The sequence below is a fragment of the Lissotriton vulgaris genome, chromosome 5 (assembly GCF_964263255.1).
Source record: "Lissotriton vulgaris chromosome 5, aLisVul1.2, whole genome shotgun sequence".
Lineage (NCBI taxonomy): Eukaryota > Metazoa > Chordata > Amphibia > Caudata > Salamandridae > Lissotriton > Lissotriton vulgaris.
The window spans coordinates 1,067,007,947-1,067,152,125 of record NC_141693.1 but is presented as its reverse complement, the minus strand read 5'-3'; the positions used below and the strand labels follow the sequence as shown (position 1 = coordinate 1,067,152,125).

The 144,179-nt window shown below is 44.7% G+C and overlaps 1 protein-coding gene across 1 annotated transcript; it reads right to left on the bottom strand.

The window, feature by feature from the left end:
* Positions 1 to 30,209: 30,209 nt before the first annotated feature.
* Positions 30,210 to 123,908, bottom strand: LOC147712021 (glutathione S-transferase omega-1-like). The gene is made up of 6 exons (XM_086922753.1): positions 123,436 to 123,908; positions 89,541 to 89,649; positions 60,094 to 60,316; positions 47,718 to 47,819; positions 32,475 to 32,581; positions 30,210 to 30,684 (listed from the first exon to the last, which is right to left on the bottom strand). Exons 1-6 carry the CDS (start codon positions 123,464 to 123,466, stop codon positions 30,528 to 30,530), a joined length of 729 nt encoding a protein of 242 aa, XP_086778879.1. The 5' UTR covers positions 123,467 to 123,908; the 3' UTR covers positions 30,210 to 30,527.
* Between the last annotated feature and the right edge of the window lie 20,271 nt (positions 123,909 to 144,179).

The window sequence follows — 144,179 nt, the reverse complement described above, 5'->3', positions numbered from 1 at the left end:
ATCAGGCCCATTTATTTGATGATCTGACGAGTTCACTGGCCTATTTCCTGGCGGGCCCCATCACCGTAGGAGGTGACTTCAACTCAATTACTAATGTAGCGCTTGATAGGTCGCACCCGCCGTTGGCCGATTCCCTGGTACGTAGGTTAGCCACATATAGGAAGGACTGGCAAGAGAGGTGGGGATTGCTAGATGTATGGAGGGAGCAGCATCCTGAGAAGGGACTATTCCTTTTTTTCGGCTCTACATGCATTTCACGTCAGAATAGACTCGGTCCTGTGTAGTGGCCCCCTAGCTGCCATGGTCACTCACACGGAATACCTGACTAGGACCATCTCAGATCACAATCCCTTGCTGGTATTGGTGCAGTGGCAGCGTGCGAGATCAGCGGTTCCAACATGGCGGCTGCGGCCTGACACATTGGAAGATTTGGTGTTTAGCGATACGGTCCAACAGGGCATAGAACACTACTTTGAGGAGAACGAGGGTTCTGCTACTGCGAGATCGATAGAATGGGATGCGATGAAAGTGGTGGTGAGAGGCGTATGCATGGGCAGGTTCCCGAATGCAAGGACATCAGTTTTGAATGCACTAGCAAAAGCGGAGGATGCGTTAAGGGAATTGGAACAGCGTAGGCCTGAGTGACCGGAATTACAGGAACGGTTACTTGAGGCTAAGGAAGTAGTGGCGACCGAAACGGAACGGCTGCAGCGCTATGATTATAAGCAATACACCATTAAAGCACATGCCGAGAGGGATAAAGTGGGTACGCTCCTTGCTAGGATTGCTAACCCGGACATTAGAGGTTGCCCAATCATGAGCATAAGAATGGAATCAGGGGAAATGGTCTACTCGCAGGCGGCGGTGCTGGCGCGTTTTCAGTCTTATTATGCGAAGTTGTATGAATGCCAACTAGAGGTGGAGGTCCCTGAAATCAGGGAATACCTGGACTCTGTCCCACTGCCAGTGCTGGATGACGAGGAAGTGAAAGAACAGGGAGGGCCTATAACGCTATCGGAGATTAGAGTGGCCATTAAACAGATGGCAAGGAACAAAACACCTGGGGTAGATGGCCTGCCGATAGAATTCTATCTGAAATACATTGATATTCTGGCGCCCAGACTATTGGTGGTGTACACAGAAGCTGGAGGGTTGGGATACTTGCCCAGGTCAATGAGGGAGGCACTGGTGGTACCACTGCTGAAACCCGGCAGAGAGGCATCTGATGTAACGTCCTATCGGCCACTGTCCATGCTAACAGCGGACTATAAGATCTTGAGCCGCATCCTGGCCACCAGACTGCTACCACACATGACCGGATTAGTGCACAGGGACCAAGCAGGGTTTATTCCTACTAGGAACACATCACTGAACATACGCCGACTGGTCCGGATATTGGACAGTGCTGAGGACACTGACAGAGGACCTGCGGTCTTATCAGTTGATATTGAGAAAGCTTTTGATAGCCTTGAGTGGGCTTACCTGGATGAGGTGTTGGGGAAGTTTGGTATAGGTGAGGGGTTTGGAAGATGGACAAGAGTGCTGTACTCATCAGCCACAGCAAGGGTACGCCTAGGATCGATTATATCCTCAGATTATCCGGTCCGTAGAGGGACGAGGCAGGGGTGCTCGTTGTCCCCACTGCTGTTCGCGCTGGCAATGGAACCATTGGCGGCGCGAGCAAGGTCTGGGGCCATGTACCGGGGGATCGAGCAGGGGGAGAAATCGCATTACATATCTTTATATGCAGACGATCTGTTGTTATACCTAGCGGATGCAGAACAGGCCCTGAAGGGAGCAGTGGACATGTTGACCAGGTTTGGCCGCTTGTCGGGCCTTAAGGTGAACTGGACTAAGACTTGTATCTTTCCGCTACGGGCGGACACGCCGTGTCCCCCTCGCGAGTTGGGTGTGGTCTGGGAGCCATCTTGCTTCACTTATCTGGGTGTTTGCATCTACCATGAGGCCGCGAGTCTGTTGGAGGGTAACATAGGGAGTGCATTGAGAGGCTGCATATTCTTCGGGGCCTCCCTCCCTTTATCAGTGTTGGGCAGAGTGGCACTACTGAAAATGGTGGCGCTCCCGAGGCTGCTATATTACTTTTGCACCCTGCCGATCTGGATTCCCCAGCGAATCTTTAAAGAACTGAGGATGTTGATGACGGACTTCCTTTGGGGTCATGGGCGACGCAGGGTAGCATTGAATACTTTGGTCAGACCCAAGCTCGAGGGGGGGAAGGCAGTCCCTGACTTTGAACTATACTACTTAGCAGCACAGCTCCAAATACTCACACAACATGTTGCCAAGGAATTCAGAGGGCCGTATCACGAATGAGTTACTGGTATTCAACGCTACGTCCTGGCCTACATAGTTATGCAACAGAAACTATAAATGAGGGACCTTACAATGGAGGAAAAGATGATCTGGCTGTGTTGGCAAAGGAGCCTGAAGAGAGTAAAGAAAGCCCGGCCGTATGCCCCAGAGATACCATTGGGAATGCTGACCGCTCTGCCGCATGGGGGTGACTGGTCCCCGCTGTCAGAATGGGAGGAATTAGGCTTACAGACGGTGGGCGACCTATATGTAGACGGAATGTTAGTCCCCTTTCAGACGTTGCAGGAACAGTTTGGCCTACCGGACGGGAGCTTTCTTTTGCATGCGGCGGTGGTAGCGGCGATACAAAAACACTGGAAGGAAGGGCTAATTGAGCCGGAAACGACCATGGCCTGCCAGTATGTGGTGATGGCCGCGGGTACGTTTAAAGCGGTGACCTGCCTCCATAATAGGATGTTAAATGAGGGACTGGAACCGCTTCTGGCGCTGAAGTCGAAATGGGAGGATAGTATAGGTAAGCCCATCCCAGACACGGTGTGGGGACATATTCTGAAACGAACATGGAAGGGGACAAGGAATGCACGTTTCCAACAGGTACACTTTTATGTCCTGCACAGGGCATACCTGACCCCGGAAAGGATTAAACGGTACTTTCGGGTACATGACGCAATGTGCCCGAGGTACCTGGCGCCTGAGGTTGACCTGGACCACCTGCTGTGGGGCTGTCCAAAATTGGGGACGTATTGGCCGGAAGTTGGGGGAACTCCTGAACGTGGTTACTGACAGGGTAGCGGACTTTGACATGGCGGCGTGCTTATTGCTTTGGTTTCCTCACACAAAGAACACAAAAATAACGAGTAAATTAATTGATCTAGGACTCATGCCGGCCCAAAGAGAAATTACCTGGCACTGGAAGTCCAAGGAGGGTCCGTCGGTAAGGAGATGGATGAATGAGCTGCTGAAATGGTCTGGATGTGAGAGTGTGCTCCGAATGAGACATGCTGTCAGGACTGACAATGATAAAAGCTTGGAAATGGCGAGAGCATGGGAGATGATAGTCCAAGCGTTGCGTGACTACATGGTGGAAGACGAAGAATAAACAAATTTAACACTTAGGGCGCCATGAGGCTTGAAAGAACAAAGGCACCACCCGATTTGTAGCGTGCTCCATTATTATGATAGCAAAACTATGCCCACATCAGCAGCGGTCGAGGGAGGAGGGGGGAGGAGGGAGGAAGGGATTGTTTGGGGAGGGTTGTTAGGCACCGAGGCTATGCTCTGGGAAAGTCTGAAGCTGCACCTAGGGCTAGGTACACAGCAAGGGGTCCCCAAGAGGGCTCGAATAGGTTGCCGTGGGCGAAAATAGATATACCCCGGACCGACACCATAGGCGTCCACTAGTAGATAGGAGCAGGACCAGGGGCTACATATCCGATGTCGCTTATATAGGACGCCGGAGCATGCTGGCTGGTGTAAGGGGAGGGGTGGGAGTTTAAGGGGGTAAAATGCAGATACAAAATGATGTTATTAACCAGACATCCCTCTGGGGTATCCACTGTGACGCTTTTGCTGGGCATACAAATCGATGAGCCGCCCGGCCTCCGGGTTGTGGGCTAATTGGCTGTGTACGAAATTATGATTACATTGTGTATGCATTGTGATGCCATAAGTGTACTGGTTGATCTATTATGTGAACTGGTTTCTAATTCTGCAATAAAAACAAATTTTTGCGAGTCCTACGTGAACGAGTCCAGAAGATCTTTTTGACTCTCACACCAAGACACAAAATCGATTATTGGCGGAAGGAGCCTCCAGAGGTGAAGGGTTTCTTATTTAACTCCACCAAGGTTAACATAAACCTGCTGGACCATTTTCTACCTGGGAGACCCGTAACAATCGTCCATGGAGCATAAAACAGAATAGTGAGTACTCTTAGCATATTGCCTGATTTCTTGGCATTTTGCCGGTCATTTCTAGCTTGAGATAATATTTCCTGATTATGTGAAGTAGAATCTCCCCCTGTAATATATCTACACATAAGATAACTTTATGGCATTGACAAGGTGATAGTTGGGGACGATGAGTTTTTTTGAGGCAAACATTTGCTAGCAGAACAGAATTATTGATCGCTAAGTGAGGCACTGCAAAGCATTCAAAACCCTGTTGGGAGGGGTGCACTCTACGTAAGACGACCATTGCATAACAAAAAAAAGGATCATTTGTTAGAAACATAATTTTAAGAAAAGGAATATTTTCCTCTGAAATTGACATAAATTATGTCAGAAAAATAGTCAGATGATTTTTTTAAATGTGCATCGTTTACAAGTCTGTCATACTGGTTTTTCAGAAATCCCAATATACACGTATATATTAAATACATTGCATTTTTGAGATTTCAAATGTCAAAGTTATCTTTTTCAGCTTCAGATAGCAGCTAAATACATTTTCTCCTTTTCGAAAATTGAAAAAAAAGTAGTAAACATAACCTTACTCTAGACACCAAACTATGTAGCAGAGCACCACCTTGTGGTAACAGCTTAATAAGAAAACTGAAACGATTAAGTTATAAGGTGTGTTTTTAGGTCTAGCCTTTGGGAAAGCTTGAGCTGTCTCGCCTACTATGGTTTTAAATAATACAGAAATGACATACCATCTTATAGGGGTTTTTTGTCAACGGTCTTTACCCATTTAAACTGTCATTTATACTTTACTTTCGCACACAAACACATGCAGGGTAGGCAATCGACCAGCTACTTCCGCCACTGGCTTCCAGCTTTGTGACTGAGGATATTTTGTTTGTACGCAATGTATACATTCGCCATAAAAACAGCCTCCTTTAGCTCCAGCGCCGATGAACAATGTGGCTTTATGTTTTTTTTTATCTGATGGGTAAAATGAGTCTCCCTTAGCACAGACTTTTGCCTGTCCCCCATCTAGCTGTCAGTGGGCAACCCTAGCTGGGACAACTTTTAAAAGCTCTGTGCCTATGCTTTCAGGGATTTGCACAGAGCTCATCTGAAAGGCAAGAATGTCAAGGTGTAATAAATACAATTCAGACTGTGTACTTTGACTTTGGATAAGGCATACAGGGCTGCACGAATAAAGCTATGGAACCAGGGCTTATAGTTATAATCAAAATAATGGTTCACTAACAGACAGGTAAGGCTGCACTGCATTTGATTTCACACAGTAATGGATATATCTTTACTGGTGAAGCCTCGTTTATTTACGTTAATTATTCACAAACATTTCTCAGTCTCCTCATATACTACCCAAACATGTATTAAAAGAAATCATGTTTATTTTGTATTAATGCTTTTTATCTAAGCAACTGTAGCTTATCCCGTCATACAGTGCAAGGTACACAATACATCTGTGCTGAAACTAAGCGAAATGTAATATGGTCAAATGTAAGTGTTTCAAGTCGGGGTAGAAGCACTAAATTGCAGTGCCTATTGATCGACCCACAGGTAGTTCTTGGAATAGATAGATTCAGTCTGTGCCAATGATCCACTGTTCTGGAACACACTGGGCCAATGGGATTTAAGGAAGTAGATCACTGAGCAAAACGGAGGAAAAATCATGTTATAATAACACATTTTGTGCTATTCAGTACTCCCATACTTCTCCAGATAAAAACAATATCTCATTGCAAGGATGGACCTATCGCCCACGACAGCAAAGAGGAGATATAAAAATATTTTCCTTGCAAATTGACCCTTTCTGGCAATGTAAGTAACTGGTATTTGGGACCAGGCTCGGCCACCAACAAGGCAGCGCTTCTAAACACAGACGTTTGTGAAACTAGACACTCATGGGAGTCCAGGGGGATGCGTCTTGCAGGGATCTCGCTCCCTTTTCTTACCCAAAATGCCCTGCAGATGTTAAATTTTGGCTGAAATCACACACTTTCCTCACGTTTCCTGAAACACATTTTATTGCTAACCTCTATGCAATTTTAAACAAGTGTAATAGGAACCTCTGGTCTTTTCATAAAGAGCAAACCTTCCCAACTGTTACTGTTAGGCAAGACCAGATTTCACCAAGACAAAAAGACGTATTATTCTTCATCTTTGCTTTGTTGCCACATGTATTCCCATTCTAACATTTAAATGTACTCTGCAACCATTAAGGAAGATTTATATGGATTGCTTTTGACAATGGGGTCCTGAAAGTGCAGTTTCCTTGTTTAAACTCCATTGCTATTGAATCAAGTTTGTTGCGCTACCGCCGTAAGTAAATACTATCCCTGATTAAAAATTGTTCCCAACCTAGGGACTAATAAAAATGAGACATACATTATTCATGGAAGAAACACAAATATCAAAATTGCCAGAAATGATGTCATAATGTTGTTCTAACACCAACAGGCATATTTACCCTGACATGCTCATTAGTGTAGTAAGGGTAGGCTAGTACTATAAATGCAGCCTGAAAAGTTATTTATTTGTTTATATATGGTTTCATAGATCCCGGCACATTGAGTTTCTGTAACTTCGGATCACTGAAGTGCCATATTCTATATTTTAATGTGCAAGTAAGACGTCATACTTATCAATAAACAGGAGGACCTAGGACAAATATTCTTCTTTTGCTTCTCCAAGCCCATGCAAGTTCAATTAAGGGTAACGTCTAACGTAAAATTATTTGGAATCTGCTGTCTACCTCTGTGTCTGATCATAATGAATCCTCATGTTGTTCATTGTGTTCAAAGGAAGACACCAAAATAATTTTAGGGTGTGGTGCTCCCTCGCCGTGCTAAAAAATAATCTAGCGGCCCATTTTTAACCCATTGTAGTGTCTCATTGATCTTCTTTGGGAGTGAGGTACAGACAATGCTACAGTAATCTTATTGCAATATCACCAAGGCTCTAGTCAGCTTCACCCAGTGGTGAATTCAGAGGAGGAGGAAATACTGTGCAGGTGGGATAGCTGTAAGTTGATGAAGTTGACCACAAGGTTGCCTTGTGACACAAAGAAGAGCTCTGCGTTGAGCATCACATTTAAGATCTTTTAAAGAGGTGTGTGGTGACTCTCCGGCCTTAAATGCCACTGAAAATGTTACACTATTTAGGCAATGTTAGAAAAAGGACTATATCCTTCATTAAACAGGACACATAATCAAGGCATGTTGTGATGTCCCATTCACCCTGAAAGTGTATTTGGGTGTCATCGGCACACATTCACAGGTTCACCCGGGTTCACCAGTTTCCGCTCTAGGACCTTGGAGAGTGAGTGAGCATGGATACTGAATTGTAAGCACAATAAAAAAATCATCCATTTAGCAAATCACAAAGCACCTTGTCTGAACACAATACAGATGGTCAATACAAACTAATTTACTGCACCTGGTAAAGAATTAACTTGTTAATTCCAGTGATGGTATGGTGGTACCAGTTTACATTAGTGTTGGACTTGGCCCGGGTCTCTGCGCACTTTCCCCTGAGTCCCAGAGTGAAAGTGCGTGCGTGTAGTATGGCTGGCCTGCCCTCCCATAGGAATGCATGGGGAATGTGTGTGTCCCTGGTAGTTCCTGATGCGTGGGGAGTGCAGGCTCGAATTTGGTATGCCTAAACTCGTGAGAGTGAATGCTGCAAGATGGTGTCTGCGGCAGGTGTGTGTCTAGTTGGGAAGTGCTACTTCTGGACATTGAGATATGTGTACAGTGAGGGTGCTGGAGCGTGATTGGCTGGAGCTGGCTGGCATGCCAGGCTCCAGGAAGTCTGGATGGGTCTGCCCGGTGGTGAGTGGGAGATTAGCATGAGTGATGTGTGGGAGGAGTGTACCTGTGGCCTGGATGGGCTGGGTTTTCCCCACACAATGCTGGCTCCGCCCCCCTGTGGTGTGTCTAATGACCCTAGCCTCCCCAGTGAAAGGAATGGGTGGTTGGGCCATCAAGAGTGCTCCAGAACCAGCTGCGACTGGTTTTCCCCCCACCCTGCACATTGTAACAAAGGAATTTACAGTATAAGAAGGGGCTGTGTCCCCACTGAAAATGTTCTACTTTGGAATCCTGCCAGAGGGGGCTTGTGCCGCTGCTGGGGCCAGAAGGACCGCCACTTGGGGAGTCTCCCTGCCTGGAGACCCAGTGTGCTGGCTCTGGCCCAGCCTCTCCCCCCCTGCCTGCCTCCAGGCCTGCTGGAGCCCTGTCCTGTCCTCCAGTGCTGGGGAGCACTGAGGACTTCGTTGCCTGCAGCCTGAGAGCGCTGCTCTCTGCCCTTCAGCGCTAGGAGCGCTGAGATCGCCTGCCTAGCGCTTGAAAACGCTGGATTTTGCCCGAGCGCCGTGAGCGCTGTATTTTGTCCGCCCCGTGTGGTGGTTTGGCGGCGCGGGTGCCACCCCGCTCATTGCCGCGTTGTTGTGCCCGGTTTTGATTGATCAACGAGGGAGCCCACTCCTCGGATCATCTGGGAAGCCGCCTGCCTGCCTAGAAGCGAGCCGCCGCGCTGCCCGCGGCGACCCGGAAGTGGTTGGAAGACCGTCCAATCACCGCGCGGCCCGGGAGATTCAACCCGGAAGTCCCGCCTTCTCCACCGAGCCGCGAGAGAGCCTGCCGAGGCTCCCCGAGAGGAGAGCCCCGGGACCAGCGGGAGAGACCCGCCTCCGCTGGAGAGCCCAGCGCGAACCCGGTGAGTGAAGGTGCCTGCAGAGGAGGGGGGGGAGCGTCGGGACACATTGCCGGTGTCCGCCCCGCCCCCTCTCTGTAGCGCGACCTCGCGCCTGTAGTCAGAGCCAGAGAGGCTCTTAGGGGGCAGTTGTGAGCGAGCCGAGTCCCCAAGAGGGGGACTCCAACCCGAGCCAGAGAGGCTCCAACGAGAGGAAGCACCTCCGCGTTCTTGGAGCCACGAGGTGCCCCGGGGGCACCAGTGGAGTTAGAGCCCAGCGTGGCTCTTGGCAAAGCATCATCCCTTTGGGTCCCCAGAGAGGGGGACCCCACAGCCCAGCGAGGCTGCACCTTTCTGTTGCTGGAGCCCTGAGAGGCTCAGTAGCCCCCCCCCTTACTGGTGAGAGAGCCTAAGAGAGGCTCACCAGTGCCACAGTGGTGCTTCTTTGAGCCCAGAGAGGCTCCAACTTTGCGCTAACTTTCCCTGCTCCAGTTGCCCAGCACTTTGTGGGCAACTGCCACGTTTAGGCCCTGACATTGGGACACCGGGACAGTCACAGGTGGTGACTTGTGAGGTTGGGGAAATTGTTATTGATTCTGCACCTCTGAATGTATTGTTTATGCGTCATGTGCCTTTACACCTCTGAATGTTACGACATCATGTGTTTTGCTTTTACACCCCTACAGGTAGTGTGACATGTAGGTGGTTGTTTTCTCCCTAGTACAGGTGGTGCTAGAGAGGTCCTGTTGCCAGTGATTACTGGTTGTATGCTCTACTTTTATATTGTGTGCTACAAGTGCTATTTTTGAAAGTATTATTTCTAAAAGTGCTGATACCCTTGACAGTGGTCCAGGTGGCCCTGTCCTGTACAAATATCCCTTGTAAATTCCGCCCGTGCCTGTTGGCACAGTGTAATAAGATGTGTGTTTTATCTGATGTATATTGATTATAATACAAAGGCTATTTTCATATAACCTTGTGTGGAGTTTTCCTTTGTGGTGGGCCTTTGGTTGTTGTTGCTGGGGTGCGTGCGCAAATGCTTAGCCTACATCGCCTCCAAGTTTAGCCTTGACTGCTCGCGCCACGTTACCTAGAGGGCGAGTGGGGGTTGCCTTGGTGTGTGACTCCCTTGCCCTGACACCTAGAACTGGCGATCCCTGACTGACCTCGACGCGAGTCTTGGCCGGCCAGGGTCCCGGTTCTAACAATTAGCTACAGTATCCTGGGGTCCTGCGAGTTTGAAGAACGAGTAGAAAGATAGGTAGGTAGGTAGATAGATAGATAGATAGATATCCAAGTGGCGGTTGCCACCGGGTAGTTATAGTAGGATAGTCAGGATCGTGTTTCCATAAGAAATTCCTTTTTTTGTTGCAAATAACTTTGGCGTCATTTGACAAATCTACACAAAACTCTCAAAGAGGCAATTTTTTGACTACCTTGGGTATGGAGTGTTATAAGGTGATCTATCAATTGGGCAAGGAAAAAAGAGGGGCCCAAAATATGTTAATCCCCATTCATTTTTCTATAGGATCTTTATACACAGCTACAGCCCAAGCCGGTGACCAGATTTATATCAAGTTTAGCAGAAAGCTAGACATTGGTCCAGAAAGAGTGCTTTTGTGATTCAGTAGCTTTTGAGCAATTATTGCTTAAAAACTTTGTGTTTCTAGGGACACAGACTCCACAAATCCAAAAGATCGTCTGCTCTTATCAAACAGGCTGCCACCACCACATCAACAACGAATCGTGGCAGCCATTTTAGGACTCTGAACTCAGTTGAGTAAGAAAAAAGCAAAACACACAGACACAGGGGGCAGCGTAGGAATATCCTGACCCCGAGGACCCACCCCTGAGGCCAAATATATATATATATATATATATATATATATATATAATAATTACTCCACAAATCTGCATAGGATCTGTGACTCCGCAGGAGAAAAAAAATGCAGGCTCCATGGGGATATGAAGGAGGAAACGATGTGTTTATATTTTGGGGGGGCACGCCCCCCCTGAGTACCCCATCCCTGGTGCCGAAATGTTAATGAAAAGGGAGGGGGGCCGCACAGCCCACCTCTCCAAGCCTATAAAAGTCCCAGGGACCCCCACTCCCTGGGTCCTTTCATAAAATGAAAGGGTGAAATGCCCCACTCCCTGAGCCTAATTGGGCCCTGGGGACTAAAATGTAAATTAAAGAGGAGTAGGAACAACACAATGTGTCTTTGGGGGGGTGGCACATACCCCTCCTTCCCAAACCTCTGAAAGGCCCCAGGGTACCTACATCCTGGGGTGGCACATGGCCCCTTCCTGCCTAATTAGGCTTTGGGGACCTCTTCCCCAGGTTCAAATTGTTAAAGATGCAGGGCACCCACCCACGCCCAGAGCCTAAAGAGGCTCCAGGTACCCCACCCTCTGGGGCCAATCATAAAATGAAGGGGGTGCGCAGCTCTACTCCCTGTGCCTAATTAGGCCTCAGGGACCTCATCCCAGGGACCCCATCCTGGGGACCAAAATGTAAATTAAAGGGAAGCGGACTGTAGTGTAGTTCCTATATTCCCAATAGGCTCTGCGCATTGGAATAATATATCCTATAGAATTGACGTAGGACTTAGGTCGACTGGGTCTCTATTGAATATATTAGAATTATTTGCGAGTGCCAGCTAGCTCAGAGGTCACTAGAAACTTTCTCGAATAAACAAGAAAAGATTAGTTTCTGACAACCGCATAAACAAGACAACTTTGTTTCCCCAAGATAAAACTGAACTTCAGAGTCGTGGAAACAATAGATAGATATTTCACCTAGTCAATCGTGCATGCTTCGTTTCACCAGAGGTGCAGAGAAATAGAGAGACAGGCATATTCAATAAAAGTATTTATTGAACAGTCTTTCTCATGCAGAAGAAATGAACTGCGCAATCGTAATACTGGCAGTAAAGTATAATGCGAACAGTAAGAAGAGTATTATGAAATAATACTGTAAAAACATGGTATGGTTTCTAAGCCATAAAATACATAGAATACATACATTAAATAAATAAGGACTAAAAGTACTCAACAGATGCTTCTAAAATACACCTACCCCGATGTACCTAACCTAAGTCTAGTATGAGGGAAGAAGTAAGTGTGGTGTAGCATAAGTTTAGTTTCTTTTTGCCAAGAATCTATCCAAGATTTCTTTTAGGGTCTAATCAGCTCCGTACCTTGGTTTAGAATGAAGGAGGTCTGGTATCTCTCTGTCTCAGTACTCTATTTCCCAACAACCCGCAAGGGTATCTTGGAAACACTGGAGCTGGATTTCTCGGAAAGAGAAAAGACAGCGTCTCTCTCAGTGCGTCTGCTGGAGGGTTGGCTTCCTTCAGCACTTGCTGCAGCGAGATGCGTCGGGCAAGTAGATGGTCAAACTGCTCCAAACCACTGTGTGTTTGCTTGGACAAGTGTGAGCATATTTATTCCTTGAAGGCGCAGAGTTTGACATAAGTTTGGACATAATAATGTCATCAAAAAGTCTAAGTTCTTTGAAAACTACTTGAGTTCTTGGATAAATCAATATTCAAGCAAGGGGAAGTCCCTAGCTGCTGAAGGTGAGTTTTCCAAGAAATTGTTGTGGATTTTCGGAACTAGTGGAAGCAGCCATGCCGTATTTGGACTGCATGAGCTATGTCTAAATATGGTTATGATTTCTATGCCTATATATATATGCCTATATAAGGATAGGGTGATTTATACCTATATAAGGGCATGAATCGGGAAATTTACACTAGGATCCTAACATGCTGTATCACAGGATCACACAGCACCCCATCCAAACCTTAAAGAGGCCCCCGGAACCCCATGCCCCAGGGCTGTGCCACATTTTAAAGGGGAGGGGGCCAAATGACGCCCCTCTCTGAGCCTTTAATGGCACTCGAGACCCCCATCCCCTGGAATACTCACTTGCTGTGCCCCAAGGACTCCACCCCCAGGATACCGTGGTCACCCTGCCCACTCCGGCATCACCATTCGCTTTTAAAATACATATGGTCATGGGGGATGTGGTCCCCATGGCTTAATGAGGCTCGATATGGAGAGGGGGGGGGGGCGGCCCACCTTCCCTTTTTATTACGGAAATATGGACGTCCCCCCTCCCCAATTTAATAAAATACAGCCCTGGAGGACTGTCTCCCCAGGGCCTTATAAGGCTCAGGGAGGGGGGCTGATTGGCCCCCTCCCCCGTTTTGTTGAATTTGTCTCCAGTCGATGGGGTCCCTGGGGCCTATTAAGACTTAGAGAGGGGATTGCATGCCCTGCCCCTTAATATATTTGTTCTGGCCCTGGGAGATGGGAACCGTGGGGCCTGAAGGATAACCCTACACTGCACACAAAACCTGTGCGTGGCGTGGAGTTGGCAGCCTGCAGGGAGTTGTCTTCAGGTGGGTTCGACTGCAAGACCTTGGGGCCAACCCTCGCTGCACATGGCCAAAGGCTGTGTGCAGTGTGGGGTTGATTGCCTCCAAAGGTGGGATAGGCCATAGGGCCAGAAGCCAAACACTTGCTGCCCAAGATCAAAGGCCATGCGAAGCATGGGGTTGGTTGTAGCCCCGTGCTGTGGTCATCTCCCACTGCGCATGGCCTTTTTCTGTGTGCAGTGTGAGGTTGAGGCCCTGTTGCTAACCTGCAGCCACGTACCGGCAAAGGCTGTGTGCAATGTGAGATTGGCCAACTGGCTCTGGGTGGGTGAGCTAAAGGCCAACCCCCGGCTGCTAATGGCCAGAGGCTGTACAGAGTGTGGGGTTGACTACCCCCCGACGGGAGGGGGTTTACCAGATGGCCAGGCCACCCCCACATGCACAGCAGGGAGTTGGCTTTACTTATTGTATTAAAATATTACTGAATGTTAAAAAAACAAATTCACTGAAAAATAACAAAAGTTAAATTAATGTTATAGTCAGGTGGAATGTTTACTAACAACATAATATTTTAAACTCTAAAAACAGAAATTCACCAGTTATAGTTGTCTCAAGTAACTATAACTCGTGCCCGAAGAAAACTATAACTCACACCCTCACCATGCACTCCCAATTACCCCATAGATTAAATCACCCATGACATCTATAATCATTTGTCGTATCACTTCAAAATTTGAAATTAAATTGTTGGAGGGAAACAGTGCATGGTGGGGGGCCTTTGGGCCTTTCACCTAACTATAATGTTACAGTAACCTTTTTTTCCAATCACTCCATGATTTTACTACAATTTGGCGACGATTTAAAGAGGATGAACCTGCGTGTGCACTAAGGACAAAGGTCAACTAAGGATCTACGAGACTACAAGTTAAAGAACCTAAGAAATCAAGAATCTAAAAGAGACTTCAAATTCAGACTAAAGGTAATTACCAGCTGACCCCACCAGTGTTCTTTTCCACCTGGACAGCCTACACCCTGGGCGTGTGTCTTCACCTTGATGTCTGCTGTCACTCTTCTTGTCTCTGCAAAGTTTCTCCAGCTACATTTTTGAATAAGCCCTGCTGCGTGTATTTGTTTCCTGTGAGAAGCGGAAAAGGGTCTGGAAAAGGATTTAAAAGTCTTCACAGAAGCGGCGCTGTCGGCGCATCCTGTGTGTTTTCACGATTTTTTAAGGGACTCAATAGTGTTCATAGTAGCGGCACTCACACACTTGTGTGGAGAAGCTAGGTCCGAACCACCGTGTGAGTAACTTAATTTCAAAGATTTTGGGGTTCGACATGTTATTCCGTCTCCGTGGCAGTTTGGGAGCTGAATTACACGCAGACTTACCAGCTTTGCGATGCCTGCACACCTTCTCTTGTGACGTCTGTCTCCTACGCAAGTACTTTGCTGTTCTTGATGCTTTGGCGTACGCTCCAGCTGCGAGCCTTCCTGTACAGCGTCAAATATGCGTGCCGCCATTTTGTATTTCTCCCTGGTTCACGCTATCTCAACACATCGCGTCATCGAACATGTTCCTTCAGGCTGGAAGTCACAGATATTCGTCTCCCGGTTTGCATCTGTGTTAGGTATGGAAGGGTTTTTCTGAAACGTCTGCTGTTCTGGCCGTTTTCAGCGGTGACTGCAGGGAGCGGAGACACTGGTGTGAGCACGTTAAAAATTTCTGCAGGGACTGCGGAGCCACTGGTGAGAATATGTATTGGTTAGAGACAGTGCGGTGCAACATTATCGAAGGAACATTCCAAATAGTCTGGTTGGTGTTTTATTTTCCTGGCATATTTCAGCAGTGACCGCGAGGATCGAAGACCCTGGGTGAGAGATCGCTCACCGGTGCATGAGTTGTTTATTTATTGTTGTTTTAGTTAAAGTCTTCCGAACTGGTGCCATTCATTAATTACAATAGTACTTGACATTTCTCTTCATGTTCTGAGTGTGCCGGTGCTTTTGTCAGTCTTGGAAAGTGTCCTAAGTTCTACGTGGTCCTAACAATCAGATTTACATGAAACTCTCTCATGGGTGTCTACTATCTTTGTGTTATAGTCGGTTATGGGGAGTTTAGTTTTTGAGCCACACCGGAGCTAGTCTTATTTATTTATTTATAGCAGCTAATTTACCACTGCATATTATTCAATATAGCCTTATTTTGAAAGTGGTGTGGGGCAAACTTGTGTTGCTCTTATTTAAACTCTGTATTCCGTGTTAGGTCATGTCCTGGTTGGGTGTTGCTGGGTAATCAATTCTAATCCATATTTTTAAGGTTGGTTGCCTGAAGTGTACCCTAGGTGGTGTGTGTGTGTGTGTGGGTAGTCAATGCCCCAATGCCCCTTTTGGGTTCTTTGAGTTTGCATCATATGCTTGGTGGTAGTCCATGCCCCATTTTTGTTCCCAGGAATATGGTCCTGCGGTGTACCCTACATAGGGGAGGTTGTGTGTGTGAGTGGGTAGTCAATACCCATTTCTATTAGTTTTCTGAGGTAGTGGTCTGTGCGTGTAGTCCATGCCCCATTTTGGTTCCCAGGTATTGTCCTGTGGTGTACCGTACACAGGGGAGGTTGTTTGTGTGGGTAGTCCATTCCCCATGTAGTGGTAGTTTGCGGGTGGTCCTTGCCCCATCTAGTGGTGTTTGCGGGTAGTCCATGCCCCATGTAGTGGTGTTCGCGGGTAGTCCTTGCCCTATTTTTGTTCCCAGGTTCATTATCCTGTGGTGTACCCTATTTAGGTGAGGTTGTATTTCTTTTTAATCTCAGAGTTTCTACTCTGCGCTGTGCCCTGCTTATGGTGGAGACTGTTTGTGCACTATGTTCTGGTCTAAGTCTACCTCCTTGTAACTCGTGGCCAGGGTTTCATGTTGGTAAACTTTGTGCTGTGAATTTTTCATATCTTTAGTGTCAGCACGTCTTTGTCAGGGGAAGCCCTAGTTCTTTTCGAATATTTGTTTTCTTTCTTTGGTGAATTTTTGTGAAAGGGGTTTGCTCTCTTAGGGTTGTCTTGAGTGTATGTTACCCCTATGTGTCTCTCTCTAGAGTCTCCGTCTACACTTACTTTTGTTCTAGGGTGTTTACTCTGTGGTGTACCCTTGTGTGGGGAGGTTATGAGTGTGACCACTTAGCTTAGCTGCTTTGGTTTGTTAAGGGAGGGGGATGAGGCACATAGTATTAAATTTGCTTTTCTTTGTTCACATTTCTGCTAATGATACCTAATGCTAATGTTATCTTTGAACATCTTGTCTGCTTCATTCTTGTTCTTTTCTGCTGATGTTGCATTTGAGGTATCTTGCCTATTGTGTTCTCCGTTCTGTTCCTATTCCATAAGGGAAGAGGATGTGTAGTAAATGTCCTCTCTAATGTTCTTGACTAGATAGACTGTACTATGCCATCTGTGACATCATAGAATGCCTGGGTGACTCTCTGGCTCACAGTGTCTCTCTTTACCCGACTGTGGCAGTTGGTTAACTCAGGCTGAGCTGCTAACAGCTGGCTCCTGGTGGGGTCTAACGTCTGTACTTAATAACCTGGAAGGAACTTACAATAAAGGAACCTATCTCTACAGTGGACTCTGTCACTTCCTTTACTACATGCATCACCCACCATGGCGAGACAAACCATTTCCCACAATGACAATTGTGCAAAAGAACAAAAAAAGTAACAATTTAAAACACCAGAAGCAAATTAATTTGAGTCTCTCAAGATTTTATTAAGTGCTAATGCTTACTTTGCGTCTATCTCATTTGGACAAAATAATATTTTCACTAATGTTCCTATTGGTTTTGCTACAGTCTTAAACATGTTGTGATGGCCTATATCACTCCTGAATTTAACCTCCACATTGTAGTCTCATAGGACCATGAATATAAACTGAAAAGCAACCAAAAACCCAAGAACTTGATAATGCTTGCATAGTGATGGAAATGCTTTCCTTTTGAACAATACCGGGTTGTAAAATTCTATAACCTCACGAAAACTGGAAACATTGACACAAAGTCCTACATTATTAGCTTTATCTTTCCCTACTCAGCCTAAGCAATTCCATACTAATTATGGTGCCTAATGTGGAACTAAAAACTAATTTTTCATAAAATCTTATGCCTCATACTCAAACTTGGTGTCCTGTTAACAGGACTGAGAATGCATATTCCTGAAGTCAGTCTTTAAAATTGTATGTACAATTCTTCATCCAAATTTAAACCAGAGGGGAGTTTAGAGTTTAAATTAATGATGTACCTTGAATCAAGCTAACTTAGATTTATCTCTTTGTCACCCCTTCTATTTTTTGCACAGAATCGATGACTAAGTACTGCAAATCTTCACATTTGCCATTGCAAAACTCATGAATGTGGCGAGCGACAGGATAACTTTGATCCTCCTTTCTTATCGCCCTTAAATGCTGTACTATTCTCATGTGTACCATATGTATGGTACTCCCTTTATCCAATTTTTGGCAAGGACATTGCAGCACATATACCACAAAATCACTTTGTCAGTTGTAAGAATTAGTATTTTTAATGGAGTTCTTAATGGTAGTATAACCAAGAAGGGGGAACTCTGGGTTTATATAGGTCCAGCATCAAACAGAATAGGTATGCGGTTCCTAACAGGCAAGAGGTGTAAGTTGGCTGAGAGGGAGACAGGACTCACTTAGTGGCAGGAGGAAAAGGGCTATTCCTCCTTTCCGAATTAAGTCCCTCACACACCCATCCAGTTAGGTGTCATGCTTCATCATCATCATAGGGCTTGCTCCTCGTCATGTCAGCTCTGCAATACCAGACGGGCACCCTATGAGGGACTCTTTGGTGGAGATCTTTTATTCCATGCCGTTTGCTGCAGTGGGTGCAGTGGGTGTGAGGGACCTAAAGGAGTAGATGAGAGGAATGCGGGTCACTAGACCGTGCAAGGATTAAAACAGGAAATAGAAACCCAGTCAAGACAATTTTGATGAAAATGGCTCCTAAGTCAATTAAAAAATGTATATGGCTCACTTCTGCTACAAGATATCACATTCTATAAAGTGTTCTACATGCTTCTTGCCATAGTTTTAGTTTGACGGCAATTCTTCAGGAACTAAAAACAGTCCATCTACATTGGTTGTGGTGGTCTAGTTGGGTAACAGTGATAGATCACAAACAGCCCCCTAAATGTGATACCTGTAAATATGATGAGCCAACCTAATAAAACAATACAAAGATCAGATAAAAAGGACGTTATTCATTTCAAAGTATGCATCCCATGCAAGGTTTCACCATACCCAGTGTGCACATGATGCCACAATACTGAAACATTTATGGTGTCAAAGAACAAGCATCATGCAGTAGAGACATGTTCATGCGTGAGGTGTTGAACAGAAATGATGAGATAAAAACAATGGGTGCTAAGGCCCGGACTAATGTGGCAGCTGAAAAATAGAGGACTCACCCTAGTTAGTTTGGTGACTCATACCATCGACTCCCGGCAGGTAAAGACACGCCGTAAAAGTGTCCTAAGAAAAGTAGGGGTCAATGAGGTGTACATGTTACACAGGGAGGTGGGTTGCACCTGGTAGTGTGGTGCAAGCACCTAGAATAGTTATGGAAGATTCATAACACACTAATCTCAAGGTGGTAATCTAGCTAAACGACAAGTCAAAAGCAGGGGACACCATGGAACCCTATAATAAGCCATAGGTTTGACATACACCCCATAGGATACAGTGCAGCCCCCTTTTCCACTAGCGTCGCAAAGCACCATGCCCAAATGCACCTGGTATGTGTGCATAGTGGGGTCAGGGCAGTCGTGTCATCCAAATAGCTATGTCACAACAGTGTCAATCCCATCATGGTAGTTCCAGGTGTGTTTGTTGCCTCGTAATTTAACAGGCACACACTCACCTCGTAAGGGAATCCAAAACACATGTCCTCCGAAAGGGGTCAGTACTTATGTGCTCTCACGGCGAGATAGTCAGTGAACCCACCCAAATGCTGCTGGGACCAGAAAGTACTGGCCATCTTACTCGTGGCTCAGTTATGGTCCCGGCTGCGGGAGAACAGGGGGACAGAGGTTGGTGCACTGGAGTGCCAACCCTCAAAGCGTAGCACCATGAGGCCACCATGTTGGTTGAATAACCAGGTGACTGATGACCAAAGGAGGTGGGAGAAGTCACATGAATGTATGTCACCTGATGTGGCAATAGTGAGAACAGTTAGACACTAGTGTGTTGGCTACAATTGGAAAGCTGACAAGGTTAAACAAAATAGGTACATTTTTAGCTAAAAGATTAGTGTGTATTTGAGAAGGTTCTAGGAAGCCCCAAAAGAAAGGTGGGCAGGTTACTCTTGTCTACTACACTCACCAGGGCGTGTCTGGTGAGGTAAGTACAGAATCAGGTGTGAACTGATGGACTAATGCCAGGGGTATGATGGTGTGAGAATTGCCCCAATGATAGTAAAAGTGTTCAAAGAGAATGCGTTAACCTGCCTAAGTGTTCATAGGATAAAGCTGGATGTTGGTTCTCCGCCATCATAAGTAGGTGGAAATGTGACCCCGTGGTCAAGGGTCCTCTTTAGGGGAGTCTTATGTATTTAATGCACTCTTTGTCTGTTGGTAGACAGTGCCCCTACCTCTTTTCAGTCCTGAACAGAGCTCCTTTATTCATTTTTGGGTGTGCCTTAAGAATGACCCAGTGTAGAGTGTCTTGGGGATGTTTGAATAGTTCAAAATGTGTACACATATTGATGTTAGTTCTGTGACACCAGATGTGAGAAGGTGGGTTGCTATATGCTGTCCACTAATTAAAGTGGGCACCTTGTACCACACCACATGACCCTTATGATGTATGATGTCAAAGATAACCTTTAGAAAGATATCCTAGTGGTAGCAGTGGAGAGCATCCTTCAGGCTTAATCTTGAAGGAATGTAAAGCAGCTTGTTTTACCAGAATATCACCTCCTGAATGACTAAATGAAAGGTGAACCACACAGTAGTTATATAAAAATAGGTATTTATTAAAAGAACTACCTCTACACGAGATTAGCACATAAATCACAAATTACTTTAACAATAGAACATTTGCAAGTCACACAATACACAGTGGGCTCGAGGGGGAGACCGAACCAGATACTAAGAAATGGTATAACAATCACAACTTCAATAGACATAGTGCCTAGAGCACGTAGAAACGCTGAGACTCCAAGGAACCACCCAGAGGAGTGACACAGGGAGTCCACGGAGGACGGGTGCAGTGAGGAAACACGACCGCGTGCTCCATACAACTCTATGGGAAAGACACGGTTGGAAAGATAGAGTTTAAGGGCACTTCTACAAGGACTTCAAGAAAACCCTTTGGAACATAGGTGGTTTTAGAGCCAACCCACCAGTCAGTACTGAAGTACCCATATTACCTATCCCAGAGGAGCCGGGTGAATAGGGGTCAAGTGGTGTCGGAAACCTTCGTTGTTTTCAATGGAGAGCTGCAAAGAAGTACTGCTGACAGAAAGGCGAAGAGTGTCCGGAGGAATCCAAGCCTGGATTCAAGATGAAAGGAACCTGAAAGCAGAGGGGACAGAGTCTGGGTCACGGCAAGTGACCAGGGGCTCAGTAGTCAAATGCCCACCGATGTCGGGTGCTTCAGGTGCGAAGAAGGGATGCTTGACTCTGCAGCCACGGGGACCAGGAGAGATCGAGGATGCCCAGGATCTGGAAGTGAGCTGTCCCATGAAGGAGTCGAGAGCTGAGGGTCGATGTACGGCTGGAGCACCAACAAGCCTTGGCAAATGCAACCCACGTGGTCAGAAGAAACAGGTTACGGTGTGGACCAGCAAGGTCCAGGGTACTCCCCAAACAATGGAGAATCACAGCACATCTGGAGCAACCAGGTAAGCCCAAGAACAAACAAGGTGACCCTCCCTAGGACCCACAGGCCAACGGACCAGGGATTGCGAGGAGACCTCAAGCAAGTTTACAAAGCACCAGCCTACAGAGCACTCGGTGAGTGGAGGCCGGATATCTTCAGTACAAATACCGCTTGGGGTCAGGACTACATGGAGTCCAATGCACAGACTCAGGGATCGCCAAAAAGCATATGCACTTGCAATGTACGCGGTGCACAGGTGTTCGGGTTGCATTACCCCCGTCGAGGGATACTGGTCTCAGAATCACTGAGAGGTCAGATCTACCTCATGGACCTTCAGGGACCCACTTCCTGTGTTGCTGGAATCGGAGTCTGCAGGAGCTCAGGAGAAGCAAACCGATCAGATGCGCTTAGGTGCCTACTGCTGCAGGAGTGTAACTCCTTTACTCCAAGGGAGAATCTTCAATCATGCAATCATAGTGCAGGCAGTTGAAGTACTTGGTTTCTTCTTAGCAGAATCTTGTCCAGGTAAAATCTAAAGTCCTGTAGCCAGGTAACACACTTTATACCCATGGGAAGCGGTTGGACAGATTCTGAGGACCCTCCTAGGGGAGGGGCAGGACAGAGGGGTGGCTACACCCATGTCCTTTGTCCAGTTTTGCACCAGAGCAGGAGCCAATGGCTCCCAGAACCGGTTTGAGCTGAACTTTGCACAGGGACACCAAATGTGCCCCAGTGCAGACTTTCTGGCACTCTGTGTGCCCCCATCCAGCCCCAGTACACTAAATCCCGTCTGGGAGGTGGTCACACCTCCCTGTGACAGGATGCCTATTGTCAGGTCTTCCTCCGCTCAAGCTTGGCTCAACAGCAGGAGAGCAGAATCGGGTCTGTGGCTGGCAGCATCCATTTTGTGCTGCCCAGGCTGAGAAAGCTGGTACCGGGTAGACCAGTGACCCACAGTCGTGGTTCTAGAAGGGTGGAATCATACCTCCCTTACCAGTTACTGCTGTGGAGGTATTATTCCAAGGGGTTTGACACCAAACAAGACAGTTTCTAAGCAGTCTTTTTAAAGTCAACATTTACCGCAAGGTTATAATGCACTTAAACACATATGTCTGGCTGCATCACAGACGACCCCAGAGAATGGTCTCCAAAGGCTGCTAAGGGGCTCTTCTCATGCAGGGGCACCCTCTCCTGTAAAACCCAGCACCCTGCCTTCAGGATTGATAAGGCCTGCCATAGGGGTGACTGGTTTTTAAGTGTAGTGATTTAGATAGATATAGTGAACCTATATCTTAAATAAGTGTTGCAAGTACCAGCTTACACAGTCAGCTGTAGCAGGCCGGTCGTGTCATTTTGAATGGCCTCTCAGAGGTGGCATAATACATGCTGCAGCCCTTGGGAGGCCTCTGGGGTACCTATGCCCTGGGTACATGGTGTACCATATATCCAATCTGAAGTGTACCTAAAGTACATATACAACAATTTAAGGGAGAAAACAGATAGACTGGGGTCCTGAATAGCAGGATCCCAGTCAGACTAGTCAAAAGCAGTGATACATCAGCAAAAAAAGAAGCGGGGGTAACCATAAGAAGCAGATCCTACTTTCCTACACCTGATGTTGCTCCTATGTTCAGTGATGCGTGTCTTTATTGTTCTGGTGGTCATGCCAATTTAGAGGAGGCCACATGGGCATGTGACCATGTATATGCAATTGGCATTGTTGCAGTTGGTGTGTTTTCTTAACTGCCATTTAAATGTTTCAGAGAATAGTATTACCTTGGTTGGCTCAGTGAGGGGACAGATAATGCAAGACCCACAGGGGTAGTGTACTGTAACAGGAGGTAGATCCCAAAGGGGTCTCTGAAGCTTTACGTTCTGGGCTCTCGGCCTAGTATGTATCAGCATGTCCTTGAGGTTTCTGGTACATTTAAATGCAAACCTCTGAGTAGGCAAGGGAAGGGAAGTGTTCCAGTACTCAGGATACCCCAATGTTTTCTGATAATGCTCCTAATCCTGTTGGAGTCTAGGGTGTATGTAGTAACGCAAGTGAGAGCCTCAACTGGATCTTTATGTTCTGTTTCTAGTAAGGCCTCACGATTGTTGTTTCTGGCCCTCTTCATTGAAAGTGCAATGTTACTTTTCGGTATTCTCTTATCCGGAGATTGTCTGCGAGAATGGCTGCCTCCGATTTGTAGTCCTCCACGGAACTACAGTGTCTCCTGATTCGGAGAAATTGCCTGAAAGGTAGATTTTCTTTAAGGGCTCTCGGCTGATGACTACTGAACCAGAGAAGTATGTTACTATCGATCGGTTTTCTGTACCAAGTTCTTAATAATGGTGACACAATTTTTTGGTTTACTCCATGTTTATAAGCTTTGCATTTCTGGTACATCCATAATCCCGGGTTACCTTTCAGCCAAATGTCTACTTCTTGCACGTCTGAACTGTTTACTACCAATTCTTGGTACATCGAATTAGCCTGTCTGAATGCAAGTAGAGGTTTATTCGTAGCCTTCCATCTAATTACTGGGTCACTCCTGATTAGAAGTCAATGTTTGGTTAAATTGTGTCTCAATTTCTGATGATAGGTGTTATATCGGTTATCATTCAAAGCTGGGTACTGAGCCTCATTGTTTTCTTCTCCTTGGTTTCACTTTCCGCAAATAATAGAGACTCTCTAGGCACTTTCTCTGCTTTAGCTTGTGCTTGCTTTACAATTTGTTGGTTATAGCCTCTTCCTATGAACCTATTTTGTAATTCTTCTTGTGCTTCACATAAAGTGCTCTCCTAACTACAATTTCTCTTCTTCCAGAGATGTTTCACATATGGAATGCTCTGCTTTAATTTTGCTGGATGGAAACGTTTTGAATGCAAAATCTTATTCCCTGCCGTGGGTTTTTTATACATCTTGGTGTGTAACTTTTTATCTTTTACGAACACCACCAAGTCTAGGAAGCAAATTTCAGTTTGACTAATGTTTGAAGTAAAGTTTAGGTTTAGGAAATTCTTTTAACATGGCAAAAGTCTGAGCAGATTCTGGGGTACCTTTCCACAGAACAAACAAATCATCCATAACCCATGTCCATATACCATATTTTCACTCAATTCTTTCGAGAAATTCTTTGAGCACCTGCTCTTCTCACTATGTCATATGTAGATTAACATAACTTGGGGCAAAGCAGGTGCCCCCGATTAGTTTGTACATGTCCTTCCCATACAAAGAAAATGTATTCTCAAGGCACCATTTTACCAATTCTAGAAGCATGATTGTGTGCTGATGTAGCTTAATCTGTCTAGATCCTAAACAATATGACATGGCTTTAAGGCCATCCTCATGTGCAATGCTGGAGTAGAGTTTTGTCACATCTATATATATTCATCTTGTTTATTCAGAGTGAGCTGTTCCACCAATCAAGTTTAATTGATTACTTTTCGGACAATACTGGCAAAATATAAAAAAAATTTGAAAATGCCTTCATCAAATCAGTGTGCACCACCACCTGACAAACATACGTACCATCCAAACATCATAGTTAAGTAAAACACATACTCAACGCAGTAGGACCATTACTTCCACCAAAATACATTAAATGCCTAGCACACAAATTTAAATAGAAACATGCAGAATGGGCAATTTACAAACCATAATTGATCAAAAATCACTCTATATTAAACCTAAAGAAAACATCCAACATGCCAATGTAGGTGTCTGAATATATATTATTTCTGTTAATTTTGTAGATAGTTTACTCACTAAGGCTTTGGGATTTCCCTAGAAAACCAGAAGGCAAAACATTAAGTATGAGAGCACATGCGGTTATTGATTTCTGAAATGTGAATATAATACACAGATGGGATCATTTTTGCAGATTGTTATAGGTGCTCTAATTGCTTATTTGCAATAAACTGAGGAATTCAGTCAATTGATGAACAGCTGTTACATGATTATAATTTTCTAAGTAATTTTTCATTGGATAATAGAGTTTATGTACACTTGGGCTTTAATCCATTTGAGAACACTATTGTGCATGATATTTACAGGAATACAAAACAACTCAGTCCTTTTTGCGGAATCAGGATTATGATTTTTATATATGCAAAGCGTATGACTTATAATTTTGCAGGTTACGTCAGACTTTGCCTCATTGACTGTACTTAAAATGAGAATTTGTCAGAACACAATGACTCGGCAAACACGGCGATATCGTGAATTTTAATAACTCATACACATTATACGAAGGACATTGCAGTAGCAATAGAAATATTTTGGAAATGGCATGATCCCAAACGGATCCAAACTGGTGTTATTATCTCTTTACTTTAGTGATAGTGCTTCATGCAGTCTCATGGATATGCACAATCACATGTGATGGCCGGACAACAATAGACGTGCAGGAATTCTAGAGATATGTACCACTAACTGGGACAATTTTTTGTTCTTTACAGGTTATATGTTCATGTATTTGTAGCAATCTGATGTGCATTGATTTGCTAAAGCGATTTCTGTAAGACTGACACCTATGTCAAGTTGACAATATTGCTATTACACCATTTCTTCTGATTTCATTGTACATTGGTCCTTCCTCTTTTTTTAAATGTACATACGTGTATCTTTGTTGCACTGCCTCATTGTGGTCAAGAACGTTGTATGGTGGTCGTGGAGTAGTTTTCTCAATAAACTCACCGGCAAGAGCAGCCTGTAAGCGCATGTCCCCTCTGGAAGGTAGGTGAGTGGCCGAGTGTGTGTACACTGTATGCACCTCGCATAATGATCTTTTGCTACTCTATAAATAGGCATTGATATTTTAGAACCACAATATTTTTTTCATCAAGTTTTTTGACATCCAATCACTTGCAAACCTAAGCGCAAAGGAAACAATCAGGGGCAGCTCCTTCGCTATGGTGGCGGAGAATCGCCACCTTGGTGAACTGCAGCAGACGGAATAAAAATAAAAAGACAAAAATATTTTATTGTCCTTTTATTTTTACTTCCAGTCTGCTGAGTCGATGGCGGGCCAGGCCACAGCATCACACAGCAGGAGGAGTGATGGGCCCTAAAATGGCTCATGTCGGGTTGGCGGGCTGGTCAAAGCGACAAGTGCATTTGGATATCTCCAGGCTGTTCCTTGGAGATATCCTAGGACTCAGAGGCACAGGTTCCCAGGCCCTGCTAGAGCACAAAACCGACTCACTCCGCCCAATTCCAGTGCTTCTCTAATGCTGGGAGAAGCATTGGGATTGAGTGGGGTCAGCATGCCTGTGCCCATGAAAATTGTAGTGCCGGAGAGGAGCAGCGCAGCATGGGAACAGAAGATCTCAGTTTCTCCCCCCCCCCCCCCCCCCACCTCAGATTGGCAGCAGCCTCTGCTGAAAACAATACACTCAGGTCCTAGTAATCCTTTGCTGGGGAAGTTAGTAAATAAATATTTCATCAGGGTACATATAGGTGAAGTACATTTAGTTGACCTATAACTACCTATATATACTTATCTTGTTAATATTTTGGCTACAATATTTGTTCCACATTATTGTTTCTCACTATTCTTGTGGAAAACAATTGGGAGAATGAGGTTTGATGTTTCACAACGTCTGGTTATCCACTATTGGATGCTGGGCTTTCTGCGCTATCTGAGAAACTGAGCCAGCCTTTGGCTACAGACTGCTAAAACGTCAGTGCACTGTTCCCACTCTTCTATGTTAATGCAGTGTAGAGTAGTAGATGCAATTCCCCAAATCTCAACCCAGAGACTGACATTGGCCATGCAACTATATTCTCCAATATAGTGTATAGTAAGTAGATGTAATTATAAACTGTTTGCAATCACATACCACATGATACTAGGCAACTCTATTTCAATTGCATTATTCCTCAATAATACTGCTCTGAAGATCATTCTTAAAAATACCTAATCTATTTACAAGCACAGTTCTGACGGACATTCAGCCTTAGTACATGTTGCTAATATGGAATTTCTTTCTTCTGTTATGTTTCCCTTTGTCTGCGCTGCCAAAACAAAGCACAGGGACACTCCGTTGGAGTAGCCGCGCGCTATAAAAATAAAGTATAACCTAACATAAGGCAAACTGTGACTAATGACCAAAATAAACACAACACTAACAGATTAATCCAAATTGGGCCCCCTTGTCTACACCTCTGAGAGCGGAGAAAAGCAAGAGTAGTTTTAATAAGCAGTGTGATACCAACGAGCCTCTTGGGGTCCAAAGAAATTAGCCAATATTGCTCATAAACCCTTTGGTTCCTTAACGGGTTTGTTTTGCTATCTTGGTTATTCTTTGGTGTTCCTTTTTACATGTCCAATGTACAGTCTATATTTTTGCTGGATATCACTGTAGTGATTTTTAGGATCCGTCATAGTATTCATTAAACCTATCTATGATATGTCCAAGAAAAATTTGGTATGAATTTCTTCAATTCATTTAGTGACTAACAGTATTGTCAATAAATTAACATTTCTTAATTCATCCATTCAAGCTTTTTTCGTATCTAGGACTGTTCAGATAATGACTTTCAAACATATCCAAGTGGTCTACTACCTCAGCAAGAAGACATCACTTGCACTCACAGAGTTTCTTTGCTATGTTAATTATTATTGCAAAATAACAGTGACTGAAGTTGTAAGCAAAGCTGCTTAAGATTATGTGCGTCAGGAAAGATTTTTGGATTGTTGCACACAATCAGATCCACTGGGGTTCCATTGCCATGAAAGCTCCTGTATGAATTTTACTTTACATTCAGAAGCCTTATAGTCATCCAGTATGTCCCGCCCTATTCACAGCCCTTTTTAAAGCGGACTGTCTGCAGTGCATGATGAGGATTCAACATCTAGTGACTTGACTGCTCGCCATCGCTACCCGAGGATCAAGTGAAGAGAGAGTACACTTGGTCCAGTTGCACAGCCATAGTAGGATACCAGTGGCAAACGACCTTAATTACCATGGTTGTGGCTCAGTAGCACCTGTAAGCTGTATGTCCCGGAATGGGGTATGAAAGGCACAATAGACTCAGTTACTGGCAGTGGGTAGACCAATACTTTGAAAATGCCCAAGTGGTTCAAAGGCTTTATTCTCAATTAATATGCCTTCTTCTTGCTGAAGAACAGACTAGATGTTCCGCCAGTTGAGGAATCGAGATGATCTTCACTTTTCCCATTATTTCTTGCTGCTCCCTCATTCTACGGATTGCTTGTGGTTCATTATGCATGGGGTTTCTGCCTGACTGTTGAAGTTCAATGATGTTCATTGTTAACATGTTGCTAAATTCTCACTTTAAATGTTGAACTACAAAGAATTTGTAATTCCTCGTTTTAACATTCATTCACTATCCTTTCACCCCATACTGTCAATTTAAAGAGGACATGACCAACATATCAGAACCCTTTGTGCCATCTCATCCTGTCTTTAATAAAATCTTGTTTTTCCTGGAGCAGTTTAGGAAATCTTTGTTACTGGGTGAAAAATTTTGCAGCAAAAGTTCAGTCTCATGAAAGTAGGATGACCATTACAGCGGTCAGGGAAAATAGGTCTAACTAGATACCTCATATGCCTATGTATTATACCCATTAGAATAAGTTCTTTGCTATCCGTTTACATTGCAGAAATGACAGAACCAAAACTGATTGACCTAACCGTAAAAATACTGTTTTCTAAATTACTTTTTTAGCATGCACCCAACAGTAACTAGTTGGTTGGTGTTTTTAGTTTCATACTGTGGCAAAGAAGTCGTAATATTCTATGACATTAATGCTTTATTAGAGCCTGCGTTGTTCTCTTCAAATTCACTCAGTTTTCCGATATTTCTATTCAGCTTTTGGTTGTATATTATTTTGTCCTTCGGATTTGGGTAATCAATTCCAGTACAATCCTCATAATTCTAGAAGGTGTAGGAAGTAGTATAGTCCCATTAACATTTTCTAATGGGTTTAAACGGACTACCGATTGTCCTGTTGAATGCTTAGTGGGGTAAAACATGTTAATATGCTGATCATTTTTAATTGAGTGTGATGTACTCTTCTATGTGCACTAAAGCTTTGAACATAAGGGGATGTCTATATGAAATACTCCCCTTTGGCCATCAATTAGCACAAAAATGTATTGCCCAAAAATATGATTGGGATGATCCCAAGCCCTCCTACCCATACACGGATTTAAACATAAGTAATGAAATCAGTAATATAAATAGCAATAAAGCAAGACCGTTTTTGCCTATTCCTACCTTATGTATATTAATTAAGATAATTGGAATGCATATTCTGGAGAATGTTCCAAACCAAACGAAATTGCTTGTGTGGCCTATAATACCCTATGTCTGATTTAAACACTATAAGAGAAAACAAGGTAGTACAAGACATACCTTGGGAAATATGGTCTCTGTAAGTCTCTAATATTTTGATGATTTTTAATAAACACTTACGTAATTATAGGTCAAATTTTCAATCAGGCCTTTAAAAATTGTAAACCCAAGTGTTACCAATACTGATACTAGGTTACATAACAGGAAGTCACCTATATTATTGGAACCAGTACCCTTGTCTTCAAGTAACAATAATGTGTTCGTGCAAGTATTACTTTATTTCCTTGTCCCTAAATCCTCTTTTATTAAAGAGAGTTAAGTTACAGCACTGAAGTGATATAATGGGTCTTTAGGGTGTACCGGCAAACTTCAGAAACGTAAGGTAACAGATAGGTCTCAAGCTGCCCACCTACAAAATCAGAACTGAATGAATCAACAAGAAATCTTTAAATGTTTGGTTTGGATATTGCCCTACCAAAGAATTCTAATGAAGCCACTTTCGCTGTACACATCAACTTCCACCCTTTCAAATAAATACTGAAAAAACTGAGAATGAACAGATACATTTTACAAAATCGCATATCAGATCAGATTAAAATAAGTTGTCTGCATATTGTATTGCAGGTTAATATTGTACATTTATCTGCTCTAAGACGTTAAACATTTCAAAAACACGCACTACATTTTTCAACATGTATCTCAAACTTGGTTTTATTACACTTGTCAAAATGAAATTGAATGCATTGACCATTTGCGTTATGAAGGTTATGAAATGACAGTACTTATGAAAATGAGTAGCGGAGCAATGTTCAGAGTACAGCATCATACATAAAGAGGGCATTTCAGGATCTGTATGGTTCTTACAAACGTAATCTACTGAGCACCATCAACGACTGTTAGATGGAACGGAATGGAGGTAATCAACCTAGCACCATCAGGATTAGAGTGAAAATATGCAACATTCAATGGAAGAACATGGATAAAATGTAAGAGGCATCATCAGAGCACTGCTCTCTAAAGACCATAGTCAAACACATCAGGAGTCTCATCAGAAGCATACAGTGCAAAGAAACCTTTCAGGGTTTCTGGATCTAAGGAGGTCGCCTTCACAGCTGGATCCTGCTTCATTAGTTCAATCCAGGAATTGATCTTTGGGGTACTCTTCAGACCACTGTGAAGACACACACAAAGAAAACAGTGTAAAAGAGGCAGACAGTGTATGCTAAATCAATGGTTACAAATATGCTCTTATAACTGTGCATTTTGTTTTTTTGGGGTGTTTGATTCGTTCACAAACATTTTGGGGAAATTGTGTGGAAATATGTAAAATTAGGAGATATACAATTCCATCATTAAGCATTATATCGTAAACCAAATGCCTGCCTGTCAATGTTCACACAAGGATGCAATTCATGCTACAAAAATTGCATGAAAAACACAATTATAGCACACAGCTGCTCATGTTATGGCTGTTCGCACTCCTTTGGTATACCATTGCTCTAACCGATAGCATAATTATATGATGTAGCGTAATATCATGAATTTCACCCAACAAGCATAACGAACAGCTGCTCATGTTATGGCTGTTTGCACTCCTGTGGTATACTATTGCACCAACTGCAAGCATAATTACATGATGTAGAGTAATATCTTGAATTTCACGCAACAAGCATAATGTCAAATTCCCGAAGTTATGCAAATGATGCTGGCGGAATTTAAATTTCGTCTAGACCTAAATGTAGTGTAAAGCACTGCTTACTGTGTCATAGGTTTCCTCAACAACCCCATTTTTCACATTCCAATTATTGTAGATACCTCATCACTGTAAACATTCATCATGTCTGCATCTTCCAAAAGGGCGACAGAACCGTGTAGGTTTCTAATTTCCTTGCTTCAGATAAAATTTTTCAGCTCCTGCCAGACAAGAAAAGGTGGATCCCGTCCAGTCCAGTTCAGCCACATGCCCTTCAAAGTGTCTAAGGCACATGTGTCTGCGATTTAAAAATCTTTATGCAGCCACAAGCAGATCTGGTGTGTTGTACACACACGTCAACACACTACACTCGAGAAACTATTTTTTCGATCCCAATGCTGACAGACATTTTCTTTCAAGCAGGACAGCCTTAATAAAGGCCAGGAGTACAAAAAGAAATTCAACCACCAAGCAAGATTCACAAAATCACAAGGTTCGTGACTGTAGAAATCTATATTGCTGTCTACAAAAGTAGTCGGAAAAATATTTTCGATTTAAAAAGTAAACTTTTATGGCCAATGCACATTGTGAAGAGCAGGGGTGTGAGAGGAACATTCCCTACCGTTTGTGAGTTGCAATGCAATGTATGAATAGTTTGAGATCTCCAGTGACTTTGGGGTTGTAAATAATTTCCCACGGGAATGCTATCCCCTGGGAACAGCTTCACCTTTGGCAATTATGGCAAGCAACCCTGGGGAAACAAACAGTGGGCCTAAGGATTATTGCATGTTTTCTCCATTTTCATTCCTTCGTAGTGAACATTTCTTTTTAAAGTAGCCATGTACTTCTAAGGGACTGGGATGCTTTAAAATGCTTACTTGGAAGGAACACAAGGGCAATGATCGAATTTGGCTGCTGTCTCTTTCAGGTCCCCATCTCTGCATTCACCAGCTTTCACATGGGGGCCGCAAAATGACCCCAGCCTCATTAATATTCATCAGGCAGGAGCCTTTGCAACTTAGTGCAAATGTACATTTTGTGATGGGACTGATTAGTCGATCAGTTGCATCACAAAACGTAGCCCTGATCTGAAATTAGTAGTACAATTATCAAACAGGAAGTCCGTTATGCTAAATGTGCAAGTGTCCCAAATTATTCCGGAGCTGTTAAATAAACAGCTCTCTGTGAGCAACTGTATGCGACTCTTGTAAAACCTAATGTGTTTGAAAGATTGGCATCAAGGGAAAAAAACTAATAAGCAATCTTACCCATGGACACCAAAGAACTCTACTCGTTCAAACCAGGGCCACATCATGTAGTCGATCATGGACACCAACTCTCCACCAAAATAAGGAGTCTTTTTGTTTGCAAGAATCTAACATAAAAAAAACACACAAAATAATGTGTTGTAAAATAGCATAATTAAAACAAAAGAAAAAAACTGTTTGCAACATACACCTCATAAGGTGCGAACTTAAAGAATAAGATCAACTGAGATATATTCAAACACAATCACAGAAAATGAATAATTCCTGTCCTTAATTATTCGTGTACTCACAAAGCCTCAATATAAATGTCAAAAACAGAGGATCACTATTGATTCAATTGTTAAAAACATAAATGTAAGTATGGGACCTAATTTCTTAAGATAATGTATAAGAAAGAATGAAAGACTAAAGCACAATATTCCAAAAAATAAAACAAAGATCAGTGTTTAACAGGATAGCAAAACAAGGGCTTGATGGCCCCCAGTTATTAGCCTGGGACTCCCCTCTACCTATAATCCTCCCAACTTAACCGATCAGGTTGTGTTGTGAACTTCAGTTTGGGGTGAGGGCATACCCAGTTTGATCTTCTTAGACCCCGGAGGTGTTGCTTGTCACAGCCTCCTCGTAGAGTTAAGGGGCTGACAGCTCTGCCAGAAAAAACCCTTACCTGTAGGGGAGTATTTGTTCATGCATGAACCGCCACGTTGGTCAATAAAGCAGTAGACAAACAGTTTTTAGTATTTTATAAAATGAGGCAATTTGTTTTATACAATCTACACATACATAGGTTTCAGAATGACGGAAAGTATTAAGGTAATAATAACAGTTATTATACTTTTTATTATTTTTAGAAAAACCGAAAGCATTTTACACCATGCATCCCTAAGACCGGATATAAATGAGTCTTATGCATACTTGTTGCTTATTGATGTATGTTATCAGTCTCATGGTAATTGTATTGGCTGAATAGTTAGTAATCTCCCTAACCTTTCTATGTCAAACCATGTAACCAACCCTGCATACTTCAGAAAGCTGTGGGGTCAGCAGTCGCATATTGGCACTCCTGCATTGCTCGCAAGCATTGAATCTGTGTGTCTTCCCTTCTCAATTTCCTGGCTCTTACTCCAATAAGTCTCAATGTCTCCAACTCAAATTTGCACTTTAACGACCAAACAATGGACCTACCAGAGATATGTTATGTTTCCTTGCAGGATTGTTCCATGTGAAGCCGGATGGCCTTGAAGTAATAACCACTCTGCAGACAGCAAAATGGAAGAATCTTCCCCATAGCTTTCTGTTAGTGAAGCTGTCAGCCTGTTACTAAAATTTATGACAATCTTGCATCTCGCTTTCAGTTAGCATCACCAGTCAGAATATTAGTTTACTAGGCACTGAGTCTACATGTATGAGTCATGTTTAGCATACAATTAGCCCTGATTTGTATGTAACATGTATGCATTACCAGGTAAGTCCTGCAACAGACGTCCATACTCCCTTTTGTAAGGATAGTCATTAAGGATTTCACCTACCTTAAGGAATCAAACACACATAAAATAGGTCTTGAAGAGAGACAGACTCTTTCTTCTTAGCTCAAAGAGAACAAAGACATCACTATTAAGCCAATGGATAATGGTGGTGGGATGGTGATCCAGGACACTACATCCAACAACAATGAAAAACATTGAAAACGAAGGGCCGTATTACGATACAGATCATCCAACTGGCATCGGAACAGAAGCGTGACCACCAAAAAAAAGGATTTGGCGGTTCCCCTACCATTATAATGATGCGACCGCCTGCCCATTGTGACTTGTTCTGTGAGCCACAGAACAAGCCGCACTAGGAAAATATACATTCTGGAAACATCCATGCACCCTGTGGCAGACACCATTCTGTACCTGCCACACGATCCATGGATGTTTAGGGCTCATAGCAGAGGGCCACGGAGGACAGGGGCCCTGCTAGGGGCCCCAAAAGACTTTCGGCCAGCCTTTTCATTGTTGAAAAACCAACATGAAGTCTAGCGGAAAGGTCGATCATAATCCCCCACAGCGGTGTCCGAGCAGGCACCTACTCCACTTTGGGAAATACGATTCGACTGATGGCCCAACGGAGTCCTTGATTTCATTGGAAGCTGTTGGTCAGTCCCTCCATCAATGTGGTCCGACCAACCGAAACTTAATGCGGCGGTCGGACCACGGCCCCAGAATATAATGGGACCGCCACCGATGGCCTGTCAATGGCAGTCCATCCGACATTATAATAAGGCCCTAAGTAACCAACAGCATTATCAGAAATTAGTGAGAAATCCCCTTTAAGAAATTTAGGTTTGGATTTTAGAGCGGACATCTAAAGCAAAAGAAGTAGGTTCTTTAAGTCAAGTGAATTGTTTTCCCTTAAAAACAGGATCGCTAGAATGCCTGTTCTCCAAGTAAGGTACACAAAAACATCTTCAATCATCCACACAAACCATTTCTGTTGGGTTTCGGGTCTGTTCTTGAACAACTGAGTCGCTATGTCGACTCGTTTATAAAAGGCTTTGTACCCCAGACAAAGACATGTTCGGGATTGTTCTCCTGTGATTGGTATTATTGAGGACTTACATTTGGAGATCAACTCTGAGCCGTTGGTGACAAGCATATCACAGGCTGCAGACTTAATATGTAAAATCTTGAACACCAGACCAGCAGCCTTCCAGGTGACAACCAAATTCATAATTTCACTTTGGAAATTGCCCTACAAAAAGATTTTATTACCTTCAACGCAAGTGGACTTTTTAGGAGAGCAATTTTTGCTTCTAATTTTGTGAGTCATTTTGTAGATGATTTTGAATATAAATAAGTCTTTTTCTGTAACAGTCCCTTCAAGGATAACATTGGTTCTGGGCAAGATGAAAGGGCCAATTAGTGAACTGTACTTTGTACACAATTAGTAGTAATACAGTAGTAAAACTAACATACTGCAAAACACTATGCATTAACCTCAATGAAGAGAACTTTGCCTCTCATATCTTTTCTATGCATAGATCTCTATCCAGATTACAGAGATGTCCACGCATGTAAATGTATGTTTTAGTCGTAAATGTGGGTAGGACATGGGGCAGTGGGGGGATATACACTTCTGAATGGAATGGGTTAAGGGAGGAATAAAGAGGTGGGTTAGAGAGGGCTAAGGAGGGGATTAGGGAGGGATAGACAAGAATCCACAAAAGAGTAAGCCCGTTACTATGTACAAACTGCACTTCTAAAACTACTACTGCCAAAAAGGTCTCAAAACATTAGGAAAAGTATTCCATCTAAGACCTGGAGTACGTCCGGCACTACACATGGTCAACCACTGGTACTGCTGCATCCTTCCATAGAAACAATGGATTCAAAGAATTAAAATACAAACCCATAGGGAATAATTTTTAAATCAATTAACTTTTTTCGACTTTAAAAAAAATACAATTTACTAAATGTTAAGAATGATCAATTTTTGTAATAAAGTTTCTAATATTTAAAAATAAATATAACTTAATTTCTTATAACAAATTAAATACAATTAATTTTATATAGAACTGTTAGTCATTTTTAAAACATTAAATTAAAAAAATAAACATTTTACTATAGATGCATTTTTTTTAGTTATTCTTAAAATAGTTATACATGAATTAATTATATATATTTATTACTTTTTTTAATACATTTAATATAGTGTTGCAACACTTATTTGTTCTAGGTTTCAAATATATTTAAAATGATACTACATTACTATTTAATACTAAAATATTTTCCTAAATGTTTCAATGTTTAAGAAACATTTACACATTTTCATATCCTTTATCAAAGGTAAATCTCCACCCTGGTAAAACCCTAAAGTATTTAATGGCACCTTTCCCTAAACACTAAAACGCTCTTACTGCTACCATAAAAGACACTACTACCTCATATCTCGGCCCTTCCTTGAACCCTAAAAACCCCTTGTGTCCCCTAATGCGGACATTCCCCTTCTTACCCCTTCATACAGACTTTTACTGAAACCTAAAATCCCTTATCCTTTGTAAACCAAAACCCATCTTACTCTCCCTAACCCTTGCTTGAACCTAAAAAGCTTACTTTCCCTTTTTGCTGCCTTTCTAAACCCTGAAAACCACAGGATTTTACAAAAAGGTCAATACAAAGATTTAAAAAAGTAGAGCTCCCCCTTGAGAGACTCCAAAAGGGAAATTTCCAAGTGGTGGATGAGAAATTTTCTACAGTGATGTATTGTTCTCCATCTCCTGAGAATGATGTTAATGGGACGATGACTTTATCTCTAATGCTAAGCTCAAAAACTCCTCAAGATCTTTGGTTTCTCCGTTTCATTTGCAGAAGACATGCAAATCGTTGTGTCAGTCACAGTAAATCCACCACACAGCAGCCTAATTACACCTCTGTATGGAACAAATCGGAACCTAGATTGCAGAAAACTGTCCAAGATTAAACTCTGATAAGACCACGATGTTACTCTTCGGAAAAAGAAAAAAAAACTGGAGTTTTGGTCCCCAGCATAGTGGCCATCAGATATGGACCCTTTTCCACCCCCAGTGGAAAAGGATAATAATCTGGGTGTCCCATTTGACACAAACTCACTTTTAAAAACTAGATCAAACAAACTGCGTCTTCATTTTTATTTGTTCTAAAAACTGAGACAAATCCTCCCTTATATTCCTCTTAATTTACAAATAGCGGTCAAGTCTGCATTAATTATGTCAAAACTAGACTGTTGCAACTGACTATATGTTAGTCTACAACATAAGATGCTATCCAAACTCCAGACCCTTCAAAATGGCACAGGCCGCCTGGTTTTCAACCGCCCCAAATTTCAATCTGTATCCACAGCACTGAACAACTTACCCCGGCAGCCTAAGAAAAAATGGATTGTATTAAACCCCTTGTGCACTGCCTTTAAGTGACTTCACAATACTGGCCCAATGGCTCTGACAGTATTTCCGCTGGTACACACATTCTAGTCCATTAAGCTCTTCCGGAGCAAAGAATGCCGAAGTGCCTAAGTTCAAACCAGCATGACGGAGTGGCGAAAGCTTTGTAACCTGCTTGACTATACAGAGGAACTCCTTTCCTTTAGAACTAAATAAATCTCAGCCCCGTTTACACTTTAGGGCAGCACTGAAACCATGGCTCTTAACACCTAGAGGCCACATTTGTACCTAGTCTGCCTCCCTGATCTTCCTTTTACATCACCAAGACACCTTGGGTACAAAAGTGCTATACAAAACTCAGTAACATACCATAAACTAATGTGGAGTCTTTTGAGGGGTTTCCACTGTATTACTGTGATTAAAGTGTTTCACAAATACTTAACACATTGCCTCTTAAGTTAAGACTGCCTGCTATGTGTGAAGCTACCAGAGGATGAGCACAGGTAAATTATTTCTGTGTATCGTACTGACCCTACTAAGATTGTGGTTCCTGCTTGGACATGGTGAATACTCTGCCAACCAGAAACCCAAGTTCCAACATATATCACTAGGTAACACTGTCAATCCTGTCTTAATGGTATAACTTATTGTGTAACTTGTATTGTTAGCTGCCCTCGATTGCCAGTGCACCCTTAATCTTTCACTTAAGTGTTTTTTTAACCCCTTCGATGCTGATGGATGGGAGCCGTCATGGCACACAGTGCTCGTGTGCAGATGACAGCTCCCAGCCGTCATGACCACGCCCGCGATCGGAATGTGCCGCACAGGAGCGGAATTCCGGCCGCTGGCAAGGGGTTAATACACCATACATTTCCTAAATCACTTTTCTATAATTCAATTAATTTATAAACACAATTTTCACTATAACTTGGTTTTTCCTCGAGGTGCTTTGTTTTCATTCCCTTGCTGCTTCTGGACTGGTTGTGTTGCAGCGCCATCATTTTAAATGGGTGTACAGTTGCAGCAGATCTCAGATGCCTAAGCTTACAACGGTTTTTGTCCTTTGGTTGACTTTTTCCCTTCAACCCCTTCGCTACTAGGCCTTTCCCCCCCCCTGTGTTTCTTTTGGGAAAATGGGAAAAGGCTCCTGATGGAGTCTTTTTTCCCTGCAAAAGGTATCAACAAAGGGGTTGTGGGGCTAAAATCACAATTTTCCCAGCTTTCAGGGACAAGCAGACTTATCAGAAAACCAAAATGCTGAACTCAGTTTTGGCATTTTTCTGGGACATAGTCTATTATTGCTATTTGTTGTGCTGTCAACCTCCTTCCAGTTAATGGTAGAAATGGGTATGAAAGCAATAATGAATCCTGGAAAGCTATACATTTTAGAAAAGTAGACAAAATTCTGAATTTAGCAAGGGGTCATTTGAGTAGATTCTTCAAGGTTCCTTCATAGAAACTAACAGTTAAATATATGGAAAAATGTAAAATGAGTTGGAAAAAAACAGCCATTTGTGCCAAAGTTTTCACCTGTAACTTCTAATTGTAACAGCTGTTTTAAAGCAATATACAGTTACATCCGCTCGACCTTTCTGGTTGCGGGGATTTATAAGACTTGTAGGTTCATCAAGAACCCGACGAACTCCGAGCCAATAACTGAGCAGCATCTTGCAATGGTTTTTCATTATGTACCAGGTATATAGCAATTAATTTGGGAAAATATATACATGGAAAACTCTGTATGAAAGACACCTATGTATTTCTGAAATTGGAACAAAATATAGAGTTTAGAAACAGTAGATATTCGCACATTTTCGAAATTGTGAGTACCCATACTAGCATGAGATTCATAGGTCATTTTTCAAAATTACTTATTTTTTGCACATCGTCTTTCATTTGGAAGGCAGAAATGTATCAAAAGTCAATAGGGGATAACAGTTGCTCTACAATTCTGTGTTAACCTAAGTCTCCCGATAAAAATAGTACCTCACATGTGTGGTTAGGCCCAGTTCCTGCGACATGAAACCGTCCAAAACGCAACATCGACACACTTTATTTTTACAGTGAAAACTGACCCTTTTTTTGCCAAGTGCCTAGCTGTAAGTTTTGAACCCTAGCTCTACCAGCACCAAGGGAAACTTAGCAAGCCTATACATTTTTTAAAAGTAGACACCCAGGGGAATCCAGGATGGTGTGACTTGTGTGGCTCTCACCAGGTTCTGTTACCCAGAATCACTTGCAAACCTCAAAATTTGTTATAAAAAACATTTTCCTCACATTTCTGTGGTGGAAGCAGTGCTTTAGTTTGGGCGCGGTGCTTTCCGGTGCTTATCACCGGCACCAATTTCTTAGGGCCGGGTCTACACTCAGAGTACAGTGCCAATTATCACGTACCAGGCGCTTCTCATACCTGTGTGCCCTGCCGAAACCGACATCACTTGGCAGCAGGCTCAGTATTCAACAGTTAAAAAGCCGACGTGCACATTTACATTTTACATTTCTCAGTGCTATAATATTACTTTTGATCTGCCCTGCTGTCTGGAAATCCGCATCTGTTACTATGGACATAACATCCTTATATACTCAAATTCCACAAGAGGAAGGAATACAGGCATTGAAATACTATTTGGATACACGAGAGAAGCCGGAACGAGTTCCCACAGACTTCATCATACAATTAGCACAGTTTGCCTTAAAGTACAATTATTTCCTTTTTGACGGTGACTTTTATTTTCAGACAGGAGGCGTAGCCATGGGGTGTCCATTTGCCCCTGAATTAGCCATCCTCTTTATGTCTATCTATGAGGAGAAATTTGTTTATCAAAATAATCCATTCCATCATGCCATCAAACATTAGAGTCGTTTTATCGACGACGTGTTCTTCATTTGGTCTGACACTGAAGAGGAATTGAAAACATTCAACCAATGGCTTAATAACAGGACTCAAGAGATCAAATTCAGTCTTGTTTTCTCCAGAGAGAAAATCCCATTTTTAGATGTAGAAGTGTACCCTTCGGACGAAGGAGGTCTAATAACCACTCTCTATAAAAAAGAAACAGACCGCAATAGACTGCTACATTTTTCCAGCAACCACCCCCGCAGTCTTAAAGAAAATCTACCCTACGGACAATATTTAAGAATTCGGAGGAATTATCATGACAGACAAGAATACGAGAAACATGCTGACAAATTGACCAACAACCTAATGGAGAGAGGATACCCCAAAAAACTGCTACATCGCTCCAAAAAACGTGCGTGGTGGACTCCGAGAGAACACCTCCTGGAAAAAAAGCCCAAAAAGACACAGGACCGAATAGTCCTAGTAACCACCTATTGCCCAAATTCCAATATGCTAAAGAAAGTCATAAATAACAACTGGCATCTGGTAAAAAACCTAAGCGAAGACCTTCAAAAACCACCACTTTTCGCTTTCAAAAAAGAATCGAATTTGGCTAATAAATTGGTGAGAGCTGCACTGCCTATTAAACCAGCCACCAACTTAAGAGGCATGATGGGCTTATCCCCAGTGAAGGGACACCATAAATGTGGAGGGTGTAACTGTTGTGATTCGACGGAAGAAGGATCAGTGTTTAAACACAACGGTGTGTCATGGAAGCATGAGCAATTTACGAATTGTAAAACAAAATCCGTAATTTATGGCATCAAATGCCCATGTAACCTCCTGTATATTGGGAAAACCAACCAGGAGGTACGCTCTCGCATCCAACAACACAAATCCAGGATAAAACGTAAGGTACCCAATGCCCCGCTTGTCAGCCATTGGCAGTTGCTAAATCACGATGACAATGATGTCCGATGGACGGTGCTACTTAAGGTGGAACAAGATCCTAGAGGTGGTGATGTGGACAGGAAGCTGTCCAAACAAGAAGCCTCTCTGATTGTAAGATTTAACACGGCAATCAATGGACTAAATGAACTTTGAGATTCAAATTATAATAAAATATTCATTCTGACATCCAACTTAAAGAAACAGTAAGGAAACAGGTCCCCAACCACTAGATGCCCCTAAACAGGAAGACCACCCTTGGGAATACATAAGCTGAAAGACCTTTTTAAATTAAACAGAGCGTAAACCAACTACTACTGATTGTATAGTGATATTCCAAGCCAATGCATCAGTAAAAACTAAAAGCAAGTAAAGTTATGGGAATTTATGACCACTCTAAAATGGCGACCAAAAGACTCGCTTCTATCATATGATACCGGAATTAGGAAGAACATAGACACTAGGATGTCTCAAATAGATAGGCCGGAGGACGGGACCCGTTTAAAGAACCCAGTAACATAAACATTACTTTTATGAATAAATAACACTGGCAGATCGAACTTCCGAGTGATTCCACGATGAAATACCCAAAGCAAGTAAAGATATGGAACCACTCCAAGATGGCGACCAAAAGGATCGCCTCAATCACGTGACACCGGAAGTAAATAGACGCTTAGACGTCCCGAACATACAGATCGGAGAATCGGGACCCGACCAGAGAACTCAGTGACTCATAAGGTACTAGCTTAGCCCAGATCCGCTATTAATTTCTAGAACTCTCGTAGCACTAAGAAACTAATCCGTTCCCGCTCTCGATCCCCTAGACGCAAGAAATCCGGCACCCGAACCAACATAGAGGTCGGCTTCCGGCGTTGGACTAACCGGTAAGGCGATGTGTGCTACTTCAGCTCCAACTCACTAAGGCTGGTGAGGGTAAAAAAGCGCTAAAATTGGTCCATTCTCTTTCTCCCCCCAGACGCCCCGTGGCCAGTTGACACAAAAACAAAGCCAACTTTTTCCGGTATCTAAATTGATTTACCCGGTAAGAAGCGATGCAATCTATATGCTACACCTCAAGTCCCCATTTACAAATTAGATCACTGATGGTATTCTTTACCCCCCTGTTTTTAGAACTAAGGACATACTACACTCCTTACCAAGTAAGTAGGACTAAGAGTATGACTGTTATGGAACTGTGTCAGGTTTAAGCCACTCTAGTAAATATATTCAATTGTCATACAGGTGGTCCCGCTCCGCGAATACTGGGGTTTATATGAGGCACATGTTGCAACATTTATAGAGGTAAGAGGCAGAGTTATGGGTGTTGAACCCATGTAGGTTAATGAACTAAGAGACCACTCACTAAATTAGGTCCCTATGTTTTTGTCATTTACAGCTATTGGTCCTGACGAGAACTCCTCAAACCTGGAGTTCGAAACGCGTAGACCCCCCCCTTTGTCTTTGATAAACACGTTTATCTCGTGGAAACCATAAGAGGATTAAACTAACTTGTACATCAAAGTGATTCATATGAAATTGTACATCTATGGTTTCTTTTCCATACACTGTTGATAATTGTACATAAATTGTGTTTCTTTACCTTTGAGAGTGTTAGGTGTGTGAATGAGTTTATAGTATGACTGCAAGGTTTTTTCTAGTGTGAATGGTATATATAGTTTAGTCTTTGACAGGATGATGTTTTGTATAGTGTATTTGTAATGTGCTTCATAAAGCTTTCCTAAAGATTCTGAAAAAATAAGAAAAATAATAATTTGTGCAAATAAAATGCAGATTTGAATTGATTTATTCAGATGTGATAAATTCCTTCTTGCATACAGTCCCGTCCATATGCAGGCTAAAAGCAAGTGTATTTGAAAATATCTGACAGTATTGGCATTTTGTGTTGGATTCATAGTTAAGGCAGGGTTTGGCCTTACTGTCTGGAAACCCATACCCAGTTTTGGTTTATCGTCTGGAAATCCGGGTGGAGCCTGCCCGCAGGATGGCTGCCCGCAGGTGATTTATGTATGGCAGCTTGGCCATGGCGCAATGTAGGGGCGCAACATCACGTCCTGCAGACAGGGTGCGCGCGGAATTACATTTTGGAATGAAATTATTCGAGGTGTCAGAGACCTCAACGGTTAGCGGGTGGCCCCAGAATCATGGGGCTTGGCTGCCCAGCATGGGTGATCGCACCCCATGCAGCAGGCCGGGCCACCTGCGCTGTGGGGCAGAATATTATGGCTGCCGCCCTGCTGGTGAATACTTAACAATGGATTAAAACTCACGGGTGTAATTCCCGTACTTTCATGGTAGCTTAGAATTCATGAGATCGGGTGCAACTGAACGGAACAAGAATGGTCCATCCACTCGCCTCAAGTACGCTACGGCGCAAGTGGGGAGCGGTGGCTGCAGTTTAAATAAACTAGTGGCTTAGGAGTGGCAATGGCAGCGATGCGGTACGGACACCATGACCATCCGAGTTGTTATTTCGTGAGTCAAACACTTGAGGGTCCTGACCGGCAGATCAGCTGAACTCCGCATGGACGGTGGCAGCCTCTGGAGTTGATCCCCAGCAGTACACCTGCCCCTCTTGTGCAGCTGCTGCTGAGTTACACAATTTAATCATGCCCGGCCCAGTGCTTGCTGCAGTGGGATTCGTTGCAGCGAGGTGCGGCATGCAAAATTGACGTTACTCAAATCCACTCGTAAAGTAAGTTGTGCCTCAGCGAGGTATCTCTTGTCAGTGTACTTTATATTTTATTAGCGCTGGCTCGCCAACAATGCTGCCGCTCCTATTACATCACGTGGTCAGTGCCTGCCAGAGTGTGTGGGTGTTGTTGCCCTGTGATAGCCCATAACTTAAAACAAATATGTGAAGGAACCCCTCTGTTCATCTGGACAGTGCACGAGGTCTGCATTCAGATTTCATTACGTTAATGCAAGTTAGGCGTGTTGCAGAGGGCGGTGGCCTGCTTTGAAATTGTTTAGCAGTGACACTAGCACATTTATATTGATTCGAAGCCCACTCGTTATGCACATGCTCTGACTGCATCTGATCCCCATGATGGCGTTTTTGTATAAACGTTATTTTCAACAGGCGGTTTTCTTTAATGCATTATGGCGTCTAGAAGTCACCTAAAAGTGCTGGGAGTTCTGAAGTCAGTTTTCATCTTTCAGGGTGTAGTCATCTGCACGTGGTGTCCTGCTCTCCACAAGCGGCCTAAGCAGCATATTGTTTATAAGACCTAAACGCTTCTGTTTTTATAAAAACCAAAAACAAAACAAAAAAATTTGAAAAGCAATATGAAAACGGAAAAGCCAGAAATGGTCCAATCTTAGAAAGGGCAAGTAGCTTAGTAACTTTGCAACTCAGTTTTGCAGCAGCTTGAAAGTCTTTCCAATGCTTATTTTTGTTTTAAAGGGCATCAGTTCTGATATCTAGCTTTTTCCATGGACTTAAGTGCTAGTTTTTATTTCGGGGGAAAAATGTCTGTCACTGAGAACTGCAGTCACGCAGTCTCTCGGGTTAGTGCACTTCCTTCCATTTCTGGTCATTTGCTGCAGTTTTAAGATCTTCTTAGAGCTTCTTAATGCTCAAATGGGTGCAATTTCTGATAGTTATCGGTTTCCCTCATCTTCATTTCTTGATTTTGCTCGTGGGAAAGTGTCACTCATACTCATTGAAATGTCACTCATAATTACACTGGCCTTCTGAAAATGTCACACATAGCAATCTGAAACCTTGGCAGCAATGAGAGTACAGTGAATGCAATAATGATATATGCTTTGTAGTGCGAGATAACGGTCTCCTCCCCACACACGGACCGCCAGAATCTGTTAGTGAGGTGAAATGACGGTGACGTCCCTGCTTCAGCTCAGCGTACGTTCTAACAGTCTAACATACGAGAGCAGCAATATTTGCATCTTTATATAGCATTCCTTGAGCTTGCCAGGCTTTTGATTCTTTGAGTCAGAACAACGGTTGTCAAAATATGGAAAAATTGGGGATTGACAGGGGTTTGATATCTTTAGTTTGTGCAAGGATACCTCAATAACTGTACCCATGGCCTTGGGAAGGGATTTAGTTATTCTCAATATGACAACGAAGGGGTGGGATAGGGCTGGCCGTGGGCTTCTGTTCTTTTTTTCCTCTACATCACTGAATTTTCCCATGGGGAGAAATGATGGAGTTAAGGATGTGTCCATATGTCCCATGCAGATTATGCAGTTCAGGGTTTGCATTAAGTATATGGTTCACTGTTCTGTGCCGCCGTGCACAATTAAACCTATGTGCAGAAGAGGACAGATTCAGAAGAGGCACATTTCTGCAGTGGGCAACATTGCAGAGTATGCTGGGACATGAAGTTTAATTCCACCACAAGTGCGCAGAGACTACTAAGTAAGCACACCTGAAACGGCTACTAGTAAAGTCAGCTGAAGCATGGGGCAAAGCCTTATTAAACCGCTAGTCCACTGCTCAGGAAGAAAGAGCAGACAGCTCTGAAACGCGTTGGCTATCAGGAATAATGACGGACTAAAGCAACCTTCAAATGCAAATAAAATGAAGAATTTTTCTTACCTGCTGTCGTGTGCTTTTCTGAATGCTGAGCCTTGGTTATAAAATGAATATTGCACGACAGCTTCATCGTGGGGAGAGCACCACCGACTGAACAGAGGAGGAGGGAACCGCTGGAGTGACGGGCCGCCGGCAGGAACTTTCACACTGGAAACGGCACAGCAGATTGCAGGATTCATGAAGGCGAACTTTAATTCCGGAGCACACTGGAGTGCTTTTAAATATCGCAGTGATGTGTACTGAATCACTGTGATCCTGTTCTAATATTATGGACTGGCGGAACCCACTAATGGTGAAAAATGTGGCGGAATTAAACTTCATGTTCCAGCATACTCTGCAAGTGCACAGAGACTACTAAGTAAGCACACCTGAAACGGCTACTAGTAAAGTCAGCTGAAGCATGGGGCAAAGCCTTATTAAACCGCTAGTCCACTGCCCAGGAAGAAAGAGCAGACAGCTCTGAAACGCGTTGGCTATCAGGAACAATGACGGACTAAAGCAACCTTCAAATTCAAATAAAATGAAGAATTTTTCTTACCTGCTGTCGTGTGCTTTTCCGAATGCTGAGCCTTGGTTATAATATATATTCTTGCAAACACATATATAAACCAACTAAAATTCCATTCTTGGACCTAGAGGGTATCTTGTTCCAGGGGTATATCCGGAGTCTTTGTGTAGACCTCACAGAGTACATTTTGGTTGTGGCCACTCACTCTATACGGGGACAAAGGTTTGTCTTGTTTCTCTGTTAGAAATTAGAAACTTAATTTGAGAGGAAATGAGCTTGAACTAGAGTCCCAGATTAGAAATAACCTCCCCCCCCCCCCTTCGCTGAAGTTCTCTCAGATGCCACTAACCTTTTTCTGTCTGCGTGAGATATTTCTAACATTACCATGGGAGGTGGAGAGAAGATAACGGGTTTTAATTGACCTCCCTTTAAGCGAGATCCTCTGTTGCCCCTCTCACTATTCATCAATGATTTTAAAGAGGCCTTATAATCTGGGTGTAAATATGTTTATGACCCTAAAACCGAGAGAAATGTAGACGTTAACCTTATTTTATGCCCCCTGAAGTTAGTAGGAGGAGCCAGTTTTTTTCTGCCTTTACTTGTGCTATTTTTTTAAAAAAAATGTATGTGATGTATAGGTGTGAAACTGAACTTACCTCAGCAGTGAGATATGGGAGGTTAACATATGCAAATAGATAGATTCCATGTATGCAATAAAAGGGGAATGTCCCTAATGAGCAGTGTAAGAAGATGTTATAAGTGAATTCTGAAAGTGAAACCATCTTAACCAGTCTGGTGATTGACCAGGAAACGCCTCAAACATTATTCTTTAGACTGAGTCATTCTGTAAGTCTGTCCATCGGTCTAGTTAATGGTATCTGGTGAATTGAAACTGGCCTGCAAACACCTTCATAAATTCAGACCAAACAGAGTGAGCCGTAAACTGAGAGCCCTCCATCAGTCACAACACTGTGCGGAAGGAAATGGAGTAAATAAATGTGATCAAAGTTGGGAAAAAAACCTGATATGTGGGAAGTACATTAGGTACCAGAAGGATAACTTGCCTAAAGTCCCATGGGTATGTGAATTCCAGAAGGCTGGAATCCCAGGCCCCCCTTCTAGTATTGCTATATAATTGGTTTGCAATCTTCGGTGTCAAACTCTCTCCAAACAAATCATTTGTAGGCATATTTTACCTTTACACTTTCAGTACTTTTTACTAAGTCTACAACAGGGAGCTTTTGTAAATTATAGCTTCCAAGTCCTATTTTCAATATAATTTTTCAGTTCCACTATGTATACTTTAAACTCCCTGAGGAGGATTTCAATATATCTTTACATCTTTTTTCTCACGCATCTCTATGGGGTCTAAGCCACCCACCACAAAATGAACATGAAAAGAAATTCAGCATCTGAGACATGGCATCATTAAGACTGTTCTTCAAGTTTGGTCGGACAAACCTTACCTCCTCAAACTCATTGATCTTTGTGTTGAACTCTGCCTTTAGTCCAGAAGCATCCTCTCCCTTTTTTGTTGCCATGGAAACCTTATACATGAGAGGGTATAACTGAAAGCAAAAAGAGCCATGTTATTTTGAAGCATGGCACAGAACACAGGCGATATGCTGTAAAAGAGACACGGCTAAATGATTAAAGCCATCAGTCATTTTCACTCCACAGTCCAGCAGATATCGAGAAGATCGTATATATTTTTCATTTGTATGTGTGGCAGCATGATGAACATTATTAAAACAATACAGTTGGTGACGTAAACCCTTTTCCGTCAACCCACAAAGAAAATACACAAAATTACCAATAAAGATAATTATTGCTCTCATTACAAAGGCTTTCAAAATTAAATCTATGCTTGTAAACATTAAGACCAGTGCTCACATCTGTAGAAAGAACCTACTTGGTCTTTCTGTATGTTATAATATTGTGTCCTAAATGCTCTTTACAAAAACATTGTAACATTGGGTGTTGACAGTCTATGAATTTTAATGGGGCAATCGGTTTGCTTTTGATGGCAAGGACACATTTCTATCAGAAAATAATTTGATTATGACATTTTGAAAGCTGGTACCCAAACCTTAGCCATAATTATGAATTTTTGTCCGCTTATTAACAATTTGCTCTTAAGCAAACTGCAAGTTTTATGGTGCACTCAGATGTATACCATTCTTATTGTATAGTCATGAAACCCAGTATGGGCTAAACCTGGAGACACCTTGAGATTCTTCAAGACGTGAATAAGAAAGCGTTTATGAATTGTATTAGTACATGTGCATTTCCAGGTTTACTCAAATCTGTGCGAGTGAACTAAGCCTTTTGAGATTAATTTTAATGTCATCGACTGGTGTCATAAACTAGAAGTGCTGGAATATCTTGGAGGGAAGAACCTGATACTTGGACCATATATGACAATTTTGCTGCTGTAAGTGTTCCTTCTTCAAAATCAGAAAGGTATAAATGAAAGTGTCACAGCTAACACGATCTAAAGTGGAAATTTAACTTATACCAACGGCATCCTGCATAGATAAAACCAGAAAAAATGTAGAACAAATACTCGCAAATAGAGACATGGTGTTAATGCTTTGTCATCAATCACACAGGAACAAATTTTGCTTAACCCCTCCCATGCTCATGACGGAGCCGCTCCGTCATGAGCATCGGCTGAGCTGTGCTCATGGCGGAGCAGTTCCGTCATGGCCCTGCCGCCGCACCTGCGCGGCGCTGATTTCGCGCCTGCGCAGCACTTTCTATTGAGCGGGCGGGGCCATGACGGAACCGCTCCGTCACGAGCACAGCTCAAAAGCGGCTCGTGACGGAGCGGCTCCGTCACGAGCATGCGAGCGCTGTTCGCCCCGCCCCCCTAGCGCTGCAGCGGAATTGCCGCCGCAGCGAAGGGGTTAAAGTCCAGTTGATTCTTTGTGTTTTGCATCCTACACACGGCAAAAATAAAAGTTTCCAATTCTGTTTTGGGCACTTCTAGATGTTACGTGTCCTAGGAAATGTCTATTCTATCCATATATTTTGGAATTACGTGATTGAGGAAATATTCATATTATAATTAAAAACTCGTCTTCATAAATCTATTAATTTAGCAAATATGTATAATTCAAGCAGATCAACCATTTTTCAAAATGCTGTTAAATTGGACCACAGCACACTGCCAAAATATTTGTTTTCCCATTTCATTGTTACACTTTTATCTATTATTGCAGTTCTTTGGGATATTATAGGCAAAAGATTCCAAATACAAATATTTTGCTATTTTAGACTAAAGAGCAGAAACCAAAGCAATATGGAATATTACAATTAAAGGATCCAAACTAGTGTCTTAAAGCCACGTAAAATACACATTTAAAAATATTTTCAAATCCACATGGGTGTATTTTCTTGCAACCAGTGCCAACGACGGATTTACTCATGAAACAAAGTGTATTTGTAAAGGCTACTTAAAGAACTCCGCAGAAAATGTTGACACTAAAACAAAACGAACAGCAGTGTACACAGGAGCTTTAAAGTTAATTTCACTTTTTTTTTTTTAATGTAGTTTGTTTACGAATTTTCACAAAGATTGGATCATCTAAAAATGGAATCTAAAATTGCTCTTATAGTTAAAAACTATTGCAGGTACAAGCAGGAACACAGTAAAAGTTTGTTTTTAAGATTACGTTCTCAAGACATCTTAAAATCCAATTTGGGAGGTATTATGCGACGAAAAATTTACTCATAAAACTTAAGGTACTTTTGAAAGATTTCTCAAAGCCCTCATCAGGAAGTTTTACATTAAGATAAGGCAGACCACAATGTACACGGGGGGCATTAAAATTCATTTAGTTGGTTTTTTGTTGCAGTTTTTTTAAAGACTGCCTTACAAATGTGATTGTCTACAGATTTAGCCTTATATTGCACTCATTAAAATAGGCTAGAACTGCTTGTCAACAGATCCGCACTCCAAATATACTAAAGGATTCTTAATGTGCTAAATGCTTATAGGACTGGATGGTTATATGAGTGAGCATGCTTTGAAAAGTTATTTTTATCCTCCAATAGTGAAAACAGGCGTGATTTTTTTTTAACATGTTTCCTGAAGACTCAAATGAGATTGGTGGTTGTTTATTTGTAAAGACCAACAAATAGCACCCACAGCCGACTACAAGTTGAGCACCTCAATCTTAAAGTCCGAAACATATCTCAAGGTCTGTGCAGAAGGCCTCTGGGACCTGCTGTGCATTGATCCCACTGCATTTCCAGATAAAAACTTCAAACAGTGTGGAGGCAGCACCAGGTATGTAGTCACAGATCAAAGCATAACGTCATTTTGAAATTTTTTATTTTTCTTCTTTGTAAGTAATGCAAAAACAGCCAATGCGATTCCTTTCTACCTGAGGAACTTCGTCAGGGCAAAGAAATATATATCGTGGCCACTTTGCTGATGGAAATATCGCATGAGCTGAATATTTGTAGCCCCCTTCGGTACAAAGGAAAGTAAGTCTCGGATCACCTAGGTCGTTAGTGTTTGTTGCAGGTTAATATAAGGCCACTTTGTATACTGAAACACTCCAATGTAATTCACCGGTTTCAAACTCCATATATCACTAGTACGTAGAAAAAAACGTATTCCCTGTAAATAAGTGTATTGACAGTCCAAGTTTACTGGAAGAGAGGCACGATGTTCAAGGCGGCCATGATAAGCCACCAACTTTCCTAATCAGAAAGATGATGTTTTCGGTAATCTCTCCCGTACCTCGTAAGACGCCAGTTTATTTGTAAAGACTCAATGCTGTTTACATTGGTTCACAGATCCCATCCCTCTGGACGGAGTCATCCTAGCTCCTGCATTGCCCCACAGCGGCAACCCAACCTCTGTGGACTGTACGATTTCGGCCTGGTCCTGCATATTAGGTCACATGCATGCACCTAGTTTATATTCCCCTCTCCTTCCACTCACATACCATCCTGACCTAACTTTGTTGCAGGAAGGTCTCTTCAAAAACGTTGCGCGTAAACGAAGCCTTTGCTGCTGGGGTGATCTCTACAGTAACGGTAAATTTTGTTCTCTCCAACAACTGTGCTTGGACCCCCCGGCATCCACTATGGAAACGTTTCTGTATGCCCACCTCCGCCATGGTATAGAAGCCAGCTTCGATACATACCCATCTGAGCTTGCGACATTTACCCCTCTACACAGCGTCCTTCACGCACCTACTGCTTCACATCTTGTATCCACACTTTATCACGGTGACATTGAATACCCCGCATGCTCCGCACGTGCCAAGTGGTCAGTGGAATTGGGCCGGGACATCACAGATGCACAGTGGATAAACTGTTGTGGACAGGCTGAAAAGATATCAGCCAATAGTAGGCTTCGTAGCATACATTATAGATTCATATATCGCAGCTATTATACCCCAGCTACACTCCACAGATTAGACTTGAGGGACACTGTGGTTCCGTAAAAATGGGCCTGGTTACGAAAGGTCATGGTACCGTCACGATTTTGGTGATGTCGGACTGTATTTAGCGAATGCGGCGGATGTGGAGAAAATTCGTCACGTTAGCTAGCGAATTCACCATGTATTTGGAGATTTTGTTTCGAACATGGGTTCCATTGTGTTTAGGCCTCCATTTTGTCTTGCCATCACGCAAACCGACAAATGTGGTCGAACGAAGGAAGCAACCTGGCCTTCACGTATTCCTACACATTAACAGGGTCTTTCTTGACTTCGAGGTGAATTGCGAGAACCTGATTCCTTCGCCTGAAGCTGACCCGGCCGAGTCAATTTCCCTGGTTTGATCGTTGTCTGAGATTACCAATCATTGTTCAGGACATCGTTATCTTTTAATCTCCTTACACATGCCTTATCTTGCTCACTATCAGACATTGTTTCCTTTTCTATGTTCTTTATTACATGCATTGTGCCTTTCAATTATGGGTTTGTCCTGCTTGTGGAAATTGGATTTGGAACATTCCCAATGATTAACTTTGGGTTGGGACATTGAAAACTGAGCTTTTCGTCATGTGATACTTTGTTTGAGAATGTATTTCATTGGTTAACTTTTGGCGCAGTGGGAGTGTATCCTCATAAAATGTGATTATTGTGTATAAAAAGGGATGTCTTGCTCTATGAACTTGAGCAGTCTCCTGGAATACTACCATGCTGTTTTTCTAGGATCACTGTTACTAGCTGCAGCTAATAAATTTGGTCTCCGACGCCACCCAGAAGTATTCCGTGTCTCTGTAAACCAAGGCAGGAGAATCCGAAGACTTTGGGCGTGCCCCTGGCGCCGCTGGGTTCTAAAAGCCCGGTTCTTCAACACGCACAGTTGCGAATGATGTAGAATGGAACATGCTGATTTCCTACACCTCGCTTGGGACTGCCCTGATGTCTGCATTTTTTGGGACGATGTCCTTATGGCCCTAGACACCATGGTCTCTCTACCTCTCCCGAGATCTCCAATGCTGGCACTCTTAGGTAATACTGAGCAACCCCCTGCTAAACATCGGCGCTTTGTGTCCTTTTATCTTGTAATCGCCAAGCGGCGCATAGCCTGTCGTTGGGATAGGGGGCGTGCTCTTAAATTTAAGGACTGGTTATCAGATTTAATACTATGGCAATCTCAACTTAACACTTATGCAGAACTTCTCCCCTGCTCCTCTCGCGCTCAAGATATTTGGGGCCCATTGCAGACATATTTACTTGAACACCCCACTGCAGATGCCGCTGCACCTTGACAGCAGCCTACAACAGCTTTTACATCCACATCATCTATTGGTCGGATTTCTCTTTTCTGATTATCGTAGTAATCCACTGTGTTGTAACAATCCTTGACCTTTTTTCTTTTCTTATTTTTTGGTACAGAATGTAACAGTAACTGTAGGATGCCCTGTGTTGCTTACCTATCTCTTGAATTCAGTGATGGTGTGTATTGCCCTGTAACACTATTATGTGCATGGCCGGCTATTTTTGTATATCCAGATATGTCACAGAAATGTATTCCTGATTATTTAAGCTTTGTCTCCCTTATGGCTATTGCAGTAGATGTTATGTCTCTTTATTTGAAAAATTCAATAAATAAGGTTTAAAAAAAAAAAACAGACTCAATGCGGTCACTGTGTAGGCCCTTGTTTGTAGGCAATTCAATCAAGAGTCTTTGGTCTAGTGAGTCTTCCTGTGCTGATCTCCATTTGTGGCACAATTTTACAAAAGCTACTTGTCTTGCATACTTTTGTCTTACAAGTGAAAACTTCATTCTTATTTGTGCTGGTGAAAAATTCAGGTTAGTCGCAGGTGCGACCCATGCAGGCAAGAGCGGTGGGGAAAGGGGAGTCGAAAGACGACGACGAGGTAAACCTAAATAAAACTCTTACCCTGCTTGAGAGCAAGTTAAGTGATTTTCTTTTAAGTTTACCTCATCTGTTGACCATCCCCCCTACACTGCCCCACCATGCTTACCTGCATAGGCCGCGCCTGGTTAGTCGAAAGAGCTACCTGTAGGGGTTAAAGTTTAGCGACTCGAGGCCTTGAACGAACTACAGAGGGATGACTCTTCTATCAACCCCAGGCAAAGTGTTCAACTGAGTCCTGAACAGAATGAAGGAACAAGTTAACAGTACAAGCTGGAGTCTAGCAAGATAGATACTGCACATACCCGACTGCAACAATGTGCATCATCATTTTGAATTTGATGGAATGGAACTCCTCCCCCGTATATCAACTTCATTTACAATGAGAAGGCAATCGACAATGTGGACAGACATTTTAGAAACTCCTCTGCCAATACGGGGCACCAAATAAACTTCTAGGAATCATCAGGAACTCTACTGAGGGAATGACCTGCAAGACAGTTCATGAAGAACAACTCACAGAAGCTTAGTGAGGACTGGAATTCACCAGGGTTGTTTGCTCTGGTCTTTTCTCTTCCTGTTGGCCACAGACCAGATCATGAGAACACAGAATGCAAAGAAAAGAAATGGGATCCTGTGGACACCTTAGAAGCAGCTTGACGACCTGGACTTTGCAGATGGCCTGGCCCTACTGTCCTATCTGTAGATGCAAGAGAACACCAACAAAGTGGCAGGCAATGAGCACAACGTGGCCTCGACATCCACAGAGGAAAAACAAGGATCCCGAAGGCTAACACAGCCAGCACTACCGCAGTCACTCTTGCAGGTGATGCACTGAAAGAGGCGGAAGCCTTCACCTACCTGTGCAGTGTCAAAGCCAAGTAGGGCAGCACAGACACAGACGTCAAGGCAACAGATTATCTGAAGCTCCAAAGGTCTAACGCTGCAAACCAAGCTCTTGAACATCAATGTAAATCTGGCCCGACTGAATGGAGCAGAACATTTGAGGACAACAGGGACCTCCACCACCAAAGTCCAGACCTTCACCAACTCCTGAGGAAAATCCTCTAGATCCAATAGCCAAACACCATCACCAATAATGATCTACGACAGCAGGCTTTCCAACTTCCAGCTCATGAAGAAATCATGAAAAGACGTTAGTACTGGGTAGGTCAACCCTCCATAAGCCCGCATCAAACACCATTTGCCAAGCCCCCACCTGGAACCCACAAGAGAAAAAAAAGAGGAAGGCCAAGAAACATCTGGCATAGATACCTCGAGGCTGACAGCAAGGAGATGGGTTAAACCTGGAGTCAGATTGAAAGAAAAGCACAGGGCAGACATGGCTGGAGAGTCTTTGCTGATGGACTATACACCAGGAGGGGTAGTACGCACAAGTAAGAATCGGGCCATTCTGATTCACAGCCACAGTCTACCGTGGTTATTAGCTTGGAATTGATAACCTTGGGCATGGGAAGGAGTGAATTACATCAATCCTTTTCTGAAGGGATAGAAAGGCAGTTGCCAGAAACTCAGCCCTTGCTTTAATCTGTTCCTTATGTTTATGGATTGCAGAATGCTCAGTAGTGTGCCTAATTTGACTACAAGAGGAAAGCATGAGCAGTCCTTTGGATCGACATTGACCACCCTCATTGACAGAAATGAAGTGTGCAGTACGGTTTCTGCCTTCGCATCAATTCCAGTGACATAAAATGCCAGCATATTTAGTAGATCCACCTGAATTGCTACTTTTTTGGAGTGAAAGTTAATAGCCTCCACTGTGGCATGGGCAATGGGTTAGATGGATAACCAAGAGTCCTCCTTTATATCCATGTCAGCATTGGAATTATGTATACTAGTTAGCGTGCCATCTGGCTCTTCTTTCTGCCTTGGTGCCTCTTTTTGCCCCTTATTACACAGCTCATCAACACAAACCTGGCTATGTTTTAACAAAGCTCCTACTTGCCCTGTGTCACAGGCGGATACATTGATTATGTCGATTTCCCCAAGCCCACACCATAGTGACCTTCCTGCTGGTTCTGCATGGTCAGGACCCCAGCTGTCCTTTTGTGGGCTGTGTTGATTCTGAACTTTTAGTCCCCAGCTGGTAAATAGTGGTGAGGATCTTTGTCATACTCCAGCTATTCCACTGATGTGGAGATGTTCCTCGGCCTTAGATTGTATGAATGAAAGATCATATTTTATTCCCTTGGGTTGCTTCATTGTATTCAGCTTGGTTTGGGGGACATAAAGGTCCATTTTTGCTAAAGGCTTAAGAAGTAATGGGTGGATAATATGTTCCAGGCTTTTGCTTGTAGTTGGTTTACAATTAATTCGCTGGGTCCGGTGTCTGAGGAGATCGAGGGGCCCGATGAAAGAATGCGGATAGGGAAAAGCACGGGTGACTTTTCATGCTCAGTGAGAGGCTTGGAAGATGAGCACTCCGATTCGATCAATGCTTGCAAGGCTAAGTCTCCAACTTTACCTGGAGGAGTGCGAAACTAGGACTCCTGGGATTCATCACTTAGCGAACACATTTGGGATGGCATGGACTTGAGCCCCTTTGGGAGGTTTTAACAAATACTGATATTTACTTTGGTTTGCTCAGCACTTGCGTTTTCTTTTGGAAGCACCTTGAAACCCTGCCTTAATTTCCTTGATTGCCTTTGTAGCTTTATTTTATTTTTCACGCATCGCCCGTAGATTCAAATATCCAATTGCTCCTGCCCATTTTTGAAGCCTCCAATATTTTTGTACACTGAGAGGCATGTGTAAACTCCCTTGTGGATGATAAAAGTGCAGATGGTTCTTTTAACTCAATGTCTTGTGCGTTCATGCGTTTGAGCTTGTTGGCTTGACTGCTTATCTCCACATCTACACACACTCTTGCCTGAAGTCCTGGTGGCTTTGGACTAGGGCAGTTTAACTGTGGGGGCAGACTCAACAGATGCAGCCCATGAATAGGCTGGGATCGAGAGGGAGGAGGAGGCCTAGGGACACCATCAGGTAGCCAAATGCGGAGGCTACAGGGCACAGGAAGGGGGGGGGGGGAGTAGAGAGCCTACAAGACAGGAACGTAGATTGTTGAGCACCCCTGTGGCCTTCTGCAAAAGGAAATGGGGAGCCAGGTGCCCTTTTAACATGCAAGAACTTTCCTTACTCATTTTCTCCTCATTCTTCTCCATGAGCTGAAACTCCAAACAGAGCAGTGTCGTAACTAAGTGTGAAAGCCTTTCCCTCGTTGGTGACTTTGTTTTGAATTTCAGTGACAAGGAACTTCCAGCTCCACACCCTCCTCCCGTACTCTGGAGGACAAATACTTTGATTTGACCAGTCTGGGAGGGATTCATATATGCATATAGGATCTGCATAAAACCAGTTCTAGAGATGGATCTTTGGAATCCATACTGTTGTTTGGAAAACTAGGCTTCATACTGGGGGAAAATGCGGGCCAGGTTAGGTTGCCAGATTCCCATGCACCAGTGACAGAATTCATTCAGCAGGGTGCGTGGGAATTATTTTAGCACGAGAGCCAGGATCTCCACAGCTGGCTTACTTCCGGAGGGTCAAACTTGTCTGCTAGTTTGAAGGGGGTTGCTAGCTGTCTGTATCCTTCAAGGAAGGTCCGGCCTTGTCAAGGCATTAGCCCAGCTACCAGGGGAATGAAAGGCTGTGCAAGGAATTTGGATCCAAAGCTGGAGGATCTGCATCTGCCTTGTAAGAGGTCATCTCTCTGTGGAGAAGGGTGTTGGCAGTGGGCCCTGCAGCAGGCTCCATCTAGAAAAGGATACCAAAGCCGTGCAAGAAGGGCAAAGAATTGAAATGAACCACGTCTTGCATTCAGGAGGCTACAGTAAGGTGGAAGGTGTTGGTGGCTGGTGCCCACAGCAATAGGGGCCATTTCATAAAATGGGGTTGTACCCAGAATGGTCCTGGACCTGGGTATTTAATTGGTATCAAAGACAATGGTCCTAGAACCTTATTCAGAAGACGCTATGAATCAAAAGGACATTGCTACAATTGATTTGATCAAAGTCTAATGGAGTTTGTGTGCAGAGTCTTCCAAAATAGCATGATGAGGGTCACATAAGAAAGTCTAGGCCTAAAACAAGGGCGTCGAAAAAAAAAAAAAAAAAAAAGACGCCCTTGTTTTAGGCCCAGACTTTATGTGACCCTCATCGTGCTATTTTGGAAATGTAATCCTGTATTTGTGAAAATAATCTTCTTAGTATTGTATCATACATGGAGCTAGGCTGTATCTGACGGTGATTGTCAACCGTACATATTGTTTAAAAGAATACAAAGTTCCTTTCTTCTATGTCACTGAATTTCCTTCTCTTTTTCCACTGACTCACACCGAGCACTTGTTCTTTACGCACGTTCCCCCCTGGAGCAACCTTTTCTCATTTCTGTGGAATACCTGAATAATACTTAATTATTCACCTTAAACCAAACATATTAAATTATTTGGTGAATACTAAAATTGTTTCGTTTGTTGCGGTTTTCACATTAGTTGTTTAAACTATTGACTTAGGCGTAAGGAGTTTAACTCTGCACACAAACTCCATTAGACTTTGATCAAATCAATTGTAGCAAAGTCCTTTTGATTGATAGCTTCTTCTTAATAAGGTTCTAGGACCATTGTCTTTGATACCACAGGAATAGGGGAGCACTTTTGCAGAGCTGGCTGCCAGAGTCTAAATTTGAAAAGGTCCTGGGGTGCCTGACCCTGGAAGAAGTATCAGAGTCCTAAGAACTGTTAGGTAACCAAGGTAAACAAGACAGGGGTCGCAGAGGGTTCTTGGTACCCACTGTGAAAAATCGACTGCTGTTTGAATTTTGCTTAGATCTCCAGGTACAGCCCATTGTAAACAAGTATTCTATTAGATATTGACAAATATATTGCCTGTATCTCAGGTGATGGACTGATGATTAGTATTTAAATCCATTCAGTCTACTTGAAGGCTTTAATTAGCAGGGGTTGCTAGAAATCTTAAGAATCGGAAGGGTGCAGTGCGCCGTAAAACTCAGATATGTTGCCTTTCTCCTCTCCCGACAACGATGAGCAGGAAAGGAAGGTGATTTACTTGCTGCATGCAAATCCAGCCAATCCTGGAGCTGCTCTCAAGCGGTTAGCAGCTCCAAGATTGGTTGGCTCATACTAACCCCGGGCTCATTTTGAGGCTGGGGGTCCGTGCCTGCAGCACTGGGATTGCAGGCTCTGCAGTGAGCATGACAGCTCGCCAATCTATCATGCGCACTGAGCACTTGAAGCAGTCATCCTGCAATATGCAGGAATCTGTCTGCCTTGCCATAAACATCACGCTTGTGCTAGCACGGCCATCGGCACACAGAATAAAAAAATGACAATGAATTTTTTTTTTTTTTTTTTTTACTCTGTTTATCTGCTGCCCTCACAGCAGGCGGGGCAACGCTCCTCCGTCTTAACGGAGGAGCCGCTGCTGTTAATTAGTCTCTTAGGACACAGGTCTTAAGTTAATATTTCAACAGGGTTAAACGATGTACGATTAATCTTTAGTTTAATTTCTGAACATTAAGATCCTTTGACTTTTATGTTTGTATGGTCTTCCCTTCCCTCTAGCTATATCCCAGGCGCTGCTCTGCGTAGGGCTGTTAGCAAGCCCAATAATAAAGCATGCCACTGCTAGAGGGTGGGGGTATTTATAAAAAATGTTGCAGTTTTGTTTGAGCCGTACTCCCTCAAAGAGGCTTTTCCTTCTTCCTATTCCTTTTTGTGTGTGTACGGTTGTATGGTCAGGAGGTTGCTTTTGGAGAGGTTTCTGTTTCCCCTCTATTTTGTGCGTTAAATAGTCTCTAGAATAACTGTCGATCATGAAGTGTTCATTTTGATGAAATGAGCCTACTTAGGGATATTGTGCTTTTCAATTTTAAGGCCTGCAGGCGCACAATTTATACCTATCAGATATTTTCAAGTGACTATGTTTATGGTGCTAGTTCTTACCTGTGATAAATCTTTTGAGTATGTGATTTGTACCTTGGTTGTCTGCAAGACCCTCTTTAGGAAGTGTTTTAAATTGTTATTCCCAAGTTATAGTGTTTATCATTTTGCATTCTGCTTGCCAACTTTTTTTACCTTATTTAGTCATAATTCAATATGAAGAATTCTGCATCATGTATATTATTGTACTTTTCTTTCTCAAACGTAAAAACACTGGTTGGTCAATGGTGTACTGTGTTAATATGTGCATTACCCAGTTCCCAGTTTCTACTTTCAAACTCCAATCATCTCCCTGAGGGAGCCTCGGGATGCTCTCCTGTCACTATTTTGTCATCTACTATGGCCACGTTTGGCAGCTAATGTCTCATAAATGGGTGTCCAACGTAGGTTCAAAAGTATTTGGTCCATGTCAGGTTTTAAGCGTTACAAATAGCAATGCAAATTAATTATTTTTTAATATATCTTATGTCAATAGCCAGAGAAACCGGTTGTGTATAGTCAGACGTACCTTGGAAAAATGTTCCAGAAGCATCTTCTGCTGTGCTTTCTGTAATGGATCTGAAGGGGTCAGCTTCTTGCCTGGATATGCTTCATCTAGATAGTCACTGGTGATTGGAGACTCATAAATGATGTCACCCTTACTTGTCTCCAATACTGGCACGAGGCCATAGGGAGCTTTCTTTAAGAACCATTCTGGTTTGCTTCTTAGATTTATATTGATGGTTTCAAACCTAAGGAAGGGGGAGAACATAATTAAATTACCATTAATAATAAAATGCCACTGTCCACAGGAAATGTTTTTTTTTTCTTATGATCAAAGGTGGTTGCCTTGTATCTCACAAAACACAGTGCCAATAAATCAAGCCAATTTAAATTTGGGGACACGCAGAATGGATCTCATATGTACTGGCAGATCTCCCTGGGGAAAAATGTGTTAGGATGTCCGGCTCTCCCCTACATACACAAAGCGATCACAATCTCCTTAGAAGGGGTAGAGCGGCCCAAAGCACCTTTAGGCAGTGGCAAGAAAAGCTATAATAGCCCTGGCTAAATAAAGGGTCAAGCATGTTTGGAGCGGTCATACTGCATTGGCAGCCTTCCAGCTCACATCATTGTAGAGGTTTTGGCCAACAAAAAGCCCCAGTATAGGACTACAGTAGGCCCGGGCTCCCCTGTACCCATTTTGTCTACACGAGAAAGATGTGCATCAATCAGCCTACAAACACTCTTCTGTGCAATTAGGAATCCACACTTACCCCACTAAATATTCAGAGCTAAACAGAAAAGGGGTAATTGAAAGCATGTAATTGCTCATCTAGAAGAGCATAACCTGGAACTTCTTTTTAATTTCTTTTTTTTTTGGTTCAGAATTATTTTATTGAATTAAAAAGTGACATAAAAGACAATACATAAATATCAATAAAACCAAATCAATTGATCAATACAAATAATAAACGATTCAAAATAGGTCAAGAAATTACAGTTAGCAAAATAATCAATGAAGGGAGAAATAAAATCAAGGTAAGGAGAAGGTGAAAATGTGGGAGAGGAAGAGGGTACACATTATATCATCATATATGGACCGTACAGTTACTATTAGCATCTAAATATTGAGTAAACAACAATTGTGAAAATAAACAGAAAAATAGTGAAAAACTATTGTTTAAACAACAAATATGAATCAATAGGTGACCAGAAGGATTGATAAGAAAGCTGGTTAGGATTAACTCCATGTAATGATAATTGGGCACCTCTTCTTGTGAAAATGATCCATGACCACCAAGCATGAACAGAGAGAAGACGCGTCTTTCCAACAAAAAGTGATTGATTTTAACGCAGCCGAAATTAAGAAATTAAACAATTTTGCTTCGGAATCTTGAAGGGGATGGACAAGCAGTACTGATTTACAAACTAACAATTTATAAGAAAGAACATCCTTAATAGGTAATATTTGACAAAACGTCCCAAACTTCAGACCAAAATGTTGAAATTACATGGCATTCAAATAACATGTGACGTAAGAACCCAGGATGTAAATTACAGTGCCAACAATCAGATGAAAGTAATTTAGCACAATGCAGACGTAATGGTGTCCATAAGGAATTAAACAAAATATATGCATTAGTCTGGTAGAGAGACACAGGTAACCACCCAGAAATGCTATTAAGCCAAATCGCTTTCCAAGAGTCATTGGATACATGAATGGAAAGTTCAGTGTTCCAAAATGTTGAAATTATATTAATATTGGTACCTAATGAAGTAGCAAATTGTTTATACAAAATAGATACAGCATTTGAAGATGTAGAAACAGCGTGAAGATTTATCAAATCAGTTGTAACAGTAGAAGGGACACCATTCGGGAAATAGTCTAAAATTAAGTTACATAGTGATTGATATTTAACTAAAGCATTCTTAGGCAACTTGAATTTTGATTGCAAATCGTCAAAAGGAATAAAAGCATCATCACAAAATATATCTTTAAGGTAAAATATGCCCGCCTTAATACATGAATTCCAGAAATTCATATTTCTATTCAGTTTAATAATAGCACTATGCCACAGCGATACATCCATTGTAGAACTTAAAAGAGAAGCAAAATTTACATCTAAATCATTAAACATTAATCTTGATGATTTGAGTATGGATGAATGGTGCACAACAGTAGATTTATGAGACATTGTGAGCAAGGAGGGTAATGGATAAGGAGCAACAAGTGATTTTTCTATATCAAACCAAATAGGAGGTTTAACTACAGGTGAAATAGTGAACCACAAGGAACTTTGTTTCAATATGAATGCTATGTGATAAAGAAAAAAAGTCAGGAATGCCAAATCCTGCATTACATTTAGGTATTTTCTTTCTATAAGCAATTCGAGGAGGCTTATTATTCCATAGAAATGTAGATAACAATTTATCAATATCTTTGTAAAATTTTAATGGAAATTGAGTGGGTATCCTAGCAAGGGAATAAAATATTTTAGGAGCAATATTCATTTTTATAGATTCCATTTTCCCCCACCATGTGAGATGGAGAGAAAACCATCTAGAAGTTTTATTTTTAACGTAATCCAATATAAAATTACTATTTAATTTTAACGTTGATGGTAAGAAGGATGAAAATAAAATACCTAGATATTTCAGTTTGTTTTTATGCCAGACAAGATCAGATAAAATGTAACATATCAGAGGTACAAAGAATATTTAAAGGGAAAAATTCTGTTTTACTAACGTTAAATTTATAACCCGAGATTGCAGAATATTTGGCAATAATGTCTAATAATGAGGGAAAAGATGTAATTGGATTACTAATAAACAATAACACATCATATGCATAGGTTAAAGATTTAATAGTGACATCTAATTGTAATACCTTGATTATCAGCACAATTACGTATATAATTAAGAAAAGGTTCAATTCCCAGCAGAAATAAAAGCGGTGAAAGGGGACAACCCTGTCGCGTTCCTCTAAAAAGGGAGAATTGAGTAGAAATTTGGCCATTGATAAATAAACGATCAGTGGGAGCATAATATAACGCAGAAATCATACGAATAAAAGAGGGACCAAAATTAAATGACAAAGTTTGAAATAAGAACTGCCAATGAATTTTATCAAAGGCTTTTTCTGCGTCCAAAGCCATAACCCCAGCAGGAACAAGAAGGGTAGGACTTTGTTCAATAACATGTAATAGGGTGCTAGTGTTATTAGCTGAGTATCTATTTTTCATAAATCCTGATTGATCGGGGTGATTAATAGAATGGAGTACAGGAGCTAATCTACGGGCAAGGATTTTAGCATATAATTTACAGTCTTGATTCATTAAGGATATAGGATGATAATTGGAAACTAGGGTAGGATCTTTATCGGGCTTGGGAAGTACAATCATTAAAGCATCAGCAAAAGAGCCTGAAATGGTTCCAGAAGAGCTAAAGTGTGAAAAAAGCTGAAATAATAAGGTAAAAGATGAGGTTGGAATTCTTTGTAAAATTCAGCAGGGATACCATCAGGGCCTGGAGATTTATTCTTTTTAAGTGATTTAATGGCTTTTAAAATGTCATCAATAGTAAAGGGCAAATCTAATCCAGTTCTATCTGAAGGAGAAATTTGTGGTAAGTCACAAGTATTCAAACAGGCATCAATTAATGAACTGTCACATAACTTTTTTATAAATTGGAATAAAAATCAAGAAACTTTAACAATATCATTATGGGACAACGCAATCTTACCCTGAGGACCATGAATTGAAGTAATCTGTGTACCATCTCTTTTAATGCGTAAGTAATTTGCAAGGAGTTTTCCAGACCTATTGGAATTGAAACGAAATCTAGCACTTTCTTTAGCAAGTTGAACTCCAGCTCTTTTACTAATGATCGAATTGAATTCATAACGAAGTTTTCGTAATTCAGTTTTGTATTGGGGATTATGAGAAGTAATAAATAACTGCTCAAATGTTGCTATTTGTTTCTCCAAATGTTTAATAGTAGCATTGAACAATGTGTTCTCATGAGCCATAATAGAGATTGTAGCACCTCTAATGTAAGCTTTAAATGCGTCCCATCTATTGATTACAGAAGTAGAATTTTCTGGATTAAACAAAAAATAGTCTTGAATAGCTTGTAATAGTTTAGGTTTATTATGCTCATTGAGAGCAATACCAGTATTCATTCGCCATCTGGTTTGCTTATTAAAATTGGATGAAATATTTAAAACAAAAGAAAGTAAAGCGTGATCTGATATGTCAATATTACCAATAACCGGGGTAGTTGCAGTTTGGATAAGAGATGGAGAAATTAAAAAATAATCAATTTGTGAGTGGGAATTATGAGGGTTGGAGAAAAAGGTAAAACATTTTAAAGCAGGGAAGTGTAGCCGCCAAATGTCAGCTAATTTGGTAGTTTGAGTAAACAATTTAAAGGCATGAAACACCTTAGGGGGCGAAATCTAGTTGTAGACAACCTATCTAACAATGGGTCTGCAATAACATTAAAATTATCCCCAACAATCATTGGAACGTTATCCAACTTTAAAACTTCAGTAGTTCTAGTAGGCCAAAAAGTGGGATCATCCGCTGTAGGGCCATAAATATTAAGTAAAAATAAAGTAGAATCATGAATTTTAATTTTAGCTATTATATATCTACCCTCAGAATCTGAAATGTTATTCAAAACCTGACAATGTAGCTGTTTCACAAAGAAAATAGCAACTCCATTTTTCTTTCCAATAGCCGGTGAGGAAACCATAGTGTCAACCCATTTTTTAATTCATATAATGTAGTATCTTATCTTCAATATGAATCTCTTGAACAAAGCAAATATCAGCTTTACAACTACCTAAATAATCCCAAAATTTTGTACGTTTAACTGGGTGTCTCAAACCTCACATTAAGAGAAACAACTTTAACATTGTGAACATTAGCCATTATAAAAAGAAAAACAAGGAAAAAAGGTATTGGGACAAGAAGAGATGGAATAAAGCAGAATTGAGAGAGATTAAAATAACAACTCTATATTTAAGAGCAGAAGAGGAGGAAAAGAACATAGGGAGAAAAGAACAAACAAGATGCATAAATAGAAACATAGAAACGCTCACGTTCTACAAGCATGGCCAGAACCGTTGAAGCCCATAAACATAAAGATTAGTCATAAATGTGTCATTTAATTTCTGACTAGGAGTTAAGCGTTAGGGTCATGAGTATCCATTGAAAGTGGAGCTTGTGGGTCAAGGAATTGCCTCCGTTTTTCAGGACGTTGAAAGGATTTGGAAAAGTTTTTTTCCATATGCGCATTGTAGAAGGATCAAAAAGTCCATATTTGAAACCAAAGCTCCTGAGCTGTGGACGACAGGCAGAGAATTCTTTACGTATAGCAACAGTCTCTTTGGCAAAGTCTTTGTGAATAAAAATGTTGTTACCATTCACCATGAGTAAGGGAATGTCTCTTGCAGCTTTCCTTATCAAGACAAGATGGTGATGATGCAGTACCTTAAATATCATTTGCCTAGGTTTAGTATGGCGAGGGTTACGATGAGAAGGGATACTATGGGCTTTATCCACTTTAAATTTTTCTGGAAACTGGAGATTCAAAAGACCAGGAAGCAGAGATTCCAAATACAAATCGACAATTAGAACCCTCAACTACTTCAGGCAAATTAAAAATGCGAAGGTTGTACTGCCTATTTCGATTTTCCAATTCCAAAAGTTGAACGTGCATAGGAAGAATTTTAGCCACTAGAGGTTCGAAAGCGTCCACTTTACTTTTATTATCTTGCATTTTGATGGAAATATCAGAAATTTTTCATTGACATAAAAGCCATATCTTTGCGCGCACTTTTAATGTCAGAGGCAATAGCGTCAGTATTAATACGTAATGCCTGAATTTCTTCCAAAATGAAGGAAAGAAGGTTCAGATGACTCCAACTTAGACTTAACTGGAGGAAGGGAAACTTGCTGTCTCCTTTTATTGTTGACTGGATTTTTATTTTCCATTGTGAGGTGAAAAAATCCACAAATAGTCGAAAATAATACACAAATGTGTAAAATAACACACAAATGTGAATTAAAAGAGTAAATAAGTGAAGAGAGCAGTGAAAAACACTTGAAAGTCACTGGTGCAGAAGCTAAATCGGACTGTGGCCGTGGCTAGGCCCAAGCCAGACCCTTTCCTGAGAAGCACTCCTCCCCCTGGGCATACAAAGCAGGCAGTACCTTCATGTGTAGCTGGGAGCAGGAAACAGGAGGCAGGGAAATAGGCTTCCGACTATGGAAACTGCACCAAAATCGCATACCAGGTAGGAATCCAGGTTAGCATGCAAGCGCCCTCATTTTTTCATAAATTTTGACATAAAAAAGTCGTTTTTGAGGAAAAGGGGCCGACGAATTCTCAGAGCCTAAAAACAGCGGCGGCCATCTTGTTTGACACGCTCACGCGTCTCTTTTTAATTTCGTCCTTTTCTTGTAACGTTTGAGACCCGTTCGCATTTTTACATATTTATTTTCTTGTGCATTTGTACATCAGCGTTTGATTTGTTTTAACTACATTTATTTTTACTGATTTAGCTTTACTCGCTTTATCCGATTTGGTTTCCATTTTCCTTGAGAATTCTTCTACAGAGGCAGTTTCTGGTCTTTGTTTTAATGCTCCTAAAGATATATAAAGAATGGACTTTAGCTCGGTCCCATTAGAATTTTAGCCTATCACCTTAAGCTATTGATTGTTTGAATGCATCACTCCCTCTTTCATTGCCATGCATGATAAAATATTTTACATCTACAAAGGGCACCCAATCGCTAAACATTTACATTTCATTAAATACATTGAAAATATAAAGCGATCTTTTTTGTTCGTAAGCATGACTTGTAATATTAAAATCAGACAAATCGGCTTTACCATTGCTTGTTATGCTATTATTCTTATGCACCTCACTTCAGTGGCAAAGCTGCTGATTCCCTCTGGAGGCTGGCCAGGCCTTCTTGTGTCACATTTATTTAGCCATACGAGTTTAGCCATCACGATTAAGCCCTCCCTCAATGTACTGTTCTCTGGCTTTTTCTATAGATAGTCAGGAAAAACTCTTAACTTTGTTAAAGCCATAGCCAACTTACTCCTCCAGCTGCATCGACCTCCAACATCATCATTCTACATCTGGATTGACTGCCTGCACCACACTAAGGTTCAGTTGCTATTAGACTATTTATCTCTTATAGATCGTGATGTGTGCCTGAACCCTTCAAACACACAAAAGCTGTGGGACACCTTGGATCCTATTTTCTCCACACTTCCCCATCTTCTTTCAATTCTGAATGTACTTCCCCTACCTTGAAGCTTATCCTTTATTTAGGTCGAGCCTAGCGCAGCACGCATGCGCAGCTCTGCTATACTTTATGTAAGGGGCTTCAGAAAGCTCACCACATGCCTGTGCGTGAGGTCAGCTTTCGTTACAGGCTATTAGGCTTTGCGTGCGTCTTTCTAAGAAAGGTAGCACACAATTGAGCAAAGGCGGTTGCATGTCCCGCATTTGCTCTGCCCACGGCCTATTGCTTGTGGGTACCCGCACAGGCCACATCTGTTTTCAAATATCGTGCCCAGACACAGGTGCGATAATTGAAAACAGATCGCTCGCTGTGGCACGTGTGCACCACTCGCGTGCTTGTTTAGCCTTCACATCAATATCAGAAGAAAGAAAAACATCCCAGGGAACAAACTTATCAATGTAAAGAAATGACTAAAAACAAAATATTCTTCAATGTTTTTGCTAACCGGTATATCACCTGTACCGGGAGCTGTTTCTCATGGCCGCAGACCCATAAATCACCTGGAAGCGGCGGGGTCTTGCAGCCCACTCCGAGCACACATTCGTCAGAAAATTATTATTAAAAAAAAGCCAAATAGGTTTCATGCACAGATTCTTACCCTTGGCTCCTCGCAGACAGCGAAGCAAACAGGAGAGCAGTCACTCAGCCGTGCGAAGCAAACCCCACGGAGTTTCATCTCACACGCTAGACAGCAGGTCGTAGCGCTAAACCTGTGTTGAGAGATTCAACTACACTGAGCTTTACTGAAATAAAAATGGCCTCTTGGTCATTTTACAAGGGGTGGGGGAGGGTCTGGGATCGTGAAAGATGAGTTTCCGTCTCTAGCCTTGCACTTTATTTGTTAATTCAGTGCAGGAGCAACAAAGCATGAATAACGTAATGTCAGCCTTCTAGAGTTCTTCCACCAGAGGGTTTGTGCGACCAACTGACAATCGTGCCGTCGGTCTCCTCAAAGTGCTGTGACAACGGTGTGGCATCCCTCTCTAGTGGGCACAAATTTGCCCAGAGTGTAAATTCGAAACCTCTGTTATTGCACGGACAGGCTTCCTAAAATGTAAAACCTTGCTATAAAAAATTAAGAGAATGAATGGCCATATTTCCGGAATGTTTGTATTTGCATAACGGCGATGAAATAAAAATGTGCACGCGACATTTGTGCTGAGGCCTCGGAGCGGGAAACAACAAGTGCGCATTATTGTGATTTAGATTCCATTTTTGCTCGCTTTGCAGTGTTGACCTCAGAGGGCTAAAAGACGAGTCACAGCTACCAGAATATGAGCCAGTGAATCTAGATTTTGCCAGATGTTTCTGGCAGCTGTCCCGAGGAGCGCAGCGATGCTGTCTGGAACCAGCCACAGGGGCAACAATTGCCCATCAGTCCTCCCCAGTTACTCTTTACCACAGCAGTTGTGCTCTCCTTCTGGCAAGTAGGTTTCCCGCCCATTTCCGTCATCTTGATTTGAGGTCTTGAAGCGTCGCATTAGCAGATCCCTCATCCAACTTCTATTGTTGTGCACAAGCACAACTGGTTTATGTAATGTCCAAAATATTACACCTTTTTAGTATATCTTAGTCCAGTAGTTGCTGAAAATGTGCTTGAAAGTATAGACCACATTCTTGATAGCATGCACGTGGAACACCCTTTTCTGTTTGGGGCTGTTCTTGAGACAGCTTTAGGGGTCTCACCAGGAGGAGACAAGGATAAATAGCCATAGAACCAAACACTCACATTACCGGCAGCTATAGTGGCTTTAAAAAGGAGAACTAAAAATAAAAATCGCTGAGTACCCAAAGTGCAGATTAAATGTGAATGATGATTTAACAGACCAAATGAAGCCATGTGAGCACAATCCTATCCAAGTGTGTATGTGGTGTATGAATTGTTTGGAAGAACAATAGTTTAGTGAGAGACTCGACTCCAAAGGCCAGACCTATCAATATTAGAATTAATCATAATAAATCAACAATAGTAATGATAACAAAATACAGGACAACCTACAAGCTTGTTGTTTAAAAAAAAATCACTTGTAAATCTACCAGATGACCAACTGTTTTTTTTACATTCAACATTTGTAATACAACACCCATGTTTATTTTTTCTTATCTTTCTGGGGCACTAATAAACAAGCATTGGCATAGCCAATAGGTCTAGCTTTTGGGACCTTATAAGGATTTAGTTATGCAGCACAATATCCTTGGTGCAACAACATCAACGGTTGCATGGCTAAACACTTATAAGGTCCCAAAGGTGAGACCTATTGGCTATGCCAATGCTGGTTATTGAAGTCTTGAATCGTGCCTACACTCTTCAGCGCTACCATGTAAAGCTCCAGTACAGTTTACAGTAATCTCCATACTGCCTACCAAATTTGAGAACGTAGTCGGTCTCTCTTGGATAATAAACCTATTTTCTATTAGCAAATTCATAAAATGATCTCCACCACCCCAAAATAACGTCTTCCTTAATGCCATCCTCCATTAACAGGTGCCGTCGCTCTGCTCCCTACTGCTCCCCAAAAAGTACTTCTAGGAGAACTGCTTACAAGAGGATTGAACGCAGGCCATTAAAAAAAAACTTTAAGCCAGTCACTTAATGTATTCAGCAGGTTTACCTCTCTTCTTACAAAAATGCATCGTTCTCAGGCATAAGAAACATTCCAGGGATCACATTTGTTCAGCTCTCGTACCTACCAAAGGAGATTTTTTTTTTTTAAACCTGTGAACTCAAACATAGATCGGTGAAACACTTAGTTCTTCCATACAAAATTGCCACTAGTATGGATTCTTTCACCACTTATCTTCCGGACCCTCCTTCAATCTGCTCAGGGTACACAGAACCGGAATTCAAATTTAATAACATTAAATCCCTCTCAGAAGTGCCAATAGCAACTATTCTATGAAATCTTGCTGGACCTTGGACCGATGTTCCCCGACACAGCTCAGGAAAGCTTGGTCCTTGCCCTGTACAAGAATAACACCATTGTCTTAAGCATATTGCAGTCATTATTTTCTTTAACATGGGGGATGACTCCAAAGAAGTTAAGAAATTCTGGCCTATTCTTCGCTCTTCACTTGCTAACTTTACTTAAAATTCCAAACATCTTAAACGGTCATAACTTTTTTTAAAGCTGCTTTGATTGTGGACTCAGCTCACTTAGGCATGTTCCCTTCTCATGGATTGGAAACTATCCTGCCAGCAGTTCCTGGATGACATCCAGATGGCCTTGGATACTGGGTGTGTCACTGCCTTGACCCATTTGGATCTCTCAGCACAACTTTGCCATCATGGATTACACTGGAATAATTCAAAAGATCCACAGAATGGGTTTTACAACGGTTGCTCTCAAAATACTTCAATTCAGGTAGGACACACGTAGTTATTTTTGTCGCCTAGACCATTCTGGACCTTGTAGTGTGGTGACCCACAGGGCCCCTCTCATAGTCCAATTCTTTCTAATGCTTCAGTAGCACTATAGGTTTCGCTATTCAGAATCTTTAAGGGCATTTCTACACTTACGCGGATTAGACCCAAATCCTAATTCTTCTGGCAAGTCATAAAGGGGCTTCACCTTAAATTTGCCATCTTGCATATGGCAGTCGCCGCATGGAAGTTGGTTAATACTCTGAAGGTACATTCCAACAAAACTAAAGTCTTTGTGAATGGTAGTCACTTCAATTTATAGCATGGTGGTTTCATTTCCAGTATGTAATTTGGTGACTTCATTTATATCTTCCGATTCCCAACCTGATGGCGGATTGGAAATCTTTAGGTTCTTGCAAAAGTTCTCTATCTCTCACCAGCAAAGTCCGATCTACATGCTTTCTCTTCATTAAAACCCACACAAGCTTGCCTCGCCTTCCTTTAGAAGGCTAGCATGTGAGAGACTATGCTATCATTTCCACTTGATTGGATTACTATAACGCACTATTTGGAACTTCCCAAATTCCATCTTTCTACGTTGCAAATCATTCAAAAATTGGCAGGTCATGTACTAAAATCCAGATATTACATATTCATCTTTCTAATCATCTTTCTAAGTTGCAATGGCTTCTGATGCAGAAGACAAAATAATTCAAATATCTTTGCTTAGTTAATCATGTCTTTCTTTTCTGGGCCCAGAATGTTTGTGCAGCATGCTCATACCATATGATCCCACTTCCATTCCTTGATCTGCCCCCAGTGCTCCTATGACTATTTCTTGATTCCATTTGGTGGATGTTCCTTGGAACGCTTTTCCTCCAATACTCATTTTGATCTCAGTCCATCTTCTGTACCCCAAGAAAATGTGATATTGCGGTATTTGTTAACTTGTTTGATGAGGCATCAAGAGTGTATTGTGTAAATCATCCAGTTCCACAGGTAATATGTGCTCCATTATGTGCCTAATGGCTCCGCCTTGTGGATTATCTACATTTTAAAAATCGTTTTAATAAGGTGCCTGCACATGTTTGTCTGTGGGTCCCTGCTTATGTTTGCCAAGGCGCCAGGTGGAAAAAAACAGTTTGGCATGTTTACATGTTCAGTGGAGCAAAAGGCATTGAATATCGATTTCAGAAACAGACTAAGGGCTGCAAAGAGAACATTCTTGATGCTACTCAACTGTAGATCAGCTGTGAAACATGCAGCTGATATTTCAGAACTTATCAGTGCGCAAAACCTGGACCTGCTGATCAGCACTGAAACCTGGCTCAATGATACCTCTTCCCCAGTACCTGACATCTTAATCCCCGGACTACTTCATTCTCAAAAGGGATCTACTTGGTAAAACAGGGGGGGAGGGGGGCATTGCTTGCATTCATCGCTCCAACCTCACAGTAAAACAATCTCCATGTGCTGTGTTATCCTCCTGTGAACAGCTAGTTACTGAAATCTGGAAAAAAGGGAAGATCTGTATGTTGCACTCGATCTATCACCATCCTGGTGACAATTTATTTGGCACATTTGTAGAGCGCTCTGTTACCCAGAGGTGTCCTGGCGCTGGTAGGATAGACTGGTGTGAGTGAGCGTGCTTACTGAGTGAAGAGCCATGTTTTGAGTCCTCTTCTGAAGGCCATCAGACCCTGAGTTTGTCTGAGCGCAAGTGGGAGTTTGTTCCAGGCCTCTGCCGCCCCAAGAGAAAAGCTCCTGCCTCCCCAGCGAGCTCTTTTGGTTCTGGGGACCGTGACCAGGGCCAGTTGTCCTGACCTCAGGGTTCTTGCTGGTTTATGCCAGCAGAAAAGGGATTTCAAATGCCTAGGGCCCGTATCATGAAGGGCTTTGAAGACCATGCATAGTGCCTTGAAAGTAATTCTCTTACGGATAGGTAGCCAGTGTAACGTCGAATAAAGGTTAGAGGCTGGGCACTCCTTTATTTTCAAATGGTTTGACTTTTTTTCGACTCTTTGTATGCGTGCTGCTAAGGTAAGCACAATTTCCAAATTGTGCTATTCAAACTAACCAAACAAACTCAAGTGAAACCACCTGACCTTTTGCGCACTGTTGCACTTCCTGCTGGAGGGCTTCTGTTTAATTTGTTAACTCTAATTAGATCAAATATTCATCAACATAAACTTATTATAATAAACTCAAACATTAGGTGATTTGTTCATTATTGTTTTACTCATTTCATATTTCAATTCAAGACATTCTAGCCAATTGCATTTTCATTGGATTCATAGAACGTTCACAAGTACATTTTATACTTTTTCCAATGCCCTATGCATTTCGGGCCTCCCGGTCCTTCATCGGGGGCTGTATCTGAAAATGAACAGAAAAAATTCATACTATTTGACATGATCCTTCAGCGTAAAAGAGAAAGCAGTACCATAATTTATCAACATTGTGACTTGTGTTGTACAAACGTGAGTACATGCTGTTTGAAAGCAATTGAAGCAGTGAAAAAGAAGTGTAAATGAAAAGTGTGATAAATTCAAACCGTCTGGAGAGATACGTGTAGAACTACAAGGGAGCTATAACTTAAAGGGTACAACAACCCTAAGACATGCAAAAGACTTTAACCAAGTGAGTAATGGAGCAAGAATCCATTATAAACCTGCTGAGCCGTCACCGGTACTGACCTTTACAACGCTAAACTAAGTCCTATGCGTTTCTACCAATAGAAGCGGTCTCAGTTTAAATCCTGAAAACACGAAGAAAACCACGAAGATATAGCTTGATTATAACACAAAAGGTTGGAGATTCAATGATGATGATATAGACCTTTCCTACCTTCGCATCAATATTGGAACAACAGCGGCTTAGTCGTCAGATTTCTAGTGCGATTACATCCCCGTGCTGGGAAAATAAATGACATCGGGTCACGGTCTCGCTCAATGTTGAACGGAAGACCAAAGATTTTAACTGTTGAACACTCGGCGTTTATCTGATACGGAAGTGAAAAACTCCGTGAAACTCCGCAAACGGGAAACCGTAGTTTCTGCTACGCTTCGGCAGGATACTAATACGTGAGTGGGCGGATCTATACGTACCAGTTTAGAAGACGGACTACCGGGTTTTCTACCTAGTTTGTTAGCCATGTTGGTTTGGGCAGTCTATTCGAGATAACGTATAGACGTAAAGGTATAAAGATAAAAAAGTAAGGTGGAAAGAAAATTAAGGTGCTATGTGTTGTTTGTAGAATGTGTAATTTAAATAAACATTAACTTTATCTTCAAACTTTACTTCAATTACTATGCTTACAAAAAAACAGCAATTTTAGTGATAGAACTCAGGTCGCACGCAGGCGACATATGGGCAATATTTATAGGAAGCATCCTAAATCCACTCGATCATTGATCCCTTTCGGATCCTGTGAATCTAATCTCCTTATCCAAAAAATCTTTGTAGTAATGCCTTGGTGAGATCTTTACCAGGTGTGGATTTAACTACCTCGAGTACCTGGAACTTGAGCTGGGCTATCGTGTGTCTGTTTTTAGACCAATGTACTGCTAGACTGCTGTTGGGGTTGTTGTTTCTTATAGTACTCATGTTCAGATATACGAGTCTTTATTTTTTGCTCAGTCTTTCCAACATATAACAGCCCGCAGGGGCATTTTATGGCGTAAATCAGATTGGTTGCATTACAGTCAGCATTATGTTTAGTTTTTATGGTTTCGCCTGTGTAAGGATGTGTAATACTGTTACTCACAATAACATTGTTGCATTGTACACAGTTGTAACATTTCTTGGTTCCATTAAAGGTCTCTGAGGAGTCCATCTGAGGTAGTTTCAACATTTCTTTGATGTTTTTGGACCTTTTATAGGCAAATATGGGTTTGTCTTTGAACTTTCCTTGAAAATCATCTTCATTACTAAGTAGTTCCCAGTGTCGACTGATGCTTTTTTTGATTTCACGAGAACTGGTAGAGAAAACTCGTCAAGTATTTGTGTCGAAGTATTCTGTTTTATTTCCAGTCGTTAGTAATGATTCTCTGGTTCTCTCTGCAACTTTCTTCAAGGTATTCTGTAACAATGTTTCTGGATACTTTTTCTCCAGAAATGTATCCATGATTTTCTCTTGGTTATTTTCAAAAGATTGTGTGTCTGTGCAGATCCTTTTAGCTCTTAGTATTTGTGAATATGGCAAGTTCTCTATTAGATTTTTGGGGTGGAAACTGTTGTACATCAGAGCTGAATTCTTATCCGTGGCTTTATGATAGATCTCCGTTACAATTTCTCTGTCTTCAATTTTTACCAATACATTCAAAAATGATATTTCCTTGTCATCAATGGTCTTAGTGAATTGTAGATTTTCATTTAGTGTATTCAATTGGAGAATCTTCTCTTCAAGCATTTCTTTACTGTTTTGCCATATCAAAAAAATGTCAATGTAACGACAATACATGGTTGTGTTTTCTGTCCATTGTGGGTCTGCCAATAAAAATTCTTCTCCGAATTTAGCCATATAGGTATTGGCGTACGCTGGTGCATCAGAAAATCCCATGGATGTTCCTTTGTTTTGAAGGAAGAAATCATTTTTATGTTTGAAGTATCCATGGTGAAGACAAAAATGCAACATTTCTAATAGGAATACTTTATCTGCCCTTATTTCAGTTTGTTTGAGAAGAGCCCATTCAACTGCTTCGATTCCACCTGTGTGTGGAATGGAGGTGTATAGTGCTTTTACATCAAGTGTGCACAATATCAATCCTTTGTGTTGTACCATGGCTAGTTTCTGTGGAAAATGCGTTGTGTCCTTGATGTACGAGTACCAGTTTTGTACGAATGGTTGCAGAAAGTGGTCCAAATATTTACCCAGGGGCTCAAAGATTGTGCCACACCCTGCCACTATGGGTCTGAATGGTGGTTTAAGAAGGTCCTTATGGATTTTAGGTAGCATGTATATCCTCGGTTGCTTTGGGTTCTGTACTGTTAGAAATTGTTTGGTTTTGGCTGTGATCCATTTCATATGCTCAGCTTGATCCAGTAATTGATTGAGAGTCCGTTTTAGTTCTTCGATAGGATCCTTGTCTAATTTCAAGTAAATTTCAGTATCTTCAATGTGCTCTTGGACACTACTATCGTAGAACGATTGATCCATGACTACTATGGCTCCTCCTTTGTCAGCTCTCTCGATCCGTATGTTAGGGTCTTCTGCTAATTGTTTCAATGTTTGTCTTTCTTGTCTTGTATGTGTGAATCTTTTTTATGTCGCTAAGTACTACAAACAACACATAGCACCTTAATTTTCTTTCCACCTTACTTTTTTATCTTTATACCTTTACGTCTATACGTTATCTCGAATAGACTGCCCAAACCAACATGGCTAACAAACTAGGTAGAAAACCCGGTAGTCCGTCTTCTAAACTGGTACGTATAGATCCGCCCACTCACGTATTAGTATCCTGCCGAAGCGTAGCAGAAACTACGGTTTCCCGTTTGCGGAGTTTCACGGAGTTTTTCACTTCCGTATCAGATAAACGCCGAGTGTTCAACAGTTAAAATCTTTGGTCTTCCGTTCAACATTGAGCGAGACCGTGACCCGATGTCATTTATTTTCCCAGCACGGGGATGTAATCGCACTAGAAATCTGACGACTAAGCCGCTGTTGTTCCAATATTGATGCGAAGGTAGGAAAGGTCTATATCATCATCATTGAATCTCCAACCTTTTGTGTTATAATCAAGCTATGTCTTAGTGGTTTTCTTCGTGTTTTCAGGATTTAAACTGAGACAGCTTCTATTGGTAGACACGCATAGGACTTAGTTTAGCGTTGTAAAGGTCAGTACCGGTGACGGCTCAGCAGGTTTATAATGGATTCTTGCTCCATTACTCACTTGGTTAAAGTCTTTTGCATGTCTTAGGGTTGTTGTACCCTTTAAGTTATAGCTCCCTTGTAGTTCTACACGTATCTCTCCAGACGGTTTGAATTTATCACACTTTTCATTTACACTTCTTTTTCACTGCTTCAATTGCTTTCAAACAGCATGTACTCACGTGTGTACAACACAAAAATCACAATGTTGATAAATTATGGTACTGGTTTCTCTTTTACGCTGAAGGATCATGTCAAATAGTATGAATTTTTTCTGTTCATTTTCAGATACAGCCCCCGATGAAGGGCCGGGAGGCCCGAAATGCATAGGGCATTGGAAAAAGTATAAAATGTACTTGTGAACGTTCTATGAATCCAATGAAAATGCAATTGGTTAGAATGTCTTGAATTGAAATATGAAATGAGTAAAACATTAATGAACAAATCACCTAATGTTTGAGTTTATTATAATAAGTTTATGTTGATGAATATTTGATCTAATTAGAGTTAAAAAATTAAACAGAAGCCCTCCATCAGGAAGTGCAACAGTGCGCAAAAGGTCAGGTGGTTTCACTTGAGTTTGTTTGGTTAGCCAGTGTAACGTCACCAGATCCTGAGATACCGAGGCAAATTTGGGCGTGTCAGTGATTAGGCGGGCGGCTGCATTTTGCAGAAGTTGAAGTTTATTGAGTACACTCTGTTGGGCGTTTAACATCAGGCTGTTGCAGTAATCTAGGCGTGAGAGCACTAGACCAGTGACAATCGTTTTCCTGTGTTTCTTCTCCAGATACGGAAGGAGTTTTCTGATGGTTTTGAGTGTGAAATGGAGAGGAAGAGAGAGCGTTCACCTGGGATTTGAAGGTCAGGGTGGTGTCCACCAGTGTACCAAGATTTTTCACTTTGTCAACCGGCACGGGGAGTGGTCCCATTTCGTCTGGCCACCATCTCGGGGACCAGAAGTTGTCTCTGGCACCAAAGAGCAGAACCTCTGTCTTCGAGGAGTTTAGTTTAAGGCAGCTTTGTGCCATCCAGCGGCCCACTTCGTGCATACAGTTTCTGAATCTGTCCGCGGTGTTTTCAGTGTTGCCGGGAAGGAGGGACACCACAATCTGTGTGTCGTCGGTGTTAGATCTGGGGGCTCTAGGTGGCAGAGGTAAGTACCTTAGACCAAGTAGGGACCCTTGCTTCTAGTCAGGGTGAAGGAATACACACAGTAGATAACCTCCGCTCTCCCTCTAGGTAGCTTGGCGCGAGCAGGCAGGCTTATCCCCAAGGCAATGTGTATAGTAATTGCACTCAAAACAACAGTAATCCCCAATCCACCACAAACTGAGACCACACAGGTAAGTATATTTTATAAAAATATATAACTTTATCTATTTGCAGGCAGTAAAAGGCAGTAATACGATAATCACTTTTTCAGGTAAAGGTTGCACTTAATCTTAATGGTTGCAAGTAATTTCAGGAAGTTCTTATGTCATCAATTGTCTCAAGTCTTTAAAAAATATAGCACGAAGCAAATGAACAGTTGTAGGATCTTAGCACTCAAAACGTGCTTCCTAATCTTTGTACTGCATTTATAGAAGCAGCGCTCCTACCCCAGCTGGTTTCCCCCCCTCAAATCAGGGAGATCGGGTACTGGGTTGTTATCCCCGGGTCCCACGCGCAATGCGGGGCACTCGGGAGGCGATGCGCACGTTCGTGACACTTTCGAGCGAGCGCACAGCCCCCAGCGCTTCCTCTCTTCAGCCGGTGTCAATGCCGGGTGCGGGGTGGAAAGCGATCTCCCTCAGCTTCTGGGACGAAGACTCACCCCCGCAGGCACGGCCCCCGTCGCAGCTCCCACTGGCCTCTGCTGACGTCAAGGGTTCCCCCGGAGTCAGCCACTCACAGCGCGGCTCCCGTGGCAGATCCTGATGACACGGCGAGGCTCCAACCAACGGCGGCCCAGCTCACGGGGACAGGCCCACTACAGCGGCCAATCAGAGCGCGCCTCTGCCGACGAGCCTCCGAGAAGCCACCAATGCGGTCGCGGCCCCTTCGTGCCTCGGCCAAGGTGCCGAGCAGCTGCCGGTTGATTTCGCGGACCCCAGGCTGCGGCGGTGAAGTCTGGCCACGGAGATTTACAGCGCCCGGGGTCACAGGGCAGGATAGCTGTTTCAGGACTTGCGCATAGGGTTGCTTAACCCTGGGGCCACCAATAGCTTCGCGCCTCCACTCCACACGTGCCGATGAGCACGCCGAACACCGGTCACGGCAGAGTGCTAGCAGGGCCTCCCAACGCGGCGCTCTCAGGCCGTGCAGAGAGCAGCCAGCGCGCTTCACGGGCAGATGGTTATTCACGATCCTCACAGCCCACAGCAGCTTCAGGAGGCGCAGTAGCTTCAGGTCTCTCAGCAGATTTTGAGCAATACAGCAGCTTCTTTACTTGGGCAACCTTTGTAGTCCTGGGTTGCAGACAGGGAGCCAGCTCTTCTCAGGCCCTTGGAGATTCAAGTTGCAGACACAGCACACAGCAAAGTCTTAGCAGTTTCAAGCAGGCAGGGTCACAGCTCACAGCAAAGTCCCTTTCTTCTCCTCTCCTTCAGTTGGATAGCAGGATAGGTCAGCCCTTAAAGCACACAGCAAGGCAATCTTCCATCAGCTCCTTCAGCAGTCCTTCTTCTGGCAGTGGTTCCTCTTGATTGTAGAATCTGATTTTCTGTAGTCAGGGGTCCTTCTCTTATACCCCAAAAAGGCTTTGAAGTCTTTTGAAGTCTTTGTGCAAAGGGGGCCCTGAGCCCGGTCCAAACCAGTTCTGGGGGTCTGGGGTGTTTCTGGTTTCCTTCTTCCTCCCTGTCCCAGGGACAGAGGTGACAGTCGCCCAGCAGGAGGTGGAGCCAGCTTTGTGGTTAGGCAGGCACAGCCCTTCACTATCAGGTGCTATCTCCTCCCACTTCCCTGGCAGCAGATGCTGCCTTTCATCCACGGGGCTGGCTCAGATAACCCCCTGGGGCTCTGCAGACCCTGTCATCCTCAACCCAGACAGTCAATCCACAAACAGTCCCAGGCACACAGGAAGGTTTAGACAAGAGTACAGCCACTTTCTAAAAGTACCATTCTCAAACACAGAATTTAAAAACAACCTTTACTAAAAGATGTGTTATTAAATTTTGAGTTCAGGGATATCTTTCACTTATGTCCCATCTTGTTCCTATGGGAAGATAGGCTGGGATCCAATGGGACCAGCCTCCCCCATGTTACTCTATGGAGCAAGATAGCCTTACAGCAGTGAGCACACAAAATGGCTGCTGCTCACTACCAGAGCATGTTACCTGCACTAGTACATGCTCTACCTTATCCATGCACTGCACCCTGCCCAGGGGGGTACCTTGAGCCTTCCATAGGGGTGACTGGTGTGCACAGACAGGGAAGGGTTAGGCCCAGCCAGTGGGGACACTGGCCAGGCGGACATGGCAGTCCACTGACTGCACACAGGCCCTGCGCTGGCAGGCCTGAGGCATCATTTTAGGGCTACTCATGTGGGTGGCGCAATCTGCGCTGCAGGCCCACTAGTAGCATCTGTCATCACCAGCCCTGGCACACACAATGCACTTTACTAGGGACTTCATGGTGATACAAATATGCCAATCAGGTATACCCAATCAATATGACAATTTACAGAGGGAGCACTTACCCTCTGACACTGATCAGCAGTGGCAGAGGGTCCAAAGCATCTAAACCAGCAAAAACGAAATCCAGCACAGCATCAAAAATACATAAGTCAGAGGCAAAAAGATGGGGGAAAAACCACGCCAAGGATGTCAGGTCTAACAGTCGGCATATGCCGCGAGTTGAAAGCCGAACGATCGGATCACCGGGGCGAGGGTAGACACATAAACGTTAAAAAGGGTGGGGCTTAACGAAGACCCCTGGGGGAATCCACAAGGTAGTACAAAGGAGTGTGATTCGTGACTGCCCAGTGCCACTGTCTGAGTTCTATCAGACAGGAAGGCTTGTAGGATTTTTAGTGCCTTTCCCTGGATTCCACAGGCCCTCAACCGGTCCACCAATAAATTGTGGTGGACCGTGTCGAAGGCCGCAGAGAGATCCAATAGGATCAGGGCTGCTCTGCCTCCTGCATCCATCACCTGCCTAATGTCTTCCATAGATTTAATCAGGGCGGATTCTGTGCTGTGTTCCTCCTGAAAGCCGTGTTGGGAGGAATCAAGTAGATCCGCTGATTTTAAAAAGGCACTTAGTCTGGTCTTCATAGAGAAAATCATGGAAGTCATCCGCTCGAGCTCGGATCAACTCTGCCAATTATTCCTCAGAGACTTTAACCTTTATTGAAATGACACAAATTATCCTATTGTCGGTTCCTTTAAGACTTTCCTCTCAGACCTTAACCTCTCATAGCTCTGTAAAGGTCCTACACACAATAAGGGCGCCACTCTCAACCTTATTGCCAAAAACAACATGTATTTTTAAAAAAAATCTTTTTATTGTTTCAAAATACAAAAAAGACATGAGGGTGGGCCATCATAAATACAAAGAGTCCGACATTTCGTATTGAGAGAAGACAACAGTAATCCAACAATTTAACAAGGCACATGGATCCTATTCCAGGTCTAGCGCTGCAGTGTCAAGCCCCCTCAATCAGCATAGTATCATATCTGAACCCTGAGCTCTAGGTCATTATTCAGTACCCCATGCATGGCCAACCCAAATATCTACCAACTCCCAAACCCCCCCCACCCCTGCCGCCGGCGCCATCTAAATAAGGAGTGTTATCGAGGTACTACCCTAGTGTGTGAAGTGTATACAGGCCATCTCATCCATTATACTAAGAATCACCGTAACCACCCGGAAGTCGGGGACCTCCCTCTGCGCTAATCTCCCCAAGACCAGAGGAAGCCGCCTGTGCCTACTCCTCCATCGATGTGCCGGATTTCGAGTCAGTATCCACGTCCAGCATCCGGAGCTCCATCACCAAGGCCTCCCACGCCCACGCCGCTTCCAGCGCCCTATCGCTATGGGATCTATGGGCTTGCTGCAATCTAACTGAACTCTCGCTGCCCGCCCACATAAGTAACGCTGCTTTCCATCTAGCATAGCTAGGACCAGCCGCTGCCTTCCAGTGTGATGTAATTTCTCTTTAATCCAGAACGAGTCCCAGGTCCATAAACTTGCTAGTTATCTTATTTTTACTAGTGTGCAGGAACCAGTGTAACAGGCACGCTCCTTTATCCATATCAACCCGTCGCGCAGTTACCCTACAGAGCAACATGGTTATCTCCTCCCAATATGTTCCCAGCTGAGGGCAGTCCCACAGCATATGGCTCAGGTCCGCGCCCTGCAGCCTGCATCGGGGGCAGGTAGCAGTTCGATCCTAAAATACGGATTCATTTTAGCTGGCGTGAGATATGCCCTATGTAGTACGAAGAATTGGATTAGCTGGAACCTAGCGTTCCTTGTACTCTTCCATGCTCTTTTAATTATCTGTGACCAGGCCGCGTCCGGGATAGCTTTGTCTAAGTCTGTCACCCATTGCTCCTGCAGTTTTTGTAACGGGTCAAGCCCTTCCCCTAGCATTCGTTTATACAGGCAGGTAACCGCTTTATATGTGCCCGCTGCCATCACTACGTATTGACACGCTCCGCTAGTTGGTAGTTCTGAGAGGCCAGCACCCCAATGCTTCTGTATGGCTGCAACCGATGCCGCGTGTATCAGGAAATGGCCACGGGGAAGACCGAAGGTCTCCTGCAACATACTATAGGGCAACAGTACGCCATCTGCATATAGGTCACCCACCATCTGCAGGCCCAGTTCCTCTCATTCCGCCAGGCCGGACTAATCACCACCGTGTGGTAACGCCGTGCACATGCCAAACGGTATCTCGGGCGCGTAAGGACGCTGCACCCCAATTCTATTGTGGAACCGTTTCCAACAATACCTCAGGGTGCCCTCCACCATTGATAACTTGGCAGTCCTCAGTCACTGCTGCAAGATCATGAATGACAGATTATGCTTCGGCTCTTCCGGCACAGTCCCCCCCTCCGGCCCCCATAACTCCAACGCCACCGCCCGAGTAAGAAACTGGAATTGTGCAGCCAAATAGTACAGTTCAAAATATGGGGTGGCGATGCCCCCCTCAACTCTCGGCCGCAGCAGTGTATCCAGCGCCACATTGCGCCGTCCTGCACCCCAGATGAAACTACCCACTGCGGAGCGGAGTTGTCGAAAAAACCAGCCGGTATTCTTATCGGTAGGGTCCGGAAGACATATAAAAGACGAGGAAGCGCCACCCTCTTCAGCAGCGCTACGCGACATGCCACCGACAATGGCAGGGTCCCCCCAAACCGCATGCTACCCCTCAAGCCCCACATCCCTCTCCCAATGTTGCCCTCAAGGAGATCCTCCCGAGCATGGTACAACTGCGTTCGCAGATAGGGAAGGCACCTCGGCTCCCACGCCAGATCGGGCAGTAACGTGGGCGGGTCGCATGTACTAGACACTGGGAAAACGCAGGTCTTTGCCCAGTTAACCCGCAGTCCTGAGATGTCCCCGAGACGGTCAAGGAGAGTGCGAGCCCCATCGAGGGCATACCCCACATCTTCCAGAAACATTAGGAGGTCGTAGGTGTAGAGCGAGATACAGTCCGCATGACCTAGGATCTGAAGGCCACGGTACGCCCCCACCATTCTAGCGTGCGCAGCCAGTGACTATCGCAAGGGCAAATAGCAGCGGGGAGAGCGGGCAACCCTGCCTAGTGCCGTGCCCCGCCCCACCGGATAGGAAAAGGAAACAGCCCTACCCACGCGAACCCTAGCCGTTGCCGACGAATATAGTATTTCAGTCCAACTAACATAGCCGGCTCCAAGCCCAAATGCAGTCATAACTGAGAACAGATAGGGCCATTCCAGGCTGTCAAACGCCTTAGCAATGTCAACCGAAAGGACTATTGCTTGCCTCTCCCTTCCACAACCTCCATCCAATATTCCTATCAACAGACGTATGCTACTGGCGGTATTGGGCGTCGGGATAAAACCAGCTTGATCTAAATGCACTAACCGTGTCATTAAGGGAAGGAGTCTGGTGGCCAGCACCCGGCTCAGTATTTTATAGTCAGAAGTGAGCATAGAAAGAGGCCTATACGCAGCTGGGTCTGTCGGCGGCTTTCCTGGCTTGAGGAGCGGAACAATAATGGCTTCCCTAGTAGAAGCCGGTAGTATCCCAGTCTGCCTAGCCTCCTGGTACATCACCAATAATCTGGGAGCCAGGAGGTCAATATATGTCCGATAGAATTCAATAGGTAAACCATCGCTGCCCGGTGTTTTGTGGCGCAGCGAATCTCAGCCAGTGTAATATCCTGACCAAGTGCCTCCACCTCCTCCTTCTCAATTGCGGGTAGCTCCAAGCCCTCCAGAAACGCTTGAGTATCCACCTCGCCAGTCTGCAACTGGCTGGTGTAGAGACTCGCATAAAAGGATCGAAATCGGTCATTTATATGATGTTGCTCATATTCCAAACGTCCCGAAGAGGAAGCCAACGCCAAAATAGGCACGCATGCAGGGGCAGCCAGCCAGGCCAGTAATGTGCCCACTCTGTCCTGCTCCGCACGAGTCAAGAAAGCTTTGTGATCAAAGCACCATAGGCACTCCACCCCCGCCGCTACCGCCTCCTTCCGGGACAGAACCTGGTCACTCGTCCCAGAGCCATCCGAATGGGCCCTCTCAGCTTCACGTAGGGCCAGTTCGCAGTCTCGATTTCCTGCAGAAGCAGCTTCCTAACTCCCACCCACTTGGCGATAGAGATACCGCGGACCACCACATTGAAGGCATCCCATTCTAGGGCCACTGTCGTAGCAGATCCCGCATTCTCCGCAAAGTAGTGTTCCACCCCATCTCCGCACGAAAGACTTGATCCTCCAACATCTCAGGGTGCAATCTCCAGGTAGGGATCCTGGGGCGCTCCACCACCCAACAGAAGTTTACCAATAGCGGATTGTGCGTGTACGGTGCGTGTTAAATAGCCACCAGAGATGCCAGGCCGGTACTACACAAAACGGCGTCCAATCGAACATGCAGGTCATGCAAGGCTGAATAATAGGAGTAATCTCTATCGTCCGGATGTTGCGCTCACCAAATGTCAAGGAGTCCCCAGTGGGCCAGAACCCCAGCCAATTTATTAATCGGGGCCGTGGGTAGTGGGGGATGTGACCTGTCCATGGTTACATCAACAACTGAGTTAAATTCTCCCCCCATCAAAGTAATGATGGGGGGAGAATGAAGTAATCCGCGAGGGCAGAAGACAAAGACTCCAAGAAGGACACCTGTTCTACATTAGGAGCATAGACCCAGCAGAGGGTCGGCTCACGCCCATAAAGGTGACCTCTATCCGCGACGTAACAGCCATCAGGGTCTATCAGTTGGTCTAACACTTGAAAAGGGACTCCAGCCCTAATCCAGATCAGAACCCCCAGTGCAAAGGCTGAGTAAGTGGTGTAATAAAGCTATCCGCGCCACCTGAGCTGCAGAGCAAGCCCCTCAGTTTTAGTCAGATGTGTCTCCTGTAAGAAAGCCACCTGCACGCCCCTACGGACCAAATAGGAGTGGACCTTATATCTACGCTGCATGGAGTGCAATCCCAGAACATTCCAGGTTATACATTTCACATCAGGCGACAGACCTGCAACAGTAAAGCAAAAAACACCCAATGCAGCCCCCCCTCCAGCTGCCAGACAGTTACCAATATACAAATGCACAACACTCGATAGTGCCACTTTCTTGGTTAAGCTCATCAGCAGGCAATTTCCCCCAAACAAACCAGTTCCATCCCCAAACAATCCCACCCCACCCAATACATCTCCCTCCCCCCACAAGAGCAGGCACCAACATAGTGAATCCCATCCAAACTACCCCAACTACGGGCCCCATGCAAAGTTAAGGCAAACTAACTAGTACCATCCGGTGGGGGTTGGATAGAGAATAGGAAATGACCTGCAATAAAACCAAAAGCACAACCAATGCCCGCCCCAAGATCCCCCAAAATGCAATGCCTCCCAGATCCCCCCGCAGCCATCGTCGCCACCCCAACCCCATTCACTCCCGATTCAGGCTCCCAGCTCCCCCCGTTTCCAATGCACCACTATAACCCCCATTTAAGAAACAATCACTGAAGCACATCATTCCAGGGCAGAACTCCCAGCCCCACAGACATCATAAAATCTACTCATCCAGCAGTCCATCTGCCGTTCCAGGAGTGACTGTTGGTAGTCGCTGATTCTTCGACAGAGGACTCCGCCTCCGATCGGCTCGTCACCTCCAAGTTCTGATGCCTCTGGTGTGGTCTTCAGCAGTTCTCCGGAGATAGCCGACACCGCTTCCAGAGCTCACCTACGCTCTATAACCATCTGCGAGGTCGATGGTTTCCGCAGGCCCTGCCTGCGGCATCGCAACCGTTGCGACCTGCGAGGTTGAGAGTCACCAGTCAGCTCCCGTGCCTCCACGTCCAGGCCATCCTTTCCCGCTCTGTAAGACTCCAGCCAATCCCATGCATCCTCCGGCATGTCATGAAAGTGGGTCTTTCCGTCGAGTACAATACGCAAGTTGGCTGGGCAGAATAGAGAATATTGAATCCCTTCTGCGCGCAATTCCTTCTTCACAGCTTGGAAGTGTTAGACCTGTCAGCCCTTTGGGTGGCCCCTACTTATTTTTTTCCCTTTTTGCCTTCTATTTTTGTGTCCACTGTGATTTTTGGGTGTTGACCTTCGGTCTCTGGGCGCCTCATTATTACTAATTAGTAATGAGGCACAGGTGCTCTTTTAAAATGGAGGAAGAGTAGGCACTCACAAAATGGTGGCCTGTCAAGATTTACCTCACAGCCTTGGGCCATAGGGTGACATTAGGGGTTCCAGAACCTTCTGTTCCACTCTGGACACTCCGGGCCCAGGCTATATAAGATGGAATGTTGGGCAGCCATTTTGGTGAGTGAGGAGCTTGTAGGTGGAGAGAGAGGTCAAGCTGGAGTACAGGCTGTGGAGTGAGGAGGTTGGCACACTGTAGGGGGGGGGGGGGGGGGACGACTGCCTTCAGAGGCTGCTACTCCTTTATGTGATGCTACCTTCAGCCCATTGATCTGACCCGCGAGGACATTTTCATTTGAAACAACGATACCACCAGTATCCCTAGTGGAAGGCCAGGCTGTGGACTGAGGGAACTGGACTAGGCTGGTGAGGGTGAGTGGGGCTGCCTCCCGTAAGGGGCTGAAACCTTGGTGAAATAGTCCCTTATGTTAATTATCACCCCGCGCCCAGCATGACCCTTCACCTAGCTGCCCTGCTGTGACCCGCTTGAGCCGGTCATATCGTGCCTCCAGACTGACCTGAGTTCCTTGCGCTATTGTGGCTTCACCGCCGTTGTACTAGCGGATCTCCTGTGGTGGGAGCGTGGTTCCAGCGGATTGGCGCCAGTGGCGCCTTGGCAACTAGATCCGCATAGATTGGCGTAAGGGTCAGAGGAACGCCGACTTCCCCGCTGAGGAGAGTGTGGAGGAGGTTCGGTGCTGACATGGTGTGCACAGCATTGGAGAGGCAGTTGCCAGGCAGCGGAGGCCGGAATAGAGTCCCGCCCTGACGTTGACAGGAAGGAGCGGGCGGGTTTAAAGGAGGCGTGCCCTGCCTTGAGGGAGGAGCTGCTGCAGAGGCGCGCCCGGTCTCCGGCGAGAAACTCCACTTCTGTGAGAGCGAAGATGAAGTTGCACGAAGATAGGAGAAGGAATTGCCGCGGGGGCACGCCCTGTCTCCGGTGGGGGTTCCACCACCGGGGGTTTGCTCCTAGTGTTTCGGAGGGGGCACAACTGGAGAAACCCTAACCCCTTCCATCTGACCACTGGCTCCGATCTTCCCGTGTCCTCGGCGCTCACCTCTGCCTGGGGTACTGCACCGCCCAGCAGCGCCACCGCAGTCCCAGCATTCGTCCTTGGGGGCTCTGCGCTCTACTTCTCAGCGCTACCCCAGTCCCAGCTCTCTGCCCCCGGTCTCAGCAATCAGAGCTAGCTCCGGCCGGGGGAGGAGAAAAGGATTGGCACCATCTTGAATCATCCGGAGGCCGGCACCCTCGATCAATCCAGCAGCCTCCGCAACCGTTTTATGCCTGGATTCGGGCAAATCTAAATGCCCTTCAACTCTAGGTTGCCCCCTGCTCTATTGGCTCCGCTTGGGGGACTGAGAGGTGCCGGAATCAGGATAAAAATCGGGGGATCAGGCGCGGAGCTCAGTGCTAATGCATCCTGTCCCATCAGCTCCTAAGCCACGCCCCTTGCCAAAAACAACATCATCCAAATAGGCGACATCTTACCCTGTGACTGGTCTGATCTTTTTCAAATTCCCTTCCTCATCTTAGATGGCTTTGGTAGGCAGGACCAACCCCTTAAAGCAAAACAACCCGCAATATGAGAGACCTCAACATGCTAACTTCAATCACCAGAAATTGACTACAGTCCCACCTAATCTGACCATCCTTGACGATCTCTCGGATCGTAACATTAACACGTTGTCCAACATTTTTGATTCTATTGCACCAAAGCCACTCAAAAGGATTCCCGTCAAACTTTCCAAACTGTGGTTCAATGGTTCCCTAAATGATAAACGGCGCAATCTTAGACTATCTGAGAAACTCTGGAGAAACACGCCCTCCCTCACAAATCTCACTCAACTTAGAAAAGTGAGAAGTTCCTACAACAAACACACCCGCCTGTCTAAGACAGACCACTTCAGTATGCAATTGAATGGAGCCAAAAATAGACCCAACAAACTCTTTGAAATTATTAAGGAGCAATCTAACCAGTCTTCCAACTGGATCTCTACTCAGATATCCCTGCTCCCTAGTGGTGATGATTTCACATTCACTTCTCTGAAATAAAAAGGAAAACAGAGTTTGAGCTACTACCGGTCACCCCAACTTTGTTACCTTATAAACTTCCAAAAGTATCAGCCGAGCTGGCAGAATCCTCGACAATATCATTGCTTTTGGGCTGCTTTCAAAAACAATGTCTCTTGGAACTCTTTTCTCCTCCCAGATGTCATTGAGCTCCTTCACAACATGGCATCCCTTAAACCCTCCAACGATTTTGGGGATCCTTTACCTGCTAAGCTTTATGAAGATTTAAACTCAGCTATTCTCCCTCTTTGGTCAAGGATCATTGATAAATCCTTCTTACAGGGAAGATTCCAGACTGCCTAAAGGTGGGGCAAGTTACTCCCATTCCTTAGAAGCCCAATGCGGACCCAAACAACTTTCGACCTTTAACCAGCAGTATTACTAGCTAAATTGCTTGAAAAATACGTCCATTCGCAGCTCTGCAACCACAGCCTGCTAGTTTTCTCTCTAGGACTCCTGACCTTATTGGCATTGTCTTCTGGAAGGGATAATGGGATGAGTGAGAAGCAGATCCATCTAGAGATCGTTACATGTTTATCCATGCTTCTTTGCTCCTCCTCCTATTCCTTTATATGCCAGTGCCTGACACGCAAAGCTTATTTTTTGTTCTTTTTCTTCTATAACAGCACAAAAAGGTATGATTTACGGTTTTTGCCATTTATGGTTGGATTTAAGCTCTAGTAAGGTTTGTAGTTTAGATGGAATGTTTTAGCTAATGAATGGTCATTTCTCTAAAGTGGTTTCTATCAACTCAAGCATGTGCATACATGCAGCTCATTTATTATTTGCTGCAATTCAAGCATTACCCACATTTTACATATTGAAAGGTTTCGATATTTTATTTAGAAATATATATGACAGACGAAGAAGACATTTAAGTATACTTTAAAATTCCAAAGCAAAAAGTCAAAATTATATTAAAATATTTATAAAGGGCTTACAATGGGTTTTAGTTCACATTATTTATTGAATTTGTGACTAATAAATTCTTACTTGATTCCTTTGGCTGCCAAGACAAGCAGTGTCCTTTCGGCAAATGGGCAGAACCTCATACTGTAGATGCGGATCAGTCCTTCTGGGACTGGACCAGGAGCAGAGCTCCCTAGAATAAAGATAGGGTTCAAGAGAACATTATTAAAGAAAATAATGAACAACAACATTGTAATAAAGCACACTTCTCTTTTTTCCCAAGATGTCAGACGGATATTAATCTTTTGAGAACCCGTTTAAGAACCACTGTAAATGCATACCATATCCCAATAAATTTAAAAGACCAACAAATAACTCTAAATAGGGGTAACTAGTGGCACACAGTGAATTGAACCTTGAACTGCCCAAGCATTACACATTGCCAGCGTAGAAACATTCAGCTGTAATGCAGACCCATGCCATATGCAAAAGGTTCAACCAGACTCGGCATTTTAGCCAATAAAGTTGTATTTTGGGGCTTGTAGTTCTGTTATTCATAATGTAAATATGAGTTTAAATATCATGTTGCACAAAGTAATCTGAGCAAAAGAATAATAACTAACAGAACAACACAAGGGCACTCAGCTGCATATGGCGACAGGTCATAGTTCTAGATCAATGAGAGGACCCATTTACAAAGAATGTATCAGGGAGGAATGACACAGGGTATTGAGATACCGCTGCTGCCAGACACATCTTTCCTGGGACATGGCATTGCAATCGAGCTGGTAGCTTCCTTGTTCAGAGCCCATCCAGTGGTGCATGCGATTCAATCAATCAATCAATATTTGTTTATTTGAGAAAATGTTGCTTTAACAGCAAGATAATCAAGGCCCCAACGAGCAATCACATATAATATAGCAATGTCACGTAGTTGAAGAGCAGATCATTTTATACAATACTTATACTAAAATCCACTAACAGCCCAAATTAGTCAAAATGGTAAATAATTCAGCTGCAGATTTATCTATTGACAATAAAAATCTAGCCAGAGCACGTTACATCCATGATTTGCATTCTCAATCAAAAAACAAAATTCCACCAATCTAAATCTGATAGTATAGTTTAGGAAAATACGCTTCAAAATGTACCGTCGCAGTTAAAGTATCATAAAACTAAAGTGCGTTTCCATCCATCCTTTGCATCAGTAGCCCGCATCCACATAATCCTTCATTTTTCCTAAAAAAGCACAACCCAGAAGGGTGTGCATGGAGTGGGTGTATCCCTATTCTAAATTTAGAAGGACTGTGTAGCATCACATTTGAGAATGTGATAAGCTATACACAGAGGGATAAGAAGTGGTATCTTCCCAACTTTCACACAGTTGTACAGCTGAGGATTAAGGCACATATGTATGTAATTTACATTTTGCGATTCTCAAATAGCGATTTTTAAGGAATCGCTATTTGAGAATTGCAAAATGCAATGTATGTAATAAAACACAACTTTTTTGCGAATCTCTAAAAGTCCTTAATTGCGATTAGCAAATTGCGAATCGCAATTAAGAAATGAGTGTCCCATTCATTCTAATGGGCCAAGAGGCCGATTGGAATGAATGGGGACACATTCTCAAATTGCGATTTTCTCATAGAAAATCGCAATTTGAGAATCGCAATTCCAAGGGAGCCAGGGTGTCCAAAGGACACCTGTTGCACCCATTGAATGTGCATTTAAGTACATGTGGCGCACAGACATGCCCTAAGGGCATGTCTGTGCGCCACATAGCATTTTGATATTTTTTTAAAAAGCATTTTAACAGGAAATCGCAAAATACCATCTACTTGGAGTAGGCGGTATTTTGCGATTTCTTAAACCAAAATCGCAATTTGCAAGGCACCCCATCATAGCATTTAAGGAATCGCAAAATTGCGATTCCTTAAATGCTTGAGCAAAATAAGGAATCGCAATTTTTGCGATTCCTTATTTTGCTATGTGGCCCATACATACCAAAACGCCGTTTGCGATTCGCAAACAGCTTCTTACATATGCCCCTATGTTCTTAAGTACTGTAAATCTTTCTTTTGAGTCTAACTCACCCATCATTAATAATGCTTTCTTAGAATGTTATTGGGAGCGCCACATTATAATTCCTAATCCTCAGTACATTTGCCACCACCTTTAGCTGCTTAAAATAATTTCATCCCTACACAGGGTGACTATCTTAGGTTGTTCGGATGGTAACAATTGTATAACTGTAGCAGGAGCAGGAGCAGCAGCAGGATGCACTTGAGGTGGTTGTTGCTGGGGCTCGGCTTGGCGGGTGCAGTGCAGGTTCGGAGGGAAGTGAATTGGCAGGCTTGGCATGTGAAGGGTCCGTGGGTGCGTTTCAGGGTGGCTCGGTAGCAGGTGGGGTTCCGGCCGGCATTGAGTGCGTGGAGGGTGGCGGCGTCGTAAGTTCGTCGGGTGCTATGGCATCGACTAGGACCAAGGGTTCTGGCGCTGGGCGCGGTCCAGGCGCAGACGATCAGCAAGGCTGGCAGCGGGCACCAGGGAGAGCAGGCAGCAGCGGCGTGGGGGCGACCTAACCTGTAGACAGGGTCAGAGGTCACTCCCTGCGCCGCACCGTTGCCTCCTTAAGTGTGCTGACGGGAGGGAGGAGCAGCTGGGTGGCAGCAGCGGGCGGCGAATGGGGATGCCGGGGGTTCTGGGGGGCAGGGCCGCAGGGAGCAGCAGCGGGAAAGCGAAGCGATCAGCAAGGCTGGCAGCGGGCACCAGGGAAAGCGAAACGACCAGCAAGGCTGTCAGCGGCATGGATGCGACCTAACCTGTAGACAGGGTCAGAGGACGCTCAACACCCGCTCCGTCCACAGGCACGCCACCGAACTCTGAACCTCCTCGACTCATCACAAGACGTCGCCTTCCTCACAGAAACATTGGTGAACGCCTCATCAGCCCCCCGACATCACCATAGCTATCCTGGAGGGCTACAAGATCACCCGGAGGGACCGCGTCAACCAAACCGGAGGAGGCATCGCCATCGTCCACAGAAACACCATCCGCATCACAACCAACTCCCATGACACCCTCACCGCCGCCGAGCCCCTTCACTTCCAGATACACACAGACCCCAAGACCACCCTCAGAGGCACCCTCATCTACAGACCCCCGGGACCACCCACACAATTCAGCGAAGCCATCGCTGACTTAGTCAGTCCGCACGCCCTCACCTCCACAGACTATATCCTCCTAGGGGACCACAACTTCCACCTGGAGAACAAGGACTGCAACACCGCCGCCCTGCTGGATAACCTCGCCAACCTCGGACTCAAGCAACTGGTGAACACCCCCACCCACTACGACGGCCACATGCTCGACCCCATCTTCTCCTCCAGCAAGCACATCTCCTTCAGCCACTCAACCGGACTACACTGGACAGACCACAGCTGCGTCCACTTCAACTTCAGGAGAACCACGACACACCACCACCCGCAACAGGTTCCCCGCAGAAGCTGGAGTAAGATCACCGCCGACCAGCTCACCACCACCAGAACCCGCCCACCAGCACGACGGACCCCAATGAAGCAGCCCGCAACCTCACACAGTGGCTCATCAACTGCGCCGATGAACTCGCACAACTGAAGAATCCTCCCAGCAGACCCGGCAGCAGGAAAGCCTCGTGGTGTACCAACAAACTCAAAACCTCAAGAAAACCTGCCGCACCCTCGAGAAAGCCTGGCGCCACAAAGTCAAAGTCAAAGTCAAAAAGGCTTTATTTCGATAAAAGAATTACCATAAAAGCAGCACGTAAATCACAGTACAACAATTTAAAAAATCAAAGAAGTGAGTGTAAACCATTCTCGCAGATTTACAGAGCAGTTCATTGAGAAGCAACTTTTTTTTTTTTAAAGGAATTAAACAGTCAATTTAAGCCTTTTGGTACGGATGGACCAAGCCCATGATAAAAATTTGGCTAAAACACAAGCATAGGTGGCACGGCTATCAGACATTAATATCCTGATTGCAGTCACATGGCTCCTAGTACCCAACTGCCGACATAAGTTTTTGAGCCAAACCCTTCTTGGATTTGCATACTCACTGCACTCGAACATAAAATGTGCCAATGTCTCTAGTTTTGTTAGGCACGCTGGGCAAAGCTCTGTGGTTTGTTCATGTGATTTCCAACTCGATGTAAAAGACTGAAGGGGAAGGGTTCCTGCTCTGAATTTAAAATATAAGGCCCTATCAAAGGGTTTTTCAATAATGTCAAGATACACTTCCCGCTTGGGTTGGTCTTTAAACTTCAAAAAGTCCTCCGTAAGTCTACCCATAGTAGTACTAGTGTTTCTTTTTGAGGAGATCCAGTCCCAATATAGTTTCTTGAGCGTTAGCTTCGGGGGTGAAGTTCTATTTGACCATGCATCATTAAGGCCCAGATTGGATAGCAGCAACTTCATGTCTCTTAACCATTTAATTTTGTGCCACCCTGGTAGTGACATGATTTCTGCCAGGCCTTGAGCATATTTGCTGAGTTCCTCCACACGCCAAAGCCGCGCCCAGAGCAGGATTGGGCGAAATTTTGCGATGTCATCAATTGGGCGACATCCCAGGTCCAGCATTAGTGGGACCGTGGGAGTTCCCTGCGGTAAGGACATAATTGCTCTGCAAAATTTCATCTCTGATCTTGGTAGAGCATCGGAAATGGATGACCCCCAGAGTTCAGCCCCATAGAGAGCAGAGCTGACACCCTTAGCCGAATATATTTCTAAGACTGTAGCTATGGGTCTTATTTTGCAGGAGCGTTGTTCTTTCAAGAGCGCTCCTGTAATTCTCTTATGGGTTAAAAGCATTTTGTCCAAGTGAGGTGACCAATCCATTTTGTGTGAGAGGCGTATCCCAAGATAGTCAAAAACTTCTACCCTCTCCAGTGGTTCGGCATTCAAGATAGGAGAGCGGACTGGTTTTTTGGGAGGGTTCAAAACAAGGTATTTAGTCTTGCTTGTGTTAATTACCAGGCTGCAACTAGCACAGAAAGATTGAAAGTTATTTAAAAGTCTGTGGAGGCCTATTGGGGTCTTGGATATTAAAAGCGTATCATCCGCGAAGAGGAGGGTTGGTATGCGTTCGCCAGCCAGGGATGGTTCATCTGAGGGATGTTTCCGAAGGTGCTCAACCACCCCATTGATGTAGAGGGAGAAAAGGGTGGGAGCTAGCACACATCCCTGGCGGACACCTCTCTCTACCGGGATACTGCTGGTTTTTCCCCCCCTGGGCCCCACCTAATCTGGGCAAAACTATTTTTGTGCAGCCTAACAAGCAACACAAGCAGGTAGTGTGGTAACCCCATATCGGCCAGTACGCTCCATAGGGTCTCTCTAGGTACAAGGTCAAAGGCAGTCTTTAATCGATAAACGCGAGATAAAGACTGCCCTTGCCTATAACCACAACTTTCCAGTAGACCATCATAAGCCTAAAGGCTTGCTCGATTGTCCCAGTTCCCACTCTAAAGCCCGCCTGGTAGTCAGTAAGGATTTTGTTTTCGTCTACCCAATTAAGAATTCTTAGCAGTAGAACCTTGCCAACTACTTTTTGGCTGATATCTAACAGGCTAATGGGCCTATAATTTGACGGATCATCCCTGGGGCCTTTTTTGTAAATAGGGACCACCTCCGCCCCCTTCCACGAGGAGGGGACGGGGGCGCCCCTACAGATAGCGACGAGTAGGGAATGGATCAGTTTTACCCACTTTGAAGTATCTGATCTTAAAAGGTCACCGGGGATACCATCCGGGCCAGCCGCTTTTTGGGGGATAATAGTGCCTATTGCGTATTCGACCTCCTTGATGGTAAAATCAAGGTCGCTAGGCTGAATGTTCCAAAGTGGAGGGAGCATGAATGAGCCCCCAACCCCCCCTTGTGAGTCGCTCGTCAGCAATTGGTCAGCTTGGCGGGTATAGAGCTTGGAAAAGTGTTCGACCCACGCCTGACTAGGGATATTACAAGTTATTAAATCACTGTCGGGCCTATTCTGAGCTCTAATAGTATCCCAGAATCTTTTTGGATCCCTCTTGGAACTAGCTTCTTTAAGAGTGGACCAGTAAGCCTCCTCCCACTCCTTTTTTGCTAGACCTAATATTCTCTTATGTTCTTTCCTGGCTAACTGTATTTGGGGTTGAGATTTGCCTTTAACGGCCTCAATTAGCCGGGACTTGGCTTTCCTGCAGGCTGCCGTATACCAGACAGCAGAACACATGACCGGCCTCAAGAACGCCACCCGCAAACACCACCAGCGGATCCGCACCACCAAGAAGACAACATTCAAAGAACGACTGGACAACAACACCCACAACAGCAAGGAACTCTTCAGCATCGTTAAAGAGCTCTTCAACCCCAGCACCTGCAACAACAACATCACACCCTCGCAAGATCTCTGCGACTCACTCGCCTCGTTCTTCCACCGCAAGATCGCCGACATGCACAACAGCTTCGGCGCGCTGACCATGGACCCAACCACTGAACCAGCGACCCCCACCACCACCCTCTGCACCTGGACCCCAGTCAGCACCGAAGACACCACCCGCCTGATGAACACCATCCACTCCGGCTCCCCTACCGACCGCTGCCCACACCACATTTTCAACAAAGCAGACTCCATCATCGCACCCCAACTCCAGAACATCAACAGCTCCTTCGCATCCGCCACCTTCCCGGAGAGTTGGAAACATGCAGAGTTGAGCGCCCTCCTGAAGAAACCCACCGCGGACCCCACGGACCTTAAGAACTTCTGTCCCATCTCGCTCCTCCCCTTTCCAGCCAAAGTCATTGAGAAGACCGTCAACAGACAACTCTCCGCCTTCCTCGAGACCAACTGATCCCTCGACCCCTCTCAGTCCGGGTTCCGAGAAAACCACAGCACCGAGACCGCCCTCATCTCAGCCACCGACGACATCAGGTCCCTGCTAGACAACGGAGAAACAGCTGCCCTCATCCTCCTGGACCTCTCAGCAGCCTTCGACACCGTATGCCACCGCACCCTGATACAGCGCCTCAGCAACACCGGAATCCAAGGAGCGGCCCTGGAGTGGATCATCTCGTTCCTCGACGGAAGAACCCAGAGAGTCCGCCTTCCCCCCGTTCCGATCCACGGCCACCGAAGTCATCTGCGGGGTTCCACAAGGTTCCTCACTCAGCCCCACCCTCTTCAACGTCTATATGAGCCCTCTCACAGCCATTGCACGCCAAAACAACCTCAACATCATCTCTCTCACCAACGACCCCGCCAAAGCCAACCTCCAGGAACGAATGAAAGACGTCGCGGAATGGATGAAGATCAGCCGTCTGAAACTGAACTCAGACAAGACAGAAGTCCTCATCTTCAGAACATCTCCCTCCGCCTGGGAAGACTCCTGGTGGCCCCCTGCCCTGGGCACCGCACCCAAGCCAACGGACCACGCACGCAACCTGTGCTTCATCCTGGACTCCTCCCTCACGATGACCAAGCAAGTCAACGCCGTCTCGTCATCCTGCTTCAACACCCTGCGAATGCTCCGAAAGATCTACCGTTGGATCCCCACCGAAACCAGGAAGACGGTCACCCAGGCCCTCGTCACCAGCCGTCTGGACTACGGTAACACCCTCTACGCTGGAACCACAGCCAAACTCTAGAAAAGACTACAGCCCATTCAGAATGCCTCAGCACGACTCATCCCGGACACTCCTCGCCACAGCCACATCTCTGCCCACCCGAAAGACTTGCACTGGCTCCCCGTCAACAAGAGAATCACGTTCAGACTCCTCACTCACGCACACAAGGCTCTCCATGACACGGGCCCGAAGTACCAGCTTCCGATCCGCCAGCCTTGCCCTCGCCTCCGTCCCACGAATCCGCAAATCCACTGTCAGAGGAAGATCCTTCTCCTACCTGGCAGCCAAGACATGGAACTCTCTCCCCACTCACCTACAGCTGACCCTGGACCATCTCTCCTTCAGGAAACAACTCAAGACTTGGCTGTTCGAGCAGTAGCGACCACTCCCTCCTCAGCGCCTTGAGACCCTAATGGGTGAGTAGCACGCTATACAAATTCTGCAGATGGATTGATTGATTGACTGTAGTTATAGACCAGGATTGAAGCTCATCCTTCACTCTAATTGCCAATGACATTGTACATTTGGAGAAGCACAGCAGATCTCAGACAACAACCTTCTACTTTACGCCAATTGAATATCATGCCTAGGCCCAGCATTTCTGCTCCACATAGGACTTTACAAGCTTTCATTACCGTTTGGAGGGAAAGACCAATATAATTACATTTAAATTTAAGAAAGCCACTGATGGTCGATATTGCTTTTGACCTTAGTGACGAGATATGGGAAGACTAGGTAAATCACTTATTATAAAGTATACCAAAAATATCTATAGTCTGAGGTTTCCTCAAATTTGGACTGCTCAATCAACTATACAAAGCTGTGCACCTTCTTCCCAAAGGTCAGCATTTTGGTTTTGTCAAAGTTGATTGTTTACTTGCTTTTAAAGCAGTACTATCAAAACTCCACCAATTTTCTTTGCAGGCCAACTGGTGCTCTGTCCATAATCTGAAGGTCGTTCACATAATGCAGACACGATATATGAGAGAGAAAAGGAGTATGTATCTGCAAGATTTTTTTTTGGAGGTCAGCTAGAAACGGGCAGAGTTGGACCCAACATGCACCCTTGGCGCAACCAGTTTTTGATGCCCATCTTCCGTGAAAAGACTACCATTGGCATTCAACTCCATTTCACCTCAGTTCCCAATATAGAGCTTTTAAAATCCTCACAGGGGTACCCAGAATTTCCATGCTTTCCAACATGACCCACAGAATATCTTGTTCCACCAAATCAAATGTGGCCTGGAAATCTACAAAGCAGGCATTAAACTACTTAAAATACAAGGGCTATAGCCCAAAGGCTAAAGCAATGGCTAATTGGAGAAAGGTTAGGCTTAAGGCTACTTTGGTCTAGTGAAATCAGATTCATCTTTTCACATCATGGAGTAAGGGCCTGGGGTAATATTTTTCCATAATTGTTTTGCTCCCATACTTAATAAAACTAACTAGCCAGTAGTTTATGGGTCTGCCGGAACACTTTTCATAAATAAATAGGTTTTATTGTTGCATCTTTCCAGTTCTCTGTAAATGTTTGAGCACAGGTAAACTGCTTAAACAGATCTGCATAGAATTTAATTTTATAATGAGCACTGGCAGATCCATTTAACTTTGTCCATGCATTGAGGTCTTTAATTGCAGTTTCTGAAGATAAATGTTAGAAATTCTGCATCAATGGGATAGACAGTTTCAGCTACAACAGTGTATATCCCTGCATACACTGCTGTTAAGTGATAAACCCAACCCTCTTCCAACACCATACTTCCTGTACCTATATCTCTGAAATTAACCGTAGGTGCACCAGTGGCAGATCAGGGGTGGTGAAAAAAGAAAACAAAATTACCTCCTCGCCGCATCTCTCCTCCGTCGTCCCTCCGGCTGGAACGGGAAGCACACCCAGTCTCCCCTGAGCCAATAACAATGCTGTGATTATGCCGAGCGCTGTGGTTCAGCGCTCAATCAGGCAGTAGGACCCTGGGCATGTTCTTCACAGAGATTGGAATACAGCCTGGGTGGAGAACATGCAAAGTGTGCATGAATGTTTGGCCGACCCAAGACGGCTAGCCAAACTACCTCTGTCATCAGAGCATTCCCGCCACACACTGCAAAGCTACCGCAGCACAACAAAATTAAATAATAACATCAAGTTATCATTTCTATAGTTCAAAACATTGGGGTGATGCTCCTCCGCCTTACCGGAGGAGCCGACACTGAGGTGCACCAATTTACAAAACATCAATAAATCATTGCTTGTTCAAGGTCGAATAACAATGTATGCTGTTGATTCATGTTGGTCAGTCCCACGCACATAGACATAACATGAGGCACAGCTGCCCAGCTGAAACGCGGGTGCTTTTTAAGATGGCACTACATGCATGAGAAGGCACTTGGAGAAAATCTTTCCAACTAAGAAGAGCTGCGATTGTCCTGGGATGCGATTCATTGCATCTGATCTTGGAGGTATGGGGTACCCCTGACAAAGCCTAGAGGTCTTCTGTAATTATAATAAACTAGCTCACAGCACGGGGAGGGTTGTAAAGGCTCTATAGTCCTGTTTCCACTGTCATAATATGATTTCCCATTTTGTGTTTTATGGAATTGTAACAATGCTGATTGTATTACTCTTATGCATTTTTCTACTAGTATTGGCTCATGTACTGCATCTCAGAGTACGTTAGTTAAAATAAACATTTTAAAGTATACAGTGTCTCCGATTACTCACATTGTGGACTAGTATGAATGTTAGAAAGAAAGAGTGTTCTTGTTTCCCACTATTCCTGAGAGTTTACTAAGTCGCATGTTCTAGGTTGTCTAATCATTGATGGCTTCGCTGTAGTAAGGAGACAGAATGAGACACTTTTGCTAGCAGGATTGGGGCGCTAGTCACGGAGGTGATTTTTTGGTACACCACAATACACTTACGTCCTGGTTTCCTGCGCATAGTTTTGTGTATGAGCAGAATACATGCAACACGGCACCCCTATCATTTGGTCTGGTACTTATATTCAAGACACTTTAGTAGTGCGTGTGCTTGTCCACAATACCCTCACTCCTGTTTCCGGGAAACAGTTGTGACGGCATACCCTACCTATATTGATGTATTATAGGGAGCTTTCTCCTGTCTGCAATGTCGGCGTCTTTCAAAAATTGACATTCCTCCCTCAGACCCTAAACCCCCCGCACCGGGCCTTAAGAGCTTTTTACTAAATATGCGATCTTTACCCAAACATCAACATGAGGTCTGGGACCTAATTCATAATATGCAGCCTGACATTTGTTTTCTTGTTGAAACATGGCTGAAACCCCACACAGTCACTGCCATCGCAATGGGGATTCCCTCTGGGTATAAAATCACACACCTAGACAGAGACATTAAAACTGGAGGGGGTCTTGCTATTATACATAAAGATTGCATAAAAGTGACTATTAGTGAACAACATATGCACTCACAGCTAGAAACAATGATTTTTAAGCTTACACTTACCAACCACATCACCTGGAAAGGTGCTCTGGTCTACCGACCTCCAGGACCTAACCCTAAATTTGCACTTACTCTGCAGGAAATTTTAGCCCCTCACATTAAATCCAAAGAAGATTTTCTTCTTTTGGGTGATTTTAATATACATGTGGACTTACCCACACTTTCTGAATCCACTGACCTGATTACTGACCTTTCTAACCTAGGTCTTGAATTACAAAACCAAGGTCCCACTCATAGAGGAGGACATATGCTGGATTTACTTTTCTCTAATTGTGCCAAAGTCATCTGCTCTCCAGCAAAAGAAAGGTCATGGACAGACCACTCAATGTTAGAATTTTTATTAGTAACCCCATCAAGTACTGCGAAGAGTGTCTCTCTTCCCCCCATCTGGCGACGACAATGGCACAAAGTCACTGTCAATAAAATCCAGGAATTCTGGAAAGATCCAGAAATTTTGGCAATAGACACAGCCGATACGGCTCTAGCTAAACTTAACATTTCTATAAAGCAAGCCATTGACATTGTAGCCCCCTTAAAAAAACATAAACAGTATCCTGTGTCCAAACAAGATAGCTGGTATACCCATGAATTGAGAGCAGAAAAGCAAAACTGTAGGCGAGCTGAGAAAGCCTGGAGAAAAAGGAAAACTGAGAGTAGTAGAGCTGTTTTTTTAGACGCTCAATCAAAGTACTACAAGAATATTAAACTTGCCAGAAAACAGCACATAACGTTACAGTTATCACAAGCAGGCAATTGCTCTAAGGAGCTTTTTAATATCCTGCAGAACTTTATTAAACCGACCGCATGCGAGAGCTCAGAGGACTTCTCGCAAGACCTATGCGATGAAGTATCGACATTTTTTGAGGATAAAATAAACAACATCTATGAAAAAATAGTAGCAGCCAACAGCACTATAAATAAAACTACCAATGGTCATCCTCCGACCCTGGTAACAAACAATAACAATAAAATACTCTTGACATCCTTTCCACCAATCACTAACACTGAGCTCCTCTCCCTTTGCAGCCAAATTAAATCAGGGTCGCCAAGTGACCTCATCCCTGCCAAGATGATCGGCCCCATGATTTCCCTCCTAGGACATCCCATATTAGACCTGGTTAACATCTCACTAACAAAAGGTCAGGTTCCAGCAGACTGGAAAAAGGCGGTGGTGAACCCGATTAGAAAAAAGGCATCCTCCCCATGGACAGACCTCTCCAATTTACGACCTATCTCCCTCCTACCTTACCTGGGCAAGGTTACGGAGAGGCACGTGAACACCTATCTCTCTCAACATCTTGAGGCGACGGACGGCCTGGACTATTCACAATCAGGGTTCAGGCCAAACCACAGCACATAATCAGCCCTTCAGACGGTGACCAACAACATCAAAATGGCACTGGATGATGGCAGCTCAATGATTCTGGTGCTGTTGGACCTTTCCGCCGCTTTTGATACAGTGTCTCACACGGTGCTCCTCAACCGCCTAGGCGAGGTGGGTGTAGAGGGAGAGGCTCTGGCATGGATGAAGAGCTTTCTGACTGGTCGCTATCAAGAAGTTAGGCTGGGCTCCCATAAATCCACTCTTAGGGAGCTCAACAAGGGAGTGCCACAAGGCTCGTGCCTGAGTCCTACACTTTTCAATGTGTATGTGGCCCCCTTAGCCAACTTAGCAAGATCTTTCGGCTTCACCCCAGTGTCGTATGCCGACGACACCCAACTCCTTTTTCCCTTCAAAACCCTTACACCTGCAATAAAAAGATCTTTTGCAGATGGCATGAGAGCCATTGCAGAGTGGATGTCATCTAACTGTCTGCAGTGTAATGTAGGGAAGATGGAGGTCATGTGTTTTGGGCAAGCGGCGACACACTGGGCATCTGACTGGTGGCCCTTAGAGCTGGGCCCTGTCCCCATTCCAAAGAGTACAGTCAGGAACTTGGGAGTGCTTTTTGATCAGCAACTTACCTTTAAAGCCCATGTCAATCAAGTTGCTGGAAACTGCTTTCGGGCTATTGGTATGCTAAGACGTGTCTTCCCCTACATACCTGACCATCACAGAAAGACGCTTGTACAGGCTCTTGTCATCAGCAGGGTTGATTACTGCAACAGTTTGCTCCTTGGAGCCAACGAGGAGCAACTCAACAAACTGCTGGTAATCCAAAATACAGCTGCAAGGATTATCCTGAATGCCCCTCCAAGGACACCCTCCTGTCCCCTGCTGAGGACTCCACTGGCTTCCAGTGAAGAAACGAGTCCAGTTTAAAACGCTCTGTACTATCCATAAGAGTATGACAGGGGAGGGCCCAAAATACATGACCAAAATCTTCCAGCCCTACATTCCAGGGCGCCTTTTGCGCTCTAGTCATCAGCAGTTACTGCAAGTACCCAGAGTAAAAAAGACCAGACAAGGCGGCCGGGCACTAGCCCATGCCGGACCAATACTCTGGAATTCTTTGCCCTCGGAATTAAGATCTCTCTCTAGTCACCTGACTTTCCGAAAAATTCTAAAAACCTATCTGTTCCCCAGCAAATAATGCCCTGTAGCCTTCCACCTTTAGTTTGGACATGCAATTTAATCAGAACTTTCTCGGTTTGCAGCAATAGCGCGGAGATACCCCTTCGGGGGTCTAGTCTGGCGCTTTATAAGAATATAAATAAATAAATATAGGTTCATTACAGCTTGAGATTTTAAGAATGGTTCATATTCTTATATTGAATTGCTGAGCCTTATGTGCTGCCTCGCAAAACAGTTTTAATTTTCTTTGTCCTTATGGCTGATATCGATATTGCTGCGCCTAGTCATGCACCACTCTGTCGTCATTTGGCTGCATATGGAGTGCCTGACGCAGGTATTACACATCTTTTTGTGGTTGGTGCTGACCCGGATTACCATTTTGAGGTATTCTACTCTTGGGTAACCTTTCCGTCAGTGAATGGAGATAACTTGTTCCATACATACATTCCCACTGCAGTACCTGTTGTATATCAGCCATATAAGACACTCGAAGTTCTGATTTCGGCATAGCAACACCGTATTTGGTTTAATGGCATCCCTGCAACAGTACTTTTATTTTATCCCCCAGTGCCAAGTTTTCTGAAAACAGGAAACATTATTCTCCTCCAACAATTTTTCTAACACTTCCAGATGTAACAGATGTTTTAACCCATGAATGTTCCAAATCACTAAGGAAAGATTCTCAGGGAGGGACATATCCTAACCAAGATAGCATAGACCATTAAGTTCTAACCGTATGGCACCCTCCTTATTCAGACATTCATCTCATTAGCTATCTCTCACCGCAACATCCATGTGCAGATTTTCTACATCCTGCTCTGCAACCCTACGTTTCCGATTACTACCTCGCCCACCCATGGGGACAATTATTTGTCTTGATGCCAACCCCGTGTAAAGTTTAAAAAATGACTTGAATGCCGATGTCTGACTTCAGAAGGGGCACTAGCCTAATTCCTTGAGGAGCTGACTGACCCTTTTCCGGCTGCTATGACAATACTCTTATTAGGGGGGGGGGGGGGGGGACAGTTTGACTTTAGATATTTCTGTCCACATAAATACTATTTGCTGTAAGTCACTAGAATCAATGTCATTGAGGAAGGAGTACAATGTAAAGGACTCCAGTTACTTGGATTTATTTGATGGCTTCATCTTCCTCCTACTTCCACTACGCTTGAAGTATGCAATTATATACCTAGAGATTAATCTAGTGCTTTTGCTCTATCCCTCAGCCTAACCATCTTTCGAGGCCATATCTTGGGTTTAACCCTACTTTCCTTGGCATTATGTTGATAATTGCATTTAACCAGCCTTTGTCCCTGGTTCTGCAAGTAAAGCTAAGGGAAGCTGGGATGTAACAAAACCCAGAGGCAGAACACCCATTAGCATTCATTGTTAGGCTATCAAGTGTTTGCAAACCACAAGAGCCACTCTCTAGTTCCTTCTACATTATTGTTCCTTGGGGTTATCAACATTTTGCTGCTTAGGGTGGTTTCATTTTTTTAAGGGGTCAACCGACTTCAGTTGAGCTTCTAATTTGGAACTCATAGTAATCGTTTCACCCCTACTGTGTTGAACTTTTTGGCTTTTTTTCGGTTTGGTCTCCTAGATAAAGGACGTTTATTTGTAAAATACATAACCCCCACCTTTTTTTGTTTTTGTTTTTTACTAGCATGAGGACTTTAGAAATATAGATATCAGAGGCTGGTTCAATGTTTCCAACCATTGGCCTAGGGAATCGTACAAGATCTTACTCTGTCACTGGTCGTCAAAATCTCAACAGGGCCAAATAAGGAGCAGTCCTGTAGGTTTTTTTAGACTTGTCATTTTTTAACACCACTGATTCTAAATACCTTCAAAAATGTTCAGCAAGAGTAAGAAAACATCTAACAGAGGTCCCAGGTGCCCATAAGTCTTGATATTTAAAAACAAAGATTGGATTTGTTTGCGGTAAGATGGTCTTCTAGGTAAACCAGGTTCACAGAGGAACCTTGATTGTCTGCCATAGCTTGGGATCTAAGGATCCTACTGGCTCCACAGCAGAGAACAAAATATAGGAGTGCTACAGGTGTGCGGTAAGGCCACACTCTGGGAGAAGAGGAAAGTCGAGGTGCCAGAAGGTCTCCATGCTCTCTTGCTGAAGAAAAGACAGAAGTACCACCACCACCAGGGCCCCTGGTTTTACATTGTTCCACATTCTTAATCTTACTTTTCATTATTGGAGCAGAGTTAGCTACTGGTATGGGTCAAGTGGGGCAAGATACTTGTCTATGGGAGAGTCCTGAAGGACCACAAAGATATTATGTTCACGATCATATTGGGAAGTATTCAAGGGCACATGGGCCACAGTTTCCCCTTCAACAGAGGTTTCCAGGATATAACATTTCTCAGGTAGTTAGGGTTTTCCTTTTTGTAGCGATTCTCTTTGGCCGTTTCCTCATAGGATCAGGGATATTCTCTCCTCTCAGCATATACTTAGTTCTCAACTTTAGGACTTTATGAATTTGTGATGCTGATGAGACTCAACTCACCACTTCCTATATAACAACCAGTGCCACCCTATCAATGCTAATACTGCTACTGCCCACAGGCATTACTTGATACATTAATCCACAGAACGACAAAAAAGAAGCAAACATGTACCAACTACTGAAGAACTTCTAAGCGATCCTTTAAAGTCTGAAAAAATTCCTTGGTTACCACCAAAAAATTGATCCATGGTACCACGTGGTGCAGCACAAACCACTCTTCCCAGTTGACCAGGGATCCAACAGGAGTTTACTTCTTTTGCAGCTACACTCTCTGTGGTTCAGTCAGTGAGGTAAGAGGCGAGCGGAGCTGCTCGGGTACTATGCCAAACTGTTACAGCGAACACCCCACCCTAACAGAGTGCAGCACTGGTTCTGCTGATTATTCAGCAAGGGAATAGCTTGGTGTGCCAAAAGTATTTAAATGGCCCCCCTCCAAAGTAGAATCTAGGAGCTGGATCCATAAAACAAAACTCTAAGCAAATGTAAGCAGCACCAGCTCATATAAGTCAATTGTGCAGTAGTCACTCTTTGCCTCCTATGATGACAAGCCCACCATCCAGTAGCCAGCGGCGCTTCCACAAATCACGCCTGTCAATAATATGACATATTGTATACAGCACACTGAAGGCCTTACAGGCTTCTGCCACCAAGACATCAGGCCAGTTGCATGTCCCATTACCGGAATAATCTTGGTCTGAAGTGCCTACAGCACTGGCCAGCTAGCGATGCCAACCACAGCGTGAGAAAATCACTGCAGCAGATACAGATTGCGGCATGCAGGGAGCAGCATCCTGGGGAATGAGGTGAGGCGCAGGATAAAAAGGAAGGAGAGACAGGCTCAAACACACTGAAGGTTGGTAGTTACATCAGCGGCAGGTCGAGCGAGACTCCGACTGCATGTTGCAAAATCAGTCCACAATCAACTGAGGTGAGGTCTAATTAGACAACAGGAGTCTAATTAGACACCAGGGGTACAGACAAAAGAAGGTGGGGGAGGAGGAGGAGAAATAGGTCACCTATATTGGAAGTGATATAATGATAAGGTCTGGGCTATCACGAGGGCAGATTATCAAGAACTGTACAAAAGAGGTAGAGGACTGTTCGGGATGTGGCATGCAGCCCAGACTTTGCAGGAGGTGTGAAAAGTCAGTGTTATGCTGAATACGAGTATAGAAATACCATATACATACATACTTACAAACAATTGTGGTAGAAGAGAAGTAGCAAGGTGACAAAGGCTGTTTTCTTACCAATAACCAGTCTTGGACTTGGGAACTCAAGTGAGCCTGCCTATAATGCAACAGTGAGGTGAGGCCCAGGTGCCACAGTCAGTATCAAAGGATTAGGGTCGAAGTTGGTGCACTGCTGTTGCAGTGATATGACACTGCAGGGATGATTGCAGATATCAGGATGAGAACTGGTGCCAGTCAGCTTGAGTTTCATTGCAGGTGTGCTCAAGCTAACCTGGTCGCCACTCTTAAAATCTCCCAATGGGACAGCACCACACCGCTCTTCTGTCTGGGATTAGAGATGGCAGCATTGAGAAGAGAGGCAGCATTGAGAAGAGAGGCAGCATTGAGGAGAGAGAGGCAGCATTGAGGAGAGAGAGGCAGCATTGAGGAGAGAGAGGCAGCATTGAGGAGAGAGAGGCAGCATTGAGGAGAGAGAGGCAGCATTGAGGAGAGAGAGGCAGCATTGAGGAGAGAGAGGCAGCATTGAGGAGAGAGAGGCAGCATTGAGGAGAGAGAGGCAGCATTGAGGAGAGAGAGGCAGCATTGAGGAGAGAGAGGCAGCATTGAGGAGAGAGGCAGCAGGCGATTCCCTTCATGTGTTTGTGTGAATACATGAAATAACTAAGTCTGGATGGAGAACTCCGCTCACTGACTTTTTTTCCGAACTCTGCATTACGCAGAGCTTGCGAAGTTCTGAAAAACTCAGGAGTTCCAAGTTTTTTCCCTAGCTCATGCTCGTCAATGACAATTTGGCAAACACCAGCAAGGAAAATCCAATTCACTGCGAGATTTTTTCTCGTTTGCGATCGACAACGTTAAGTTGGCAAGTGCAAGCATGGAAAATCAACCTCCCAGCGGGATTTCTCAATCCGAGCATTCGGGTTTCTCATTTCAAGTGGCAGGATATGCTCTCATTGAGAAACCATGCATCCGCATTGAGAAAGCTGCCACTAGAGTAAAAAATCGAGCGACATAAAGTAAGCAGTGCCAGTCTGCACTGTGCATGGTGATTCCAAAGTGTGGACAAACACCCGGCACTGAAAATCACAGTGAACTGCATTTATCTAACGCACTCCACCACTTGTGGAGCTTTGCAATTTTCGAGAAGGCGTGGAAGCCGTTGCAAAATGGATGAAAAACAGCTGCCTTCAACTAAACACCAACAAAAAAGAAGTATTCATCATGGGCCCACACCCTGATGCCTGGAACGACACCTGGTACCATACCCCCCGCCCCACCCTCGTAAGTCCGCCCATCCCCACAGCCACACACGCAACCTGGGAATCATCCTGGACTCCAAACCCAAATGGACCGCCAGATCAACACGTCTCGTTCTCCTGCTTTCACACCCTCCGTCTCCTATGCAAGACCTTCACTCATGCCCTGGTCACCAGCGGACTCCACTACAGCAAAGCACTCTACGCAGGAATAAATAAAAACCTCATACACAAGCTACAGAACATCCAGAACGCCGCTGCAAGACTGGTCCTCAACCTGCCAAGACACTGCCACATCTCCCAACACCTGCGCACACTTCACTGGCTCCCCAACGAAGCTAGAGTCACCTTTAAGATGCTCATCCATGCTCACAAGGCCCTCCACGACACCAGACCAGAATACCTGAACAGCCGACTCAAATTCCACGCACCCCAAAGGACCCTACGATCAGCCCAGCTCTCCTACGCTGTGGTGCCCTACACCAGAAAGACCAGATCAGGCAGCCGCTCCTTCTCCTTCCTCGCGGCCAGAGCCTGGAACGCCCTCCCTCTTCACCTCAGACGGACAACATCTCCCCATCTTCACAAGAAACATAAAAACCTGCTCTTTGACAGACCCCCTCCTTGATGGACTGGAACCGGCGAAGCCCCCCTCCCCCAGCGCCTTGAGACCCTCATGGGTGAGTAGTAGCGCTTAACAAACACATGATTTGATTGATTGAATGGTCTGCATCACTGCACTGAAAGGCATTGTGAAGCATTTAAAGCGCTTCCCCAGCAAGTGCTGGACCGCTGGTAATTTACATCACAGTATAAGCAAAGCTCATAGTTTACAACGCACGTCCGTGCTGCTTTTTTGCCAGTAAGCTAAGTTTGGGGGCTGGCTGAGCTCGCTCGGAGCTTGGCTTGCTTAGGCTACAGTGTTTCACCCATCACCTGTCATGCGCAAGAGTCACTTAATATGATGATCAGTTGCCCAATGATGATCCAGGTTACATGGCAGGCTTGCAGCCAATCGCAACAGCCGAAAGTGATGCACACGGGTAGGCGCGGTAAAAGTATAAAGTGAGCCAGGCCTGCTTGAGCTAGCATAGTTTAACCGCAGTGATCCGGGTGACTAGGCCGGGCCCGGCAGCGTAAGGATTCCAAGACCGTCTGGACCGTCGTCCAACTGCTATTGACCCTACAGAGTAGGTTCACTTCACCTAGTAAATAGATCTCCCTCTCTGTGACACACCAGCTGCCACCTGTCAGAAGGTCAGCATATCTGCCACTCCGAGGGAGGAGGAAGAACATGGCGTCCGCGTGCACCAGGACTTTCCTCTCCTGCTGCTGCGCACCACTATCTTTAGTCAATGGGACCAGCGGCCGCCGCGGTGCAATGTACCTCAGCAGCCTACCTGTCCTGTCACTTTAGTCCAGTGCAACAAAGTAAGAATGCAGCCGTGTAAATGAATCTGACAAAATATCGATTACAAAAATATCTACCTACAAAATATCGACATGCTATCTCTAACAAGGGAAGTACAAAAATATAGGAAAAAAAATATCAATGTCAAAAATATAGTTATAAAAAACAGTTTTTATTATTAAAAAAATATGTCATATATAAAATACTTATAAATGTAATAAACATAGTTAAAAATATGTTATCTATAATAAAGAGAGAACACAAACCTTTCGGCAAGGTAAACTCGGGAACCACAGTGCCAATCCACACACCCAATGCATTGTTGTAATCCTCAGGGTGTGCAGATGGACATAGGCTATAGAAAATAAAAAAAAAAAACGTAAATTTGAAAATATAACTTTTTAAAAAAAGTAGTGCATTGAAAGTAGCGCCGGCCGCGACGCTGACGGCCACGACGTAGCGCTGGCCGCAACGTACGTGATGACGAGGAGGAGCGGCGGTGAAGTGAGGAGCGGCGGCTCAGGTAAGGCTCTGGGACACGAGACGGGAGGGAGCCGGTGCGGGAGGTTGGCCTGGAACAACTGCGGTAAGGCTCAGGGTCTGGGGGCAGCATTTCAGGCTTGCGTGCACTCCCGCCCCGGCCCCCGCCCGCCACGACATTGTCTGGAACACAGACAATGTTGTGGCGGGCGGGGGCCGGGGCGGGAGTGCACGCAAGCCTGAAATGCTGCCCCCAGTCCCCTTCTGCCCCGGGCAACGCTGGGGCGGGCTGCTAGTAATATTTAAAATTAATAAATACATCATTTAATGTAAAAAATAATACATAGTATATACTTCCTCGATACTAACTTTTAAAAATAATGTTAATAACTTATAAATAAAAATATTATAAATTACAAATAAATGTACACACAACATAATACAAATAAAAATGTATAAAAATGTAAAACAAATTAAAAAAAAGAGTAAGTAAATGTTGGATAGAGTAGGGGTAACAATTACTATTCCCACTCCAGAGAGTGCAACAGTAGGGAAAGTGTTGGATAGTGTAGGAGTAAAAATTACTATTCCCACTCCCGAGAGTGCAACAAAAGGGAAAGTGTTGGATAGCGTAGGGGTAAACATTACTATTCCCACTCCAGAGATGCAACAGTAGGGAAAGTGTTGGATAACGTAGGGGTAAAAATTACTAATCCCACTCCCGAGAGTGCAACAAAAGGGAAATTGTTGGATAGCGTAGGGGTAAAAATTACTATTCCAACTCCAGAGAGTACAACAGTAGGGAAAGTATTGGAGAGCGTAGAAGGTAAAAATAATATACTTATAAATAAATTAATAATTTCAAATACAAAAATTAATTATTAAATAAATATAAACTATTTACAAATGCCAATATATATTTATTAAAAGCATGATTGACAAATAATTAAGTAAAAATAAATAACAATAAATTACAAATTAATAATTAATATAATTAACAAAACAATGAATTAAAATAAATTACTTAATTACATTTCAATAACGTCCCACCCTATTCCCCTATAAATCCATAAACCGCTAAACATAATTGTCAATTAATCAATTAGTTACCAATTAATAAAAAATAAAAACCAATTTATTAAAATGTATCATTCCTAAAAATTAATAATTAATTTAGTATAATTAAATTACTTCCCACCCTATTCCCCAATAAACCCATAACCCGCTACAGAACATAATGAACAAATAAAATGTATTACTTAATTAACAATTAATAAGAATGAATTACAAATTAATTAAAATTAATTTATATTTCCTAATAATTAATTTCCTATCATTAAATTACTTCCCACCCTATTCCCCTATAAACCCAGAACCCGCTACGGTACTAAAATACAAAATGTACTTAAATTACATAATTACAAATTAAATACATAATAAATACATAATATACATATAAATCATACAAAAATCAATAACTAACATCGATATTACTAACATCGATATTAAACATATTGATATAACTTACCTTCTATATTATGTCCCTTTGAAATCTAAACATAGACATTATTGTATGTCGATATTTAAAACTCGATATTTTGTCTGCCTACCGTGTAAGTCACTTGAGTCCTCTCCTCTTGACCCAAGCTACCGCTGCATGTCACAACTGGGCCCATCCTCCATGCTTCTTAACAGTCAATCGGTGCTCGCTATCAACAGTGAGCACTGACACCAGGGGGCTCATTAGGATGGCGGGCGGACTTTGTCTATCCGCCATCCTGTCGGAATTCGGGACCGCCCGCCATAAGGACGGGGGTCCCGTGGGGGGTATTAGGATGTGCCCGCCACAGTGGCGGGCACATCCTGCATTTATAGCATTGTGGCGGGTGGTGCTCTCTGCACCGCCCGCCACAATGCTATAAATGCATTAATGCATTTGCATGAACAAAGCGGCAGGCACCGCGTGGTGCCTTCAGCTTTGTTTATGCAAATGAAGGGGGGTACCACAGGTACCCCCCCCTGTACAGCCCCCACCTCTCCTTCACTCTGGAGGCCCACAGGGGGCCCCCAGAGTGAAGACCGCATGCCATTCTGTGGTGGCATCGCCGCCACGGAAAGGCATCTCACATAGCCCATTGTAATATGGCTGGCGGTGTCTAATAGACACTGCCACCATATTAATCCTTTTCCGCCCCGGCCGCAAGGCGACCGGGGCGGAAAGCGGCGGACGGTCTACTAATATGGCAGCGGAATTCGAATGCGGATGTCGGGCGGATTGCCCCCGCAAAGCTGCCGGTAGCCACCGCCAGCCTGGCGGGGGCAATCCGCTGGACATCCCAATGGGCCCCCAGGTGCGCAACGCCCATTGGGCTCGAAGGGCTTCAGGCCCATCCCCCACCCCGTCGTATGTGTCAGCCCGGGTGAGACAGCTTCCCGGGCACTGCACAGACAGAGTACTTCACAGGACTTTAAAAGACCATTTACTTGCTGACGAGGCTTGGTTTTGTTTTCACCCCTTCTTAGAGCCCCTGCTGCATCTCCATTCTGCATATTGCTGGAAGAATCAGCCTGCCCTGAAATTTTGAGTAGACTTCCCACCTCCCCCCCCCCTTAAATTTGGCTCTAGTTGTGCCTATGACTGACACAGCACAGCCCTGGACAGTACCACTACCAGAGTGGTTGACATTTGCGGAGGAGAGCTGGAGGGAGTCTCACTCAGCCGAAGCAGACCCCCCTGAGCCAGCCGTGTACTGCCACCATGAGTGAAACTAACATGCGACGAGGAGCCGGGCAGTGACAGTGACTATGCATTGTTGGGTTAAGTGTAGGTGAGCACAAGACACATTACACAAGATCACATTACATTCATTTTTAAGCTTTTTACCCCGTTTTCAGTCTAAGGGGGTCATTAGGATGACGGGTGGACTTTGTCCGCCCGCCATCCTATCGGTATGCGGGACCGCCCGCCATAAGGGCGAGGGTCCCATGGGGGGGTATTAGGATGTGCCCGCCACAGTGGCGGGCACATCCTGTATTTTTAGCATGGTGGCGGGCGGTGCTCTCTGCACCACCCGCCACAATGCTAAAAATGCATTTCAGCATTTGCATTTACAAAGCGGCGGGCACCGCGCGGTGCCTGCCGCTTTGTAAATGCAAATGAAGGGGGCTAGCACAGGTACCCCCCACCTTACCTTCACTCTGGGGGCCCGCAGAGTGAAGACCGCATGCCGCCATGGAAAGGCACCTGTAAACAACCATCATAATATGGCTGGCGGTGTCTAATAGACACCGCCACCATATTATTCCTTTTCCGCACCGGCCGCAAGGCGACCGGGGCGGAAAAGCGGCGGACGGTCTTTCCGTCCGCCAAGGTCCCCCCCCGCCATACTAATATGGCGGGGGGAAAACGAGTATGGATGTCGTGCGGATTGCCCACGCCAGGCTACCGCCAGCCTGGCGGGGGCAATCCGCCCAACATCCTAATGGGCCCCTAAGTGTGTCTACATTTTAGTTGCGGTCTTTCTGGCCCGTGTTTGTAATGGTCCGTGCCAAATCACCCATAACTTTATACTTCATTTACGTGTCCCTATGTTTTGGTGCGAGTTCCCTGTGCCTTTTTACCATATTGCTGCATTAAGTTGTAGTGGAGTTTTTCATTCAGCAAATGGTTGTATTTGTGCTATTTATATTTCCCTTGTATTCATTGCTTCATGTTGCAGTTGCTTCAAGTGCAAGAACAGCCCCGCCTCGCCCCAGTGGGGACCTCCAGCAAGAACTGACACCAATTAAGCACTGGAGCCAGTTCTGGTAATTGCCTCATTACGTCAGACAAATTCACCGCCCAGTAATGGGAGTCAAAGGCTGACAAGGCACAAGTGACTGTTACGTTTTAGTCTGAATGTGGGCATATCTCCCAGCACGAGGAGTAGATTTCCTCTGCATGGAATGTTGTCATTTGGATACTGTTTTCCAAACAATGTAAAAATGTAGCCGCTCAGACAGCTCCCTTTAAACTGACACTTTCCTGCAGTACGCTTGGTTCGCCGTTTCCCCCTGAGAATAAACCCTTTTCTGAACACTACATGTCATAGTTTGCTTGTGCATTTCCATGTTGCGTTCCACCAAACTAGTTCTGGTTAGGTGGAACTTTCATTTACAAATCACAGGCTCATACAATCGTTGCATTTTTTCAAAATTACTTCGTTTTTCTAACTGAAAGTTAAGACATGGCAGCCGCTTCCTTTCCCTTTCTTGCTGTTCGCTGATACGTGTATTTTTTTTTGGGGGGGGGGGGGGGGGGGGGGGGGGAGAGCGCACATGATACTTTGTTACATTAAGAGGATGCTACAGGCAGGAGGGCACCACATGAAGTAACAAACTATCTTATTATCCAGCCTAGGCTTCTCTGGCATTACTGCTTCCTTGACCTCCACCTCCCATTACCGAAGTGAAATGTATATTTTCAGTGCCTTGCGCGGGGCTCTTTTTTCCACCGAGCTGTGGGAGGTGACAGCCAGATTATGCCACCCCCCTCTGCCTCAGCAACAATACATAGGTGCCTGCAGATTATGCCACCCCCCTCTGCCTCAGCAGCAATACATAGGTGCCTGCAGTAAGAGTGGCTATGGAGGTAAACCGTAAATGTGTGAGAAAACAGGTAATTAATTATAGGTGACCTCATTGCTTAATTTGAGCCGGTGGGTCCCACCTACACTAATCTTTGGTGCAGCACTTTTTTTATCTCATCACTGCAGTGGCGGCTTGTGCAGGAGATGAAAGTGACAAACAACAAGATAGGGAATGTAAAATAAATAATTAAATAAAACCACTTACCTTGCACTTGGCGATGCGGCGAGTGTGAAGTAAGTGGTTTTATTTATTTATTTAACATTCCCTATCCCATCGTTCGTCACTTTCACAACCCCCACCCCACCCCACTACACCTACCCGCACGAGCCGCCCCTGCTCAGACTGACAAGAGCAAGAGAATGAAAAACACAAAAGTGAGAAAGGAGGAGCAAGAGGAAGGCGGAAGAGCAGTGACAAAGAAAGAAAGCAGGGATGAAAAAGAACCAGCAAGGGTGTGATAAAAGGGCACGGAGTATCTGGTGGTAGATAAGGTCAAAACACTATGTAGCTTTGGTATTCGGCACACAGACATTGGATATCCCCGACCATGGATTCAGGGCAAAACTTCGGAAGTTGGCAGTTCAGTTGTCGGTGCGCGTATGTGTTTATTTGCGTTAAAAAGATGGTGATGTCAGAAGAACTTGAAGCTTTGGGGCAGTTCAGATTTATTCAGAATTCAACAAGTCAATGTAGTGCAGAGAGGCAAGTTGCAGTACTGTGTTGCACGAAAGAGAGCAGAAATTTGCCATATCAACTAAGATGTTGCACACTTCGGCTCTCTCCCAGCGTTGGTGCACTGTGAGCTGCCTAGCACCTATGCAGACACCCTTACACCATGGTGCAAGGGTACCTGCATTAGTCAGGATGGTTTTTGCGCAAAAAGGGGCACCTCCCTGCACAAAAATATTCCTATGGGGCATAATCCTCTTTCCATGTGTGCTGTAGAATGCATTCTGCAGCACACATAGAACAAGGAGAAATAAAGATATTTCTCTTGGTTATGCATCTGTCGGGCAGGTTCATCAATTTGGCGCAAACCCAAGTTTCCAATTCTTTATAAATCAGGGTTTGCTTCAAAATACATTGGTGAATTCATGAGAATGCACATGTTCCACCCATATAATGCCCACCCATATAATGCCTGCTACGTGGTGAATTTCATCCCTCTGTATTCACTAAACCGCACAAAGCCACACAAAGTAGCTTTGTGTGGCTTCGTAAATGCAAGAATGATTTTGCGTCTGTGCTGAACCACAAAAGGGATGCCGCCCGACTCAAAATCATAGTAAACCTGGTCTTAAATGTTTTTGAGATATCTATCCCTTGTTCTGTTCACTTTGATGCATCCTTTCCTCAGCCCAAACATTCCGGCAGGTGGGATGTTTGATCTGAAAGGTATATTACAGGAAAGTTTCATTCGGATGTGTAATGGTTAGTGGACAAGTGAAGGCAAATTGAAAATGCTTCATGTTACAATCCTGGCCATAAGAACAGAGCCTTCCTTCGGCCAACTCTCATCCTGCAGTGGCCTAACATTAGCCCCGTGCGGGGGAGAAGGGGGCACTCTCAGTACAGTACACTGACTGAATCTAGGACCAGTTAGTTACATTGATATACTCGGCACTGACTGTGCACAGGCAGTGGGCCATTATTTAAAAGCCCCTTGGAGGCTCAGCTTGAGTCCAGTGTCGCAACACAAAAAGACAGGGTCCACCACTCCCCAGAAGAATGCTATGAGGGTTTGAAGGGGCGCGATGGGTTTGCCCCCGCATTCCCCCTTTAAACTGCAGGGACCTACGTTATGGCACTGGCGGATGGTGCACAGTGAGAATGAAAGCGTGCTAGAGAAATGCCTGGCAGGCGAACTTGTTGGTAAAGGGCGGGAAAACACCTGACCTTTTGATCCCTGAGAAAACAGTTGGAGTTCAACTAAAGTCTGAATCCGCCTTAGCCTTAACTTTTTGCCATTCTCAAATAAGTGTACTTGAAACTGTGCAACGCCTCTGTCAGGTGGGAAAATGCAAGTGAGAACAAAATGATGGGGCGGCAGCACTGCTTTACCACCAGCAACTGCGCTACTGGTGTCCTGCACCATTGCATCTGTCTTTATGAGGGTGAAAAGCAGGGCTTAAACCGGTACTTAACTGAACACTGGTGCTTATGAAAGCCTAAATGCTTAATTTAGAGAGGACCACAACAACAGGCAATTACAAAATACAAATAAAAATGACCATCAACTGCCCCAAGCCATTCTTATAGCTTTGAGGGCCTGAAATAGTCTGAATTGCAGAAATGTGATGGTTATTAGTTGTGTTGTTACTATTGGTGGCAGCATGGCAAGGGCAATGTGTGTGGCAAGTTCCAGTGCCCTCCGACTAGTACTCCGGCACGTATTTATTTATATATATTTTTTACAAATTAAGCACTGGAAACAAAACGTTTAATACGACCAACTAACTTATTCAGCTACTCATCAGAATATTTCACAGCAGAAAGCAGAGAGTAAACCACTCTGAAGTTGTGTGCAGAGGGCTAAGAATAGAAAATCTTGTTTCAGGTTAGACGACAGCACTACAACCGGCTCCTTGTTTCCATGTATCACAACAACTGTGTGGAGCAATTGCTACAGTGGCAACTGGTTGTGTCGAAGGTTTGCATTCAAGGGTTGGCATCATTCTAAAATTTGAGGCTCGACACTGCCTATATGTGGGTTCCTTTTCCAGTTTTATTTTGTTTATCCCATTACAACGCCTTGAAAAGATGACATGGCTATGATAGTTCTGGGAAAACGGAGTGTTCGCACGTTCACATATGGGGCAAGCATGCTTCTGCGCAGGACCTGGGGCACTGTGTGGTCTGAAAGAGTGGGGTACAGGGTGGGGTAGGGCAAGCCACGATGGGTCACAGTGTGTTGTGTGGTCATGCACAGTGTAAACTGCAGGTGTGACTGCGCCAGCAGTCTGCAACTGCTTTCGAAGCAGCAAGGTTAGGAGAGTACTACACCCTGTCGAAAAGGTGCAAAATACTTCACAGAGTGGATTAAAATGCAAGAGTCACACTACTCTCTTGTTGGAGGAAAGCTGGTAAAGTTTGCAGCAAAGGTGGCACAGGGCTACAGCTGCCAACTACTTTTCTAAATGGGAAACAATTGAATAATGCTTCTTGGTTGCTATCTGGTTGGGATTCAAGGAAAGGCGGTCAATCTAACTTTTAAATGGTTTTGGAGTTGGAGAGAAAAGTAAACCCCTCAAGTGAGGGACTTGCTAGTAGTGTACGTTCTGATTCCTCCCTTCTCTGATCCCACCATCTGGTCGTCATTCTCCTCATCATTTTCTTTACTGCTTGTCTGCCACATGTCTCCCTCTTTCTTTCTCTGCTCTCCCGATCTGTGGTATATTACACCCCATGTACCGTATACCCCTGCAGCATACTTACAGCCAGGAAGTTGAAAGGGATGCACTACCTTTCACACGATACATATGTGTATAAGAAAAAGGTCAGTGCGGTCTGTTTTCATGGCGTATACAGCCTTCCTGTCTGCGTGTTCAATTCTAAGTGGTACCCTGCTTGTTTCCCACCTATAGGCACTTGTAATCCTGAGCGTTACTGTGCACAGCAGTGCATACAAGTCAGCAGTGTATGTCTTCATGTGTGCAGGGTAGGACTGGCCTATAGGGAAACCTCGCAGTTGTCAGAATAGCACATCTGACAGGTCAGGTTTTGGGTGGTTTTTGGCTGTTTAAGGCCCAGGTTTTACTGTCGATTTCCCCAATATCACCACAAACATTGCCTACAGTAAGCACAAATTAATGCATTTCCCCATATCTTGAAGAACACTCATACAGTTTCTATACAGTTCAAAACAGCCCCGATTTGCAAATGCGAGACACTTTTTAAACTTTCCAATTCGCTAATGGTATTCCCAGGCCTAATTTCTGTGTTCGATCGGCTGTTATTTTGTATATCCCAGCGGACCCCGCTACTCCACTGGGGGTAATCTGTGCTTCTGATATTGGTTAGAGTAAGGGTGTGAAAAACCCTTCTTTTGCACCATTACATGCATGGTTAAGAAATTCTGCATCTTTCAGAACCACTTTACATTTCTCATAATCCATCAGAATCCTCTGTGTTCTGCACTGCCTGTGGGCGGGAAAATATGGAACTATCGGTAAAATCTTAACTTTATATTTTTGTAGCTTGACAAATACCAAGTGTTGGACCTGGCCCTTTCTATAGGGTTATCCCTAAATTATTTGCCTTCCTCTGCCTATTTTTCGGACCTTCTTTTTGTTGACTTTAGGACTCTGGGCACTTTACCAATGGTAATTAGTGCTAAAGTGCACATGCTTTCTCCTTTATACATGGTATGATTGGTTTACACCTGTTTGGGATATTTAATTTAATATACGTTTCTTGTACAGTGGTATACCATACACCATGGGCCTGTAAATTAAATGGAACTGGTGGGCCTGCAGCACTACATGTACCACTCACTGAAGTAGCCTTCCAAAACTAAACTGTCTCAGGTCTGCCACCGCCTGGGCCTGTGTGCATAGTTTACTGCCAGTTCGACTTGTCATTTAAAACTACTTGCCAAGCCTTAAACTCTCCTTTGACTACACATATTTCACCCCTAAAGTAGGCCCTAGGTAGCCCTATGGGCAGGGTGATGTGTAAGTAAAAGATAGGACATGTGGCATGTCCTGGTAGTGACAAACAGCCTATTTCATTTTTCACTAATGCGAGGCCTACTCCTTTCGTAGGCTAGCATTGGGAATTCCCTTATAAATTTTATGTGGTAATTTCTGGTCAGAAAGGAGTGGCATTGCCATGTTTGGTATGTTTAGAACAGTGGTGATAAAGCCTGCTTACTGGTGTAGTTGGATTTTACTTTACTATTTTAGAAATGCCACTTTTAGAAAGTGGGCATTTCTCTGCTTATGACACTTTATGGTTTGCAGACTGACTCCAATACAAGTCTTGTGCTGGGTGACAGCTACACTTGGTACATACTTTCCAGACAGCCTCAACACAGAAAGGGCTGGGTGTGACAGGGGTTACATCTGCATACTGATTGTCTTCCTGTGCTGGGTGAGTTTGCTTACACTTTACATTTGTATAGGTTGTGTCCTGCCCTCAAAGGACTGATTTACCCCCTACTAAGCGCCTGGAGCCAGTGCTGGGTTGAAAGGGATTCTTGCTCACTTCTAAGGGTTCCTTTGAAGTCACCCCTTTATCAAAGACAAGTTTGAGTAGAAGTATATAGGCTCTGATCCCATGTTTTAAGACACTGCGTGGACATGTAACCAAATGCTGCTGGCTCTGCATGCTGTACATTGCCAGAGGACTACTGTGCTGCCAGGAGGAATCGCCATTGGTACTGTTTGCTTTGCTGTGTCGGTCTGCTGACTGCTAGGCTGCAGGAAGGACTGCCACTTTGCATCCTGCCCTGTGTGCTGGCCTGGCCCCTGCCTACTTGCTCTGTGTGTCCCAGTGCTTTCCAGGGACTGGTTGGCTTGCCCCCCCCTGTTCTTGTGGTATCTAGAAGAATTACATTAAACCACATAGACATTGGACATGGGACTCATGAGTCCAGCCATCAGAATTTTTTCAATCACCATGTGGCTGATCACCTAAAGTTTTGAAGCAGCACGCTGTGAGCGCTGCTCCCGACATATAGGAAGCGCATGTTGCGTGCTTTCTTTTCAGCACAAGAATCAGCATGTGCATCCTCTGACCCGGGACCAGCGTAGATCTCCTGTGCACCCTTCCTTTCCCGGTGCTGCCCTCTCCAGCGAGGGAGAGCTCCCACAGCAGCAAGGGAAACACCAGGGAGGGGCATAAGTAGCATGGAGGAGCTCCGCTGGCAAAATGCGCTGGGTGGGGCCTGATCCCCAGAGAAGACATGCCGGCATGGTTTCACCGGAGCCTCAGAAGAGGAGACGCCCCAAGCCATCACATGGAGACAACGCCACCCTGCTTGCCCCGCTGGGGAGGCCCTCATGGCGTGGCCCCAGGAGTGCGATGCCTGCTCCTTGATCGCAGACGCCCTGAAGGATTCTTCCAGCGAGGCTCTTCCCGGCTGGGGAGTCTCATTGCCGAAGAGAGACACACTTGAGAAAACCATGACAGCACCGCTCTCCCCAGCCTGCAGCTCACCATCGAGCCTGCCCTGCCCATAGGAGTTCACTGTTAAGGGGAGCTCAACCTGTAAGGCCATCACATGGGTCAGAGGAGGCCAGAGCGACACCTAAACAGCAGGCCCTTCCCTTTGACAGCTTCGCTGCAGGCAGCTGCATTTAATCCACTGAATGTCGAGGCCTGAAAGAGGTCTCCAGGCATGGTTGTGTGACTGTGTGCCTCCCCCTTTCTCCTGTGATGACTGCACTGTGGGGGAATAGGTTTTACCTGTGCATGAATGTCCGGGTTTGGGGGACAATTGATAATGACATAGAAATCACTGTATAATGATTAATAGGCAAACAGGTGCACTGTGCCGTATGGTTTCATGGTGATTCTTGTCTTTTAAGCAAAGTTACAGTACTTGCAAACATCTGGTGATTTATGTGCTTTTTCATAATCTGCTGCATTTCATGCCCCAAGTATTCACTGATATATGTAGCTTTTGCCTTGCATTGTTCACAATAACAAGTACTATATAAGTGACTGCATAATATGCACAGCATTTATGATTCAAGTCATTTGGTCTCGCTTTATGTACAATATAACATATATTTTTACATAATCCTGTGTAGAGTCTTTTCTGTGGTGGATCCATTGTGTTTCAGTGCCAGTGTGTTGCACAAATGCTTTACAGATTGCCTCTGATGATCAGCCTGACTGCTCTTGCTCAAAGCTACCAGAGGGTGAGCACAGTTTATCTTTGGCGTGTAACTTACTTGCCCTGACCACTGTGGTGGATTTTGCCTGGCTCAGTTAGGTGCATACCCTAGCCAACCAGACAGCACATTTCTATCAAGGAACGAGCATTTAGCAGGATTTGTCTTCGGAATGATCATAAAATATGCATTTAATTTTGGGGCATTTGAGTAACATTTCTGTGAGGATTTAAACCCACCATCAAATGAAAACTATGTGGGTTGTCATTTCTGAAAAAACACATAATTCACATCCATAGAAGGACGGCATGTCAAAGACCGTTTCAGTAGCTAGTAATGCAAGACTCTGGACTAAATTACAGGTGTGGCTGCCCCTCTGTGGAATTTATCTGAGCTACACTCTTGAACCTACTTCATTTGGATATATGATTAGGTGCGTAGTAAGAATGGAAAACATTTCAAATATGTATTACTTTAACCCACATTACAAGTGCACATTTTCACTTGGACTAATAACTTTAGGTGGTGTTATGCCACTTACAATTATAAACTGACAATTCTGGGCTCAGTGATTATGCACCTGTAATTACTGCTCCTGGTGGAGGGCTTTTAGCACAGCACACCCTTGCCCTGCCTGAAACCTACAGGACAGAAGCCTACTCAGAGCAGGTAAAAATATTATCCATTTTCTTCCTGGAATAGGTTAAGCTGGTATTTGCAATTTTAGGGGAAAACTAAGTAATCAGAATTTGGTGTGGTAATACTGGCCGGAGACAGAAATTCTAGGTCCACCATTCCCATGATATCCCAGCACCAAATTTTGGCCAACTCATAATGATGGTCTTTATATGCATTTACTACATTTTACTTGCCCATTACCACGACACGCTCATTGACATACAGGTACGCACCTGCTTCATCGCCTTTACAGTTATATTTATATCCATGCTTCTTGAGCACTTTTCACCTTTATAAATGCCTTCTCTGCACAAAATATTTGCAGATCCGGATTGTGAAAAATCAGCATTTGGTATTTGTCTACATGCAAGTTAGACCTACACAGTGCTTAATTTAAACCTGTGGGTGCAGATGGGGTCAAATTGCACCATTTTCTTATGGGGACAGGCACTTCATTTTAATAATCCGACTTTGACCCAAAACAGAGAAAGGTGGAAAAGGGGAAAATGGCGGACAGGGAAGATAGGAAATCCGTGTCCAAGAAATAAAGCAGAGAATAAAAATAAACCACAAGAGAGAAATAAAATGTCAAGAAGAGGTGGATAGAAGAGGTGGATAAAAGAGGCATAAGGTGGAACCAAAACTAGACAACCTTGGTGTTCATTAACCTCAACATTCGCCTATTATTTTGTACTCATTAAGCACTGCACTGCATTAAATGTTTTAAGAATCCTAATGCGGAAATATCGACAACAGGTGAAGCTCGAATTAGTGCAAAGGCGCAGTGGCATATGGTCCTAGGGATGAGTTGAATCAACTACACCCAATTATAACTGCGTTTTACAAACTTGTCGAGGGGCAAAGACCTGTATCCGGACCCAGGGCACTTTGCTTCTCCAAAGACTGAAGCCCTTGTTACAAGTTGGGCGAAACAGGGAGGGGTAGTTAGCACAGGAAGTACATAGGATTTAAGAACCCTTGAAAATGGAGCATAACAGGCAGAATCGATTTTAGCACCCCAAATTCTGCATGTTTTGCCCTTTTTCCCGCAATACATTTCAGGTGAAAACTGCGAGGTGTAATACTAAACACACAAAAACATGTCCTTCTTTAATAAATATCTATGACGTGATTGCATAAAATATAGCTCATACATTGACACCCTACATGATATTCATAGTTAAAACAGCAGTCGAGTTATGGTGTCGCATGTTTATTAGAAAATATACACATTTATTTATACGAGAGAATGCAAACGAAAATTAGAACTTTTTTGAGGTTTTCAAAATGAACGGTTTTAGCTTGACATTATTAACAGTAAGATATCTTTACCTTGACGCAAAGCTTTTGCAGACGCCGCCATCCCTCTCAAATGTTGCAGTTGTGCCTGGTTTATCCTTTGTACTGCGTGTTACAAAGAAGAGCACGTTAATAAAGTAAACGGGGTTCGACCGATGTTACACGACGCATAGACTTGCTTTCTTCCATTCACAGCGCGAACCCGGAAGAGCTCTGCTGGGCAATGCGAGGCTGCAATCTTGCAAACCGCGCCGTAATCTTCACAAGCCTGTTCTCTGTAATTACTAGAAGTCGCCCCTGTTGCACGCACCGGATCTTCAAACAGACACAGACACGCCCCCTTACTTGATTCGTCCACGAGTTGACCGGTCTTGAAGAACCTGCTGTGTCACTGAGGAGCTCAGAAAAGTTCATAGAAGTCAGTCAGGCGTCCTTGTAGGCGTGACTTAGTAAATGCTTCAATTCATGGCAAAGGTGAAGTGTGGCTCTCGACATTTTTTTTAAACAGTTAGTGGCAGCATGTTTGGCCTCTTGTAGACTGTTCATGCTGAAAAAGTTCGGCGAGCGGGGAAAATTGACATTTCACGTTTGGCGGCCGGTGAAATTTGAAAATGGGGGGCGTTAGATTTGGTCAGTATGTATTGCATAGGAGAAAGCAAGCTGGACTATCTTTAAGAAATCCCCATCCACTTCCAAGATGTTTTTGAAAAAAATGGGTAGAGTGGTACATTTTCGGGCACAATTTATTCGGGAACTGACTGAAAAGCCATTGTTTTTACTGACACTGTGTAAAGAACTATTTCAAAGAATTCCTTGCTTGTCAAGAAAAGCTGACCCTGCCCTGACAATACTGTGAGAGTCAATATTGTGGACAAATTATGGCAGGGCAATATTTTGCCATTTGATTGGGTGACAAACAACTGCCTAGACACCATGCAAGAGCACTTGGTTTGGGTTCTCCCCACTTAAACTTTTGAAAAGTGGTTGCATGCCTGGAGAAACAAAGACTTCCACTGAAAATGGCAGATGCTCTTAATTCTCATATTGCCGGCATGTCAAGCTGATAGGCTGGCACAAGGGGTGATAGACATATAAGTTGTAGTTTATTCAATATGTTACCAGTGTTGCGTGAATAGTCCAGAGATGCCAATTGTGCCATTGGTGTTTGCTTTTCGGTTGGGCCTAAAGGTTCTGACCATGGTTCACCCACAAGCAATAGATATTTTCAGTAGTAGGGAATGTTTTAACAACAACAATGGGGGCGTCACTCACTCACAGAATAGGGACACAGCAGTATGCAGACTGACCGACACGTCCCCAAAGGGGGCCCTCATAAGAGGGCGGCCCCTTTAGTGCCACCAGATGGCACACTGGACAGCCTAGTGTCCCGGGACCCTGGGCCCGATGTAGGTGGCCCAATACCGATCGGTAACGGCCGAAAATACCGATTTTCGGCCGTTACCGAGCGGTATCGAGCCATCAGGATGTAGGAGCCAGAAATCCGTCCGAATCGGTAATTTCACAGAATCGGTAAAGATACCGATTCGGTAAAATACCGAATCGGAAATACACCGAATCTGTAAATTAACGAATCGCTAACATACCGAATCGGTAAATATACAGATTCGGACCATTTACCGATTCGGTAGAGTTACCGAATCGGTAAATATACCGAATCGGACCATCCACTGATTTGGTACAGTTACCGAATCGGTAAATTACCGATTTGGACAGGCAAAAACTCGGATAGAGATGTAGGGAAGCACAGAAATACCGATTTAGGCTCAAAATCGGTATTTGAAAATCGGTATTTACCATGGATTGGAATCAGGTGGTAACCAACTGCAACCTATAAAATTAGACCCAAAATGCAATGCAACTTGCAGGATGGCGGCATTTTATGTCATTGCAAGACGGCTACGGCTACAGCAGGAAGGGAGAGGGAATGGCAAAGAGAGGAGCAGGTCTACAGACAGAGGATCACCCTGTTCATGCTCACAGAGGCAGAGATCCTACAGAGGTTCAGGCTGGACTCAGACACCATTTTGGAGCTCATCAGGGACCTACAACCACTGTTGGACCACACCACTCCAAGGGCACACGCCATCCCACCACACGTGCAGGTGCTATGCAGCCTACACCTGCTTGCGTCTGGCAGCTATCAAAGTGCAGTTGCTGCGGTAGGAGGGGTGACCCAGAGCAGCCTGTCAAGGTTTTTCCACAAATTCCTTGACGCCATGATACAGAGGATGGACCAATACATTTCTTTCCCTGCAACCCATGCGGAACTGGTACAAACAAAAGCAGACTTTTACCAGATGGCACGATTCCCCCACATCATTGGCTGCATTGATGGCACGCACATTCCGATTTGCCCCCCTGCTGACACAGAATACATATACCGCAATAGGAAGTCTACGCACACCATCAATGTGCAGGTGATTAGCAATGCAAAGTGCGCCATCACAGACCTGGTGGCAAAATTCCCAGGGAGTACCCACGACTCCTACATATTTCAAAACAGCGGCATCTATGCACGGCTGACGGCAGGGGAACTTGGTGAAGGATACCTCCTAGGTGAGACACATCATCAGACCCCCATGACAAAAATAGCACTGTGAAGTACATGTATGCATGTGAGTAATGTTACCCCTTTTCCTTCTAGGCGACAGTGCATATGCCCTCCGCTCATTCATACTCACCCCCTACCTCAACCCCTCTACACCCAGCCAAAGGAGGTATAACCGGGCCCACAAAAGCACAAGGAATGTAGTAGAACGGACCTTTGGCATCTGGAAAAGCAGGTTTAGATGCTTGCACAAGAGTGGAGGTGCAAGGCAGTATACCCCCATCACCTGCTGTAAGATAATAGTTGCCTGTTCAATGTTGCACAACCTTGTGGTGAAGAAGGGCACTGAGGTGGAGTTGTCAGACTACGAGGACCATGACGACGACATTGCTGTGCCACAAACACAACCTGCTGGGGTGTCTACACCAAGTGATGGCAGATACAGACGTGAGGAGATAACAGAAAACTATTTCTGAGTGAGTACAGATGCACAGACAGGGCATGGATGTGAAAAAAAAATATTTTAATGTTGGCACAACGTTCAAGCACTGGTGTGCAACAAATGAAATTATGAAATGAAAGGTGGGGTCTGGAAATGCCCAGGGTTGCCTCACCCACACTGGCAGAGTCATTTCCTGCTGCGCTTCACAGAGCCACTGGGATGCTGCTCACCCCCTTCAGCATGTCCTGCTGCCTCTGCGGAGCGCCTGGTTCTCCTGCGCGGCTCTGACACAGCGCCAGCCGGGCTGCTGCGGCTGCTGCTGTCCCCAGCCTCGGCCACGTCCAGGGCAGGATTGACCACTGTATTAGATATGATGAGGGCCTCCATGGCACTGGTGATCCTGGCCATGCCCCTGGTCACCTCCGCAGTGTTTTGTGTCAGGCTCTCTTGCATATTTACCCCTCGGCGGCATAGCTGGGACGTCGCAGCGGCAAGCCGGTTAATTGCCCTGTTTTGGACACGGGCATCCCTGCGCCTTGTGTGCTCAGTAGTTTCAATCTTGGCACAAAGCTGTGTGATGGCGGTCGTCATGCGTGCCATTCCTGTGGCAATGTCTCTGTTTGTTTGAGCCACCTCCTTGTTGCTTGCCACCAACTCACCAAAGCCCTTTGCCATTTCTACCATTTGCAGGTTGTGTGCACGCAATTGGCGGTGGCATGCCAGGATGGATTTTGCCTGCATGCGCTGGATTCGCACCATGCTTCCCTCAAGGCCTTGGAACACGGTGCCCTCTCCTGATGGACATGCACTGCTGGGAGTGCGTGGGCGGCGGCGATTGGCGCTGGCCTGCTGGGTGTTCTGCTGTGCTACAGGTGTCGCTGGTGTGGGTGCTGGTGCCTGACACGCAGCTCCCGCCATGATTGTCATTGGGGCCACAATACTCCTCCTGGCTGGTGATGTGGCAGGTGCTCGCTGGGACCGTGAGGGGGAGTTCTCAGGTGAGAACTGCAATGGGGGGATTGTGATAGTTGGGGTGAGTGGGGAAATAAGAGGGCATGTACAGGGTCGTCCTCATTGACCATGGCACTGCTGTCCTCCTCCTCCTGCGAGGCATCCAGGGTGCTTGGCCCTGCCACCACACTCTCCGCCGTCGCTGGAGCTGTTGCTTGTGCAGCTGATGCTCCACTGCCTGATGTTGCCCCTAGGTATAAAGAAGCATTTGTGAACTGAGTGCAAATGTCTTACAGTCACTACAATAAAAGCATTGCACATGTCACTTTCATTACTCTGATTATTTTTTAAAGTGCCTTGCAAATTAATGTGAACTGACAAATGGTCCTACATTAGCTGACTACATTTCCCATAATGCATTGCTCATGTATGGTGCTAGCAGTACTGGACTAGGGTTTGGCTGTACATTGAGGCTAAAGGGGAGGTGTCTGGTTGGGTGTGTCATGCTGCGCATGCTTCTTACCTTTTGCTGTAGCTCTGGCTGAGCTGTCCATGTCCCCTACTCCACCACACTCTCCGTCTTGATGGTTGTGGCCACCAGTTCCTCCAGGTCAGTCAGGGGGGGCGCGGGGTTCCTGCCTCCACCGGTCAGACCTGCCTGCTTGTGGAGCTCTGACAATTTCTTCTTGGTGAGGCTCCGGATGTCATAAAACCTCTTCTTGAGGTCCTCCAGGCTCCTGGGGGTCACACCAACAGCATTGACCCTCTCACTTATGGCACTCCACAGTTTCCTCTTGGTAGACTCTGGGACTGTGACGGACTGCCTCCCAAAGAGATGTCTGTGGACCCTCACCACCTCCTCCACCAGTACTTGCAGGTCCATGCTGGTAAACTTGACTTTGCGCTTCCTCTCAGCCTTCTGGCTCTCTGAGCTGCTTGCCATTTCCACTGTCTGCAAAATCAGCTACCACTCTCTCTGCTGCTCCCTCCCACTGCTCAGCTCTGGCTGCCTCTCCAGAAAGTTCTAATGAGTTGCACCTGCCTGGGTAGCCACTCCCTGGTAGGGTGGGGGAGGGTGGTTCCACCTCATTGGCTGTTTTTATTGGTTCCACTTTTACTTGCTTGCCGATTCCTTATTTACTGATTCGGTATTTACCGAATCGGTATTTGCCGAATCGGTATTTTCCAAATCGGTAAATACCAATTTGGTTTTTCCAATGCATTCCTATGGCCCTTTTGGCCCATAGGGTTGTATTATCATTACCGATTCGGTATCTACCGATTCGGTAATTACCGAATCGGTAAGTATCGAAACACGATACCGATTTTTACCGATTCGGTAGTTTACCGATTTTTTTTCTCTACATCTCATTTTCCGATTTCAGAATACTGATTCGGTAAAAATCGGTATTTTAAAATCGGTAAATGACTTTAACCTACATCGGGCCCTAGGTGTGTTATTTCCGGCTGTGGTGGGGGAAGGGGGGAGGTACATATGCCTCCCCCCCACCTGGCGGTCTCTTTGTCCTCACCCGACGTCGTTTTTGGACGTGTCCCGTGGGAGCGGCTGCATTCATTGCACGGTGAGTGCATTCCTGCCCCAAGTCCTCCCCCCTTTATTCGCCTGAGCGTCCATCAGGGTGCATCATGGGCAGGGCGGCCCGGCCAGGGCTGGAGGCCGCCTGGGGAGGGGGGAGAGCAGCACCGATCGAGAACGCATGGTGTTTCGCCGGGCTTCCCCTGGCCCCACGTGGGGGCTCCTGACTGGGGTTTACAGGGGACACTGCTGTCCTTGCGGCCCACATGTCCTGCACATTAGTCACCTGTGTCGGGGACTAGGGCGCTCCTCCTCTCCGATCGGTGGTGGGGGTAGACAGGACACGCGGCACTGGGCCTGGTCCACTGAGGGCCCCCGGGGAAGTGAAGGTCGCAGACCATTCTTTTGGGATATAAAATTATATGTACTTATGATTGGCCCACTATGTACCATATAACCGTGTATGCATATGAATAACCATGTGTTGTTCTATATTATATGTATGCTTCGCGATTGCTTCATGAAGGCCCATTTCGACCTATTGGTATAACTGCAGCCATCTTGTTTCATTTCTCCGTGTTCATGCACTGCTTCTCAGAGGTCACATGAGTTAGCTCTTGGTACGAAACCATGTTGTCAGGCTTAGCCTCCCTCTCCGATCTTTAGTGTGTAGCTCAGGGAAACCCAAGGTCACACCTGCCCCTCTTGTGGATGCGTGTATTCTAGCAGAGCCCATTCCTGTACTCCCCGGGCTCTAGATAGACAAGAGGGCATCACACCGACCTGCCCCCGGAATAGCTCCGGCCTAGCTACTAGCAATCAATAGTGCCTTATATGGGTATTCCTGCTGGCTCACTGACAACTTGTATTTTTCCTTGTAGGGTGTTAACCTGAATGTGTGAAAACGTATATATGCTTTGTATCACTTGTATGAAGTCAGTCTCCTCTGCGCACCTCCGTGGGTCGTGTAGACCGAGGCTCCCCTGTCAGGGTTTGCATTGATTTGAATAAACGATTCAACCTTCTCCATTGCCGACTGCCTTATTATTCTTTTATGTTATATATGGGCTACTGGTAAGTATAGTCCGGACTTGCAGAAATTTGATTACTTCAGTTGGCGACTCCGCCGGGACTCCGCGATATGGTCGTCCCCTCCTGTAAATAGGAGTAGAGAGTTCTGGCCGAGTGGGTGGACAAACAGATTTTTAATTGGAAACACTCGTTTTGTGGTATGACAACTAGAGATTCCGCCCTCGAGCCCATTATCCCTCCCAGCTGCTGAAGACCCTACGCCGGAGTCCTACGGGATTAACCCGAGAGAAGAACAGGCTGTGTCGGTCTGTCTAGAAGTCGGCAGTGGAGAATTCGTGATCGGCCTGAGTACACCAGGTGAGTGAACTCTTTGATTGTATTGGAAAACGACGCTTGGAAAGAGTGTTTGCTTGGTAACAGCAGTCTGCTTTTCGAAGTAGTGGCCGGGAAAGCTGGTCCACAAGGGAATCAGGGGAGTCTGACGTTGCGTGCAGGGGTTGCACGGGTAGACATCTCGTGGATTTGTTTGAATATTGTAGATAATGCTTGGTGCCTTTGCAGAGTACGGAGTGCTTGCTTGGCCAGAACCACTCCGGGAAAACCCTGGGAGCAACTGGGTAAGCTGGGGCTCTGGGGCTCCGTGCCCCGAAGTCCGGCCCAACCAGGAGGACCAGGGGATAACCTAAAAGTGGGTCTGTGGTTTGCCTACCAAGGGATCTCAGAACGGTCTACGGACTGTTCTTTTTGTGGTTGAATTCTGGTTGGTTTGGAATTCTTTTGATTTGATTCCCCGAACAGTAGTCGACGGGCTCTGTTCGTTTTGAAGACATGTCATGTGCATTGAATTTGCATTGAGCTCATTTGAACCCTGCCTTGCTTTACAGCACTTTATATGGTTGAAAAATAGGAAGAGTGTGAGAGAGTGAATGGTGAAGAGGGCGCGCCCGTGTGCAAAAAATTATTGAAATCCGTACATCAGAACTGTGATATTGTATTGTCATGCCTTGTTTCAGCAAAATATGTTTTGGGTGCTGCTGTCGGCGAGAGGCTCGGCTGGAAGAGAGACAGCCTGCTCATCCCGAGGAAAGCCCCAGTTTCGATATGTATGTTAAACATGGTCTTACCCTGATCTTGTTTAATACCCTATGGCATAAATATACAAATGATAATACTGATTTGCAATGGCCTTTAACAGGGTCATTCAATGAGAAAAAGATTAATTATCTCCAAAATAAGATGTTTATGAAGAACAGCCGTCAGTCGAAGTTTGACTCTTTGAACCTATGGTTGAAGGAAGCAAAACGACAACGGATAAGATAAGATAAATTGGGAAAGATTAAATCCGGACAGGCTGTTACTCAGAAAGCCATAGCTTATGATAAAGGTAAAGTGGAGGAAAATATTGCACAGATAGACAGACAGTTCCGTCTGGAAACGGACAAAAGTTATGTGGCACGACCCGATACTGGAGATGAGCTGGAGGACTTATTAGAAGCCCGTCCGCCTCCTCCTTACACTCCACAAGGCTTATATCCAGCAGCACCTGTGGCATGAATAGATCGGCCAGGGGCTGCGGTAGCCATTAAGGATCCAGTAGGAGCAGTGGCCACGACCCCATCTGATGGGTCTGTACGAAGTGCGCTACTTCCCCCTCCCTCACTTCGATTGGCTACCTCAGCCTTGATTTTGTTACAACCGGACACGGTTGTTTGTTCCCTATTTTCTCCAGTATTTCTCTCCCCCCCCGGCTCAAAGCGCTATAGACCCCCGTGCTTTGGCCGTCCTAGATACCACGCCTAAGCGCCTTAAGTCCGATTTGAGTGATCAACGGACTTTTACAAGATCCTCGCTAGGAATGGAAGAAAGAAAGACTATAGTAAATCAGGCATCCCAATGGATGCGGAATGCTATTTACACGATGGAAGACATTTGGAGTACTATGAAAGATCTTGAACCCGTTGCGCAGCAACTGCCTCTGGAGAACATGGCGATTCGATTGATATCGCTATGGGAGCAGTGTTTCGAGGAAGGGTTCCCTCCTCAAATACTGAGAGATATTAAAGATCGAGCCCATAAATTCCATTTACAGTCCGATGAAGTATATCAGAATGTAGCCACTCTCCTGCATTACCAAGAACGAATGCATCGAAAATGCGCTGACTGGGGAACGCAGAACCCTATGAGAGAAGTACACCCTCTCTTTTTCCCTGATTTACCTGAAATGCGGGACGCTAACAATGTAGTGACACAAGCTCGTGTGGACGCAAGACTTCAGGAACAATGGGTTTATACCCCTTGGAAGCGAAGTGAGGTCCTCACTTTAAAGGCTCAACTTCCCGACCCTCGTAAAAATCTCACTGCCTTTTATAAAGAATTGGCCGAAGCTGCAAATTCAGCTATTATGACGATACCTGATATTGAGTTCTTCTTTGATCTCTTAATTCCAGTAGATATTTGGAGACAAATACACGACACAGACCATGTCCCCGAGTTAGGAGGAACATGGGATCAATTAAAGAATTGGGATAAGGAACGCAAACCTGGAGAGAAACCCCGAGATGAAGTTTTAGCAGTGCCAGATAAAATTATTACCTACATGCAGACCCTCCTCCCTCCTAGGAAAATAGATTGGGATAAATTAACAGCTTGTAAACAGAAAAAGGATGAAAGTGTGTCAGACTACTTTACCAGGTTTGAGAAAACGTTCATAGATTTTAGTGGGCAGGATCTATCCACAGATGGAGGGATACAATTGTTTGTGAACAGATTCGTTACAAATCTACTTCCGGAGATTATGTCTCGCCTCCAAGCAGCTGAAAGTACTTGGACTACGGCCACCCCGTCCGTGATCCTTAGTATGGCTCAATATTATGAGCATCGAGAAAATGAGAGCAAAGAGAAGACTGAAAAGAAAACAAAGGATCTAAAGACCAGAGTTTTGCTACAACAGGTTAGTAGAGGACAAAATACAGGACGAGGTGGGCGTGGTTTCTCCCAAAGGGGAGTAACAGCAGGCAGAGGAAGAGGAGGTCCCCCGAATATTGGTGTTAATCAATGTTCATATTGCAAGCAGGAGGGACATTGGGGGCGGACTGTCCTTTGTTGTTGGCAAGAAATGGTCCCAGTAGGGGACGAGGACGGGGTCGGGGAAATGTTGATCGCAATAGTATGCGACGGGAGGAGGAGGATTCTCGAAAAAATATTTAGATAATCCACAAAACAGGCAGTACTATAATGAGAATTATAGAGACGACGGATACGACGGGCAAGATTATGCATGAGACAGCCAAGGACAGAGAGGGGGCCACATTACAGTACCAGTTGACCAGAGGGACCTTATGTACAAGGGGAACTGTTGGGTGCATCGGGAAAATTCCTATTGGATACTGGAGCAATGAATGGTTCCGTTGCTCATACTATGGTCCCAGGGGCTGCTCTGTCTGGCCAAAATAATGTATCAGTAAGATTCTCCGGAATACCTGTGGTAAGCCCCATTTCTAAGCCCTTGCCTTTTACTGTAGGTCCTATTTCTATACAGTCACCCTTTCTATTGACATCCAATTGTGGTGAGAACCTTTTGGGCTTGGATATTTTAAAGAAATTGCATGCTCGGATTTCTTGTTCACTGGATGGGGTGTATTTGACAATGCAGAAACCTTCTTTGGCGGACGCTCAATACTTTGCAAAAAGTGAACGTCTTCCTCCCGAATTTTCTACAATTCCTCAGACGCTGTGGGCTACAGGAGACACTGATGTTGGTCTGTTAAGAATAGCCCCTGTGTCAATCACTTTGAAACCTAATGCGCAGCTGCCTCGCATTCCACAGTATAAAATTTTGCCAGAGGGTGAACGGGCTCTGTTGCATATTATTCGCGACCTTATCCAAAAGGGGGTAGTGGAAGAGACAGCGGCACATACTTGTAATAGCCCGATTTTACCGATTTTGAAGAAAGCACCACAATACCCGGTGGTACCCGATATAACTACTATTTTGACCATGATCCCTCCCACGGCTCAGTTCTTTTCTGTAATCGATCTGAAGAATGCCTTCTTTAGCATTCCGATTCATCCTGATAGCAGGCATATCTTCGGATTCTCATTGGCTGGCCAAAGTTTTAGATTTACACGCGCTCCCCAAGGCTATACTGAAAGTCCTAGCATTTATAGTCAAGCCTTGAAGGCAGTTCTTGATGAATTACCCTTGCCCGCTGGGAATACCAATATTCAGTATCTGGACGATATTTTGGTGGCTTCTGATACGAAGGAGGGATGCAAAGAGGCTACGGTAAAATTATTACATCATTTGGCTGAGAAAGGAAATAAAGTGTCCCTTTCTAAATTTCAATATTGTCAACAGGAAGTGGCCTACTTAGGCCATTTCCAGTCGAAAGCGGGGAGGCGATTAACTCCTGAACGAATATCTGTTATAACTAACATGTCTGTACCTCGTACTCAGCGTGATGTTCGTGCTTTTCTTGGCATAACCTCTTACTGTCGCCAATGGATACCTAACTATTCACTTCTCTCTAAACCCTTGTTGCATTTGACAACCAAAGATGTGCATGAACCCCTGCCCTGGACGGATGAATGTCAAGAAGCCTTTGAATCTTTAAAGTCTGCTCTTTGTTCTGCACCTGTGTTGGGAACCCCAGATTACCGGAAGCCTTTTTCACTTTATGTGCACGAGGTAGACGGTTGTTCATTCTTAGTGTTAACTCAGATATTTGGTGGAAAGCAGAGACCTTGTGCATTTTTCTCTTCGGTTTTAGATATTGTTGCTCGAGCCCTCCCAAGTTGTCTGAGGGCCACTGCTGCAGTAGCACTGGCCATCAGGCAATCAGAAGGAATAATTTTAAACACTGACCGCACAGTCATGGTACCGCATGCTGTGGATATCCTTTTAAATAGAACTAAGACCCAACACTTGACGAGTGCTAGATTGACAGGATACTAGCTGACAATGTTTGCCCCTCACATCACTATTAAAAGATGTGCTACTTTGAACCGAGCCACACTGTTACCTCTCCCTGAAAATGATAAAAGAGATGATGTGCATGATTGTATATTTTGAACAGAGGAAGAAACAAAGGGGCGTGTAGATCTATCTGACACCCCTTTACTTGACCCCGAAGGAGAGTTGTATGTAGATGGCTCTTGTTTTAAATTACCAGATGGCACTGCGACAGCTGCATATGCCATTACGACTTTGAAGACGGTAGTGGAAACCGCAAGGATTTCACACCACTCAGCCCAGGCAGCTGAACTAATAGCCTTGTTAAGAGCATGTGAATTGAGTGAAGGACTGAGGGGGAACAGTTTTACAGACAGCCAATACGCCTTTGGCGTTGCCCATAGCTTCGGGAGGCTGTGGAGGGAGAGGGGTTTCTTTACTACGCATGGCCAGAAAATTCAACATGGTCCCTTGATTGATCGATTGTTATTCGCTCTGACATTACCAAAGAAGTTAGCCATTATCAAGTGCAGTGCCCACAAAAAAGTTGTAGATTCCACTGGAAAGGGAAACGCCTTTGCCGATTCAGTGGCAAAGGAAACATCTCAAGCTAAAGGAAGCCCCATGTTCCCTAGCACATCCGCTCGATGGCCCACGAAACATCCCTTTTTGACAATACCATTGAAAGTGTAAAAGAATTACAGAAAGAAGAGATGCAGAGGTGGGAGCGGGACATTGGGAAATTGGATAAGAATGACTGTTGGATAGACAGATCTAAGAAACAGCGATGGTTGCTCCCTAATGCATTGGTATATGCAGTAGTGACCATGGCCCAGGCCATATAAGTGCAAAAGGAATTAGTGCAGTATTAGATCCAGTATGGAATAACCCGAATATTTCCAAAACTGCCGCACACATTGTCAAATATTGTCCGGTGTGTTTACAACACAATCCTGGAGGTAGAGAATCTGTTTTGGGTGGCAATTTTGCTCCGCCATCTTTGCCTTTTGAAGTCATACAGATGGATTATATACAGATGGAACGTGTGAATAATTTGAAGTATGTATTGGTAGTGGTATGTGCTTTTAGTAAATGGGTTGAAGCCTACCCCACCAAAGATGCCACGGCAGTTGCTACTGCCAAGGTTCTAATAAAAGAATATTTTCCCCGATTCTGTTTGCCCCGAATTATCTGGTTGGACAATGGGCCCCATTTTAATGCCCAGTTGGTACAAAGTGTTTGTGATGGACTGAAAATAAGGCAACAATTCCATGCCGCTAGACATCCTCAGTCAGCAGGTCTAGTTGAAAAATACAATGGTACCTTAAAATTAAAAATGGCCAAAATGTGTGCAAGCACTGGATTGAAGTGGCCAGATGCCCTTACAGTGGCCTTATTGTCCCTTAGAACGACCCCTCACACTAGAACAGGACTATCTCCTTATAAGGTAATTTTTGGGCGTCCAGGCAACGTGGGGGGAGTCCCCAGGTCACGATCCTTCAGGGATATTGATTAACCATTGATGACAGATTATCTGTATGCCTTGACTAAAGATCTGCGTTCTATTTATCAACAGGTATCAGACACATTGCAGCCACTGCCGGAGGGTCCTGGACATCGTTTGGAACCCGGCCAGTGGGTCCTGGTGAAGAACTATCAACGGAAATCGAGTCTGGAGCACAGGTGGTCCGAGTCCTACCATGTTAGGGTTAGCCCTCTTTCTATGACCATGCATGCTACATCACATGACCTACCTGGCTAGGGGTTAATTGTTGTGTACGCCCCTGCATCTTTGCTTGGTTTCGATCTGGCGTTGGAATTTTCCTCCAAGTCTGGTTCTCATTTGAAGCAGTGCTTCTTTGGTTTCCTCGCACTCACGGGCTCGTGAGTTTTCGTCGTTCTTTCTCCCGTTCCTGTCCCGCTCCCCCTCCCTTCACTTCCTTTCCTTCTTGTGGTTCCGTGCTCGGTCCGGACACTCTCAGTGTGTTCCCTGGCGCTGACACGTGGTGAGGTATCGGGGCTCCGATACCTTTTTGTGACTACCCCCTGGATTCCCGGGGCGTCACAGCAGACGCAGACGGCATACCTTGGATCCTCGTGTGGTAAAATGGACTAGCAAGCATCTATTTCCATGTTATTCTGGATGTGGTCCACATCGTTGTGTGGAAGTTTGGTTTCCTTTGGCGTTCGAAGGACTTCGGAGGTAGCAGCTGCCACCTTTCAATATTCCCCTTTATTCCCTTCCAGCACCTGGTATTTTGAAGACATTGAGAAACGGTTCGGGGTTTTTTAATGTCGAAATACAGTGACTTTTTCCCCCTTTATATATAATTTCCTGGAAACATCATTTTGAGTGGTATTACCTCACTGTGCTTATTGGATACAGTACGTCTGTCATTACAAGAGGATTACAAGAAACCCCCCCAGTGGGACTATGCTGCCACCGTGAATTGGTAAGAGTCATGTTTGTGTTTAATGTTGCTGCCTGGTCATAGAAGGAGGGGGTGGGATTTCATAGAGTAATCAGGTGTTATTTGTTTTTCAGGTGCAGACCTGTTGTGCTAAACTGTTCACTGGGGTGGTCCAGACAGACGTTCACCGCTCTCCAGGATCCTTATTTCCTCCCTCTCCCTGTGCTCAACAGTTTGCTCGCTGGGTGATTATCAGAGAGTGACTGTGGGGTGCAGGAGGTGGGTTGGGCCATACATCGTTCCTGCAGCGTTCTGGGCAAGGGTGAAACCCAACAGAAAACCAAGCCCACGCATTCATAGCGCTGCCCGAGCGAGTATGGACGAGTTAGGAAATCCCATAGATGGGGTTTCTGGACCTCCGACCATGCAGGACTTATGGGGTGCTATCACTTCACTACAGGCCCAGGTCCAGGATTTGAGGCAGGAAAATCAGGGGTTAAAACAGGAATTGGGAACAGTAAAGGGTTGGGTTCAACAGAGCTCAGTACTACAACCCGCCAACTTTCAGTACGAGGGAGGGACAGGTCAGACAGCTAGCGGGGGTGCTCCTGTAGCAGTCACAGTAAATACACCGGTACCTGTGCCTCTGGCCGCCCCTGAGAGGTTCTCGGGGGATAGTGACAAATACAGCACCTTCATGAATCAGTGCCATCTGCATTTTATGTGTAGACCCAATGCATTCCCAGACGATTCGGCTAAGGTAGCGTTTATCATCTCGTATCTGGCTGGTACGGCTGCTGTTTGGGCAGTTCCACTTGTGGATAATGACGTTCGTGTGTTATACAATTATACAGCGTTCAAGGAAATGATGAGGGGATTGTTTGCTAAACATGCCTTCATGCAGGCTAGTGATGCGGAACTCCTGAAGTTACGGCAGGGCAGGCAGGATTTGCTAACATATATCTCCACTTTCAATCGGCTTGTATTGGAGACACATTGGCCAATGGCTAAGAGGACGTCATTGTTCTATCAGGGTCTATGTGACGATCTAAAGGACATTGTGTCTCAGGTGGTTGATCCACCAGATGATTGTACAGCTTTCATTGACTTGGCGGTCAAGTTAAATCATAGGCTGACAGAAAGAAGAGGGGAACAAAATTGTTTTCAGCCTTCTCGTGGGGGGTATAGTCGACCTGAAGTTAAGCCGGTGGTGGAGCATAAGTCTGTACCTGAACCAATGGAGATCGGGGGTGTGAGGAGTGCTTTGACCCCTGAGGAGAAGAGAAGAAGGAGGGACAAGAATTTGTGTCTGTATTGTGGTCAGGGTGGCCCTTATGCCAGAGAATGCCCGGTAAAGCCGTCTAGTGTCCCGCAGAGTAAAGGGGTGGCATGTGTACATAAGGACTGCGGATTGTCTGACATACAAGACACTAGAGGTGCCTATGAAGTCGTGGGCGCCGTGGAAAGGGTCCCAAGATATTTCATGCTGTCCGCCTGTCTATTGATCTCCGATAACAACAGAGTGGCTGTGTCGGTATTGTTGGATTCTGGTGCCACAGGAAACTTTATTGATATTGCTTTGGCGGATAAATTGATGGTGCCATGTGTGGACAAAGAGTTACCTGAGCCGGTAAGGGCGATTTATGGGACCGAGTTGACATCAGGGTCTATTACACATCAGACAGAGCCATTGTGTCTGATTTGCGAGAACGGTCGCTCAGAGTATGTTCATTTTGACCTGATTGACGCTCCTTCTTTTGGGTTGGTGTTGGGGGTGCCTTGGTTGCAACTATATAACCCTAGAATAGATTGGGTGCGTCGGTCAGTGACTCTAGATTCTGTACATTGTCTGAAACACTGTTACCAGGAATCTACCGATTGGGTGTCTCCACTTACTTGTGCCGTGGGGGAAGTAGTGACTGTGCCATCTCCATATTCAGCCTTTATGAATGTTTTCGATGAGGGTCAGGCTCAGGTTCTTCCCCCATATTGATCGTTTGATTGTAAGATTGATTTGGTCCCGGGGGCGGCAATGCCATGCAGCCGCATATATGCGCTGTCTGAACCGGAGTAATTGCACTTGAAAACTTATCTGGATGACATGCTGCAAAAAGGGTTCATCCGTCCATCTTGTTCTCCTGTTTCGTCAGCCATCTTTTTTATACCGAAGAAAGAGGGCACTTTGCGGGACTGTGTGGACTACAGGGCCATTAACAAAGTTACAGTAAAGAACAAATACCGGCTTCCTTTGATACCGGTGCTGCTGGATCAGTTAAAAAAGGCGACTGTATTCACCAAATTAGATCTCCGGGGCGCATACCATCTTATCCGAGTTCGCTCAGGGGACGAATGGAAAACTGCTTTTAAAACGAAATTCGGCCTGTTTGAGTACTGCTTGATGCCATTTGGCTTGTGCAACGCGCCAGCGGCCTTTCAGTTTTTCATAAACAAAGTCCTCAGGGAGTACTTGGTTATAAGCGTCATCGTCTATATTGACGATATATTGATCTTTTCGGAATCTGCCCAGGACCATCAGGAGCATGTGACGCAGGTATTGCAGACTTACAGGATCATCATTTGTTCGCCAAATTGGAGAAGTGTCAGTTTGGCGTCCCCAAGGTGGAGTTTCTGGGTTTCATTGTGTCAGCAGAGGGAATCCAGATGGACCCTAGGACGATAGAGGCTATTGTCACCTGGCCCGTTCCAGCTACGGCCAAGGATGTACAGGTCCTTTTGGGGTTTGCAAACTTCTATAGGCGCTTCGTCTCGCATTTCTCTGATATAGTTGCACCTATGACACGGTTGTTGAGGAAGGGGGTCCCTTTTGTCTGGTCATCTGAGGCACAGGTCTCCTTCCAGCGATTGTTAGGGGAATTTACATCTGCCCCTGTGTTGATTCATCCTGATCCTGCCTTGCGGTTCTTTATGGAGACTGACGCATCGTTGTGTGCAGTGGGTGGGGTGCTCTCACAGAAAGACGTTGAGTTTGGCCTCATGCACCCAATAGCCTATTTCTCTAAAACGCTCTTGCCGGCGGAACGGAATTATACTGTCTCCGAGAGGGAATTGTTGGCGGTGAAACTATCCTTTGAGGAATGGAGACACTATTTATGGGGGGCTAGACACACGATCACAATATACACCGATCATAAGAACCTGGAGTTCTTTTGCTCTGCCCGGGCTTTGACACCGCGCCAGATGCGGTGGGTTCGGTTTTTTAACTAATATGATTTTGTTATTACTTACAGACCTGCTGCTCAGCAGAATAAGTCGGATGCCCTTTCCCGGATACATGTTGATTCTGGGGATGCGGGGTCAGAAAGAGAAATAAGACCGATGATTTCCGGTGATAGGATAGTTGGAGCCACCACAGCAGATGAATTTACATGTGCAATAAAAGAGAAGATTACGAAAATCGATTTGAGTCCTTGGTTATTTCAGCCGCGGTGTTCTCTGCAGGACGGGTTGTTGTTCCATGATGGGCGTTTGTTCATTCCGCCTGAGCTGAGGGACACTGTTCGGCATTGGTGTCATTCATCTGCCTTGGTGGCCCATCCTGGAGCGCAGAAAACAAGGGAACTATGCTTAAGGTGGTGTTGGTGGGATACTGTGGCTCGGGATATTCAAGGTTTTGTGGCAGCATGTCCTGTCTGTGCCACAAGTAAGCCTTCACATAGTAAACCGGCAGGCTTGCTGTGTCCTTTGGCTGTACCCCCTCAACCATGGCATACGATGAGCATGGACTTTGTGACAGATCTTCCTTCTCTTTCCGGCTATACGGCCATTCTTGTGTAACTAGATCTGTTTACCAAGATGGCTCATTTCGTCCCCATCGCTAAAATCCCCACGGCCAAGGAATTGGCTGCGGTGTTTATGACGGCTGTGGTGAGGATGCATGGATTGCCAACTGCTATAGTCTCGGATAGGGGTGCCCAGTTTGTGTCCCACTTCTGGACTGAGCTTTGTGATGTGCTACAGATGGAGATCCGAATGTCCTCTGCCTATCATCCGCAGACTGATGGGCAGACGGAGCGCACCAACCAAACCATGGAGCAGTATGTCAGATGTTTGGTGTCTTCCCTCTCCTGTGATTGGGTTATGGCTCTCCATATGGTGGAATTTGCGCACAATAACAGCTTGCACTCCGCCTTGGGGATGACTCCTTTCTTTTGTTCAATGGGTTACCATCCTAGGGCTTTGGCTATTCAACCCACAGGGCATGTGCCAGCCATAGACGACATGTGGAAGGCTTTGGGCGATATCTGGACAAAGGCCAGGGGTACGCTGGCGGAGGCTAAGGCCACTATGAAGGCGTATGCAAATATCCACAGGGCCCCAGCACCTCCCTATAAAGTCAGGGAGCATGTGTGGTTGGCTACAAGGAATCTTAGGATGCAGGGTTCTCGTAAACTGCAACCCCGATATGTAGGCCCTTTTTCCATCATTCAGGTCATTAATCCTGTGGCTATGAAGCTTGCGTTGCCTGTGGGATATAGAGTCCATCCAGTGTTCCATACCTCGCTGTTGAAACCCTATGTTGAATCTGCACAGGTGCTGCCACCCCCTCCTCCCTTGTTAGTGGATGGTTATGAGGAGTTTGAGGTCCAGGCTATTCTGGATTCTAGACGTAGGAGAGGCAGGCTGCAATATCTGGTGGACTGGAAGGGATACTCTCCTGAGGACCGTACCTGGGAACCAGCCGGTGGGGTCCATGCTCCCAGGTTGGTGAGGTTGTTTCATTTGCATCATCCCTCTAAGCCCCGTCCTGTGGGGAGAGTTTTTGGGGGGAGGTACTGTTAGTGTTAGCCCTCTTTCTATGACCATGTATGCTACATCACATGACCTACCTGGCTAGGGATTAAATGTTGTGTACGCCCTTGCATCCTTGCTTGGTTTTGATCTGGCATTGGGATTTTCCTCTAGGTCTGGTTCTCGTTTGAAGCAGTGCTTCTTTGGTTTCCTCGCACTCACGGGCTCGTGAGTTTTCGTCGTTCCTTCTCCCGTTCCTGTCCCGCTCCCCCTCCCTTCACTTCCTTTTCTTCTTGTGGTTCCGTGCTCGGTCCGGACACTCTCAGTGTGCTCCCTGGCGCTGACACGTGGTGAGGTATCAGGGCTCCGATACCTTTTTATGACCCCCCCCCCTGGATTCCCGGGGCGTCACAGCAGACGCAGACGGCTTACCTTGGATCCTCGTGTGGCAAAATGGACTAGCAAGCATCTATTTCCGTGTTATTCTGGATGTGGTCCACATCGTTGTTTGGAAGTTTGGTTTCCTTTGGCGTTCGAAGGACTTTGGAGGTAGCGGCTGCCACCTTTCGATATTCCCCTTTATTCCCTTCCCGCCCCTGGTATTTTGGGGACATTGAGAAACGGTCCAGGGGTTTTTTTATGTCGAAATACAGTGACTTTTTCCCCCTTTATATATAATTTCCTGGAAACATCATTTTGAGTGGTATTATTGGATACAGTATGTCTGTCATTACAAGAGGATTACAAGAAATCCCCCAAGTGGGACAACGCTGCCACCGTGAATTGGTAAGAGTCATGTTTGTGTTTAATGTTGCTGCCTGGTCATAGAAGGAGGGGGGTGGGATTTCATAGAGTAATCAGGTGTTATTTGTTTTCCAGGTGCAGACCTGTTGTGCTAAACTGTTCTCTGGGGTGGTCCAGACAGACGTTCACCGCTCTCCAGGATCCTTATTTCCTCCCTCTCCCTGTGCTCAACAGTTTGCTCGCTGGGTGATTATCAGATAGTGACTGTGGGGTGCAGGAGGTGGGTTGGGCCATACATCATTCCTGCAACGTTCTGGGCAAGGGTGAAACCCAACATACCAGATCATCTTGGCCACGAGGACGGCGGTGAAGGTGCATGGCCAGAAACATTGGATCCATGTGAGCCATCTGAAGCGCCTGCCGCTGCCCCTGCTTGCTGATCGGCAAAACAAACACGGAGTGCCGAGTCAGGAAGGCGAGCTGCTTAAAAGTTTCGTGCCCTTTTCAGATGCCCAGGAAATTGGGCAATCGAGTGAAGTGTTGCCTGAAGGGAAAGGTGTGACAGCTCATTCCGTAGCAGTTGCCAGTCCCGAGGCGCCACAAGGAGTGACCAAATCTGTTACCCTTGTTACCGAATTATTTTCTGACCAGAAGCAACCTGCCCGTTGTCGATACGATCTGCGGCCCCGAAAACAGCGCGGTACCCCACTCACTAATGGAAGAAATTAGACCAAGACTTTGTGTTGAAAACCCTTAAGTAGAGTGATTGGGGGTACTGAGCGAGACACTGGACTGAATCCGCAGAGAGCTTGGAACATTGTGTTAATTTGGCTCTGTTCAGAAAGAAAGACTGAGTTGAGGGCCGCTATCGTGCTTTTTGGAATCTGCAAGATTGTTGTTTCAAATGAGATGAGCAGAGTCTGCCTGTGAGGCTCTTAAACGGACACAGGGAGAAGATCCCTTGGTGGGAAGAAGAAACCCTCTGGTGGTGTGCGTGCTTTGTGGATACAAAGATTAGTTTTGGACTTTTAGCAAGGGACCGAAATAGATTTGGACTTATAGAGAGTATGTTCCCTTTTGCTCGAATTATGATGGAAGATGAACGACCACTTGCCCCCCGGCGTCCTATCAATGACATGCAATTGTTTTCCGGATGGCCCACCAGAGTGAAGGTGGCCTTCGTTGCTTTTATTTCCATAATTACTGTAATCATGATGTGGTACACTCTATCTCCTGAGGCTCAGCCGGGAGGACGCTACTGTTTATTTTACCTTTGTGTGTTTAGAAATTGTGGTTGCATTTACCTGCTCTCATTATCCTGGCCACCAGTATTCCTTGACACCCATGCTCTGGACACTCTCGCGCAGCTGAATCGAGCGCTGCCGCGAATT

Coding starts and splice junctions, on each gene's coding strand:
- LOC147712021 (XM_086922753.1), bottom strand. CDS start 123,466: ATGGCGGCGTCTGCAAAAGCTTTGCGTCAAG. Junction 60,317..89,540: donor TTGGCAGCCAAAGGAATCAA/GTAAGAATTTAT, acceptor CCCCTTCCTTAG/GTTTGAAACCATCAATATAA. Junction 32,582..47,717: donor AGATCAATGAGTTTGAGGAG/GTAAGGTTTGTC, acceptor TTTTTATGTTAG/ATTCTTGCAAACAAAAAGAC.